This window comes from Colossoma macropomum, unplaced genomic scaffold (assembly GCF_904425465.1).
Source record: "Colossoma macropomum unplaced genomic scaffold, Colossoma_macropomum, whole genome shotgun sequence".
NCBI classification, from domain to species: Eukaryota; Metazoa; Chordata; class Actinopteri; order Characiformes; family Serrasalmidae; genus Colossoma; species Colossoma macropomum.
The window spans coordinates 511,871-656,049 of NW_023494802.1; the positions used below are offsets into that span (position 1 = coordinate 511,871).

The 144,179-nt window shown below is 38.7% G+C and overlaps 5 protein-coding genes across 5 annotated transcripts in view; 2 read left to right on the forward strand and 3 right to left on the reverse strand.

Annotated features, from left to right (window-relative positions):
- Positions 1-5,328: 5,328 nt before the first annotated feature.
- On the reverse strand, positions 5,329-28,264 carry LOC118822464 (calcium-responsive transactivator-like). Its single transcript, XM_036591530.1, has 11 exons — positions 28,089-28,264; positions 24,991-25,067; positions 24,814-24,898; positions 23,800-23,941; positions 21,347-21,541; positions 18,731-18,895; positions 13,193-13,294; positions 12,498-12,590; positions 9,207-9,326; positions 8,596-8,723; positions 5,329-5,421 (listed from the first exon to the last, which is right to left on the reverse strand). The coding sequence occupies exons 1-11, from the start codon at positions 28,155-28,157 to the stop codon at positions 5,395-5,397; spliced, it is 1,203 nt and encodes a 400-aa protein (XP_036447423.1). The 5' UTR covers positions 28,158-28,264; the 3' UTR covers positions 5,329-5,394.
- A 1,716-nt stretch (positions 28,265-29,980) lies between these two features.
- LOC118822503 (proteasome subunit alpha type-7-B) lies at positions 29,981-37,226 on the forward strand. The gene is made up of 7 exons (XM_036591591.1): positions 29,981-30,231; positions 31,990-32,116; positions 32,587-32,711; positions 34,583-34,705; positions 35,009-35,128; positions 35,861-35,923; positions 36,781-37,226. Exons 1-7 carry the CDS (start codon positions 30,136-30,138, stop codon positions 36,883-36,885), a joined length of 759 nt encoding a protein of 252 aa, XP_036447484.1. The 5' UTR covers positions 29,981-30,135; the 3' UTR covers positions 36,886-37,226.
- A 1,421-nt stretch (positions 37,227-38,647) lies between these two features.
- lsm14b (LSM family member 14B) lies at positions 38,648-50,126 on the reverse strand. The gene is given in 10 exon segments (XM_036591592.1): positions 38,648-38,914; positions 38,916-38,946; positions 39,927-40,065; positions 42,168-42,329; positions 42,408-42,491; positions 43,667-43,826; positions 43,828-43,859; positions 47,126-47,261; positions 47,352-47,515; positions 49,878-50,126. Coding segments are annotated over 10 exon segments (1,164 nt in total). The 5' UTR covers positions 49,999-50,126; the 3' UTR covers positions 38,648-38,779.
- A 2,240-nt stretch (positions 50,127-52,366) lies between these two features.
- On the forward strand, positions 52,367-86,970 carry LOC118822505 (transcription initiation factor TFIID subunit 4-like). The gene is made up of 16 exons (XM_036591593.1): positions 52,367-52,618; positions 54,331-55,131; positions 62,474-62,622; positions 63,455-63,574; positions 64,299-64,421; positions 66,669-66,791; positions 68,346-68,435; positions 69,366-69,653; positions 72,620-72,767; positions 75,202-75,322; positions 78,998-79,167; positions 79,688-79,818; positions 79,997-80,122; positions 80,793-80,849; positions 80,943-81,062; positions 86,358-86,970. The coding sequence occupies exons 1-16, from the start codon at positions 52,384-52,386 to the stop codon at positions 86,523-86,525; spliced, it is 2,970 nt and encodes a 989-aa protein (XP_036447486.1). The 5' UTR covers positions 52,367-52,383; the 3' UTR covers positions 86,526-86,970.
- Positions 86,971-133,869: 46,899 nt separating this feature from the next.
- Positions 133,870-144,179, reverse strand: part of LOC118822071 (cadherin-4-like) — a 501,575-nt gene continuing 491,265 nt past the window's right edge. Inside the window, exons 15-17 of the mRNA XM_036590895.1 lie at positions 140,878-141,017; positions 138,712-138,876; positions 133,870-135,325 (exon numbers count right to left, since the gene is read on the reverse strand). Coding sequence (XP_036446788.1) covers positions 135,119-135,325; positions 138,712-138,876; positions 140,878-141,017 — 512 coding nt within the window. The 3' untranslated portion in view covers positions 133,870-135,118. The remainder of the gene's footprint in view (positions 135,326-138,711; positions 138,877-140,877; positions 141,018-144,179) is intronic.

The following is a 144,179-nucleotide window of genomic DNA, read 5'->3' on the forward strand; positions in this document are numbered from 1 at the left end:
TTATGCTACAGCCAATCAAATACAACTCTTAAACAGCTATCCCACCGGAGAGAAATAAGCAGAACACCGCTTTTAAACCCTAAAACAAATAAAATACTTGCAGCTTACTCTGTTGTAGCCTCTTTTATTAGACATGGTTTTGCTTGTCTAATACAATTTTAAGCCATTTTATTGAATAATCTGGAGGCTGCAAGCAATTCAATGCAAAGTATAAACCAGTGCTCACAAAGCACAGTTACAATACACAGAGTACGTAGCGGATGAGGAAAAGCAAGAGAGGAAAACTATGAGAACTACTTTCCCACTTGAGCTTCACTCTGGGATCCTCTACATTCCTGTGTTTGCTGAATGGGGTGGGTATTATGACAATATTTAGTGTTATTGTGATAAACTATGTCATATTATGTTGTGGTTGCTCTGGTGTAGTGGCTAACACCTCTGCCTTCTAAGCTGTAGACTGGGGTTCAATTCCTGACTGGGTGAGCACCCTTCACTATACCGATAAGAGTCCTTGGGCAAGACTTTTAAAGCTACTTTCATCTGCCTGTGTAAAAATGATCAAATTGTAAGTCGCGCTGGGTCTGCTGAATGCCATATTACAATGACATGTTACAAATTGGTCAAGCAAATCAGCTGTTTCCCTTAGCTGTTCATGCCTGTGGTGGAACCGTTAAGAACAAATATCCTTAACTGATGAGATTATGTTCAGACACAACTACTGTTTATTACAGATGTTTGATTTTGTTTCAACATTCAGGATAGCATCAGCAAACTGCTGACCGTCTCTACAGTGAAGATTTGGGATGAGCTCATCACAAAACTGTCAAGTTTATATTAATGAGTAAAGTTTTGATTTCTTTTAATCATCAAGTTGAACATTAGCTCATACTGTAGATTTGACAATAGCATTAGCCTCAGCATAGCTGATCTGGTTCAGATCTGTAAAACAGATAAAGATTGGTAAGGACCACTGATGGTCTGATGTTAGAACAAACAGGAAAATTAATATCTAACAATAGCAGGGGGAAATTAGTTTTAGTAATGTAGTAAAGAATGATGTGCACATTAACATCTCACCTAGCTTCTATTTCTAAATCATTGGAGTTTGGAAGTTATGTAATAATACATTTGAGCTAAGATGAATGATGTGGACTAACTGGAGTAGTAGATACTTTTAATTTCTTTGTATAATTTAATTTTAATTCAAGAGTTTTGGGAATCACCATGAGGGGAGAATATTGGTTCTGGTAAAACAGAAATTGAAATATAATTATGCATCAGGCCAGTCAAGAAGTAGATATTAGATTCAAATATAGTCCTACAAGTGTCAGTAAGTTAAGAATAAATACCTTTACAATAGGGCTATGGGTAACTCTGAGGGGAGAGCTTTGAGCAGAACTGTTGGTCACAGGGGCCAAACTCAAAGTGAAGACTCCCTTTCCCCCTTTATACGACTAGCGTCCATCGCTCCTCTTAGAGTTGCAGGACCCTAATTGGGCAGGGTCAGATGTAGCCTTTTACAGTTTATGTAGAAAATGTTCAGTATGGTTATTAAATTAATTTGTATGATCGCCTGTCCTGCTATGGATGCGTGACCTGTCCAGAGTGTATCCTGCCCTCCGCCCATTGACCAATGGCTTAGGCCCCAGCACCCCCCTGCGACCCAGAAGGATAAGCGGTTTAGAAAATGTGTGTGTGTGTGTGTGTGTGTGTGTGTATAGATATATAATGTCTACATATGTGTATAGATATATAATGTCTACATATATAATGTCTTTTTAAAATGTATATATTACATGTTTAATGTTGTAGTGTATATAAGTGAACAAACCCTTGTGCACTTTTTATCTTTTAATATTTATTAATATTTATTAACCCCTTTCATTCTACTACCTCCTGCCTGCTCATTTGCAGACATATGCACACATCTGCACTTTACATACACATATACTTTTACATATACGCGTATTATATTCTTATTTTTTATATTTTATATTCTTCTTCCTTTTTTATATTCTAACATTTTTCTATTGTATATCTGTTTTCTATGGCAACAGACATATTAGCATTTCACTGCATGTTATACTATGTATGGCTATGTGTGTGACCAATAAAGCTAGATCTGATTTGCGCAATTACTGTTTATTTACTGAATTTAACATACTGGTGGAAAAAATAAAGCATTAAATTGTGGCTGGTGCAAAAGCTTAAAATTTTGGATTCTTTTCTAATATGTTAAACTTAGCAAGTAAACAGAAAGTGTGCGCTAATATCTGGAGGAAAATGCAATATTTTTGTTCCATGTAGAGAATGTGTGTTTTTTGCTTTGAAAACCAACAAAACATGTACTCTGACTGGGGGTATACGCAAAAATATATATAAATTAAACATAAAGTAGGACTCTAACGTCAATCACATCCACCTTCAAGTTGTATTTTTTATTATTATTATTATTATTTTTCCTATTAAACATTAACAAAAAAGGGGACCATATATTACAACCAATGGAGAACATTTCAGTCACAAAAGTAACATTCAATTCAAATTGGTCAAATAATCAAAAGTTTCATTAGGCCTTAATAACAGTGATAACTATGTTATGTTCTACTGAGTGTAGAGACAAATCAAGGGAAAGAAATATTTAGAACTCTAAACTGGAATCCCACATTCGAGAAAATTGTAGTTAGTGGGGTAATAGCTGAGTGCTATGATTAAGCTGTCTGACAGCCAGATATAATAACGCTCTTTCAACACCGTATTTAATAATAAGTGGTTTGTTTCATTTATCCCCTTAGGGGTGAATCTACAGTTAAGATTCTGCTTTAAAAATGGCAAAATTGAATATAGAAATAATAAAAAAGCTACAGCACTAACGATACTCCTAATATTATTCTGATTGACTTAAACCACACACAGATAATAAACCAATAAGGCCAGAACTTATAGAAACAAAATGCACTTAAAATCTGACCTTTTCATCTCCGTCCACCCTCAAAATGGGACAAGAAATGGGACAAAAACAGTAAAACGTATCACAGCACACCGACAACACCCTGACTGTTAGAAAAGCTTACATTCATAAAGGCAAATTAAAAGTGTTACACTGAAAAAGGACCTGTTTCATTCAAAATATTTACACATTATGAAAGGTACAGATTGTACGCTTTGGCTATCATCAGATCTGGATCCAAAATGTAATCTTATATGTGGCTCAAATTTTGCAAGCAAGTAAAAAAAAACAATAAAACAAACATAAAAGCGATAAAATAAATGTATTTGATGTAATCACGTACTCTGACATGCAATAAAAAGCATGTCATATGAGGTCATGCTAGATATTATGACGTAATATTATTTGTCATATATTCATTCATCCATTCATTAAAAAAAATGCTAATAATGTGCAAAAGAAATACAAACTGCTCATTCTCAAATTGTGACAGCAACAAAAGTATAACAAAATTTGACACACAAACAGAGAGAATACCTCATTCTCATCCCGTTGTAGGCTACGCTAATACACTGAGTGGATATTTTCATATAAAATATGAATAAAGCAGAACAGCATCAGTGCAGACACGCAAGTACCTACAAAGCACACATACATGAGTGTGATATGCAGTAATTAAAGCAGTAATTAACTATGTTAAAGTATCTCAGTTTCCACAGCTCTTCACAGTTTATGCACAGGCAGATAGTAACAGTAAGATACACTGCATTAATGCAACTAAATTCAGCTTTAGAGGGGGCAGGACTTTTATTCTTAAAAATATAGGCGATTAGTGCAGGCCGATAGATCGTCCATATCTGTATAACACTATTAATGCACACAAAAATATTGATGTTTAGTTTTTTGTATTATTGATAAATAACTGCAGTGTATATCATTTGCTGAGTGCAGTAAAATAACATTTATACATACAAATGCAAAATAAAGCCACATTTTCTGTCTGTAAATGTGGCTTCTGCATTGGTTCTAATATTCTGTAAGGTGTAATTTTAAGCGATAATCTAAAATGGTCCAGTTAAAACAAACCCTGTCAGGATTATAAGACATTCTTTTAACATAGTGGAAGCTTCAATTCACTCATTAACCTTATAAATGCTAACTTATTAACTTATGAAAGGGGAATTCCACCAATCATTCCGTCACCAGTCATTCAGAGTGGTCTGGTGTAAAATGCTCTGTTCTGGAGAAACTCAAAGAGTCATAACTGTTCACAGTGGTGATGATAGGAACCAGACATCCACCTCTAAAAGCTCCCTCACAGAAAGTTATTGCATGAAATGGTCATGAATACACTGACCGAGGACTGAAACACTGTTTTACGATAGTTTTGAGAAGATTCTGGCCTTAAACTCCATTCTTGGTGGAGGGATACATAATATGCAGAGCATTGTGTGGCAAAATAATCCCCAAAGAAAAATGACTATTTCAGATTTTCTGCTATTTTACCTTCAAACATTCCATATAAAACTCAGAAGACACGTATAGGTTCACTGGTGGTTTTGGATAGTAAATAAAATGTCTATATTTGTGTTGTAGTCTTGGCGACCCCTGTTTCCTATCACCACCACTGTAAAGAAATCTGAACTATTTCACACCTAACCACTCTGAATGATTCTGCTTACATCTCAAACATTAAGTAGACAATTTTGAAAAGTTGGTGGAATTCCCCTTTAACGCAAGGGTTAACTTTATTAATGCTAATTTCATAACTTTATTAATGTATGGGTTCATTAGCTTTATTAATATTAACATGAACATTATTTGATATTGTAATATATTTGGGAAAAATTATAATATTTAATTTCATCAACACCATCCAGCACTAACAGGAATAAAGCGTAACAGATTAGGTTGGAAAATATAATAAGAAAATAAAGAAACAGCCAATGTGAATGCTTCATTAACCCCTCTACATATAAAACAAACCAAAAACAAAATAAAAATATATGTGTATATATGCATATATCTATAAAACTCCCGGCTCAAGCTGAATTACGCCAGGTAGGTTAATACGCTCGTCTTATTTTCTCCACTAAAAAGAAAATCACAGTTGACGCACTAAATATGAAAATATGAACAGGATTATATTTCTGTTTGTTTTGTTTCTGTTAAGTAAGCATATCTATTTTTGTCTCTGTACAGAGATACCAGTTCTAAAGTCCTCTGAGAAATGAAAAGGAGGTAGGTGAAATAAAGTAGTGAAATATTAACAGTTAAAGAGACAGGAAAGTGGATTCCAATATCAGTCTGCAGCAGACGGAAGCTGAGTTTCTTTTAGCCGACTGCAGCAGGACAAGCTTTACTTTTCAGCATCACTACGCTGGGATGTATACAGTGTAATCCTGCTCGATCAACAGAACTGCCATCGCCAGAGCCGCATGTCCTTATTGCTGGTAGTTTCCATACTGACCCTGCAGGGAAAACAGTTTAAAAAAAGAAGATAATGAGTACAAAATTCTTTTACTGGCATATAAAGCTCTAAATGTCCTCGGCCCTCAGTACCTGAGTGAACTTATCTCTTACTACGAACCATCATGCCTACTTAGATCACAAGGTGCTGGCTTACTTTTAGTACCTACAGTTAATAAAGTTACATCAGCCTACAAGAGCCTTTTCATTCAAAGCCACCCAGCTTTGGAGCAATCTTCCAGTGTTGGTGCTGTCGTCCTGCTGCTCTCACGCACTTACTCAGGTTTGTTGACAGTGGAGCGGAGGGGAGCCTTTCAGGGAGTCCTCATGTTACCTTCTGACTCTCCCTCTTAGTTAGGCTGTAATAATTCGAACTGCCGGAGTCTCTGCTGCTCTGTTAACACTGTATACTGTAATCAGTCTCTCTTAACAGAACTAACTGCCTGTGTGTTTCTTTGTTGAGCTGAACAGCTGCCCATCCTGTGCGTTCTGATGCTGTTGCTTCATCTGCTCTGATTAGGTGCCTACTGCTTGCCCATCTCCTGGACCAGTCTGACCACCATGGAGCTTACCGCTGTACAACGCTGTGCAAACCTCACCTGCATGAACTGACCCTCTTGATGATACTGCTGCATTTTTAATCATGGACATTGCTATTCCTGTTTTTCCCCTTTTCTGTATCTTATACTGATGGTCAAATCTCATTCTCTGCTGTTATTGTTTGCTATCTGGTGTGGACCAGAGAAGGATGGGTTCCACTTTTGAGTCTTGGTTCCTCTTGGTTTCTTCCTCTTGCTCTTTTTTTTCCCTGCCACTGTCACTCATGGGGGCTTGGACCCGGAATTTTAGTAAAACGTCTGCTGTAAAAAGTGCTATATAAAAAAAACTTTGACTTGACTTGAATAAGGAAAGCATGCAGAAATACGCTATATGGCCAAAAGTATGTAGACTCCCCTCCTAATTACTAAGTTCAGGTGCATTGCTGACAGGTGTATAAAATCAAGCACATAGCCATGCAGTCTCCATAGACAAACACTGGTAGTAGAATGGGTCGTAATGAAGAGCTCAGTGACTTTAAACATGGCACTGTCATAGGATGCCAACCTTGCCTGGGGATTCCCCTCCTCGCCTGCAGAGGTCACTCTTCCCTGACTTTTAATCTGCTGACTGCTCACCTGAAGTCTTTTCAAAGTCTCGTTTGAGCCTGTCACTACCCGATTTGAACCAGAAACCCGATTTGGACCACGCATGCGCAGCAAAGGCACGTCAGCGTGTGCCAAACTCAAGGCAGCTGTCTTGATGCCTTGTCATCTAATAAGTCAGTGTCTCAACTCCCACGGACCCACATACACATATACGTAACACCCACACGGACCCACACATATACATAACAATATGGGACTAACTCACTCCCCACTTTTTGCAGTTCCAAATTATGGAACACTGCATAGATATAGTTACTGCATTTCACTGAAACACTTCATTTGACATGACTGTATATCTGAATACTTGGATTTTTGCACATTTTATTTCCACAACAACATCTAACTTTGCATTTTTTGCACATTTTATACTTCACTTTAACATTGTTAGCTGTTGGAATTACTGTATCAACCAAATACTGCATAATGTATATTGCTGCTCTGCTTGCTACTTCAGTGACTGCTGTGCTCATATATGCTAGGCTATCTGCTAATCTGCTAATATGTCATAGTTTGTTACATCCTCCTTTGCACAACTCCACATACTCTCAGTACCGTGTACTGCCTGTGTCCTGTCTTTCGTATTTATTTATTGTACTGCACTGTGTTTACTGTATTGTCTCGCACTTGTGTTCCTGTGTTGCACCATGGTCCTGGAGGAATGTTGTTTCGTTTCACTGTGTACTTGTATATATATGAAATGACAATAAAGCCTGACTTGATTTGACTTGTCTCAGAAGGCGACGCTACAATTAACCAACCTGCAAATGAATCGTGTTTGAGACATGCTTCAAAGGCAGTGATACATTATGCTGTTGCCAAGATACAACACCTCACTGCTAGCTGTTAGCATTAGCATCTTTCTTCCAGTGTTTTAAGAAGGCTAGGATACATCTACACTGCCTTCAAAAAAGTGAACCTCAGGCAGCGTTTTACATAAACATCAATTTGGGCATGAATGGCTACGTTAGTTCCTCAGAATACTGTATGAGTAGGCAGCATTTATTACATTCATTACACAAAGCCAATATCAGACAGCAAAACACTTTTTCGCGATTGTGTAGTCTAAAACAGGTTTCTGGTACAAATTGGGTAGCGACACAGCCTAGGCTTGCAATTCCAAACCTTGTGATTGATGGTTCATTGCGTAACTCTTGTTTTGACATTCTGCCTGTTTTCCGGTTTTGCCCATATTTGGATTTCAGCTTTGTTTGTGACTGTTTTTTCCCCCTTTTGAACTGGACTAGCTTTTCTACTACCAGCACACTTTTCCCCTGCTGTAAATAAAGTTTGGCTCATGTCTGGATCCCAATTCAAGTCTGATTATTACTGTTACAGCCACCTTTGCCACAAGCCAGATGGTGAAATTTCTGCCCTGCTAGATCTGCCCCAGCCAACTGTAAGTGAACTTAAAAAAATTAACTTTCCTCGCTTTTTTGCAAAACAGGAGTTTGAAATAATTTGTAAACATTGGTAAAAGTTCACTCTCTAGTCCATACAGGACACAGAAACTAAACTGCAAAAACAGCCTGTTTTGAATTCATTGTTCATGCAGCAACTAATTCACATGTATACTGTAAAACATGTCTGAAAAGCACTTTGAGCTCCCACCAGTATCAAAAGTGCTCTTTAAATAATGACATTATCATATCCACTAAGGATATAAAGACAGTATAGCTCTGAGTGCTTTTTGAATAAGTCCAGCCAATCAGAACACAGAACACACATATTTCAGTCTTAAAGTCACAGTAACAAAGTAGCCTGTTTAATAAATAATTAATAATTAAGTGATAAACAGGCTGTTTGTGTAGAAATTAATTATGACTGTTTATGGTACATAAAACAACACAAACATTATTAGTGGACACTCATGGGAAAAACTAAAATCTAAGAAAAATGTCAGATATGAGGATGTGATGTTTGCAGCAAAGGGTCTGTGAGGGTTCAGAAGTGTATGTTGCAGATGTGGTGTACCTGTTCGTAGGTGTAGGGTCTCTGTGGCTGACCCCCAGGCGCTGACTGTGTGGAGCGATATGAAGAATACTGCTGACCTTGACCCTGCTGGTACTGAGAGTACTGAGAGGGGCCTCCCTGACCCGGACCTAAACACACAAACGGACTGGTCATCATGGACGTGGCATGGCTTTTTAAGTTGTGAGTGAGTCACATCTCAAATTTTATTTGTATTGGGGTCCATATGCAAGCTCAAATTAGATTTTTCTTAAAAATCAATCAAAATATAAGGCTAAAAAGGAGTTTTGATCACTTTATCATTAAATGTAGTCAGATTTTTTAACAAAACAATAGAAAATCCAAGATTAAGAGTAAAAGTATTACATGTAGTCATTCATTCATGGTATAAGTATATACAATTTCATTACTTTAGCCCAATCAGAAGTTATGTAACATTTTCCTCATCATATTAGATTTTGTCGTTGGACATGAATGAGTTCAGCACATCATATCAATATTTGTGTTACTTTATATAAAACATAAAACATTATACAATAAAGATTGCACATAAATATCAAAAAAAGAAAAAACAATACATTCCAACATGCATTTTTGAATGTGTATGTCATTACCGTAACCCTGTGGCTGCCCGCTATAGCCCGGCTGTGAGGGATACTGTTGTTGGCTGAAGGTTTGCTGTTGTCCTGAACTCTGCTGATACTGCGGCTGCTGCTGGCTGTACTGAGGGTTTCCTACAACACAACAACACAATTTAACACATCAACAATATCCTTCTTGGACATATCTGCCAATCCTGATATATAAACATGTATATGTAATGTAGAAACTGGGACTAGGTTTAACTGAAGTAGCATTACAGAGAGATGTAATATTTATATCTGTAGAGTAGAGGTCTGCACTTGTGGGAGTCATCACAATATCTTGCGGCACGGGACTAATTTTCAGTGTCAGGTGTGGGAGTGACCGGGAAACGAGCCCACTGAAGGTGGGAGCGGGACGAAACACACATAGAGAGAAATCCCCCAAATTTATACAATATAAAACAATAACAGTAAAACAGTTAATGAAGTCATTCTAAAGAGCTGCGAAGCATGTAAACTTGGAGATTGTCACAGAGACGACGGAGCCTCCGGTCCAATGGTCACAGTTGCCCAGCAAAACACCAAAAATTACCGCTTTGTGGTTTAATTCCTGCTTTGTGTTTACCGGGAAAAAATGGCAATTGGTGAAGTTACTTCACAGTGAGCCTGACGACCATGACTGCTGTCATTTCAGCAGAGAATAATGTATTTGTGAAGAGACTGTGTCAGATATTGGATGTCAGTTCGCCGTGACAGGATTGCACGGGCGAGAGCAGGACAAAACGTTTCGGTTGCGGGTGGGAACAGGACAAATGATTCCAATTTTCTGTGGGAGTGGTGGGAGTGGGATGAAATCTTGAGAGAGTGGGCGGGGGCGGGACTGAAAAAACAGAGTAGAGTTACATATGCAGTGAAATTAATAAGCCGCAGATTTTTTAGTGCAGTAACCCAGAAACATCTAAATATTATAGTATTGATCAATATTATTGACAAATATTATTGTTCATTCCTGATATAATTATTATAGTAAGCTTTATCTTACATAGTGGCTTAGTTCAAACAGGATGGTTCTAATCAAACTGATTTTGATCAAGATAACAGATACATGTATAAGGTCTTCAAGGGTTCTTTATTAAACACAATCTGTATAGAACCATGAACTCTCAAAGAACCATTTTGTTCTAAAATGATTCTTTGCATGGTGAAATTGTTCTTCAGATTGATGGAGAATGTGTTGTATATGGTTCTGAATAGCGCCAAAAAGAGTTGACAACATCAAGCTTATAACAACAGAAGAACCCTTTTTGGTGCTATACAATACCATATGCGGCATATTCTCCATCAATCTGAAGAAGAATTTCACCATGCAATGAACCATTTTAGCATGAAATGGTTCTATACAGAACAACTCCCTTTACTATAGAACCATTTTTTCTAAGAATGTAGAACTTGTAGGAATAAAATGTTGCCTTTTCTCCACTAATAAGATGTGAATTTACTTCATGCTAAGAATATAATCTAATAATAACAATATAATAGTAAAAATAATAGAATCATTTGTATAGCAATTTCTTAACAAGGTTTGTTTTTTGTGCCTTATTACCACTAATCATTTCTAATAATAACTAATTTCATTATGCAAAGAACCATTTAACCATGGAAATGGTTCTTTAAGTGTTCATGGTTCTATATAGTACCATTGTCTTTACTAAAGACCCCTCAAAGAACCATAATTTTAAGAGTGTTTCCTCAACATGGTGTACTATTACTGCAGTACAGTCCTGGCCAGGTTTTCCATTTGAGTTTTTAAAAAAATCAATAAAATTACTTGTTTTGCTCAGTTAATTTTTTGCTCTGAGTGAACTGACAGACACATCCCATTTATAATACTGTTATGAAGCAACATTCCCAAGCAGTGGAGCTTATAAAGCAGAGGCCTGGTTAACAACTCCATATACATCAGTTCTAGATATTCCTACTTGAGTAGTACAGTTAAGGAGAGCTGTGAACAGCTAACCGTTTCTCATCTCTGTGGGTATGCAGGTCTCCTTAATAGAAACTGTTCATCAAAATAATAACAAGCATAGTAACTGTAATAACTCACAGTACTTTTACTTTTGATACTAAAGTACATTTAAAGTGCAAGGGATTATGTACTGACATACTCAAGTATAAATAGAGAACTTTCATATACACTTATGAATATTAATGCATAAGTCTTTCATAAATATTTAAGTACTGCTTTAAAAATACATTATTCAATTCTTGTGCATGTGTTATAAAGTCCATATGTAGGTAGCCTTCATATTAAGAGTTAATATGAAGAAATTGAGAGTTAAAAGGGCCTTTATGTCAGTACCATGCAATTTACTTTATAAAACATCTTACGTTATGTTATCTTGAAATTGCTGGCTTTGGCTGTTCATGAACACTCAAGTACTGCTTTACAAATACATCATTCAAAGTTTATGAAGCCCTTTTAAACAAAGAGTTACTCTTTAGTTTAATTGCCTTTATCTCAATACAATGTTATGACTTTATTAAACATCGTGTGTCGTCTTGTGATTAATGGCATAAGTTTTTCCTATATATTTAAGCACTGCTTTAGAAATAGATTATTCAGTGCCTTATGCATGTGTTATAAGGTCCCTATGTAGAGTTACCCTTTACTTTAAGAGCACTTAAAGTGTCATTTACTTTATAAAACATCTTACACTGCCTTGAAATTACTGGTATAGGTTGCTCATAAATGCTCAAGTACAGCTTTATAAACACATTATTCAGTGCTTATGCATGTGTCATAATGTCTCTTTATTGGTAGCCTTCAAATAAATTCAATGCGCTATTCATTTACATTTTCACTTAGGTAATGTCATTTTGTGAGCACTGATATAAGCAATTCTTAAATACTCAAGAACTGTTTCTTAATATGTTTATTTAAGCTGCACTATGTAAGATTTGGATGCCTGGTGGAAATGTGTAACCGCATGCAACGTGTGGAAGAACACTTTGTAGTGTGGGTTGTGCTTCTTCCCCCGAGTGGATGAGTCTGTTGATCGAAAGAAAATTCAAGGAGAAATCAGCCAACTTGGTGAAGGATGCGCCTTCTGAGGATGTGAGTGATTTATTTACTATTGTCATCATATTCTCATCAGTATAATGTTGATTTTGAGCTCATTTGAGAGCTAAACATCAAGCCGGACCTTCTTTTTGAGCCTACGTGCGTAAAGACAGACAGTGTGGTCTGAAAATCTTACACAGTGCATCTTCAATACTTATGTTATGAAGTCCTTATGTAGATTTGTGTGTTTTGGTACCCACCGCCTTCATAATAGTGCTGTGAGGATTCTTCAAATGATCTCTCGTAGCCCTGCTCTCCGTAGGAGGACTGCTGATAGGAGTATTCTCCATGACCTAGCAGGGGGCATAACATCAGCTCAAACACACACAAAACACTGTGCACACGCCCTCCGCCAGGGCACAAAACAATTCAGACCCCAACACTGAATGGCAAAGACCAGGCAATGCTCCTCCCACACCCACACGGACACGCCTCAGCCTACCACACCTAACTCCATACCAAAGAAAGGTGGCGGAAAACGGAAAAGGAAAGATAGATCTGAAATTTCGGCACACCAAAAAAAGGTTCACAATCAAAGAGGAGGAAGAGCTGTTCTGAGATCAGCCTCAGTGCACGAGGGGGGGCAGAGGGGGTAGATAAGGAAAAATAGATAGTGACAGATGTAACAAGGGAGGAAAGTACAGGTCAAAAGCATCTTCGCAAAAGGGGAGAGTCTTGGAATTGGAATTTAGTCGCTGAGATGCAAAATGTAAAGAGAAGCACATGAAAAGCAGGAGGGAAGAGGAAAAGAAAGGGGTTCTCCCAGCGACTCCGGACAAAACTGAGGCAGAGGAAGAAGGGGGGGGGGAGATGTTCCAGGGTTTGAGGAGGTGGATGAGTGTGTACTTTGGTGCGTGTGGGTGTGTGTGTGAGGGTTGAGCGTCCGTGTGATTACCATCGGGGTAATACTGCTGGTTTATGGGCTCGCTGGAGCTGGCAGTGTGTCCGTACTGCTCTCCGTAGAACTCCTCTTGGCCCATGTACTGCGGGGCAGATCCTGAAAGACAGGGTGACACCAGGGTTGGTTAACCCTTAAATTTATACCTCGGGCCACTCGTGACCCTTATCCTCACCCCCCTTTACCTCTTTACCTCTTTACCCCATCCATTTTTTGGTCCCCATCTCAACCTGCAGTGCTGTGCAAAAGTCAGAGACTTTCACTTTATTTTAATTTCTTTTCCAGTTAAAAAGGCCCTTAAGTCCAAGTTACCCACTTTTCAATGCTGGGAAAAAGGCAGAAAACACTCTTTTTCACTTTTATTACAGCTTCCATTCTTTTCAGGAGACTCATTTTCAGTTTCTCAAAGAAATCTGCAGACACACCTCCAAAGTTCAGTCAGAAGTTGGTTGATCATTTTCTGAAGTAATTAAACACATTCAGTGATGTTGAGGTCTGGACTCTGGGGTGGTCAGTCCATTGTTCAGCTTCTTTGTTTGATGTGTCTGTCTCCTTTTCTCAGCGAGGCTTCTTGACAGCTACACATCCTTTCAGACCCATAGTGCTGAGTTGTCTTCTCACAGTGGAAGGCTGAACAAAAATATATCTTAAGGAATTAATAACTTGTGCTTGAAGGCTGTTTTGAAAGGAAATTCAATAAATGAAAGTTAGTCTCTGACTTTTGCACAGTGCTACATTTATGTCAAACTATTTACCAATGTATAATTATGTTTTTATTTGTGTTATGTGCACATATTGTCAGTGTTTTTTCTACTACAGCACCCTCAGCGATCAATAAAATATATGGGTAAATCCACCTCAAAGTACCAGATTTAGGGAAAAAAAATGCATATTTTCAGGAAATAATGCCAATGTTTCCAACAGATATTGTGCAAAAAAATAGGCCTATATCCCTACTGCTGCCTGAGATATAGCTTTACAAAGTATAACAGAAATACAGAATATTTGCCTACAGAAAAAGGTGAAAAACTTGTACTTGTTAACTATTCATGCTTCAGATTCTTTGATTTAAAGTATGTTTAATCTTAGCAAAACAGAAGATCCCAAGGCATGTTTTGCATTTTATGACTTTCTGAAAATCTGGAAAAAAACTGGCCCTCAGTATCGCCAGATCTCTGATGTTTTGGTATTTCTTACTCATGTAACATTAAACTTTTTCCAATTAGGTGTGTTATCTTTAGCCAAACTGTACTTATAGTCAAATACACTTGTGACAGTAGATATAAAAATATGTAATATCTAAATAATCCATTAACCCATTTTCAAGTAAATTCTGTGATGCCCTGTTCTACTATTAAACAAACTAGTAAAATCTACAATATATTTGGTACAATTGTTAACTGCAATACTCTTTTCAATTATATAAAGTATTCATTTAAGATTAATATCTAACTGGCAAAACAGTATTGTGATATGAGTAATAATAGCAGTATCAAATATCTGATGTACTTCAGTGTGGAGACATAGAGGGCAAAATCTGATCCAATGCACAAAAAATTGTAGATTTCCAGAACTTCAAACATGCATCTCTATGTCTTCTGTTTTAGTACATTTAAGTATACCATAAACAAAGAACAATCCCTGAAAATTTCATGATCTAGAATAAATAGTTCAAAAGCTATGACTTAAAAATGAATTTGTTTTCCAAGAATTTTGTATAATGTGACATTATTTCCTGAAATTATCAAAAAAAACCTTATTTCTCCTGAAATACTGTTGTTTGAAACACCAAAATAATTACAAAAATATTTAAAGAATTGTTTTTCTGTAAAAAAAAATGTACAGGGTTGCTAGTTGTTTAATACAAACTAATGCCTGACACAGTCAAGTTGTTATGAATGCTGTTTTGTTATTTGTAAAGACTAGATAAATGACAAATATCAAAATATAACAAATATTGTAAGTTCTGATATGTTAATTTGTTAGTGAAATATTGTGAGTTTTACACTATCATGACAATGTATCTGTCTGTGTTAAATATAAATGCCACATCACTAAAAAACCCAAAGTTTAAACTCTCTGTTGCAGAAATACCCATGAATTTAAGGGTTAATCAGCCAATCAGCCAAGAGGCTGATCATAGGGCTCTAGAGGGGGGTCATAAAGGGGGCTTGACAATGTTTGGGTTTGTTTTTTCTTGAGAGAGGGGATCTGTGAGATGGAATAAAATCTATAGCTTTATGAGGGTTTAGCATGACTAATGCCATCATGAGGGAATAATTCACAATCAGTACAAAGATGATCAGGTCTGCTTATAACTAGTAAGATTTGTGACAAATAAAATGGTCCCTCATCTGGAATCTGCAAAGCAAGTCATTAAAAACCCTAAAATTTAAAAAAGAAGAGGGGCAAAAAAAAAGGAAAATCCATGGGGATGATGTGAAAAAAAGGGAATTTGCAGAGTAAACTGAGTGCAAGTGGAAGGAGATACAAATGAATTAAGGAGAATTCCAACATGGCCAAAAAAGGGAAAGAGCATTTTTAGTGCTGGTGTGCAGAAACTCCAGATATCCCAACTTCCTTCAAACTTAGCAAAACACCTCATATCAGGCACAAGTGCACCATATACCGACCCAAAAGCACACACAAAAGACTTAATAAGACAGGTCAACAAAAATTAGCGAGACTTCCAACTTACTTCATAACACTTCCTGCCACCATTTTCAACAGAACACACACTGTAATAATTTGACTTAACTATCTAGAAAGATCTCCAGCACAAACTTCCTTTGCAGAATTAGTAAACTAGAGGATGTGAAACCATAATAAGAAAGCAGTAAGGGTGTAATGATTTCAATATAGTATGAAAACATAGAACAAATGGACGTTTGAAACAGTGTACTGGAATATACAATGTGGAAACCACCATCAATTAGAGGTGGGCAATTAAACCAAAATACAGCATCGCGATACTCCAAAAATGATGTAATATCAAAACATGATGTCACGATATTTTTATTTTTTTTTACATCAGTACATCTGATTTTTATTTAACTTTTCACGTCGCACTAAATTCAGTGAAACAGGATTAACAATGCTCTCTTTGCCATAAAACATGCAGTTGGTCACCATTCTAAAAGTACTAAAGAACATGCTTTGAGAGATTTTGACATAATTTATCATAACACCTTTAAATATCATCATATTGGCTACTGTCAATGATCAAAACTAGTCATCTAGATGCAGCCTATCAGAGTAAAGTGGGCGGGGCTTACGTTGTGCACACCCTCACACTCAAGTAACTGTTTTTTTTTCCTCCCAAATTTAGTCATATCTAATTCCACCCACTAGTTAGGACTCCCCCAATCACACAACACTACCAGTGCTAGGAGGGTGAAGGCTAGCACAGGCTTCTCCGAGTCCTGTAAAGTGCCACTGCATCTTTTTAAACTGATGCTAATACAACATCATCGGACAGCCAAACTTCCAAGGAAATTGTTTTGGCTTTTCAGTCCATATCACAGCCACAGCTGAATATTTCAGCTACAGTTTAATTTTGGCTTTGACTTGTAGATACTCTGTAGCACAACTAGCTAATGATTTAATATTGTTAAATATTGACTTCTGTTTTCTCAACATTCAAGTTTCTGTTTTTGGCTGGTTTCTGGTTTGTATGATGGGTCTGTAGGCTGTTCTGTTGTGTTAGGGGGTTGTGAGGGTTGTGGGGCTTCTCTACTGCAGTGGTGCAGATTATGAAGGCTAAAGGTGAGCAGTTGCAGATGAGGACCACAGCCCAATGTAGGCAGGTGAGGACAAGAATGGCTTATAAATTGAAGGGGCGATATTTTTTCGGGTTTATTTTGTTAGAGGGCAGCAAGGCAGACGCTGAAAGAGATCTATCGGAGAACTCTTAGCCAAACCAAGCAGAACTAAATTTAAATGAAATCGACATTTTAAATTCGACTGTAAACTGAATCGATTTTTAATCTCAGAATCAGAAATGGTGACATTGTACATGTATCGTTACACCCCTACAAACAGAACCTACTTTAGTTGCTTCTGTAGCACCAGAAGAACGAAGAGTCTGTCACATCATAGGGTTAAAAGACTAAAACACAATGAACCGCTTTAATATCATTGTCTGTTCGTTGTTTACTAAGCTATCCTCTGCCTTCTGAGCACAGTTTAGACCTGCAGTAGAAAACTGATCATGGAGATATTCACAGACAATTGCACAAAAGCTTCCACCATCCGCCAACACCAAGCGCTCTCCCAAACCCTGTATTCAGTCATGTGCTGACACAGCGAGAACGCAGAGATCTATGAGTTCCTGGACGAGCAGCGACAGCCGTGATTAATTTCTCCTCTCGTCTCCTTCAAGCGACCAGCAGCCGGTCACGTGACCATCTCGTCCCGGAACGCTGTCACACACCACTAATGGCACACACTCGGTCACGTGACCGTCTGGTCCAACATCAACCTGCTAGACGACAGTTCAGCAGGATTTCTCAGTTAACCAGAAAACCTGAGCCCAAATTCAAGCCTGTCTTAAGGGAGGAGAGGTCAGGAATAGGCCTGGACGAGGAAATATCAAATGTTGTTGTTGATGTTATATATCAAAATGTTGAGAACGATCTCAGCTCTCTCTGTAATGAGGCCCGTTTGACCTGGAGCACTGACTACAGAGATAACTGGGCCCAAAAGCTGAAAAGGTGAAAGTGGAAATTCTTAATATTGCTTGTGAAAACAGCATTGCTCACGTGGATGAATTGTTTTGGTGCTTGAAATGTGTTTACCAACGTCCTAGATTCATGAAACTAGTGGAATGTATGAGTAATATAGCAGATAAATGTTCTCCTCATCACTACTTTCCAAAATCGCTGCAACAACTTCAGTGCAATGTAATAGATAATAATATATTGTCCTACTTATTTTTAGATATCGTCCAGGCCTAGTCAGGAACATTGCTACTAGTCAAACCTCACTATGGGCTTATATTATATAGCTAAACCAAACTGGACCAGCCCACATCTCTCCTCTTAATAAACTGAGCTGAGATATCCACACCAACAAGCTTTACATTTGCATACAGTTCTATATAGGACCTCACCACTGTGTCCTCCTTCCACAGTCTATACAAAATGATGCCACTTTTGATCACATTTACTTCATTTCCCTCAGTCAATAAGCCAAACACTGCTTCTTTATTTCTGCACTGGTCAAGTATGATTAACAAAGTGTAGATACTTGTACATAATATGGTCACCACATGCCCATTAGTCCTTTCAGAGCAGTGTTTAGTTCACAAAAATGACCACTTTGAACAATTCTCATGAAACTTAACAAGCTCATACACATTTTGAGGTAGCCCACCACATTTGACTCATCGACTACAATTTGGGTAATTGTGGGAAAAATAGTAAATAACCATGTATTTCTCAGCACTATACAGAACCACCTTCTCCAGCACTAACACATCCAGCAGCCAGCACCAAACCACACCAAACAGAACGAGAGGAAGGACGCTCCACTTACCTTGCTGAGAGGGACGATAGCTTCCAATGGGCCTCTGTGGCATCATGCTGTTGCCTTGGTTTCCCTGACCCATCATGCCCAAGGACTGCTGGCCCTGGTAGTGCTGACCCCCAGCCTGGGACGAAGAATAGTGGGGTCCTGCACCTTGCTGATGCATCATAGAGACTGAGAAGAACCAGGAGGGGGTGACACCACACACATTACCATAAGAACAGCAACTTTATCACAAAGAAATGAGAAAAATTCCTCCAGGAAAGATCGTGAAGGTCAAGGAGAAGCCGTTCAGAAGCTGCATCAGGAAAGCTGGGAGGGGATCTGTCAGGGAAACTGAAAAATTCGTTGTGGAAAAAAAGAGCAGAAGCCAAGCTTGGATAAATGCTCGCACAACGAGGAAACGCTGACAGTCGGGGGGAACAAAAGGGGCAGCATGTCAGAGGGGAAGGTTAAAGGTCAGGGAAGCCTGTTAGAAGAGGAGGGTAAATAATTAAACAGCAGAGGAAGAGGCGGACTCCCAGTGATGAACTGAATGTGTTTGTTTTTAGCTGCCTCATTTTCAAGGACAGGAGCTATAAAGCAACACTTAAAAAACTGTATTCTGCACACACTAAGAACATAAATGCTGAGAACATTACTTCAGTTCTTGTTCACACTGATGTTCTACTTGCACTATTCAACTTGTGAGTATATCTTCACTCTTTTCACTTCCATATCATTCAGTCTAATGATGATTAAGGCAACCAAACACTGGAACATTTCTTTTTTCACGCTTTTACACTCATAAGCAATGCACACAAGCACTGACTGCAACATTGCAACACTGTTTTATTTCAGCATATCATCACTGTAGTGAAGAACACTGTAGTAACAAAAGTTTGGAATGGGAATGGGATGGAACAGGAACAGGAATAGAATAGGAATGGGAATGGGAATAGGAATGAAAATGGTATGGAATGGGGATGGGCATGGAATGGGAATGAAATGGAATGAAATGGAATGGAATGGGAACAGAATGAAATGAAACTAAATAGAATAGAATGGGAATGGGAATGGAACAGGAACAGGAACGTAAAGGAACAGAACAGAATGCACCGGAATAGGACTGGAATAGGAATGGGAATAGGAACTGGAATGAAAATGAAAAGGAAAATAGAATGGAATAGGGATGGGCATGGAATAAGAATGGTATGGGAATGAAATGAAATTAAATGGAATGGGAACAAAATGAAATAAAATTAAATGGCATAGAATGGGAATGGAATGGAATGGAATGGAATGAAAATGGAATTAGAATGGACATTGGACGGCAACAGGAATGATAGGAGAATGGAATGGAAATGGAATAGAATGAAATTAAATGGAATGGAATTCTATGATTCATAGCTGCCCATTTGTACCACTGTATGCAAAATTTTCACACAGCAAGGAAAAATAAAACGGAAACGTTTTCCTGTTGCTAACCTGGTTGTCTGGGAGCAAGAAAGAGGTCAGCGACCTTTAGAATCCTGACATCCTTGAAATACCAAAGAAAAATGGTCTTTACCCCTTTTTAGCAATTGAGCTACTTTAGCCCTGTAGGTTGTGACTAAATTAATCCTTTATTTACTATGATAAAAAATGAAGTATGAGCCATACTAAATGAGTAACACTCAGGATTAGATCTGAAGTGACATGTATGCTGGTATCCACTAGCTAGGCTAGTCTATCTAACCATTACTGGGCAAGCTAGTCAGAGTTTGCCCACTACGAATGCACATTAGGGATTATGTTTTAAGGTGAATGTGTTAATTATTTTCATTAATGTAGCTAATGTCTTTATGCTCTATGTCACTATGCTCTAGCTAGGCTAGTCTTGCTAATCATAATCACATAAGCTAGTCACAGTAATCTACAGTATGCATTCAGGATGTCTGAGCCTAAATCAGACAATGAATGTAATCAATGGGTTAATTATGTAGCTAAATGCTAACTAGGCTGGTTTTGTTAGCTAAGATTAGGGTCAGCTAATTGTAGCTTATTATATTTAGAACCAAGAGTTCTATATAGAACCACTTCATGCTTAAATGGTTCTTTGGATGGTATTTAAAAATGGTTCTATACAGTACCAATAAGGGCACTTAGATTGTTACAATGTCAAGCCTGTATACCACAGAAGAACCTCTTTTGGTGCTATATGGAACTACATACAACTCAATGCAACCACAACCATATGCAAAGAATCGTTTAAGCATGCAAATGGTTTTATATAGAACTCATGGTTCTCAATAAAACCATGCCTTTTCCCAAAGAACCCTTTAAAACCCTCGAGGCTAGTTTTTTCTAGCCAAAATTGGGTCATCTAGTCTAGTCACAGTACAGGAACTACACTGTACATTCAGGATTAACTACATATAAATGTATGTAACATTCATAATTATAGATATTTATGTTCCTAGCTTAATGTTCTAGTTACATTACTATGTGTTAGTTATGCTATTCCTGCTAACCTTGATCAGGTCAGCCAGTCAGTACCCTCAGTACCCTACTGTACTTCAGACTAAATTAAACCACTGGTCTCATTTCACCCAATCCTGTGTCTCTGTTAGGTATGACTGGAGGGCGAGCGCTCTGGGGGCTCACCTTGGTTTGACTGCATGTTGAGGTTGGCGCGGGAGGAGGACGGGTATCCCCCCTGCCCCTGGAGCGGCGTGGTGCCCTGAGACGAGGGCACAGAGTGGCTGTAGCCAGGCCCAGAGCCATGGCTGCTGGAGGGCAGGCTCATGGAGGTGGAGGGCCCGGGGCCGGACTGCTGCTGCATGGGGGCGTGGCTGGGGCCTGACAACACACACTCACAGTCAAACTGCGTAGTCAAGATAAAAAAGGCACGACGTGTGCACACAACGCCACACATTCAGTTCATCAGTAGACCATAACGTTAAAGAAACAAAGACACGGGATGGGTGGAGAGCTTAGTGTGGCGGAAAATCTAATTTATACAGTTTTCCCATTATGGCAAATGTCATTGACCAACCAGAACTTGATTTTGCCTCTTTGGTTTAGCACTGGCGCTACAAGGCTAATGTAGCTAAGAAGTAGAGAAAGTAAATAGAAGCTTATATCTTAACAATTAGCATCATGCTAACTGCAAGCCTAAACCTTCACATATTTGCCTCAATCTGTGTTGAGTTATTAAGAAATCTCAAACAGACTTGCTTATTTATACTGCTGTGTGCTAGCTAGGGTAGTTTTGCTAGCCTGAATTTGGATCAGCTAGTCATAGTACCTCTTTGTATTATACATTTAGGATTATATATGAAGTGAAATTACATCATGAATGTAAAGTTAATGGGTTAAAGTACACTTGAAAATGATGGTTCTTCAAGGGTTCTTTAGAAAAAAAATGATTCTATAAAGAACCATGAACATTCAAAGAACCCTTTGCATGATTATAGGGTTCTTTACATCATCAAGAGGTTCTTCAGATTGATGGGGAATGTGTTGTAGATGGTTCTAAACAGAACCTTTTTGAAAAGTGTTCTCTACAGCACCAAAAAGGGTTCTTCTATTGTTATACGCTTGACATCAGGCTTGTTACAATTGAAGAACTCTTTTTGGTGCTATATAGAATTCTCTTCATAAAGATTCTATTTAGAACCATATACAGCACATTTTCCATCAATGTGAAGAACCATTTCACCATGCAAATAACCATTTTATCAAGCAAAAGGTTTTTTAAGTGTTCATGGCTCTACATAGAACCATTTTCTTTACTAAAGAACCCTTGACGAACCATCATTTTTAGGCATGTATTTCATAAAGCTAGCTAAGTGTTTTTAATGACCACTCTATATTCTAGGTAAAGTTTATATGTTAAGCTGATTATGGTAAAATTGGGGTAAATATGAAAACTAAATTGGTGAACTACTTTGCTTTACAATATCCTGCATGTACTTCTCTGTTTGTGTTCCAGCAGGACTGAGCCCCAGTGCACAAAGGCATGGCTGGGTGAGTTTGGTGTGGAAGAACTTGACTGGCCCTCACAGAGCCCTGACCTCAACCCCATCAAACACCTTTGGGATGAACTAGAACAGAGATTGTGAGCCAGACCCTCTTGTCCAACATCAGTACCTGACCTCACCAATGGTCTTTTGGATGAATAGACAAACATTCCCACAGACACACTCCAAAATCTTGTAGAAAGCTTCCTAGAGGAGTGGAAGCTGTTATAACTGCAAGGACGCACCAAATCATACTAATACCTATGGATTAAGAATAGGACTCATAGAAGCTCCTGTAGGTGTAATGTGTAGGTGTTCCAGTACTTTTGTCTATATAGTGTATCATTACATAGACAATTACTACAACTGTGTTTAGCTATGCTAATGAACTGCATTCTATCTTTATAGATAACAGTGAGCCATACAGTGTCAGAAACCACATAATCAAGACTATTAGAAATCATTTAATAACCTGACACCATGATATAGGCAGGCAGTTAGCAATATGCACTGATGTAGGAATTATGGGCTGATGCTAATAGTCACTATTTTTCATGTACATATCTGCTGATGTTGACACATAAACATTTAGAATTTGTAGAAATTAGGGCTCAATTTGAATTAGCATTACAGAGAAATACTGCATTTATTGTTGCATGGCTATGAATGCAGTAAATGAATGAAATACAGATATTTTAGCACAGTAAACTAAACAATTTTTCTTCCAGAGTTCACAATAAATACCACTCAGTTAAATCAGTAAAATCTAACTGGTCTAAGCCTGATAGCTACATTAGCCTCGTAGTTCCAGTGCTAAAAGTAAAGAAGTAAACTTCAGACACTGAACATGTCCTGACTACACTTGGAGGGGAAACTGTGTAAATTAGATTTTTTTGCTGAACTTTTAAGATGAACAGTGAGTGAGCTGACAGTGACCATGGCGAGAGATGGAAAGATCTGAGGGACGTACAGGCAGGCAACGGAAAAGAGTGGCAGTCAAACAGGCAGGCAGTTAGACAGACAGAAAGACAGACAGATAGACAAGGCAGGCAGACAGACAGACAGACAGACTCATGCAGGGCTGTAGAGGCTGACCGTTGCTGAGCTGGCTCTGCATCAGTGAGGTAGGGGGCAGACCTGAGCCCATGCTGTCATTCAGATTACTCTGAGAGTGAAGAGATTGACCACCACTTGGACCGATCCCACCCGGACCCATACTCATATTGGGGTTAGGAGGCTGAGAGAGAGAGGGGAGAGAGCGAGAGAGAGAGAGAGAGAGAGAGAGAGAGAGAGAGAGACAGAGAAAGAGAGGGAGACACAGAAAAAAGGAGAAGAGAGAGAGAGTTCATCACAAAATTACTTTTAAAATTAATTAAAATTATTTGAATATTCTTATATTCACAGCTGAGCCAAACCTTAGAACAAGAGATACAAAAAGAAATGAAAAAAAGGAAAAGAAAAAAGGAAGAAGGAATTTAAAACAAACAAAGAAAAGAAAGAAAAAACAAAGCAGAAAGGAAGAAAGAGCAAAAAAAAGGAAGAAAGAGCAAAAAAAAGAAAGAAACAAAAAAGAACAAATGCAAAAAAAGGAATGAATCATAACAGATTGATAAAAAACAAACCAAGAAAATAGAAAAAAGAAAGAAAAAAAGCATAATAATGACAAGATAGAAAAGACTAAAATAAAAAATACAATAAATACCACAATAATGAGGAAAGAATGAACATGAAAAAAACAAAAATCAAAGTAAATAAATTATAAGAAAATAAATTGAAAAACAGAATAAATCAAACAAGTAACCAAACTGAAAAAGAATAAAAAATAAGGAAACAAACTAAGAAAAAAGAAAGAACGAATGAGCTAAAATAACTAAATATGAAAGAAAGAAAGATAGAAAGGAAGAAAGTAAAAAAAAAACAAAGAAAATAACAATGAAAGAAAAAAGACAAACAAAAAAAGAACAAACAGAACAAAAAAAAGGAAGAGACAAACAAACAAAGGACAAAAAGAATGAAAAAGAGAAACAAAACAAGCAAGAAAAAAAGCAAAGAAAGCCATGTGTGTTCAGCAGTCTGTGCTGCCTCAGGTGAGCAGTGGGTGGAGCTTACGGCAGGTAAGAGGGACTGCATGTTCTGATTGGAGTCCGCTATCGTAGCCAGATAGACCAGGTTTCTGTGTAAAATCTGCTGATACCTGAACAAACACAGCAGAACACAATAAACCCAAAGCGCTCATTTACATACTGACACTGAGTGTTTCTGCTCTGTGACATCATCATAACGTACTGTGTGCACTCGGCAGTCTTCCCTTTACTCTGATAGTCCATAATGCACTGGATCAGGTGGTGGTTCTCATCCAGCATCTTGTACAGGAGAGAAAAACACAGACTGGGTTAGTTGGTCAGTCTCTTTCAGCTAAACCTTGAACTTCTGTCTGTTGTACACACTTAAAAAAGATGGTTCATCAAGGGGTCTTTTGTAAAGAAAATGGTTCTATAGAGAGCTATGAACACTCAAAGAACCCTTTGTATGACTAAAGGGTTTTTTGCATGGTGAAAGGTTTGTCAGATGGATGGAGAGTGTGTTGTATATGGTGCTAGATAGTTCTTCTATTGTTACAGGTTTATAGCTCGCAATAGAAGAACACTTTTGGGTGCTAAACAGAACCTGTTTCAAAAAGGTTCTATACAGAACCATCCATAGCAAATAAAAAAATTAAAAGGTAGAATAAACCACACAAATAAACAAATGGAAAAAAATAAAAACATAGAGAAAGAAAGAATGAATGAACTAAAAGAACCAAATAAAAAAGAAAGAAAGAAAATAAAATAACAAGACAGAAAAGAAGAAAGTAAAAAAAAATAAACACCAAAAAAATGAGGAAAGAAATGGTTCTTCAAGGGTTCTTCTATTGTTACAAGCTTGACATCGTCACAATAGAAGAACCCTTTTGGAAGCTATATAGAACCCTTTTCAAAACAATTCTATACAGAATCACCTATAGCACATTCTACATCCATCTGAAGAACCCTTCTACGATGATAAGAACCCTTTAATCATGCAAAGGGTTCTTTGAGTGTTCATGGTTCTATATAGAACCGTTTTCTTTACTAAAGAACCCTTGAAGAACCATCTTTTTTTAGTACTACAGCGCTTCTGCACTCAAATCCTGGAGCAGCACTTTCTTCTGGGTTCTATTTTCATCAGAAATCGCTCTCTGATAAAAATAGGTCACTCCCAGCTTCCTCAACCTGCAGTGACGTTCCGCTAGTTTCAGTGAAATGCGTTTTTTTTGCTCAGAGTAAACATCGTGCTCTACGGTCAGCAGTTAGAGAGACTGTAACCCTTAAACAGCTGCTAACAATGACTGGACACCAGTAGCCACCAGTCAGTATGAAGTCTTTTGGATAACGCTAACTGGTGACTATTCACTTCCATTCATTGTTAGCAGCAGCATTAGCATTACTGGCTCATGCCTTTAAGTTAGACAACACAGCACCCTGCATATTATGTATCCCTCCACCATGAATGCATTTTAAGGCCAAAATCGTCTCAGAACTATCATAAAACAGTGTCTCAGACATCAGTCAGTGTATTTATAACCATTTCACTTAATAACTTTCTGTGAGGGAGATTTTAGAGGTGGACGTCTGGTTCCTATCACCACCACTGTGTGCAACTCTGACTCTAGAACAGATCATCTCACACCAAACCACTCTGAACAACTGTTTACATTTTAACCACCGAAAAATGGGTGGAAATTCCCTTTAAACATCACAGTAATGTTATTGTGACAGTGTTCCTTCTAATAGTGTTTAATATCATAACTTCAACTGCATTTATTCATGGAAATCATGGGCTACCCTGTGTCTTACTCTACACAGACGCTAAACTACATACAGTGCTGTGAAAAAGTATTTGCCCCTGAGCCGATTTCTTCTACTTTGGCTAATTTATCACATTTAAATATTTCAGATAAAGACAACACGAGGAAACACAAAATGCAGCTTTTAAATGATCATTCCATTTATTGACAATAAAGATTTATTCAAATCCTATATCATCCATGTGAAAAAGTAATTGCCCCCCTAAACCATCATTGAATTATTGCATTTCACACTAAAATACTTTACATAATATAAATAATATATCTGGTCAACCAAATACTGTATTCCGTTACTGCTGTTCTGGTTGCTACCTCAGTGGCTGCTATGCTCAAATATGCTAAACTATCTGCTAATATGTCATAGTATGTTACATCTTGCTTTGTGCAATCTACATATTCTCAGTACCGTGTACTGCCTGTGTTTATGTATTTATTAAGTCTTTCGTATTTATTGCACTGCATTGTCTGCACTATGTACATTGCACTGTTTTGCACTTGTGTTCCAGTGTTGCATCATGGCCCTGGAGGAATGCTGTTTTGTTTCACTGTGTACCTGTATATACCTGAAATGACAATAAAGCCTCTTGAACTTGAACTTAAAGACCTCATACCTGGTTGTGCCACCCTTGGCTTTGGCAACTGCAGCCAAATGTTTGCTATAACTTGAGTCTTGAGTCTCTTGAGTATTTTACTGGGTGTGGCCATTGAAATTGAACCCAATAGTCAACAATAGTCAATTGAATTCGGTTAACTGGTTGATTTAGTAGCGAAGGGGGCAATTACTTTTTCACACAAGCCCAGGTAGGGCTAAACAGAGCATTTTTCCTTCAGTAAATGAAATCATGAAATCACCATGAAAAAATAGCATTTTGCGTTTACATAGGTCATCATTATCTAATATATATAATATATATATATATATATATATATATATATATATATACATTTTTCCCACATATACATACATTTTTCCCACTCTACCTGCCTCTAATTTCCATTAGGGGACCAATAAATAATGTTGCCTTGAAATGACACTGAAATAACAGCAGCATATCAGTCCTACAAAGATCTAGATAGCAAACACAAATGTTCACCAACATCAAAGCTTTATTAATGCACACAAAAAGCCTTATTAGCATAATCTTAGCTTATCACTCAGTCAGCATTTCAGTAAGTATGCATTTAAAATACATCAACAATCAGAGAATGCAGTGACAAATGGCTTCTCAACTGCAGTAACGCATGAAGCACATGACAGCTCGATCAGCACGCGCAGAAATGGCATTGATTAACACAAAATCAGTGGCTAGACCACTGAGGATGGACACATTGCAAAAAAAGAGCAGGTGCCCCTGTTTTGTTTGCATCAGTGTGGATGGAACAGTTGCCACCATCATCATCATCACCATCATCATCACCATCATCATCATCATCATCTCACTCCTGCACTTTCCCACCATCAGCACCAGCATCCCTCCTCCAGCACCTCCAAGCCTACCTTCTGGATGGTCTGCTGGGTCACCTCCCCTTTCCCCCTCGGCCGTGTGGACGAAAATGTGACCGACATCTCCTTTTATACCGTAGAAATATAAATATACATGCACGAGAATGATTTTATTCCCAATATTTATTATCTTCTTTTCACGCTCTTCTCACACAGCAGCCTGCTCAGGACTCTCGTTGTGCTAAACGGAAAAAATAGGGGGAGCGTCTGTGTGTCTTTTACAATAAATACACAACAACACGAACATCTACACGTTCAAAAAGCGCGGGAGACAGTAAAAGAGATCGATACAGGACTTTAGGAGGAGGTGGTGTTTGTGTCAGGTGAGCAGGTGCTGAATTTGCCCCCGGGGTAAATAAAACAAACACCTGCTTTTGGTACAGTCCACTCAACGGAGATTTACTGCACACTGCGCATGCGCCAAAAGCAAGCCAGCCGGGCTGCGTCCAAATATCACTTACGTTTTCCCTACTTTTAGAGAAATAACGACACTTATTCACTACTTAGGACGAATAGTTCTCATATATTCCCTACTATTGGAGAAATTGTCACATATTCTCTACTTTTAGAGAAATAATGTTACTTATTTCCTACTTAGGATGAATAATTCTCATTTATTCAATAAATTGGAGAAATAATTCTGCCTATCTTAATTCAGAGAGGTCTAATTTGTTCCCTACACTACAAATATGATTCTCTAAGGGTTCTTTGGTACATAAAATGGTTCCATACAGAACATTCAAAGAACCCATTGCATGATGAAAGGGTTCTTTCCGTCATAAAATAGTTCTTCAGATTGATGAAGAAAGTGCTGTAGATGGTTCTATATAGAAGTTTTTTGAAAAGGGTTCTTCCAACAAGCTTGTAATTTAACGATAGCAGAACGCTTTTCAAAAAGGTTCTATATAGAACCATCTACAGTACATTCTTTACCAATTTGAAGAACCATTTCACAGTGCAAAGAAGCTTTTAATCATGCACAGGGTCATTTGAGTGTTCACAGTTCTATATAGAACCATTTTTTTTTACTAAAGAACCCTTGAAGAACCACTCTTTTTAAGAGTGTATATAGAACCTTATACAACACATTCTTCATCAATTTGAAGAATGATTTAATCATGCAAATGGTTCTTTGAATGTTCGTGGTTCTATATAGTGCCATTGTCTGTACTAAAGCACCATCTTTTCAGAGTGTAGTTTACTCAACATATTACAAGATCACTGCAGGGCAGACCTGGCCAAATTTGCCATTTGAGTTTAGAACAGCAGAACTCTTTTTGGTGCTATATAAAGCCATTTTCAAAAAGGTTCTACATAGAACCATACCCAACACATTCTCCATCAGTCTGAATAACGATTTCACCATGCAATTAACCATTTAAGCATGAAATGGTTCTACATGGAACTCATGGTTCTAAACAGAACCATTTCTTTTACTAAAGAATCCCTGAAGCACCATATTTTTAAGTGTGTTATACTATTTACACTGTAGATAGACTACGTTTGAGCAACAATGCTCACTGTAGAGATGCAATGTTCACTTGTTCCCTATTCCCTTGTTAGGGAAAGAGTGATAAATAGGTACTAGCCAACCAGCCAAAACGTTTATTTGGAAATTAAGCTGAAATAAGTAATATTAATCTATTAATATAATGTCATATAATTCATATATATGCTATTAATTTATCCTCACGTTTAAATTATAAACAGGTATTTGACAATGGCTGATTTTTGTGAGTTTATATACAAGTTACCAGTTACTGTTTGTTGCCATCTTGTAAACGTTTGCAGTTGCAACCTTGTTTTGACGACACTGTTTCATCCAATCACAGCGCAGGGGGCGTGGCTTGCCTGCAGTTGCGTCTGGGTGCCGGAAGGAGGCGCTGAAAAATTTGCTGTTTCATTCAGTCAAATCAGTTTCACTTTTACTTCTTGCAGTGGGCAGTAAACGGACCTCAGCACTTAAACAGCAACAGCAAATAAACAAAATACATCCTAAAGTGAACAAGTCGGAGGACAGAGGACAACAGCAGAGCAGAGGATGAGCTACGACAGAGCCATCACCGTCTTCTCTCCGGACGGACACCTGTTCCAGGTGGAATATGCGCAGGAGGCGGTGAAGAAAGGCTCCACTGCAGTGAGTAGCAAAGAGCCAACAAAGCCATTTTGCCCAAAACCACGCAGAAGATATTACAGCTCCAGTGTTCAGTAAGGATGTGAAAATGAATCAGTCTGAAGGTGGAGATTCAGCTGAACTGCAGAATCGATTCTTATTGATTATTGATTATATCCACCATAACACTCGGGTTTTGTTTGTGTGGTGAACTGCTTTTATAGCCTATATTCTGCTTTGTAAACAGTTCCTGTAGTCAGTGTATTTTTTAATTTATTTTTATTCGGAATTGTACCAAAATAATCAAATCGAATCATTGCACTGAATCATTTCTCTAAGAATGAACCAATATGGACATGTGCTCATATGAAAAACATATGTGATGTTTTAACATATATGTGCTAATTACATTAACTGTGCCATGTTTGCATATTTAAATGTGTGCCAATATGTGTGCATACACTGTATGGTCAGTCGAAAGTATGTGGACATTCCCTCCTATTTATTGAGTTCAAGTGTTTGTCACACCCATTGCTAACAGGTGTGTAAAATCAAGCACGCAGTCTTGCAATCTCCATAGACAAACACTGGCAGTAGAATGGGTTGTACTGAGGAGCTCAGTGACTTTAAACGTGACACTGTCATGGGATGCCATTTTTGCTACAAACTTTTTGCCCAACTAGAGCTGCCCCAGTCAACTGTAAGTGCTATGATTGGGAAATGGAAGCGTCTAGGAGCAACAACTGCTTAGCCATGAAGAGCTAGACCATGCAAACTCACAGAGCGGGGCTACCAAGTGCTGAAGCACATAGTGTGTAAAATCCTCTTTTGCATCACCAAGTACAGAGTTCAAAACTGCCTCTGGAAGCAACATCAGCACAAAAACTGTGCTTTGGGAGCTTCATGAAATGGGTTTCCATGGTTGAGTAGCTGCACACAAGCCTATGTGCAGTGCCAAGCATCTGCTGGCGTGGTGTAAAGCATGCCACCACTGGACTCTGGAGCAGTGAATCACGCTTCTCTATCTGGCAGTGTGATGGATGAATCTGGGTTTGGTGAATGCCAGAAGAACACTACCTACCAGAATGCGTAGTGCTAACAGTAAAGTTTGGTGGAGGAGGGATAATGAGCTGGGGCTGTTTTTCAGGGTCCCTTCGTTTCAGTGAAGGGTAATATTAAAGTATACAGTATACGAAGACATACAAAGACATTTTAGTCAATTACATACATCCAGCTTTGTGTCAGCAGTTTGGGAAGGAGCCTTTCCTGTTCCAGCATGACTGAGTCCCTGTGCACAAAGCGAGATCCATAAAGACATGGTTTGATGAGTTTGGTGTGGAGGAACTCCAGTGGCCTGCACAGAGCCCTGACCTCAACCCCACTGAACACTTTTGGGATGATCTACAATGGAAATTGAGTCTAACATCAGTGTCTGACCTCACAAATGCTCTTCTGAATGAATGGACACAAATTCCCCTAGACACACTCCAAAATCTTGTGGAAAACTTCCCAGAAGAGTGGAAGCTGTTATAGCTGCAAAGGGGGGCGACTCAATATTAATGCCTGTAGTTTTAGAATGGGATGTCCACCAAGCTCATATAGGTATGATAGTCAGTTGTCCATATACTTTTGGCCATAAAGTGTATTTTTAGAAATATATAGAAATATATTTTCTTTGCCTATAGGTAATCCAGTGGAGTCATGAGGTCAGAGATTTACGCTCCTGTTTAGTAATGGTAAATTTAGTAGCTGGAGCTGATTGGCTCTCTGATTGACCTACAGGTTGGAGTCAGAGGCAAAAACATTGTTGTCCTCGGAGTTGAGAAGAAATCTGCGGCCATGCTTCAAGATGACAGGACCGTAAGGAAGATCTGCTCTCTGGATGATAATGTTTTCATGGCATTTGCAGGTAGGCTATCTATTTTGAACCTCTTCTTACTGGTAATGGCATACAGGGATGTTATGTATAGCCTACTGAAGAGTAAAGTAGGCCTCCAGAACTGAAGGGCTTCATGGACATCCCTGAAGACCAGACCACCTCACTACACCTTATATAGCTTATATTGTTCTATGCACATCTTACTGCCATATACATAGAAGCACCCACCTTGTGCTTCCACTAACTGGCCACTTTATTAGAAACACCTATCCTGTGCATACACTGACTGGACACTTTATTAGAAACACTACCTTGTGCTTCCACTAAGTGGCCACTTTATCAGAAACGCCTACCTTGTGCTCCCACTTACTGGCCACTTTATTAGAAACACCTTCCTCGTGGGTCCACTGTGTAGGTTAATAATTACAGACTGTGTTGGTGTGTCTGTAGGAGTGTGCTTAGAAGATGCTGGTATAAAGAGTTGTTTTTCTGATGAACAGGTTTGACCGCAGATGCGAGGATTCTTATAAACAGAGCGAGGGTGGAGTGTCAGAGCCACAGGCTGACAGTGGAGGATCCTGTAACAATTGAATACATCACACGCTACATCGCCAGCATGAAACAGGTAACATCATCATTAAGGAAGGTATATACTGTGATTTTGGCTTAGTGAAGCACTGAGTTGCATTTTAACCCTCTGGGGTTACCGAATGTGTCGGGACATCCAATTAGTCTGTCTTTCTGTTAAATCCTGTTAGTATCTTTGCAATAATACAGCGCAGAAATCTGAATCTATAGAGTCGCCCTTTCCATTCCATCTTATCATAAAATCGTACGTGACTCACATCCAGAGTTATGAGGCTATGAAGAGGGGCAGAGATGCACATCATCTGCCTCTCACAGTGTGGAACTGGTGGATTCATGTGTTTGTCTACATTTTGTGTGAAACTGACCAATGGACACTCAGGAAATCACTATGGACTGACCCATAACGCAGGAAACCCTTCATCCTTCATTCAGTCCACATCAGAGACACGTGCAATGGCGTGCAGAGAGTTTATAGCTGCTGAAGTTACTGCAGCAGTTTTGGAAAGTAGCGATGAAAGTAACATTTATTTATTATTGTATTCATACATTTCACTACATTTGTGAACCTAAGACTTTGGTAAACCCATTTTTACAAGATATATTAAGATTTTAATAAAAAGCATTTTTTCAGCTTTTGGGCCCAGTTATCTCTTTACACAGTGCTCCAGGTCAAAAGGACCTCATTATGTAGAAAGCTGATATTGATCAAATTTAAGAATATATGCAAAAATCAAGAAAATGACCCCAGAGCGTTAAACGGCCCATAGCATTGAATACAAGAGTTTGATGCACTACGTAAAAATTGTTAAAGTTTCAAAATGTACCATTCACTCGCCAGTACAGAACAGAACAGAACTCATTTATCTACATCAGTCTTAAAGGCACAGTAACAAAAACAGCCTGTGATAAATAGATGCTGGAAAGTGGTCATGTTGAAATGATTTGTGACTGTTTTTGGTATAGAAACTTACACAAATGTCACAAGTTGACTTCAGGGAAAAAAAATAAAACGTTTTTAAATGTGGGATATGAGCCTTTTAATATATGAATGCATTTTTATTGAAATCAGCGTGTTAGAGAATGTGCTGTTGCTCACCAGTAGTCGACCAAAGTTGTGCCAGAGTCATCTTTTTTTAAACAAAAAGTGTGAATGAGAGGCTCCACCCACTTCTAAAAGTCGACAAATTGGAGTAGAGAATGGAAAAAAGCACACTTCGTACTAGCTACCTGTGGGCAGAGCTGATGGATGATCTGAGCAGAATGAGGTCATTTTCCTGTATTGTAAGCTGAAAATCAGAGAATATTTATTGTACAATGTGACAGCATAATTCAGTGTTTGAGATATAAACAGAGTCATTCAGAGTGGTTTGGAGCAAAATGGTTCAGATTTCTTTACAGTGGTGGTGATAGGAACCAGGGGTCACCCTGACTACAACACAAATACAGACATTGTATTTACTATCCAAAACCATCAGTGAACCTAGTAGTGTCGAGTTTTATATGGAACATTGTTATGGTACAATAGTGATGAATCTGGAAAAATCCATTTTTTGGGGGTCTGTTTTGCCTAACAGTGCCCTGCATATTATGTATCCCTCCACCATGAATGGATTTTAAGGTCAACATCTTCTCATATTCATAACCATTTCATGTAATAACTTTGTGTGAGGGAGCTTTTAGTGGTGGATGTCTGGTTCCTATCACCACCACTGCAAACTGTTATGACTTGGCAAGTTTTTCTAGAATGGAGCATTTCACCCCAAACCACTATGAATGACTCTGTTTACATCATAAACAGTTAATTTTGCAGGAATCTATGTATACTGAAATCAGTGTCATATAAACTGGGTAAGATTAGCTATCTGTCCTCCTTAGTAAGATAAGTCTAATGCTCTATATTTTGTGTAGCGTTATACACAGAGTAATGGACGAAGGCCTTTTGGGATTTCTGCCCTGATTGTGGGATTTGACTTTGATGGTACGCCCAACCTCTACCAAACTGACCCTTCTGGAACGTACCACGCCTGGAAGGTAGGGGAGTTACTTTTATTTATCAAAAACGTCTATTGTGGCTATCTTTAAACATAGACTAAAGTACATTAGCATAAAGCTAAAAACAGTAGCAGCATTCTGAAGGCTAAATTTTGTGCTTGTATGTGTTTTGTCCAAACATGTTTTAGCTGACTGACTACATTCAGGGTGAAACAGAAATTGTGTAACGTTGATTTGCCAAACTATTCCTTAAACCTTTTGAATGCAACCATAAGAATATTAATAATATTAAGTCTCTGAGCTTCTTTGAATTATTCATCTGCTAAACTATGTTGTATGCAGGCCAATGCCATCGGGAGATCAGCGAAAACAGTCCGTGAATTCCTGGAGAAGCATTATAAAGAGGAGGAGATGGAATCTGATGAACTGGTCATAAAACTGGCTGTCCGAGCACTTCTAGAGGTACAAATGGAGAATGTGTAGTGAGAACTTTTAATAATGTCTACCTGGTTTATCACGCTAGAGAGCATTCCTGAGCAACACCAAAATTAATGGGATCTTATGGAGCTTTTGTGCAAGTCCAGTTTGCAAATGCTAATGCAGTAGCAGTAATGCCAACTAATCGGCACTTGGTAGCAGTAATGCTGACCAATCAGCGCTCATTAGCAGTAATGCTTACCAATAGGCACTCTGTTGCAGTAATGCCAACTAGTCAACACTCAATAGCAGTAATGCTAACCAGTCACTGCTCATTAGCAGTAATGCTAACCAATCAGCACTATGTAGCAGTAATGCTAACCAGTCAGCACTCAGTAGCAGTAATGGAGACTAATTAGCGCTCAGTAGCAGTATTGCAGACCAGTCAGCTCTCAGTAGAAGTAACGCAGACCAATCAGCACTCACTAGCAGTAATGCTAACCAATAGGCACTCAATATCATTACCCACAGTCCTCCGTCCTTTTTTTTTTGCCTGTTTACAGTTCATGCTGTTACTGTACTGTGTCCATAATTAACACCACTGTTCTCTTGGCTTACATTTACATTCTGTTCAACTTCAGTTTACTATAATTTTATTCTGTGTACACTTTAAATATGTAATTTGGTCACTCTTGATTGCCATGTTTGAGCTATTAAATGTACAAAAGACAGTGCAGAAGTTCAAGCACACCTCACTGATGTTTATCACTTTTACAGGTGGTGCAGACCGGAGGGAAAAATATTGAGCTTGCCACAATGAAGCGTGGTGAGACCATGAAGGTTTGTTCAATCTGGGCTGCATTATCAAGTCCTCTGATTAGTTTAATGACTGAATAATCAATTAAAATAAATAGAACTGCCTAGTCTTTTCAGGGGATTTACACTGATGTTAACATTTCTGCATAATGATATTAAGTGCTACATGTGCACCAGTCTACACTCTTGAAGATGGTTGTACAAGGGTTCTTTAAAGATATAGAACCATGAACACTTAAACACTTTGAATGATTAAAGGGCTGTTTTCATCATGAACGGTTCTTCAGACTGATTCAGAACATACTGCAGACAGTTCTATATAGAATCATCTGCAGCACATTCAATCTGAAGAACTCTTATAATGCAAAGAACCCTTTGGTTCTATATAGAATCATTCCTTTGTGTGTAGAGAAACTGGAATTGTTCACAGTGGTGGTGGTGGTGACAGGAACCAGACAGCCACCTCTAAAAGCTCCCTCACAGAAAGTTATTACATGACATGGTTATGAATACATTGCCTGATGACACTTATGATAGCTTTAAGAAGTCCAAAGAAAACTTGTACCATCAACATTCCATATAAAACTTGTGTGTAGGTACACTGGTGGTTTTGAATAGTAAATAAAATGTCTATATGTGTTGTAGTCATGGTGACCCCTGGTTCCTATCACCACCACCACCACAAAGAAAATCAACCATTTCACACCAAACCACTGACTTTACAGCTCAAGCATTAAACAGTACAGACATTTTGAAAAGGAGAAAAATTTAAGACTTCATTAGAAAATAAACACTGGAAGAAAAAATAAAAAAAAACACAAATGACAGTCACCACTAAATTCTACTCCTAAAGCCATGATTAACCTTGTGTGTGCCATTAGATTTTGGAGCCAGCTGAAGTAGAAAACATCGTCTCAGTCATCGAGAAAGAAAAGGAGGAAGCGGAGAAGAAAAAGAAAGCGGCAACATCCACCACCACATCCTAAACAAACCAGAAGAGTCTTCCAGAACAGCAGTAAAAGGGACCAGCTTCAGACATGCAAGGATTAATGCAAGAAATACACTCATCTTAATCAGCCATTTTCCATTTTATTAACAATGGTTCTTTTTTTTACAAAGTCCCCAGTTAATTCTTACTCAAACAATAAAGGAAAACTATCATTGAAAACAAAAGAAAAGCATTTGTTTTAAACCAATGTTTTGGGGAGCACATGCCAAAGGCTGACATCATTAGCCAGTCTATTTACATTCTGCAAATCCAGCAATATTTACATCAGAAGGCATAAATAAAAGTGTTGCATAGAATTAAATGTCTAGTTAAAGTGCATTTCAATCTTTGTGCAATCAGTTCATATTAAACATGTTCACATTAACCAATGACATAGCAGCAGTAATGCACTAGATACAACAATAATCTGAAGAGGAAAAGGTGGGGGGGGGAAACAAAATCTTAAGAGAACGAACACTTGTGTTGCTCCTGAAAACAGAATGCTTGAATCTGTATTTTCTTTAAATACTAGTTAAATGGTAGCAGAACCCAAAATTAAAGACCATATGAAAAATAAATTGGGAAAGATTTGGGAAGAGGAAAACCACCATACAAAAACCACATGATGGAAAACTGGTGAGGCATTCCCATCTGAAAGAGAGAAAGTAAATACATCAAATGAATTCTTTTGACCCATCAGTGCATCACTGGTCAGCAACAATCCTAAAAACTCCAAAAATCACTAAGTAAATACAGCTCTGTTCATGACTTTTAAATGACTCCAGGAATCCACAGGCACATTATCTAATCAAAGGCTGTTTGGCAAATATCAGTAGACTTAAAATTTGCATAGGTTAGCTGGGGGGGGCACCTATTTCTAGTTTTATCTAAAAATGTACGTTACTTAATTTGACAGACTATTGAACAGTCCGATGTAGATTACTAAACTCTACAGAGTATCAGTAACAACATACCAGTGGAGTAGCAGTAGTGAAGTATCTGAATACACTTAAGTAATTCTTGATGTTCTGTTTAATGTAAATTCCTTACATTAAGTAGATGTCTTAATGTTACATGAGGTAGACTTACTAAGCCTACCCCTCACCCTGGCCCTAATCCTAATTTTTGGCCACTTTTGGCCTGTTAGTTAGCTGCCCAGCCTAGTTCTGGTTAAGAACATAAGTTGCCAGCCCCTCAGTTTAAACAAAAAAGGTTCTTACTTTATCAATATACTCACTGGTCCATGCGAGCAGCATGAGAGTCAAAGATTACATTAACAGCACAAGGGTTTCTTTGTGCTGTGGTGTAGTAACAATTCAGTTGCTGTGCGGGTGGTCATAGGTATTCGTATATCATGGATTTTACAACGACTTCAAATGTGGCTCAATCAGATTTTAGGACCAGAACCATGTTTTATAACAGCCTGTTGATGTAACAGGTCTAATACAGACCATCAACATGTTCAGTAACCTCTAGAGATGAATAGACAGTGAAGTGTAATTCAGCAGATTAAAGTTGTTAATTAAAAGTCTCCTGATAATGTACTGAATGTACTCACTGCTGCCACATCATTGATGTCACAGAACATCACAGATTGCTATTGCCTGAGACTGCTTAGGAACACTTTTGCAAGAGATGTTTGGGGGACAAACTACACCAGCCTTGTGATTGGGGACACTGCTTACATCTGCACTACCCAGGTTAGAGAACAGCAGAAAGCTGGCAACACACCAGCCATTTAGCGGATATTGGAAAGTTATTCCCAGGACCTGCTTTGTACATGTGTATTTTATGCCCAATCTTGAAGATTAATCCACTTGAAAAGGTTCAAGGCTTTAAAGCTTATTTTTTTAAATATATAAATTGTGCTTAAAAACAGTACTCACTAATGCTCACAGCCTGCCACTTCCTACTGCCTGTGGAGCGGGCAAACGCTGGTTCATCCCTCTGCCCCGTCGTCCTCGGAAACCACCACGGAAACCACGGCCCCTCAAGAACCGTCCAGGCACTCCAAAAGTCTCCACGTTTCAGCTTACGCTCTTCTGCCCAGGTCGTACGTCTATGGAGATAACCAAATCAAGTACATCTGTACAACACATACTGTTAACAGACAGGCTGTTTAGGCTGCAGAATGGCTTTTGTTTTTAGCTTGATGCTAATCTACTTTAGCCCACAGTTTATATATACACAGGGTTCACACTTTAAAGGTTGGAATTCCAAGACTTTTCCCATGACAAAATAATCCACACGACGCATTTAGCATAGCACTGGGCAATATATTATCTATATCAGTATGTGTTACATTACTTCCCATTTTACAGATTTTTAGTGTTGTATTTGGTGTTCAGTGTTGTATTTGTAGAACACAAGTCGACACCACACTGCAGTAGTATCTGCTCCTTACAGGTACGCCTTTAGTGGGTCATTTCAGAATTGCAGTCACTTTCCCGACCCTTACAAGAGAATTTTAATGTGACCTTTGTTTATGGTAAAGCGTATTCAGTACAGAGTAATGCTGCTTTCAAGTGTAAGCGAGGCAAGTTTTGTACAAGGAGAAGCTCAACCCATCACATGCATTCACATTAGTTTTTGTGACAGATAAAGAGAATACCGAGGTTGTGAAATGGGTAGTATTAGCTTGCTGGTATACATCAGTCTTGGCCTATTTTACTGGTGTTTTGAATACATACACTCTTAAAGAATGGATAAAGATTCTTAAGTCTAAGTCTAAGCCACTTATCCTTCTGGGTCACAGGGGGTGTTGGAGCCTATCCCAGTGGTCATTGGGCAGAAGGCAGGATACACCCTGGACAGGTCGCCAGTCCATCACAGGGCAGACAGACATATACATCTGCACCATCACACACATTCACACCTAGGGGCAAGCCATGCTGCCCTACATAGGTTCTCTGGTAATGGGCAGCTATACGCACATCTCCTGTGCTCTCCATGTTAAAAATGGCAAGCCTCTTGACCTTTACGTGACATCCACAGCTGAGAGCACAGTACTGCAGCTCTGCAGCTAGACCCTTCTCATACCTTGCCTGGAGTTCTGAAGAGATGTTGTCAAAGAAGCTCTTTGCCTTGTTGTAGAAACACTTTGGGCCAAACACCTCTTCCACCGCTCCCTCACTGCTCTGGGTCTCCACTCCAGAGTCCACCTTCTCCTCTTTAGACTCTGTAGCACAACGAAGGGGTAAGAGCAGAACTGTTTGGCAAAGTATAGCGTACAGCCATGAGTGCATGTTGTAGGGTACAGTTAGTATTTGTTTTATATATTCCTAGTGATGCACTGAAACTAAAATACCTAGCTGAAACAAATAAGGCATAACCTGTACAACAAAAAAGTTTAATTTTCCATGTTACACTTGTATGAATAAATGTGCCAACAGAAAAAAGGACTTGACTACTTGCTTTTGCTTAAGGTCAGAGCCCGACGTGTTATTAACTCACATCCTTGAATGAATTGAGAAGTTGGTCACATCACTGACATGTTTAGGTTCTGTGCTTGTGCATGGCGAGTAATCAACTAGAAGTGCACTGTGCCCGAAACAGCAACTCTTAAAAAGGTACAAACATCTGTCCCACATTGAGGTAGAAGCCAATTACATGGTAGAAATTTTGGGATGGGTAATTACATTTCAGGGAACTGTACTGGCCACCACAGCCACCCCTTTAAACCACACATGGTGCACTATGAAATGTCTAAGAACTTAAATGCTAAGGAGTGAAAAATTTAAAAAGTACTACAGTAATAGTATCCACCTGCCCCTATAATATACTGTATAACTGACCAGCATGGGCAATAATTGGCCAAGACATCTTTAATTTAGCAAACAGTCAATTCTCTCAAATCATTTGTCAAGTGAAGGAAGAACCCTGACAGAACTTCAAGAAACCTGCAGTGAGAACCGTAGTAGAGTTTAGAGTAAGAAATGGTAAAGAGTGTTCATGAGGACTGTATAATGCCTGATTTACACCATCCTGATCATCTGGAGGGCAGAGCTGTTCATTTCATTCCTAAAGCTAAAGACATTTTGGATTAAACTGTCAAACTTGACATTAAGCTAAACTTTATCTGGGTTACCATATTTGCTGTATCAGTCATGTCAAAAGGTTATTTATATAGCGCTTTTTAATAACAGGTGTCACAAAGCAGCTTTACAGAAAAATCCAGGTCCAAGCCCCCATGAGTGACCATGGCAATGAAAAACTTAGTCCAAAAGGAAGAAAGAGAAACCAAGATTTAAAAGGGAAACGCATCCTTCTCTGGTCCACATTGGATAACAAGATGAGCAAAATGAACAAAGGATAAGGTTTCACCATAAAATATTAAAATGAACAATGTTAGGATCAGTTAGCCACTAGCTAGCTTTTCTAAACTTATCTTGAATCAGATTAAACAGTGCTCAAAATGAGTAAAACATTGAAGATGGGAGGACAGTGAGACTTTTGCAAATGCATGCATTTCCCCACACTCAAACAAACAGAATACCTTTTGACCCAGACACACAATGAAAGTCAGAGGTCAGCTGCTAACCTTGACCCCAGCACCTTCATGAATTTCTATCACAAGTGTAATTTGAGTGAACAGGTAAACAGCATTTGTTGTTCATGGTATCGTCACACTACAGATATCACAATATTGAGTACAAACACAGTATCAAGTGTGAAGGCACTGTGCAGGTTCACCACCTTAAAGAGGAAGTCCAATTGTTCAAGTTTTCCCACATAATTAAGTGGTTAAGATAGTTAAGAACAGTCATTTAGAGTGTTCTTTAGAGTGTTCTCTGCTCTGTTCTAAAGAAACTTACTGAGTCAGAATTGTTCATAGTGGTGGTGATAAGAACCAGACATCCACCTCAAAGTTCCCTCACAGAAATGTATATGAAATGGTTATGAATACACTGCCTGATGACAGACATTGCTTTATGATAGTCAAGAGATTCTGTACAAATTTAGTCATGGTGGGGTGATCCATGCAGGGCACTGTTGGGCAAAAAAAAGCAAGCTTATTTACCACTATTTTACCATTACAGAAGACATGTAGGTTCACTGATGGTTTTGGACAGTGAATAAAAAGGTTATATTTGTGTTGTCATGGTGACCCCTGGTTCCCATCACCACCAGTTTAAAGAAATCAACCATTTCACACCAAACTTTTGTAACAAATATGCTTAATTTTTAAACATTAGTGGAGTTTCCCTTTAAATCAATAAACTTAACAGATCCAAAGCAATCAAAACCACTATATGACCCATAAACAGGTGCATTACCAACCTTTGATACTCAGGTTGTCCTGAAGCTCCTTCGCAAGGTCATCCTTGTTGAACTGGGCGTTGGCTGTTTCAAAGTCAAAGTCTGACTCAAACTGAAGGGTGGTAGGCTTTGCTGTGCCCACAATGATTTGACCACGGCTGCGGTTCCTGGACCTACGATTGCCTGCACAGAAATGGAAGACACTTGTATAAACGCTCCACTAAAATACATCCTAAAATACAGAAGGAATAAGGGGAATACCCTGTCTCCTCCTCTGTGGCAGCCTGTTCTTGTCATTAGCTTGACTTTGTCCTTGTAAGTCATCCTGCTGAGCAGCTGTGACATCTAGAGGGCAAAAAACAAACAAAAAACACACCTGTCTCAGATGCTTTACAGTCCAGAAGGTATATGATGGAACAGCACAAGAAACGCTAATACTGCATGCACACAAGGCAAAGTCTGTTTTGGTTTTATACTCTGGCTACGAGGCTCACGTAGCAAGCAAGTAATGGAATTGAACACAGCATCAGGTCACGTCTGCCTCTAACTGCAAGAAGTTAAGGAGTCTTGCGTGGTTGCTGAGGCTGTATGACAAAAGAGTGGAAACCCATTTAATGCATTCTCTTATTTTAAAAAGGGATGCACTGATCACAATTTTTTTTTTACAGCCAAACTGGCTGATTTTTGGAACTTTAGTTCCAAAAAACTCACCGTGCAGACTAAATGAACACTTCAGTACTTTATTACCCAAATTTTGGTCTTTAAAGGGCTGAACTGCCATTTAATTTTTTCTTCAATTTTAAAGTCAGTCACCTACTTAAAGCATTAAGCAAATAAAGTGCTGTGTTGAAAGTAAGAGGCGAATGGGTCTTTAGCACAATGCATCACGTACGATTACGCAAAATCTTGGTTCAGGTGTAGCAGTGGTTCAAAAACAGAGTGGGTGGTCTTGCCTGCCTCACATTCACCTCAAAACTGCAGCACAGAGCAGCCAAAATAAACTGGCTGATTGCACACTGCATTTTGAGCAAAAACCTGCAAATTTCAATGCATCCCTGGTATTATAACATTAAATAAAATTAAGAAACAAATGCGCATAAAAATCACCAACATTCAGAGGTCTGAATGGTCACTTAATATGGACACATTTGGTAAAATGCTATAAATTATGATTGACACACCTTTGTCTTACAAAGGGGATAAATAAACCTAGTGAAGGAAAGTACACACAATAGCTAGTTAAGTATGGTTTTTCAAGGGTTCTATAGTAATGAAAATGCCTCTAAATAGAGTCATGAACACTCAAAGAACCCTTTACATGAATATATAGAACCATTATAGAACTATATAGAACCACTCTTTACTATAGAACAATCTTTAAGAGTGTACATTTCTTGCGTAGCCCGAGTGCAAAACTAAAGAAATGACAGCAAAACACGTCTATTTAGGGTAAGAGGGGTAACTTTTCACCCAAACTGTCACTTCACATATCAGCTGTATAGGCAGAGAGATGATCTTACTGCTGGTCCCACCACCACGCTGTGTCTGAGGGCTCCCCCTGCCGGCTCTCTGCGCTCTGCCGCCGTCTCGTCCCTGCTGTTGCTGCGGCGCTGCAGGCAGACCTTTCTTCGGAGCCGCTTTCTCCACAGGAACCGTCTGGACGGCCTGCTCAACCATCGGGACCTCTTCTTACAGGGCCATGCAGACCTGTACCTGGATTCAGAGGTTTCACACAGGACCAATTAACATTCATTAACAAACCAGCTACAAAACCTCTACTTAAAAGAGGAATTTCTCTCTTTCAGAAGTAATTTGCTAGGATTGTAAAGTCAGAGTGGTTTGGTGTGAAATGCTCTGCTCTAGAGAAACTTACCGTGTCAGACTTATTCACAGTGGTGGTGACAGCAACCAGGGAGCGTGTTACAGAAACGTCCTTTTTGTCTTAAGATCTGACAGGTCAAGATAAGATTTCACAAATTCATATTACAGAAGCAAATCTTATCTTAATGTAGGAATCTTATAGCAGCTTCTCATCTCAAGTTAGGAAATCTTAACTTACTCGATTGAAGTCGACAATCAACGGTCGTGTCTGTTACCTAGCAACCGACTATACGTGTTTATGCTTCAGGTGTGCGCGTAATCAAGTTAGTTAGCCAGACAGCTAACGTTAGCTACCGTTACTTGTGTAAAAAAGGTCAAATAAAACTAAAGCGCGATAAACTGAAAGTTAAGAATATTGTGACAGCGCTTCGTGCTGTTTATCAGAGCGTCGCAACTCGAAGGTTTATTTCCCCAAACGCTTTAGCCGAGCACGCTAACGTTATTCCACCTAATAAACAGACATGTTCAGCTCTGTCTCCTCATTATTCACCACCATCACTGTAATTTTATCAACATTAACACACGAAGGTAATAAGAGGGGACGAAATGCTGTTAAAAAAAAAAAAACTCGTCAAAGCACCGTTCAGTGTACAAAAATGCAACGTCATTATGCTACTTAGTGAAATGTGCTGCCTATCACTGCATAAACCAATAGAAACATACGATTAAAACAAGCTGAGACAGCTCTGGGGTTGTCTTAAAGATAAGAAAATATTTAGGATATTTTGGCAACTTGATCTTTCTGTAATACCGTTTTCTTATCTGGAAATAAAATAAGATTATAGACTTAAGAACTGTTCTGTAATGGCCTCTGTCCTAACTGAAGCTGCCATGACAAAGCAGATAAGATAGGATCTCAGACCTGAGTCTTCTGTAATATGCCCCAGTCCACCTGTAAAGCACCCTCACAGAAAGTTTTCATAACCATTTCATGTATGCACTGCACTGAGTGATTAAGATAACTGTTAAAGAACTGTATCATTGAGTTTGTTCTTGTTTTTCATTTGGTTTTGGACCCTGATTTGATTTTGCTGGTTGTGGTAGTGTGTGCTTCCTTCTTGGCCAGGGATCACTTGTAAAAGAGATTATTAATCTCAATGTGATTACATTGGTTAAATAAAGGTAAAATAAAAAAAATTTGGCCTTAAAATCCATTCATGGTGGAGGGATAAGTAATATGCAGGATGTGATGCAAAACAGCCCCCAAAGAAAACTTAATTACTTATCACTTTTACCATCATCAACATTCAATATAAAACTCAGAAGACACGTAGGTTCACTGGTGGTTTTGGACAATAAATAGTGTCTATATTTGTGTTGTAGTCATGGCGACCCCTGGTTCCCATCACCACCACTAAAGAAACAACCATTTCAACATGTATTAGGATCCAGGATGCAGACACTGAAGCAAAAACAAGCGAGTTTTAAGTTGGCAGTTTCCTTTTTCAAGTACAGGGAAAGCATCCATAACTGACTGTACGATGTGATGCAGATATTGAACTCATTTTAGCTTAAATAATAAGCTAACATTTAACTAGTAAAAAAAAATGATCGAGAAGGTGTTGTATATGGTTCCATGAAGAACCTTCTTGAAAAAGATCCTATATAGCACCAAAAAGGGTTCAGCTACTGTTATAAGCTTCAAATCCTGACAAAAGAACCCTTTTTGGTGCTATAAACGTATTCAACCATACTCTAAAAGGTTCTATCAAGAACCATATACAAATTCATCAATCTTAAGAACCATTTCACCAAAAGGGCTCTATTTTGATGATGGTTCTAAAAGAACTATTGTCTTTACTTAAGAACCCTTGAACCATCTTAGAGTCAAGAAGAAATGAAGGAAAAAGTAAATCAGCTGAGTGGAATGAGTGATAAAGTGGCATTTTGTCTAATATTCCACCACCAGCGAGCCACCTGAAAAATGCTGAGCAGAAAGCCAGAGGGCGCCAGCGGGCCAAGTTGCCCAAGTTGTCTTAATTATCTGAGAAGATGCAGACTTGCATGTCAAACGTTCACCAAATTTGAACTCACAGTTTCACCCATGAAATTGAACCACCTCAAAAGCTTGGGATGCCTATCTGAAACATAACTCACAAAAATCATGAAAAAAAAAATTGCTGGTAAACACTAGAGTGACTGGGCCTTTACACAGGACACAGTGACTGAACTCATTGCCAAGCCACCAATTTCCATCTAAAGACAAAGGCTTTGCTTAGACAAATCCACAAAATCCTCTATTGTCCAATCAGATTAAAGCTAGATTTGTGGATTTCATGCAGCTTGTCTCCAGCCTGACATACACATTATCATCTGTAACTTGTAATACAGAAATCCATCTTGAACTACATATGATTTGCCCTGCTGAGTGAACACAGCCGAAGGGTGGGCTGCACCAACAAGAATTAAATCACAGTTTTAATCAAGGATTGGTTAATCTAGGTTTTATTTTAAAGAGTTGTGTTGCACCACTTTTAAACATTTACAAATCTCAGATTAAAGCCTTAATCTGCCACAATTTTTAAACTAAATTTCTGAACATTTGAAAGTTTGGAGCAGCATGACAGACAAACCTTGATTTAATATATAAAAAAAAAAAGATTTTTTTTTTTTACATTTTTGAATAACTCAGTCCTTGAGATGTAAACAGTCATTCAGAGCAGTTTGGTGTGAAATGGTTCAGATTTCTTTACAGTGGTGGCGACAGGAACCAGGGGTCACCATGACTACAACACAAATATAGACATTTTATTTACTATCCAAAATCACCAGTGAACCTACACATGTCTGAGTTTCATATAGAATGTTGATGGTATGTCTCAGGCATCAGGCAGGGCATTCATAGCCATTTCATGTACCAACTTTCTTTGAGGGAGCTTCTAGAGGTGGATGTCTGGTTCCTATCACCACCACTGTGAACCAATCTGAGTCAGTAAGTTTCTCCAGAACAGAGCATTACACCAAACCACTCTGAACGACTTTTTACATCAACCAGTTAAGTTTTAAATCTGTAGAGTTGCCCTTATAAACTTAATCCTTGTTGGTGCATCCCTACCCGAAGAGAACCATCCAACGACCTGCTTTAACCGTTTCCTCACCCAGGCCTAGAGCAGTCGCGTACTGCTGGTTGAGCAGAGAGCTGGCAGCAAGCTGGTTATAAGAAGGCATCACAGTTCTGTAGGGACTATACCCGCCGGGAGGACCATACGATATGGACGAGCTGCCCACAGAAGACTGGAAGAAGAAAAAAGGGAACAAATGAAAGGAGATAAGCATTAAGATTAATAACACAGACAGTCATTAACACTACATTTTAGGTCAAACCTGAACAATCGCAGGATCCTGAGGCAAACCATGGTGCAGCTTTGGAGGCTCACAGACAGTGATGTCTTTAATGTCACTTCCTCTGAAGATTATGTAGTCAAAGACTTCATCCCTCGGTGGCACAGGCCGGTCAGTAGGTCGCCCCTCGGTTCCAAAGGACCTCACTGGCCAGAAATAAACCAAAACATTTGTTCAGTTATGGTCATCAGTTCGGCTTAGCATAAATGCAGCCCACGTTCAGTGTCTGAAGTCTGCTTTTCTGGCTTTGAACAGAAACTAAGCTGCACATACTGTACCAATTTTGTGAGATCACAAAACCCAGCACATGTACTTACACCTATATGTTTACACGCTAAAAAAGACTGTTCGAGGGTTCTTTAGTAAAGAAAATATAGAACCATGAACACAAAGAACCTTTTGAATGATTAAAGTGTTCTTTAGATAGAAGAGAAGACCTTTTTGGTGCTATATAGAACCCTCTCCAAAAAGGTTCAATACAGAACCATCTAGAGCACATTCTTCACCAATCTGAAGAACGCTTTCATGATGCAAAGAATCCTTTAATCATGCAAAGGGTTCTTTGAGTGTTCATGATTCTTTAGAACTATTTTCTTTGCTAAAGAACCCTTGATGAACCATTTTTAGGTGTGTACCCAGTTACGTGTTGATTTAAGTACACACATGCACAGGGCAGCCAATCAGAACAGAGGTCATTACATATCAGTCTTAAAGGCACAGTAACAAAAACAGCCTATTTAATTCGTAAAAGAAAGGCTGAGAAAATAAGCACAAAAAGTTTCATAAGTGCACCTTAGGGTAGGGGAGGGGGTGGAACCAAACAAAAAGCATAGAATAGGGGCCCTTTAAAGCTTACAGCCCACAAGCATCATGCAACCCATCAAATCAAACACACTGGCTAGCCAAGTACATTTGAGATAGGGCAAAAAGACTAAGGTAGGGCTCTCCAGGACCAGGGTTACTTTGCTTCAGAATCTAGTTGCAACCACAACCTGCTCCACCTGCTCCAGCTAATTAACTTGTTCAGAAGCTCCTGACAGGCTGGATCAGATGCATCAGTGTCAGGTAAGGAGGGGAAGCATTTTAGATGTAGGTTGGAACTAAACTCTGCAGGACAGTAGATCTCCAGGAGGAGGCTCCGGTGACTCAGGCGACTCAGGCCTCGGAATCAGCTTCAAAGTTTCAGTAAATCGAATAAACTACACTCTTGAAATAGGATGGTTCTTAAAGGGCTCTTTAGTAAAGACAAGAGATCTATAAAGAATCATGAACACTCAAAGAACCATTTGAATGATTAAAAGCCTGGTTCTTTGCATGGTGGAAGAGTTCTTCAGATTGACAGAGAATGTGCTGTAGATGCTTCCATATAGAATCTTTCTGAAAAGGGCTCTTTATAGCACCAAAAAGGCTTCCACTACTACCAAAGAACCCTTGTTACTATATAGAACCCTTTTTGCTAAAAGTGTGTACACTCATGGCTCTTCAAGGGTTCTTTAGTAAAGACAACAGTTCTATACAGAACCATGAACACTCAATGAACCATGTGAAAGCTTGAAAGCATTCTTTGCATTGTGAAATGATTCTTCAGATTGATGGTTCTAGATAGCACCAAAGGTTCTTCTATTGTTAAAAGCTTGACATCATAATAGAACACTTTGGCACTATATAGAACCACGTACAACATTCTCCATCAATTTGAAGAACCATTTCACCATGCAGAGACCCATTTAAACATGCAAATGGCTCTATACACACATACTTAAAAAAGATGGTTCTTTAGTGATAGGAATGGTTCTGTTTAGAAACATGTCTACCCTTTAAAAATGATGGGTCACAGGCTCTTTAGTAATGAAAATAGTTCTATATAGAACCATGGACACTTAAAGAACCCTTTTGTATGATTAAAGGTTTCTTCAGATTAATGGAGAGTTTCATATGGCTCTATACAGAATTTGTGTGAAAAGGGTTCTACTTAGCAATAAAATGGTTCTAAAAAAGTCTGATATCACCACAATATAAGAGCACTTTTGGTGCTATACAGAACCCTATCCAGAAAGGTTCTATAAAGATCCATCTACAGCATATTCTTCAATTTACACCATCATCTACTTGTCAGTCATGCAAATGGTTCTTTGAGTGTTCATTCTTTGCAGCATTCTTTGCACCTTTTTGAAAAGGGTTCTGTATAGCACCAAAAGGGTTCCTATATTATGATGTCAAACCTAACAACAGAAGAACCCTTTTTGTTGCTATACAGAACCTTTTCACAAAGATTCTATACAGAACCATCTACAGCACACTCCATCAATCTGAAGATCCCTTTAATCATGAAAAGGATTCTATGAATTCTCATGGTCTTATACAGAACCATTTTCTTTACTAAAGAACCCTTAAAGAGCCATCATTTTTTAAGAGGGAAGATACAAAGGTTCTAAACAGAACCATCTTTAAGACTGCAGCTTGGATTCGTGGAGAAAAGGGAGAAAAAGCCCTCAGACGCACTCTTACCTTTCGCTAAGGCCACAGTGGAGTTGTCTGTGTCGATAGTGTACAATATTCCCTCATAGCGAATCTGCGCCTTCGAGATGAGGCTGATTTTACTGCCGATGTACGGCGTGCCGGAGCTCATACTGACTTCAGCGACTCTAATGCAGTTTACCAACGACAAAACCCGCTCAAATGGAGCTTTAACATTCCCTAAATCTCCTAAACTCGCAAGCTAAGCTCACATTTTCACCCGCACGAGGCCTCTAAAAGCTCTGGAGAAGTGCGTGGTGAACGCCAGATCATTTATAGAGAACCACCTGGGCGGCCAGGCCGCGCCCCCTTCAGGTGCTTACAGCTGCGGCGTATTCTCGCCACCAATCGCAACGCTGCCTGTTTTGGCGCCATCATTTTTTATTTATTTATTTATTTTTTAATTTTAGGCACTTTTACCACATTTACAGTGCAGATTAAAGTCCTTCAGTGTGAAAAATCAGCAAAGAAAAGAAAAGAGAGGTAAATAAGTAAAATCAACAAATAATGGATGGAACAAATAAAAGCAGTGACAGAAAAAAAAACAATAACAAAAATTAGTAACTAATATAATACTTATTAGTTATTATAGTTATATAAATATTATAATTATTATATTTGCATTTGCCCAATAATTAAAATCACCATTATTTATTAATTAAACTCATGATAAAACTGAATCTTCCCTCTTCACTTTAATATAAATAAAATGTCTTTAAGGAAAACACAAAAACTACATACATTTTAAAAAATACCAAAAATGTAAGTACTTATAAGTGTACATTTAGGGGTTAGGGTTTGGGACAGACATCTCCCACTAGAAAGTACCCTTTAAATGATGATTTTGTATATTTAGTTTACTACTGTTTCACAGGTGAGAATAAAAACGCTATTTAAGATCATCATCTTATTCTTAGATGTATCTTGATACATATTATTGGCCTAATAATAACAGCTTTATTGTGTGTCCTAAGTAATTCATTGTGATAACTTCAGCTCATGTTCAGTTGGTTGTGACGTATAGGTTAGTAGCATTAATGTCAGTTGGCTTCTTGTCAATACAGCAGACTAGGCTAGCTAGCTAACTTTATCTAGCAGTGTGGCTATATTTACTGTAATGAGGTACAGACCTGAACAGAATACATTACAAAAGTTAATAAATACAAAAGAGTACATTAATAAACAAAAAAATCTCAGTTAAGATGACCATTTATTGGGAACAGAGACCTGTTTAGCACCACACAGTTTAGCAATGTATTTCAAATACTATAACATTGGAATTTGGACAGCTGAAAAAATATTTTAAGAGTTTTGGAGATCATTGTTAGCCTACACTGTTAGAAATAAAGGTTCTGTGCAGGTACGTTTTTTGTTCATCAAGGCATAAACAATATAAATGTCCCCTCAAAGTTACAACAGTGGTTTTACAGTCGAGTTGTGAACCTTAAATGAGTTTTTCTAGGTGAAAAGTATATATTTGTACCTTTTCATAACCTAATGTTTTAAAGCAGAACAATAAAATAAAAAGCCTGGAGATGAGACGGGGTGTGTGGAGTCAAAAATATAGAAAATATAATTTCAATAGATTATATTACAATTATGTTCCCTAATTAAAGGTACCAAGACGTATCCTTGAGGGTACCGCCACAGTGGCAAGTGGGGTACTGCCCCAGTGACAGTTTAGAATAGTTTTTCTTTCTGAGAGTGTACTTTGTAGATGTATAAACAATGCAGGAACGTTACTTTGCAAGGAAAACTGCATTTAGCCACAATTCTTTGCACCATTTGTGCAACAACTATAAAATAATCACATGACTTTTGGTAAAGGCTGAGAATTTTCATTTATAAAAATAACATAACGTAATATAATGTAATATATATAAAATAAGTTATATATATATATATATATATATATATATATATATATATATATAGTTATTGTTATTTTTATAAATGAAACAAAAATTCTCAGCCTTATAATAATAATGAAGATGTATAATATTTCTTATTCTTCTTTGTCTGCTTCTTTTTTATTTTTATTATTATTATTCTTTGTCTTATTTTTATATAATGTCAAACTTATCTTTTGCCAGTGACTTTTAGCTGATCATTTATTCAAAACCAGCTGCTTGAAATTCACACCCGTTTTCCGCAAAGCCTCGCCCTCCTGTCTTGGGATTGGCTAGAAGAGTCCCGCCCTCTGCGCTGGGATTGGCTTATTGTAAAACGGCTATGGGGAAAAACTAAACTAGTAATGATAGTCTATTTTAACATATTACCAGGAAAATATGATAAAAGCATTCATAAAAAGAAGAATAAGACGAGGAAAATAATTCTCCCTCACGGTGACTTACAACGATTTCAACGGTCGTTCAAGTCATTTAAATGTCGAGGCAACCAATGAGAAGATTGGCTGCGTTCCCGCGTCAGCGCCGCACCGACCAATCAGCGTAGGCGTTGTGATGGGAGCGTAGGGGAGGAGAGCGATAGTAGAAAGATGGCGGCGGGCCCCGAGTTGTTGGACGATGTTTTCTTCAACGCCGAGGTGGATGAGAAGACTGTAAGCGACGTCGTGGGCTCTTTGGAGTCCCAGCTCGTCGGCGCTGGACCCGGTAAGCTCGCCGGCAGGCTTCAGACCGCTGGCGGGCACATCGGAGGCTCAGCCGGGGGCAATATCGGAGAAATTCGCGACAACAACAACATGGGACTGGGGCAGGAGAACCAGAGAGCAGGTGAGTTTTGTTGTTGTTTGGTGTTTGTTGTTTGTTCCTGTTTGTTTCCGTCTCTCACCTGGTCAAAGACTTTAAGCTTCCAAAAGTACAGGAGAGAGACACTTTTAAAAACGTATGGCCGGGTTTTTAGTTAAATATCGATACTGTTAGCACTGTATGGAAGACCGTTTCCGCCACTGGTGAGAAATATGTAGCCGTTTAGTAAGTCATAAGAATGAGAAAGTTTTCCATAATTATGATGAAGTGTCTCATAATTTTGACTTGCTATCTCATAATAAAAAGATTGTATCTCATAATTGTGACTTAATATCTCACAATAAATGAGAAAGTTTCCCATAATTAGAACTTAATGCCTCATATGAATAACTTACTGTGTCATAGTAATGGGAATTTATGTCATGATTATGATAAAATAAGTCATAATTATTACATAGTAAGTAATTTCTGTTAGATACCATGTCATAGACATTATTTTGAGATGCTAAGTCATAATTATGAGATACTAAGTTATAATTATGAGAAAGTACCTCATAATTATGAGATTTTAAGTCACAATTGTAAGATGCTAAGACATTTTATGGCATAGTAAGTCGTAATTATGAGATGCTGAGGCATAATTATGAGAAAGTAAGTCATAATTTAAGATATTAAGTCATAATTATGGGAAAGTATGTCAGTAGTAAGAGATTTTAAGTCAAAATTATAAGACACTAAGTTAATTTTGTGAAAAATCATAATCATGAGAAGGTAAGTCATAATTGTGTAATACTAAGTTATAAATATGAAAAACTTTTTTGGACTTACTAAATGACATTTTTTATATATGTCCATATGTGTGTGTGTATGTATGTATGTGTGTGTGTGTATATATATATGTATGTATATATATATATATATATATATATATATATATATATGTATGTATATGTAGATATATAGATATATAGATATAGATATATAGATATTTATATTTCTTTTTTTTCCATGGCACTGGTAATGTTGTTATTATTCTCACTATTACTGAGGGAAATGAAACAATTCATTCCTACCAACATGGAAGTGTGTAAACTGCTGCTTCTTTCTTTCTGGATGAGCATAGGAACCAGACCCGTGTTCTCTAGTGTAAGAACCCTAAGCAGCTCCCTCTGATGGAATCATCTGTACTTCACTGTTGGGGCCCCATTTATAGCATAGAGCAGTTAATACTCTTGGAGCCAAAGATGTTATGTATTTACTTTAGTAGTAGTGTCATTTGGGTGAGATGGCTAAAATATAATATTGTGACACTTCAAAAAATATATTTATTATATTTGTTAGATTTATTATTTACTATATTATATTAACAGTGTTTTTCAGACATCTGATCAGTTGGAACAGAGGAAAAAAGAACCAGTCATGCTAATATAAAAAAAAACTATTAAAATCTGTAAACACGATGATTTTTATTCAGTATTTTGCACTAAATTCAGTTAAACTGGACTAAGTTTGCTGTAATTATATTTAAACATGCAATTAGTCAGTGTTCTTCAAGTACTGATGTTGTCCACATATGTTCAGAAAAGCATATTGTATTGTATTCTGACATATTTTATCATGATAACTGTAAATATTGTCATATTGCCAAGCCCCAGTGTCTATATCTATATGTCATGCATACATAAGAGCACTGACTGTTTACTTTGTTTCTGTTTTCTGTTAATGCTGTATAACAGGGGCAAGGGTGCCAGCTGGTGGCATCAATGATGCCAGAGTGCAACCTAAAGGTGTGGATGCTGGAGCAGTTATGCCAGGAAACCTCAAACCTGGACTTGGAGCCCCTTCAGCAGCATCCACGGCAAACCACATGCCGGGCAGCGGGCAGAGAGGGACGTCTGCAGTCGCAGCTCTGAATGGAAGTAATGTGGTAGTGAACTCTCACGGTTCAGTGGGTGTTGGACCTTTCTCTAGCGCATCATCGGCACTGTCGCCAGTCTCCAGCATTGTGTCGACCGGAACAGTGGTGAATAACGGACCTGGCTGCATGCCTAAAGGACAGACCACGCCTTCGGGCACGGTCATTCAGACCTCTTTGATGAACACTGCCACTGTGATTTCGGCGCAAACTTCCTGCCTGACTGCAGGACCCACCGTTGCACTCGTGAGGCCGCCTATGCAAACCCAAGTTACGGTTACGGCACCGAATGGCACTGGCAGCTTGGCTTTAAGCGGAGGAGTAAACGCTGTGCACCTGCCCACATCAAATACGCCAGGAGCGTTAAGTTTAAGCTCAACAGGCCAGGTTAACAAAGCAGACTCGGCTAAAACTCTTATTCAGACGGTGGTTCAAACTCCTGCATCAGTTGCACAGCCTATTAGAGGCCACATAATGCAAAGCGGGAGCAGGACTCCGGTGCCAGCGGCCGTTGGAGCCAATCCTGGAGGGATTCGGGCCATAGCGCCACAGGTTTTAGCGCCGAGAGTACCGCAGCCCCAGCAGAGTCAGCCTAGTGTCCACAATATCCAGCTCCCACCAGGTAACCCATGCACATCACTCACTAAACCAGGAAACTTTTTAACACTGAAATCTGATCTGTGTAGTCTCATGATGACTTTAGTACGGACTGAATTTAGGACAGTAGCTATTACAGAATAACAGTTTCTAACTTCATAATCTTATCATGAAGAAACCAGTATTACACAAACATCCTAACTAGACTAAATCTCCTAAATACTGTCATAACTTTAGGATAAACCCCAATAGTGTCCTAACTTCAGGTTAAGTTAAGGCAGCATAGTTCACTACTAGCATAATGGTGCTGCATTTATTTATTCTGTAAAACACTGCTTTCACTGTGAGATGTTTTTCTTTTCTAACTCTGCGTTTTAAAAATCTCAGACTCTGCAGACACGCTCTACACTGTCCCCTCTTATTACCTTCATGTGTTAATGCTGATGATAAAATATTACGGTGATTGTGATGAATAATGAGGAGACAGAGCTGAAAGTGTGTCTGTTTATTAGGTGGAATAATGTTACCACACTTGGCTAAAGCGTTTGGGAAATGGAGACTGAAACTGGAGAGCGGCAACGCACTGATAAACAGCAGGGGGCGCTCTCACAGTATTCACAACTTAGTTTATCACACTTTATTTATGCCGATATTAGTGCCAGTCCTGGGGAATAATGGCAGAGACCATGCATGTTATCCTCCTGTTGAGATGTTAGCACTCAACAGCACTTAAACCGCTGAGGTGTTTTTAAACCACCTTTGGGTTGAGAGAGTTTCAACAAGTACTTTTAAAAATAGTATCAATCAGTCAATCATTAAACCTTTATTTACAGTCTGTCTGAGCTTTATACAAAAAAAAACAAGTAAATATAAATTTATGATAGTAAAAGTAGAGCAAAGAAAATAAATAAGACCCCAAAACCTTTTATTAACCTTTTATTATACGGTACGTAAAACAAATAAAAATAAACAAATAAGATTGCTTTGATTTGTTAATTAATTAATTTGTTAACTATTATGCACATTAGTAATAATAAATAAATAAATGAATAAAACAGCTAAGAGAAAAGATGCTTTAGAAAACAATACACGGATGGTAATTGTAGTGATAAAATAGTAAAATAAAAAAAAATCACAGAAATTACATAAACTAAAAGAACAATAAAAATAAAACAATTGTTGGCTAAGTTTGGAAAAGATTTTTTTTATTATTATTATTCTATTATTATTATTATTATTAAATGGATTGATGGTAAATATACCTTAAATATTACCATGTGTTTTCTTATTTAATTTGCAAGCAACAGTGAAAATCAGATGTCACTCAGAACATTATAAAAGAATCCTTTATGTCCCCAAACTTTTGAAAGGTAGTGTTAATCTGTGCTGAAAGCACAGTGGAGCAGTAGATCTTAAACCAGGCCTGGCACACATCATTGCATCCAAACTTTTTCGTATTTTGAGTCAGAAACTGACCCAAATGGAACGAAACTTCTGTCTGAAACTGACCCAAACTGGCCCGTCATGACCTAAAGTGGAGAACACAACCTGGCAGGAAAGAGCTGGTTACTGTGTAGTGACAGTAATGCTGTTATGGTGGAGATAAATCAAAGATAAAATGATGTAATAATCAGTTTATTAAATTAAGTTCAAATTCTGCTTTAAATGTGTTCATTACTTAATGTTTTTGAACAGCATTTCAAACATTGTTTAGACTGGATGAACTTCTATACTGCTCTGTTAGGGCTGAACGAGTTGGGGAAAATATCTAATTATGATTTTTCTGATTAATATTGTTACTGTGATGTAAGTTGCAGTTATTTTCCATAAATTGAAGTTCCGACTTGTGTTATTTATTTATTTATTTAATAACCAAGAAGACCAGATTGTCCACTTTTTCTGGCTTGAGCTTTGACACAGTAATAGTGATGGGCCTGATCCGATTTACAGCTTTTGGTACCAATACAGATTCCGTTCCAAGAGATATTTTCACTTTAATATTATCATTATTGTTGTTGGTATTGTGTTTAAGTTTGTGTTTAAGGTGTTTAATCTTCCAGTCACTAAGCATGTCTGTGATGGAGGCTGCAGTTGAACTGCTGCTTTGAGACCCTCTGCACTTTTTCACCTAATGCACCGCACTCTGTAGTGCAGGGGTGCCCAATCTTGGTCCTGGAGATCTACCACCCTGCAGAGTTTAACTCCAACCCTAGTCTAACACACTTGAACCAGGTAATGAGGGCCTTTAGGGCATTTGACTGTATGAGCAGGGTGTGTTGGACCTGAGCTCTCGAGGGTGATAGATCTCCAGGACCAGCATTGAGCATCCCTGCTGTAGTGAGAATGTTTTTGAGTTCACTCAGTGGACAGTGAGACTTAGGAGAGACACTGGGCTAACATCTGAGGTCCAAATATCAGTTGTGAAGTGCTAGCTGTGATGACACTCGGTTGTACAGTTCAGGTATAGTTGTCTCTTAAATGTGTTTTCTGGATGGCAGATTATACCTGGGCTCTAAGTGCTCCAACTGGCTGCAAAATCCGACATTTTCCACTACAGATAATGGTTGGTCATCAAGTATAAAGAAGTTGAGCAACTTCTCTGTGATCCCTTTAATCTTTGGTTTGTCTGCTGGGCGTTTATCGTGTTTCTGGAGAGCATCAGCGAGAGTCGCTGCCCAGTGGTGTCTTCCTGTAATAGTGATGGGTATGGAGGTTAGCTAGCATGAACTCCTGGTACTCTTTCACATAAAACCTCTGCAGGTGATTAAACTGGCTGTATTGTACGATGCCACCCACCCCGCAGCACACAAGTAGTGGGCTTGCTTTTCTGCATTTCCAAACTAAAACATCTCCGAACAAACAACATTTTAGTCAAACCAACAGCAAATTTTATTTGCTCACTCATGGTCCAGTGCCAGCTGTGGACTGGAATCTGCATTGGAAAGTGGATTGGCCCTGCCCACCCGATATCTGATGAGTGATTGACATCAATATCGGGCCCGATACCGATATAGGATCGAATCGGCCCCACCTCTAGTCTGTAATGTAGTGTGCCAGAATGCCAGTAAGCTGTGGTTGTGATGTCACAACACATGGAGGTTTGCTTGCCTCTGATTGGTCTAACTCTACAGGCAGTACACAACTCTGTGTTATTGTGTTAATTTTCCCCTCTTAAAACGTTTTTGATAATGTAGACTGTAATCTTAAGAAAATGCAGCTTTTGCGATTTGGAAATTGCGATTTTGATATAAAATCGATTAACAGTGCTCTGTTTTCATGTTTTGTGGTGCTGATATAGTGAGATTTGAACCCTAAAGTTCTTTTTCTGAACTTAAACATATAACACAAACATATTTTTGGACAAACAGATTTTGGCTGCACTAAAAATTCTTTCCTGAATCGAATCACTCTTTACATCCAGTTTTCTCTCAGACGTGGGCCTTGTGGTCCTTTGTGCGTGATTCCCTCATAAAATGATTGAGGGTAGTGAAAGTGTAGTCAAGAGTGAAACTAAAACACGAGGAAGCACAGGTCAGATCTCTTCAAAGTGAGCTGCAGCTGTTAGAACCTGAATTAAGGGTTGGCGATTTGACAATATTTTATTGTTATTGTAATAAAATATGTCACAATACGCTTTTCTGAGCATATTGTGCATATTGTCAGTACTTAGATAACACTGAGTAACTACATGTTTAATTACAAAATGAGCATAATTAAGCTCAGCTCATCACCGTTACTGCAGATACAGCCCTGCAGGTGTATAAACGCCAACAAAACAGACCAGAATGACCACAAAAAAGATTAAAAGGTATGTAGATGCTTTAGATGAGTCTCCAGAAAACACTACGAGGAGAAGATTAGCTAGATTGGTGGATCTGTATAACCTGCACATCAACAGAGTTCAGAACACTCCAGTGTGTGATATTTTATAAGAACTAATAAAAGTGGCTACCAAAACTGCCAAATCTCTTAAATAATAAACTCACACACACACATAAAGCTGAATGTAGCTTCTCATTTGAATTTTCTGTTCCACCTTAAATGGTCCTGCAGTTACACTGAGGCACCTTAAACATAGAACGAGTTTCGAAAGTTGGCGAATATGAAGCCAACATCAGCTAAAATCAATAAATGCATTACTTTACTTCAATAAATGTAACAGTTTACCTCGTATCAATTTACCTCAATACATGTAATTTACCTCAATAAATATATTACTTTACTTTAATAAATGTATTTGTTTACCTCAATAAATGTATCAGTTTACCTCGTATCAATTTACCTCAATAAATGCATCAATTTACCTCAGTGAATGTATTAATTTACCTCAATTAATGCACTTATTTACCTCAGTTAGGGCATCAGTTTAACTTGATAAATGCATTGATTTACCTCAATAAATGTATCAGTTTACCTCTATTAATGCACTTATTTACCTCTATTAATGCACTTATTTACCTCAATAAGTGCATCAATCTACCTCAATAAATGCATCGATTTACCTCAATAAATGTATTAATTTACCTCAGTGGATCAGTCAGTTTGTTGTTTTTATTTTGGGACACCACCCCACAAATCACACTTGCATCACAAACTCAGGCTAGATGAGCACTCATATTAATGGCGAGTGAAGACCCTTATATTATCTAAGAAGAGCTGTGAGTGGTCTTCTGCCCTCATGAAGGCCGAGGTATGGACCGAAAGAAGCCACAGAGTGCATTATCTTTGAGAAGCTACTGAGGTCTGCACTGAAATGTGCACCTGAGATCTAGTAGAGTTTTGAGGCTGTTGATGTTAAAAACAAAGTATTACGCTCAGTGATTCACACACACTCTGAAACAGGCTTGACTTTGACTGGTGCTTCAGAAGAGTGTTGTTAAGTAATCTCAGATAGTCTTCCATTTGTCCATGTTTATCGGTGTTAGAAACCACGTAATCAAGTCTATTAGAGATTATTGATCACGCTACATGGAGTGTTATAGTTTGGCTGTTCAGCTAGCAGTGTTTATCATTTATGGTAAATGTATGTTTCCTTTTCTGAGCATGTTGTGGAGTTCATCAGTACTTCCTAACTGCATGTTTGATTAAAAAGAAAGTATAATTAGTCCTGTTTAATTGCATTTAGAGCAGCACAGTGTGTGAGATGTTGAATACAAATCATTGGATTAATCGTTGTTGACCATGTGTTTAAATGTGGCCGTACTTTGTCTTGTCTAACTTGTCAGATGTCAGAAATATGATTGTGTATTGAAAAAAAACTTCCTGAAGTATTGTGATATTACATTTTGTCATATCGCCCACTTCTATGTTGAACTTCAATTGTGTATAAGGAGGTAAACTTTATAAATTCTGTCATGTTTTGGGTTTTACTGCATTACAGTGAAGTTTTCTGTGCCAGAACTATTAACAGATTTTAGTTTTAGCTCAGTAGGTGCTGCACAGAACACTGTTTCTCACAGCAAAGTATATTTCGACTTAAAAAAAGCATTTTTATTAATTAATTAATATAAATTAATTAATAAAATGTAGTATTTACAAATTAAAATTCTTTTAAGTTTAATTTATTAACCATTTATTAATTTGTTATTTTTATTAACATTTTTATTAATTTAATCTTATTAATAAAATATTTTTTTTTAAATTTGAATAGTGATAAATATACACTATATTGCCAAAAATATTTACTCACCCATCCAAATCATTGAATTCAGGTGTTCCAATCACTTCCATGGCCACAGGTATATAAAACCAAGCACCTAGCCATGCAGACTGCTTCTACAAACATTTGTGAAAGAATGGGTCGCTCTCAGGAGCTCAGTGAATTCCAGCGTGGTGCCGTGATAGGATACCACCTATGCAACAGTCGTGAAATTTCTTCGCTACTAACTATTCCACAGTCAACTGTCAGTGGTATTATAACAAAATGGAAGCGATTGGGAACGACAGCAATTCAGCCACAAAGTGGTAGGCCATGTAAAATGACAGAGCAGGGTCAGCGGATGCTAAGGTGCATAGTGCGCAGAGGTCCCCAACTTTCTGCAGAGTCAATCACTACAGACCTCCAAACTTCATGTGGCCTTCAGATTAGCTCAAGAACAGTGCGTAGAGAGCTTCATGAAAAGGGTTTCCATGGCCGAGCAGCTGCATCCAAGCCTTACATCACCAAGCGCAATGCAAACCGTCGAATGCAGTGGTGTAAAGCGCTGCCACTGGACTCTAGAGCAGTGGAGATGTGTTCCCTGGAGTGACGAATCACGCTTCTCCGTCTGGCAATCTGATGGACGAGTCTGGGTTTGGTGGTTGCCAGGAGAACGGCACATGTCTGACTGCATTGTGCCAAGTGTAAAGTTTGGTGGAGGGGGGATTATGGTGTGGGGTTGTTTTTCAGGAGTTGAGCTCGGCCCCTTAGTTCCAATGAAAAGAACTCTTAATGCTTCAGCAGACCAAGAGATTTTGGACAATTTCATGCTCCCAACTTTGTGGGAACAGTTTGGGGATGGCCTCTTCCTGATGCGCACCAGTGCACAAAGCAAGGTCCATAAAGACATGGATGAGCGAGTTTGGTGTGGAAGAACCTGACTGGCCTGCACAGAGTCTTGACCTCAACCCAATAGAACAGGTTTGAGATAAATTAGAGCGGAGACTGCGAGCCAGGCCTTCTCGTCCAACATCAGTGTCTGACCTCACAAATGCACTTCTGGAAGAGTGGTCAAAAATTCCCATAAACACACTCCTAAACCTTGTGGAAAGCCTTCCCAGAAGAGTTGAAGCTGTTATAGCTGCAAAGGGTGGGCCGACATCATATTACACCCTATGGATTAGGAATGGGATGTCACTCAAGTTCATATGCGTGTGAAGGCAGATGAGCGAATACTTTTGGCAATATAGTGTATATACGTGTGTGTGTGTGTGTGTGTATGTGTGTGTGTGTTGATAAATGGTTCACATTCAAGCCTGTGATATTAATGATGGGGTTGTTTAGCATGTTTGCTATCTTTTAGCCTGTTGGCTAGCTGACCAGCCTAGTTCTAGTAAAGAAAATATGTTTTCAGCCCCTCAGTTTAAACAAAAAAACGGGGTCTTCATCAGTACACTTGGTGCTCCGTGCAAGCAGCTATAGAGTCAAAGATTAATCCATTAACAGCACAAGGGTTTTCTTGCTGGGGCACAGAAATACAGAGTTCAGTTGTTGTGAGGCTGTTATAGCCATGGCATATCGTGGATTTTAGAACGGCTTCAAATGTGGCTCAGCCATTCAGATTCAGTACCGGAACTATCCATTTTGGATACGTCTTTACTATTATATGTATCTTTACTATATAATGTGTCTATGTTACAATCTGAGGTGTGTGTGTGTGTGTTTATAGGGATGGTTCTGGTGCGCAGTGAGAGTGGTCAGTTGTTGATGATCCATCAGCAGACATTGGCCCAGATGCAGGCCCAGTCTCAGGGTGCCATGGCAACAAGACCCACAACCCCCACCAGCACTCCACCTGTCCACATTACCTCTGTACAGGTAACAGCAGTAATCATTCATTATGTTACTCTGTGTCTGTCTTCTGTGTTTAGGACTGTAATGATATACATTTTCTGGTTCGATACGGTTTTCGATTTTAAGGTCAGGATTCAGTTTGATTTTTTTTGTATTTTTTTCCATGTTAGTAGTGTCTGTGATTAGTAGTGATTCTGCTTGGCTGTAATTATTTACTACCCAGATTGGTTTGGCTCAGGTGAATAAAAGTTCTTAATTTCCATATCTTCACCTTAAATTTCCACATTGGTAACTTTGCAGGGGAAGGAAAGAACGGTTTAATGGAATTTCATGTAAAAAGACTATTCTCTAAGTAATGTTAGACCATTTCTGATGGTCTGTTCATCACAAAATTGTAACACGATGTGAAGAGTCACTAGAGTTTCAAATAGTGCAAAAATAGTAAAGTAATGAGAACAATGGAGCAACAATATACGTTTCACATTCTCAGTTTTTTAGATTTTCCTAGACACTTAAAGATGGTCCTTAAGGGTTCTTTACCAAAATGGTTCTATATTGAACCATGAAGACTCGAAGAACCCTTTGCATGACTAAAGGGTTCTTTGCATCTTGAAAAGGTCTTTAGGTTGATGGAGAGTGTGCTTTAGATGGTTCTATATAGCACCAAATTATTGTTGTTCTAAGCTAAATATATATATATATATGTGTGTGTGTGTGTGTGTGTGTGTGTGTGTGTGTGTGTGTGTGTGTTTTAATTTTTATTTTAATTTTATTTTTTTAATTTTTTTTATTTTTTTATTTCTTTCAAAATAACAGTTTGGCTTACTTCGTTTTAAGCTCTTTCATTTTTTTCTAGGCCCCTGGGACGCCGTTAATAACACGGCAGGTGGCCCCCACCACTATAATCAAACAGGCTTCTCCTGTTCCTGCGGCTGTTCAGCCCACCACTGCACTCCAGAGACCCCCGCTACTGCAGGTCTGTCACTCTCAGTCTCTACTGCAGCCCCAAGCTTCCCTGTATTTTACACTCTCAGACACGCCTCCTGACTCAGCTCATCTGCTCATTAACTCATCAGGCCCTTTATGACGCATGAGGACTGTCACTGAGAGCTATTTTGCTGCATAAGTAGTTATTTAAAAAAAAAAAAAGGATGAAATTAGAGACAGAATTCAAACTTTGAGATGGCTCATACTACTGTTTGTAGCTATGTGACGTACTGTAGTCTATTTTTATAGGTGAAGGTGAGTCATACAGTGTCAGAAGCCACATAAGCAAGTCTGTTAAAGATACTGAACGACTCTACACGGTTTGAGGCTAGTGTGTGATGATTAAGGCATGCATTGTGCACAGTGCTGATTACATGACTTGGCTAAAATATCCTCCTAGGTTCAGTGCAAAGCTAAAAAAGCAAAATTCACACATCACATAAGGCGCTAGAGATGATGCACTAGAAGTTTAGTTTATGGGTGTGCACAAAGTGATGATGCCTGGCACAATGATAAATGTTAATTATTGTAGTAATTATTAATGATAGTTGGATTTAATTGGATTCTTCTATTCAATACAGTATTAAAAACATATTTGTCATGGGTTCCATGATGTATCCTATAGCCTGGCTGGTCGACAATGTCTAGGATTAGGGGGGAAATTCTGTTTTATGTTTTTCTTTAGCTTTAGTTTGCCCTCTTGTATTTTATAGAATACTATAATGTTGGGGGGGACAACGGCACCCCCTGTTGGCACACCACCACCAGGGCAGGTAGGGGTGGCCCCAACTCAAAGAGTGACCACTGCTGGAACCACGCCAGCCCCCGCCACCACGGTGAGACAGGAGGTTTTCTGTGACTTCTTAATTCTGTATGTCCTGTCAGCCAGCCTGTACAGTTTGATTCAGCCCTGATCTAACAAGCCTGTTTGTCTGACCACCTACAGTGCTGTGAAAAAGTATTTACCCCTCAAGCTATTTCATCTATTGTTGCTAATTTGTCACACTTAAATGTTTCAGATCATCAAACTAGTTCTAATATAACATAAAGACAACATGAGGAAACACAAAATACCGCTTGTAAATTATCATTTCATTTATTGAAGATAAAGATTTATCCAAAACCTATATCGCTCATGTATAAAAGTAAATGCCCCCTAAACTGGTCGTGCCGCACTTGGCAGCAACAACTGAAATCAAATGTTTGCGATAACTTGCAGTGAGTATTTTACATCGCTGTGGAGGACTTTTGGCCCAGTCTTCTCTGCAGAATTATTTTAATTCGGCTGCATCGGAGGGTTTTCAAGCATGAACAGCCTGTTCAAGGTCTTGCCACAGCATCTCAATTCAAGTCAGGACTTTGACTTGGCTACTCCAAAACCTTAATTTTGTTTCTTTTGAGCCATTCAGTGGCGAACTTGCTTGTGTGTTATTGTTCTGCTGCATAACCCAACAGCGCTTCAGCTTTAGGTCACGAACTGATGGGCCAACATTCTCCTTCAGGATTTTCTGATAGAGAGCAGAATTCATGGTTCCATCAGTTATGACAAGTCGTCCAGCACCCCTAGACCCTAGACCATCACACTGCCGCCACCATGTTTCACTGTTGGTATGATATTCTTATAGTGGAATGCGCCGTAGCTTTGCACCAGATGTAATGGGACCCATGTCTTCCAAAAGGTCCACCTTTGACTCATCAGTCCACAGAATATTATCCCAAAAGTCTTGGGGATTATCTAGATGTTTTTGGCAAACACGAGACGAACCTTTGTGTTCTTTTTGGTCGCCAGTGATTTGCACCCTGCAACTCTCCTATGAATGCTGTTTTTGCCCAGTGTCTTTCTTATTGTGGAATTGTGTACATTGACGTTAAGCAAGGCAAGTAAGGCCTGCAGTTCTTTAGATGTTCATCTGCATTTTTTGTGACCTCCTGGATGAGTCGTTCATGCGCTCTTGGTGAAACTTAGGCCACTCCTGGAAAGGTTCACCACTGTTTCGAATTTTCTCTATTTGTGGATAATGACTCTCACTGTGGTTTGCTGGAGTCCCAGAGCCTCAGCAATGGCTTTTTGACCCTTTCCAGAGTGGTAGATTTCAATGACTTTGCATCACATCTGTATTTGAATCTTTTTAGAACATGGCATTGTGTGCTACATTTTGAGACCTTATATCCTGCTTCACATTGCCAGACAGATTCTGTTTAAGTAATGTTTAGATTCAGCAAGTCTGGCAGTGATCATGTCTAAGTGAGTGAAACTGAACCCAGTAGTGAGCTGAATTTGGTTAACTGGTTGATTTAATAGCTAAGGGGCAATTAGTTTTTCACATAGGGCCAGGTAGGGGTGAACAGCATTGTTCCTTCAATAAATGAAATCATTTAAAAACAGCATTTTGTGTTTACTTGGGTTATCTCTGTCTGATATTAAAAATAGTTTGATTATCTAAAACATTCAATTGTGACAAATATGCAGAAATAGAAATTGGGAAGGCGGCAAATACTTTTTCACAGCACTGTATTTGGATTTCATGAAATAATTATTTTCCCCACGCTTATATGCAAAAACAGTCAGGGTTAAATCTGTGTGCTTTGGAAATGTGATTGGCCATCACCAAAGGTATAAAGTTCAGGATAAGAGAGGAAAAAAGAACTACAGTAAATGTTTCCAGGCAGTTGGAACAAAATCCTGGGGAGGAATGTTACTCTCTGGACCTGGATTACCCATAATGTGGCCATTATTGTTTACTGTGGATTGGAAGAATGCTCAACCCTTTGTGCTTGTTTATATGCACAGAAAACATAAACTAGTTGAACCAAGTATGTTTTGTAATAGGGGTGGAAATAAACTCTGTGGGGTTATTTATCTCTGCCTTCTCCCACTGTGAAGTGGATTAAAAAAAAAAACTTAAAAAGACAGATGTGTCTGCTGTTCTGCTCTTGGGTGATAAATGGCAACAGAGGCAGCAAAGATCAGCTGTGAAATTTGTGACAATCTTGAATGCATGAATGAAAAACTGTTTGTTATTAGTGGTTTCACTAATGCAGATTTCTCTCACTTCTTTTTGCCTTTGCGCATCCCTTCACAGGAAACATTAGAAAATGTGAAAAAGTGTAAGAACTTCTTGTCCACGTTGATAAAGTTGGCATCCAGTGGGAAACAATCCTCAGAAACGGCGGCTAATGTGAAGGAGCTGGTCAAAAATCTCCTGGTATGTGTTTCCATGGCAACATGCTGTCCATCACACATCAAAGGCACGTTGCATAGTGTAACTGGAGATTTGGAAAAATAAGTTCAAAATGTTGTTAACCTGCTGATTAATATTTAAAGACAATATCTTGCATATTTAAGGTGCTATAAATGGCTGACACAAAAAATACACTGACTTAACACTTGAGTTGCCCCCCTCTCCTTTTTCTTTAATGTTAGAGTACAAATAAGTAGGACTCATAAAATAGTTCTTTGTGTTTGAACATTTATTTAGTAAAAGCCAGCAGCTTTATGACTGATTTGTGCTTGGAAAAAGTGAGGGTTTTCTAGTGATATCGGAATTTGTTTTTTGCAGCTTTATGACTGATTTGTGCTTGGAAAAAGTGAGGGTTTTCTAGTGATATCGGAATTTGTTTTTTTTGTTTTTTTTAGATATTTAAAAATATATTTAAATATATAAAATTTAAATGTTTGCATTGTATTATTATAAATGCTGATATATCTAAAATTGGAAAGACATTTGACAAGTTATAATGAGATTTGAAAATTTGCAATAAATATATAATTGCAGTATAGTCTTATTCCTTAAAAACTTAATTAAATGAAATATCTAAAAAGACCTTCTGGATTTTTTTTAAGGGTAGTGTGTTGGCATTGTTGTGACAACCTTTTATTTCCTAGACGGTAACTATTGTATAGCAGAATAAAAATTTCTGAAGGTTGTACTGTGTATGTTTGTTTTGTTAAAGTTGAAATAAGTAGTACAGAGTCAGAAAAATAAAAAAACGTTAAAATATGATGAGCGTGTCCCACTATGAGTCGCCCTGAAAGCCTTAAATCATCAGTTAAAAGTCAGAGGCGTGGGGTCGTACGTCTTTAAGAAATAACATCACACACACAGACTCCAAAAGAAGGTCTGGCTCAATGTTTAGGTCCCAGATGATCTCAAAATCAACATTATACTGATGGCAATAGTAAATAATTCACTCACATCCTTAGAAGACTTGTCCTTCACCAAGTTCAGAACTCCTTAGATTCATCTGCTCGGAGAAGGGGGCCAAAGCACAACCGACGTTACAAAATGTTGTTACACATGCTGCATGCAATTACACATTTCCACCAGAGGGGTCTCCAAATCCTCAAATCTTACACAGTGCAGCTTTGTTATTTTATTGTAACAAGACAATTGCAAGTGATTTAGAAACATTTCTGTTGGTTTATTGATTGTGAAATGTTCACAGCTGTTCCTAAAAGCCATATGAAGCCATACTAGTGAGAAACCCGCACTTTCTCAGTCTTTTCATTTGCGTCCTTAATTAAGGCACTTATGTTTTGTAGTAGCAAAGTGTAAAGTAATATACATACATGCTTACAAACTCGTCAGTCCTGTTGAAATATAAAATGCCTCGCATATTTTGTATTGTCTGTTTTCCATTCTGTTGAAATGTAATCAAGTATTGATTCTCATATTTGCATAGTAGCACCTTGATGTGACAGTGACATAATCTTAGCTTCAATTTTCAGGACTGTAACACTAATGATTGTGTTTCTGCAGGAGGGAAAACTTGAAGCAGAAGATTTTACCAGCAGACTGTACAAAGAGTTAAACTCCTCACCTCAACCCTACCTCGTGCCTTTCCTTAAGGTAACACTTAGTGGATCAGTGGCCTCTGAATCTGAGCTGGGCTCAAGCTCAGCCTAATTTGGCTCGAGTTCAGTGCGTGGTGTGAGCCCTTGCTGGGGGGAAGGCCGCTACTGTCGGCTAAGCAGCTTGTGGCTTTTCCCCTAAACGCTAATTAGTCTTATCAGGTGTCGTGAGTTGCCTGAACAAATGTGTGATTAGGCCTTGTCTTTTTAAGAACATGCTGTATTGCTTTTTGATGTTTTGGCCTGTGTTTCCTAGCTAATTATATTACAACAGCTAACAAGTTTGAGTTCTGCATGTGCTGATAAACAGTGAAATTAGAGGGAAAAGATAAAAGCACACAATTCTGGATCTTGTGCGGCACAGCACATCAGTAATTCCCCAAAAATGACTGTTTATCGCAAACATGCAATGCTTTTCATTATTATTATTACTATTATTATTTTTTATATTATTGTTATTATTATTATTATTATTATTATTATTAATAATAATAATATATTATTATTATTATTTTAATATTATTATTTTTATTATACTATTTAAAAAGAAAAAAGGAAAACTTTTTTATTTTTTTTCCCTTGCAGAGCACATATGAAGTTTGTGCTTTTATGTACCAAAAACAGTCATAATTCAATCCTACATGATCGTTTTCCAACCTCTCTTTATCCCTCAGAATTAAACACTGTGACATCAGTATTGAAATTGAGTCATCCATATTGAAACAAAACCCAGTACCTTCAAAACAATAATAAAAAAAAAATGCTTCTTAACTTGTAATGCAAGTTAATCCAAAAGCCTTTTTCTCCAGATCATTTTGGACCGTTGCTATTGTTCCATTCATTAAAAAATGCTCGCACAAAATGAAGGACATGTGGCACTCTGTTTTTTTCCTAAATGTGTAAAATATTCTGTCTCTCTTTCTCTCAGAGGAGTCTTCCTGCTCTGCGTCAGATGACTCCAGACTCAGAAGCATTTATCCAGCAGAGTCAGCTCCAGCAGCCTTCGGCTCCGCCTTCCTCCACCGCGCTCACCGCCGCCGTGCTGGGGGGATCTTCGTCCGCACAGCGTCCCACAGCCCCGCCCACGACGCCCTCTACAGCTATCGCCAAGACCAGCTCCATCACCTCAATCACCTCCACTACCACCCCCACCACCACCTCACCCCACCAGCCTGTCATCAGCCTGTCGCAAAACGCACCGAGCAAACCCAACCTGGTAACCCACACAGACTCCTTCTGAGTAACTTACACTTTATTAATATTACAGCTAAGTGAACTGAAGGAGAAACAGAAATGGCTTCGCTCTACTGTAATGTAAATGTAGTGTTAGCCAGTTTTTATATTTGAAGGGTTTCATTCCAAATTATAAACCACTTTAGAGAATTGTCTTTTCTTCTTGATAGACGTTGTTGGGAGTGGGCTTTAAGCCAGGTTACACTACACGACTTTTACCCCCGATTTTAGCCCAGATTGTCAGTCTGGCCAAGTCAGTGCTAGTTGGCTCTAGTCTGAAGATTTTTGGGTTAGTTGGAGTCGACAGTTGGAGCGAAAATCGAGTAGTGTGTGAAGGGCGAGACTCAGATTTTTGGCTTCCGGATTGCGTTTCAGACCAGTCGGAGTTTATCAAACATTTGAAATTGAAATTTGAAATCTCAACCTAACTCTGTTATCTAGTCATGTAAACTGGTCAATGACTCATTGTGGACGGATTCCAGCAACAGCCAGTGAAAACTGAGTGCATGTAAAACACAAAAATGGTGAAAAATCACTGACGTGTGGAGTGAAGCTTTTTAATGAGCTCACTTTAAGGCACAAGCACAATTGAATTTATGTACATTTAAAACTAAGAAATACGACACTGATCATATTTTTAAATCCATTAGCCCCACTTAAACATGTTTACCTGCTGCTTTTTTACTGTATCAGTGTAAACGGCAGAGAAAACAGCAGCAGCAGCTCCATGTTTGTTTATTTGGGTCCCCTAGTAATGTGAGTTCGCGTGAGTTCCATTCGGTTTAGCAGCAGCTTAAAAGTTGCATAGTGTGTGATCCCTAATCGTTTCGTGTATGCAATACCCAATATTTCAGTCACCCAAAAAAAATCTCCAGAAACCAGTCTGATGCGAAATGCCTAATCTTTTATAATCTGTTAAGACTTTAAAAGTCGTGTAGTGTACCCAAGCCTTTAGACATAGAAGAAATTAGAACTTTTTTTTGTTTTTTTTTTTTAAAGTAGATCAAAAAATGGGCCTTGCATTTTGCGTCAGCTGTTCTTTTCGAAAATTCATTTAGCCTTTTGGAATGAAACTCTTCATTTTTTTATTCTATATGTTTATTTTTGCATTATGGTGAAATGAAATGGCCTAACTTTACTTAAAGAGCAATACTAATAGCCTTTTAGTCCTGCCTTCCTTCTCCGTGCTCCTTAGTTCTGAAATAATGGCTGTTGGTCACCATGATGTAATCACGGGCGAGTTATTTTATGGAAAGACGCTACCCAAACAGCTGTAACATTAGCGAGCGTTGATTGGGTTCTAGCACAATGGCTGACAATGACAGTGAAGTAAGTGAACGTTCTGAAATGAGCTCGTCCTTTCATACATCACTCATTCAGCCAAACACGTTTGAGCCAGTTTGCAAAATTTCTAAGGTGACCAAGAGACAAACAGATCGAACTGTTATTAGACAAATAATGCGAGCTGGCTAAAACGTGGCGCTTGACCTAAACAGTAGCCATATTTCCAATAGCAGAGTAGAAATAAACTAAAGCTTGCCGGCTACAAACAATATTGAACGTTAGCGAAAGTTATTTAAGTTAGACATGATCATTCCAAGCAGACTCACTGTGCCAAAGGCTGACAAGCCATCCGAACAGATGTAGGGGACAGCTTCAGATTTGAGTACAAGAGCTTTAGCAAACTCCATTTCAAAGGCACAGTGATTTATGAGGTATTCTTTCACAGAATGTGCTGCACATATCCTGCTGGGTGAAGTCATGTTTCCCTCATCATAATATAAATTTATGCTAAACGTACACTAGAAGACTCTGAAAAGACTTTTGAAAGACTGAAGTCTTGACACCCTCTCGCATCTAAAGACAATGTCACAGACTGTGATTCTGCGAAGACTGGCGGTAAGACTTGCAAGACTGCAACTTGATTTTTGAGATTATTTCCCACCGTGCACCTGGTGGAAATTTACAAGCAGAGAAACTCTCCACTCTGGTGGTACAGATGGCATTGTTGACTGGGTGTTGCGAGCTAAACCATAAAAAACAAACAGAATAAGAAACCACTGTAACAGAAAGCAAAAATGAAAAAAAAAAATTGATGCTTCTTCAGTAATGCCCTTCTTGAAGTCCTCTGCTCATTTCCTTCCGTTACTGTTACGCTCAGTGAACTTCAAATATTAAAACAGACAGTTTGCATTTTAGGTTAATACAATTATTGTTTTAAAGTGGAGCAGATTTGCCTTTTTTTAACAGAGATTTCAGGTACTCATTTATGCATTTTCTTACTTGCACTCTCTCTGTCTATATATATTTCGCCACGCGCATATGCTTGCCCGCTTGCTCTCTCGCGTGCCTCTTACACGTCACTATTTGCATGAGCCAAGACTTAAAACTTATGATAATATTCAACACTTTTTTTTATCACAGTGAAAAGACTCAAAAAAGACTGAGAGATAACCATCCTGACCACTTCACACTAAACGATCGAAAATTGTCTGTGACAGTGAAATCGCTTGAGGTCGTTTGGTGAAAGGGCAGCATTAACCACCCTGTCTTTTACTTTATGAAAGAAAGAAGGCATGTTTTTGGTGCCTGGCACCCTGAAACAGTACACCTTCGTGTTATGTTGCTATCTGGCTTTTTTTAAAACATTATAGGGAGCACAGATGATTCACTGTTTTTAAAGCCGGGTCCCTTGTTTACACTGACATCCTGTGAGTTAACCCTAACACTATCCTGAGATTACTCTTGCGTACAGCATAAACCATCAAAAGAACAATCAGCTACCAGATTGTGTTTTTGTTACATTTTTCAGTAAATTCATTGGCATTGCTCTTTAAAAGAAAAGTTTGGCCTGCGGTGGATTTTATCAAGTTAAATTTGTGTCCATTGCTAATTGCTAATGAGTCGCATTAAAACAGAATATATATGTATTTATCTGTGTGTATTTAGATCGTCCAGCCACCGCAGCAACAGCTGGGGACGCTGGTGAGAGGGCCACAGGTGAACCTGGCCCAGACTCCCATGGTCACGCTGAGACCTGGTCAGGCACGTGTGCTCTCTCCTCAGACTGTAGTCAAAACGCAGACGCTTCCCTCAGGTGAGTGTGGATACAGCATCGAGTGTGTGAGTTCATACCATGTATACACTAAACACTCCTCCTCACTCTTTTACTGGTTTTCTTTGTATAAATTTTAATTTGTCACGAAGATGTAACTGGACGTAAGTAGTAAGGATGCTCTAAAAGAAAGGAAAAAACACAAAGAGATTAAAAACGTGTGTTTACATGATTGACATCATGCTGGTAGCTTTCTCACACACTGTATGCACAAAGGTATTAGGACAACTACAGGAGCTTTTATGAATCCCATTCTAAATCCATAGGCATTCATATGGAGTTGGTTCCCCTTTGCAGCTATAACAGCTTCCACTCTTCTGGGAAGCTTTTTACAAGATTTTGGAGTGTGTCTGTGGGAATTTTTGCCCATTCATCCAGAAGAGCATTTGTGAGATCAGACACTGATGTTGGATCAGAGGGCCTGACTCAAAATCTCTATTCTAGTTCATCCCAAAGGTGCTTGATGGGGTTGAGGTCAGGGCTCTGTGAGGGCCAGTCAAGCTCTTTCACACCAAACTCACCCAGTCATGCCTTTATGGACCTTGTTTTGTGCACTGGGGCTCAGTCATGCTGGAACAGAAAAAGGTCTTCCCCAAACTGTTCCCACAAAGTTAAGGTAACATTCTCCTGGCATTCGCCAATCCCAGACTGGTCCGGTGGTGGCGGGCTTTACTGCAGGAAATCTGGTGCTGTATGTTTTGATAAACTCATCTTTGGAAAATATGAATAAGATGATGACAAGAAGGGTGTGAAGGCGCAGGATACAGCTTTAATACAGTAGTCTGTTTTTTTAAGAACCAGTCATAGACACGGCTTGCCAGAAGTATTTAAACTCTCTGATTTTTATTCCTATCACATTTTTGTTTCTATATAACTTGTATAAACCATGGTTCCAATTTTAAACAGAACTGTGATGCACATAGTAGGTATTTATTGCATTTTCTGGTCAGAAGCCGAACTTGCGCATGCCAAATGCAACGAAAAGCGCCCAATGACACAAACTTCGGCAACGTTAGTGATATGTCACCTCCTAATGTGAAGGTTGTGTTATGCTTAAATTCTCATCAAACTAATCAAGTAAATCTCAGATACCAGATAATCCCTGTTATGTATGCTCCATAATGTTAATGATTTTCTGCTCAAAGATTTTCTTTATTGCTCTGTACTCAGCAGTAACTGTAACTAGCATGCAGTACTTCACAATGCATTGTTATGGGAAAATATTTTTGTGATCTTCATTTTCTGATATTTGTATAAACATGGTAACTTGAAGATGTCTGAACCGTAGTGATGGCGAAAATTAAGCTTTCTGCACATTAATGACACCTGGTGGTTTAAAACATGAACAGCAACTTTAAATCTACTCTGTTAAACCTTTATCTCCTACACACTTAAAGATGGTTCTTCAGTAAAGAGAGAGGTTCTATATAGCCTTGAACACTCTAAGAACCCTGTGCATGGTTAAGGTGTTCTTCAGGTTGATTGAGAATGTGCTCTAGATGGTTCTATATAGAACCTTTTTTGGAAAAGTTTCTTCTGTTGTTACAAGCTTGACATTGTTACAATAGCAGAACCCTTTTGGGTGTTGTATACAGCCCTTTTCAAAAAGATTCTATATGAACCACCTACAGCATGTTCTTATATCAATTGGAAGAACTATTCCATGATGAACAGAACCCTTGAAGAATCTTCTTTTTTATGAGCATAGTGATTTAGAAGTCTGTAATCTTCTAAAAGTTTCTAAAGCACTGAAGGTAAGTAATAAATATGATGTAGTTACATGACACCTATATTCATATATAACTTTGCCCTTCGTATTCTTTCATAGTCAAGATGTGGGCTTCATATATGAAACCTAAAGTATGATATAAGTGTTTGGGTGGCTTAAAATCATGAAAACCCTCACTGGTTCGTTTCTGTTGAATTGGTTTTCAAAGCAGTCACGTGGTTGTTTGCCGAACGAAGCTTCGGTTTTGTGTGTTTTTGGAACGTGAACCAAGCAGCAATGCAGAACTTCAGAGTGAACTTGTGTTTGGAAAATGCTGAAACTTCAGTATCAAGGTTAGTATCACTACTGAACTGGTGAGTTCATGCTGCCACATAATTGAATTCTGATGCTGTGGAGAACGTTGCCATCTTGTGGTGATGACCAGAAATGACATGGCAATAATGAAAGGTTTTCCTTGCAAACTTGCCCTGCTTATGTCCCAACTGATTTGGTCCAGAGCTGGAGGAGTTCCCCTTCGAGTCTTTGTTTTTCTCACTGTTTCTTCCTCGTGCTCTTTAACAGTTTTCCTGCCTCTGTGATGCTCTTCAGGGAGGCACATTTCTAGACTAAAGCTTCTTTAATGCAGTGTCTGTTGGAAAAGTGATACACAATTAAAACAATGTTTTCTGTTCTCTGTCTCACTCTCAGGCTCTATGCTGAAGACTGCGGTGTCTGTGGGGAATAAATTATTATCTGTGTCTGGGCCTCAGTCTCTGCCCTCTGCAGTCCAGAAGACAAAACTGAAAGATGCAGGAAGCGGCTCCTTCAGGTTAGTGCAGCTACACTGCAATCTGCCACTTTGGTGTAGAGCTGGGCAGTTTTGACAACTTATTGTGACCAATATTTTAACTAAATATTTTGATAATGATAGATCTTGTGACTTAAAAGGAAAAAAAGGAAACACCACATATTACTGCTATGGCGTTAATGCAGTCAACAAGTGATTTTAATACAGTACAGCTGCAAATAAATATGACAATTCGATAAATTGGGTAATTAAAATATATTCAAAAATGGAAATGCAATTACAATGACCAGTTTTATGAAAGCATTGGTCCTCAGCACGTCACCAGTAGAACACATTAGCAGCGCATCTAAAGAGGTGTGCGCTCGAGTATATAGTGTTTTTTTGATTGGCTTAAAAAACTATCATTTTGAATCTAGAACATGGTCACCCTCTTCCTCACTGAGTTGAGCTGACCAGAAAGCTGTTTTCAGTTTTTAAGACTGACAGTTTTTGTCAGTGATCCATTTAAATAGTCTCAGCAACCTGGTTAGGGTTGCCAGATTGAACAGCTTCCCCCCAGACTAGCATTCTATGCTACTTACTGTGATAAATGTTTGTTTTTCCACTTTATATTTCATTAATAACAATAATAATGATATTATTAATATAAAACTGTAATAATAGTGATCAATAACTAAAGATCTTTCATTTTGGCTTTAAACATTAAAGTGAAACACACAGCTTTACTTGTATTTCCTGTAGAATGTTCAGATATTTTTTTGAAGATTTTTGAAAATACATAGCTTCAGCCCTATAATACAGTCAGTGGTTATTGAGCTGCAGGCCTATAGTGCAGTCTGAAAAACCATTTCAGCATGGAGAACTCTAATTCTAAATAAAAACACTGCCTTTACTAAAGAACCCCTGAAGAACCATATTTAAGTGTGCACTTCAGTATTTAATCAGGAATTTGTTTTAGAGCTTTTTTGAAAATAGCACCAGAAAGGGTTCCTCTGTTATTACAGGCTTGACATCATCACAATAGAAGAGCTTTTTGGTGCTATATAGAGCCATATAAAACGCATTCTCCCTCAATCTGAAGAACAGTTTCACCATGCAAAGAACCATTTAAGCATGAAAATCTTTATTTGATTGTTCATGGTTCTTTATAGAACCATTGTCCTTAGTAAAGAACCATCTTTTAGGAGTGTGCCTTTAGGGATACATTTGGTATTTTTCAAAATGAATAAGGAGCAACGAAAATGAAAGTGTTGTAAATTAGAATCATACAATACATACATATAATACTATTTTCACCTCTACTGTATCATGTCAGACACCCATCACATTTCTTTTGCCCAAATAGGCTTACAGTGGAAGGTAATGGCACGTCTGTGCACATGTGAATAAAAAAAGCAATAAAAATCTTAAATCAGGTTTAAAACTGCAGGGCTTCCACTTCACTGACTAATGTCTTAAGATGCTGTGCATATTGAGTAAGTGTTTGCACAGAGATTTTTCTTTACAATTATATCCTCATTGATTTGAGGGCTTCCAGCATGAGCTCTGCTTAATCAGTTTTAATGTCATGGACACTCTTACTGAGACACCCTGAGGCTGGTTTTTGTTAAAGCGGCATTTTGGCAGCTTTTAAATATCTGAAAGTTTTAAATCTTTGCACTCATGCCCCATTAACATCCACTGCAAGCCCCCTGGCGGGAATCGCTGGTGTAGAAAATTACTAATAAAACCTCAGTCATCCAAATAAATGCCTGCGCTGACTTACAGTGTCCCTTTACAGTGAAGAGGGGGACTGAACGCACAATAAAATACATTATAAAATCACTTAGGAAAGCGTACTCAACCATTGTTAGTTGTTGTTGTTGTTGTTGTTCTGCTTCTTCATTATTATTATTGTTGTTGTTGTTGTTGTTGTTGTTGTTATTGTTATTATTATGGGTGCTTAAAGTATTAATTCATGGCAGCAAGTGTTAAACATTATATGCGTTCAAGGTAGCATACATGACATGTTGACATGGCTGTAGCTGTACTTGATATATTTCTATATATGTATTTGAAGTGGTTTATAAGTCTTATACAATATTCTAACACTTTACCATAAGGTTACATGACACCTACATACACTGACATTCATTTATAAACACTTCAATACGTGTTGTCATAAAGGTTACATGTCAAGTTGATATAACATTTATGTCATGTGGCATTGATTTTGATTTTCTTTTCTTCTAACATCAGGTTGTCTAGACACTTTAAATGACAGACTTAGGCCCAATCCCATTTCTTATTTTTACCCCTGCCCCTTGTTTTCGAGTGTCACCTTGCCTCTTGGAACTGAGTTACAGGGTAGTGGTGGAAATCTTCCTATGAAATGAGACAACGCTTAAATAAAAAAAAAAAAAGAACATTACTTCATTACAGAGCAGTGCTCTGTAGGCAATCCTGCCAGTCTGCAGTGATAACAGAGAAGGGTAAAGTTCAACAACCTCGCTGCTGGGCTTTAGTTACATTTAAGGAATCATATGCCTTCAAAGAATTATTTGTTATCATCCACCCCTAATTCTTCAGTGATATGAAGCTGAAGTGAGCTATTCGCCAGCTTCTTGTTCAGATTTTCTCGTTCTACCTTAAAACCATTTAAGGTGGAACGGGAAAATCTGAACAAGATTTATCTAGCTATCTACCAATTTATCTAGCTATCTACCAAGACATTAGCATACTACAAGCGGATTCTTTTTATGATTGTTATGAAAAAAAGGACCATAATACATTGAAACGTCAAACTTTTTTTTCCTCATAACAATCCGTTGGAAAGCCATTTAGCCCTAACACTTCTCCCTACCCCTCTTAATCGGGACACGCTACCCCTAAATGAGAACGCACAAAACGGAGGGGTAGGGCTAAGTGGTAAGGGCGAGGGGAGAAACAGGATTGGGCCTTTGTAGCTCAGTGTATGTCACAGTGACATAATGTATTATGCACTAATCTACAATGTCATGCTGTCATTTCACTCCAAAAGTGTCATGACAACCGAATGTCAGAAATAAATCAGTCATCTGACATGGGTGTAACGTCAACTTGAAATCAGAGTTGACTAAAGCAGCCTTTGTGACAGTTGACGCCTATTCATGCATTTCAGTCACTTGATTTCTTTTGTGCGGCGGCCATATTAATGACCGTTTTCTGCTGCACCTTTGTGAGAATGATGGTGGAGTGTTAAAAGAAAAGTGAATACCAGTACTGAAAAAAATAGTGATATGTACAAAAAAGGAAAAATAACCTCGATTCGATTCTCTTGATCATCAGAACGGCAGCGGCGTCATACAGTAACGTCAGATGAAATGTAGGTTTATATTTGTTGTTGTGACAAGCCTACATAGGTGTCATGTAACCTTATGAACGCTGATCTAGAGCTGGGTGATATGGCAAAAATATAAGATTGTGATACTTTGATAGTTTTTCACGATAGACAATATTTAGTTTTTCAGTCATCTGATCAGTTGGAAGAGAAAAAGAACCAGTATTACTATATACTCATTAAAAATTTATAAATATAACCTCAGGATGCCTGCAGATGCCCTGAAAGTAACTTTCCCACGTTGAAGTGCAGCTCATAGTGCCGTACAGAGAATAAGTGACTGAAAACAAACCTGATTCTGTTTTCGTGTTTTTCATATTTTGTTTGTTTGTTTGTAGGGACGATGACGACATTAATGACGTGGCCTCCATGGCCGGAGTTAACCTGTCTGAAGAAAGCGATCGAATTCTGGCCACTAACTCTGAGCTGGTGGGGGTGGTGACTCGCTCATGTAAAGATGAAACTTTCCTCTACACCAGCTCACTGCAGCGCAGGATACTGGAAATAGGTGAGGCTTCATTAGTGACGAAGAAATCTATATTTATTTTTAGTGGTGATTGGCAGGTTTATATGTCACAATCATCTGTTGTTTCCAGAGAATTTGTAGTGAGGAAAACTGTCACTCAATAATGGTTCCTTAGTTTATCAGACATTATAGGGCACTCCTGAGCAGAGCTTTTATGCATAATTGTAGTTAGTAAATGTTTAATCATTTTATGATTTTACAGAAAAAGGTGCTCATTTTCTCTACACAGAATGGCGTAAAATGTTTCAACACAGCTTTCATATGTTTGGGCGCTTTTTATCTCAAAGCATCAGCTGATGAGCTTGCCAACCCATCAGCACTCAGTGGGTGTAACGCCAGCCAGTCAGCACTCAGTGGCTGTAACGCTAATCAGTCAACACACAATACATCACTGAAACCAATAACTGTTCCATTTATAATGACAGATGTGATGATTAAAAGAAACAAGAAGTGTCTGTGTTGTCTTTCCTACTCTACTCACCTTCATCTTCTTCCTCTCCAGGTAAAAAATACGGCATCTCAGAGGTGGGCAGTGACGTCATCAACATCGTTTCTCATGCTACTCAGCAGAGGCTGCAGAACCTTCTAGAAAAAGTGACTCAGGTGGCTCAGCAGAAGAACGTCCATTATAAGGTGCTTCATGATTAGGGGATGAACTCTACAGTCACACTTAAACACAGTGAATCGGACTTTGAAACATGAAGCAGCCAAGCTAGACGCAATCTTACGCTGTGCATTTAAAGTGAAAACTATGCCAACAGTCAAAATTACACAAATGCTAATGGATTTCAAATTTTCTTTTTTCTTGCAGGAGGATGAGCGGCACGAGCAGATCAGCGATGTTCGAGCTCAGTTGAAGTTCTTCGAGCAGCTGGATCAGATGGAGAAACAGAAAAAAGAAGAACAAGAGAGAGAGATCCTGATGAAAGCTGCGAAGGTCAGCAAACACACAGTTACTGTCATTACATGCTGGTGGTGTATTCATCCCTGAACTGTCGTGGAATAAACGTTATAGTTTGGCACGTGCAAAAATTGACGAACATAATGCAGAACCAAGTTTCACACTAAGAAACCTCAAACTGTAAGCCATTAGCAGGTTGGCAGCAGCAGAGAACTTGTCGAGAGGAGAATTTTCACTTTGTAATGTCATCCAGGTTTCTCAAATACTAGGGGGCGCTCCTGAGTGAGTCCAAAATGAATGGGTTAAGATGGAGCATTTCAGCAAAATCATAGTTTATAAATGCTTAAACATTTTGAATATAAAATAATATATTCAGTTCCTGAACACAGAACAGCATAAAACATTAACACAGGTGTTATATTTTAAGAGCTTTTGAATTCGAGTTATAGGAGTTTAAAACGGCGCCTCATGACGTCAGTGAGTGCGAAACATAATTCCCACCAGAACTTCGATATTTCCTGGAGTTTTAAATTGCTTGGCTCAAACTGACTTCAAGGATAAAAGATTATTGTTATTATTATTATTGTATTTGAAGACAACAGGAGGGTTAAGCACAGTACTTGTAATATCAGGAAATTTTTGGTCTGAATTTGTGTCCACCAGGATGAATCACAAGGATTTAAGTTTCGTTTTCTTTTGTCGACAGTCACGATCGAGACAAGAAGACCCGGAGCAATTACGGCTGAAACAAAAAGCCAAAGAGGTACGAGCAGAAATAATGTGTAAAATAATGTGCTTTTCTCTGGACTGAGCTCAGTGCGAGTCCTGTTTTTGTTTGTTTGTTTGTTTGTTATAGATGCAGCAGCAGGAATTAGCTCAGATGAGACAGAGAGATGCGAACCTGACGGCACTGGCTGCTATCGGCCCTAGAAAGAAGCGGAAAGTGGACACTTCAGCCAGCGGATCAGGACCAGAGGTATTGCCTTCTAGGGGCTGGGTGATGAGGCCAGAAACCTTAGCAACATTAACAGTTATCAGCAATGTTTTCACATTTTGTTTTAACTTTGAATGGAATTAAACATTAAACGATTGAAAATGCAAAGTAGCAAACTCATCAGAGAATATGTTGTAGATGGTTCTGTATAGAACCCTTTTTGAAAAGGGTTATGTATAGCAGGGTTCCACTATTGGTACAAGCCAAAGAACCCTTTTTGCTAAGAGTGTAGTTTGTGCTGTTGTGAGTCAACGGCTAGACCATTTTCTCCTTGTTTGGAGAAAAAGACACACAGGCTCCTACACACTTTTAAAAAAATGGTTCCTCAAGGGTTCTTTAGTAAAGAACCATGAACACTCAAAAAACCTTTTGCATGATTAAAATGTTCTTCACATTGATAGAGAATGTGTTTCTTATGGTTCTCTACAGAACCTTTAAAATAATATATTCAGTTCCTGAAAACAGAACAGCATAAAACATTTTAACACCGGTGTTATGTTTTAAGAGCTTTTAAATTCGAGTTATAGGAGTTTAAAACGGCGCCTCATGATCTCAGTGAGTGCGAAACATAATTCCCACCAGAACTTCGATATTTCCTGGAGTTTTAAATTGCTTGGCTCAAACTGACTTCAAGGATAAAAGATTATTGTTATTATTGTTGTATTTGAAGACAACAGGAGGGTTACGCACAGTACTTGTAATATCAGGAAATTTTTGATCTGAATTTGTGTCCACCAGAATGAATCACAAGGATTTAAGGACCTTTTTAAGCATGCAAATGGTTCTTTGAGTGTTCATGGTTCTATATAGAATCATTTCTTGACTAAAGAAACTTTGAAGAACCATCTTTCATCTTTGAGTGCACCTGTAATTTTTTTTACATGATGAAACTTTTATGCAACATCAGTTGCTTGAAGCTTACAAAAAACTCCATTTCTCTCGAGCTGAATAATGTGAAGTGTCCTGCAACTCACTTGAAACTCAGCTACAACACTTGAAAGTGTCACAACTCAGTGGAACAAGTTTCATGAAACAAAACACAGATAATGTGTCGCATGATCGTGTTGAACAACATCAACGACTGTATTAATGCACAAGGAAATAAAATGAAAGCTTTAAAAATATGAATCTCAGTCTCCAGACCCGCTACAACAAGTGAATGTTTCTGTAAACAGCTGCGTTAACTAGCCAGCTAACACTAACAGCTGTCTGAGTGGCTGCTCATGACACCGTTTATTCTTCTCTGTTAGTCTGCTGTTATATTGATTTAGGTTGCTACATTCATTTTCTCCTCTCTTGACACCCCCTAACTTTACACAGAACTCATAGATTAATTTGGGAACAAACAATGAAACCTTAATGGCTACACTCTTAAAAAGATGGTTCTTAGTAAAGAAAATGGTTCGATGTAGAAATGCATGATTAAAGGCTTCTTGGAAAATTATACGAAAACTATAAAATGCTGCAAATACATAAATTAGACCTCTAAAATTACTTTATTTAGTGAGAACAAGACAGTGAATCAGAAAATTAGCTGCTAATTTAGGTCACTGGTGGAATTTAATGTGTTGAGTGCAACTTTATTTTTGAATGGCTTCAGGTAATCGTCAAGCTGCATTGAAATTATGTTGCAGGTAACCAATTGCATGAGAGTTTCAGCGTGTTAAGTTCCACTGTCAAATTAGGAGAAGACGTACAGACGTATTTGCTGTTTTTGGTTTTTTTTTTTTTCTTCCCTAAATTTTCTGAAAAATTTTCCTGAGGACCTTCACGGTGTTTTTAAGAATTGTTTCTTAAGTCGCTCTACATAGAAGCCTTTGGCAAATGAGTGAATGTAACTGTATATGCAGCCGTTTGTAGGTCTCTAGACTAGAGGAGGAATACCTCAGCTGGGTGGTCTGAGGGCAACACTGATTGTAAATGTTAATCTTGAGTACTGGGTTGCTGAGCCAAACGCTTGGCACTTTTGGAATGTACCTCGTCTTATACAGCCGAAATTGCTTTGAGAAGTTAAAGCAATAGTGTGACAAAGAATCTGATTTACAGGGTTACCCCCTGTAACCCAAATATTGTTCATTCTCCAAGACGTTTGGTGTCTGAAGTTTGCTTCTTTGGTGTTGTACTAAAGCTATGAGGCTAATGTAGCTAAGAGGTAATGGAAGCTTATACCCCACCAACTAGCATGGTGCTAACTGCATGCCTTAATCCATTTCAAGTTAAATAATCTCTAGTAGACTTGCATATTGCTGTTGTCGGAAGAAAACCTCACATCTCAAATGACAACTTTACAGGAAAAGATAAAACCATACATTACTTGTAATGTAAGTCAGTGGAACCAGAATTTTTTCCAAGTTATTTTTGATCAGTTCATCATGAAATTTACACATTTACACAATGTGAAGGGTAACAGGCATTTTCAAATTGTGTCAAAAACTGAAAAAACGACAAAAATGGAGATAGAAGGTTTTCTCCCAACAGCAGCGATATGTGGTTTCTAGGACTTTGGTTAGCTTTGGATGGTTGATTAGCCGACTGTTTGAAATGGTAAGGTTTCTCACTCAAGTGAAAGAGAGGTAGAACAAACAAATATCTCAGACATGCTAACTCATTTGTGAAGTCATCACCCAAGTGTGTCCGTTACTGTTAAAGTCAAGTCAGAGGTTTTTTTCACAAAGCAGCTTTACAGAAAAAAAAAAAATCTGGGTCCAAGCCCCCATGAGCATCTCCAGTGGCAACAGTGGCAAGGACAAACTCCCTAAGAGTAAGAGGATTGAGAAGAAAACACGAAACTGAAGTCTTAGTATTTTTAAGACAATAACCAGGTTTCCATCCTGCTGTTGAATTAAAATTTACGCAAATAACTGAAATGTTGCCCACAAAATATGCAGATTAGGCTGTTTCCTTCCTTACTCTGAGAAAGTTTAGAGAAAGCTTTTATGTTTGGCAGCTTCTGTTTTGTTTAATGATATGGCTGTATTTCACAACATAAGACAAAACATGCTGACCTACAATGGCTCCACCATTTAGCATGGTGCTAACAGCATCCCTAAATCATTTCTTATACACCTTAAACTGGAGTTGTTCAGTAATCTTTAGTAGACATTTGATTATGTGGTCCCTGACACTGTCTGACTCAATGCTGTCTATAAAAAAGACACATGTCCACTGTTCTCTGTTTGGCCAGATGTGTTTGCCTACATTTGGGGTAATTCTGGGAAAATTCAGATTCCATTCTCATTTTGTACTGATGGAGATCTGCTGTGAGCACCATTACAGTAAAGATGTGTTTTTAGCAATAAAGCTGCAGGTTCCTGGCAAAGTAATAGAAGCATTGGGTAAATGAGGGATCCCAGTGATACAGGCGCTTCTGTTCAGGTGTAGTTCCTGAATTTGACTAAATTATTGCTGTACTATTCTGCTTAGTGTTCTCTACTGAAAGGTTAATGTGTTCGTGTCTCACACAGAAGTGCAAACCTATTGGTCAAAAAAGGGGTGCATATTATAAGGAAAACTGTTATTTACTTAGGCCCAATCCCATTTCTTATTTTTACCCCTGCCCCTGTTTTCGAGTGTCACCTTGCCCCTTGGAGTTAAATTGGGTAGTGCTTGGAATCTTCCCCTCTGAAATGGGCCAACCCTCAGATGAAGATCACTTCATAACAGACTACTAGCAGTGCCAGTCTGCAATGATAGCTGAGGAGGGTAAAGTTCAGCAACCTTACTACTGGGCTTTGGTTACATTTAGGGCAGCATATGCCTTCAGAGAGGGGGACAGTTATCGCCCACCCCCAATTCTTCAGTGATATGAAGTCAGCTATATGTCAGCTTGCTAGAACTTTCCCGTTCCACCTTAAGTGGGGCAGCAGTTGTGACAGCTGAGGTGCCAAAATGTAACTGCTGCACCATTTAAGGTGGAAAGGGGAAACTGAGCTAATAATACAACGCTTATTATATTTTCTTTTAACAGAGAAAATACATTTGTGGGTTTCCTTGGCCGCTTGCACAGCCAGCATGCTGGTTTTCCTCTTTTTTTTTTTATCATAACTCTCTGTTTGGAGTGTGCCTCTGGAAACCTCCGTTTGGAGGGCCATGTAGCCATAACACTTCACCCTACCCCTCTATCTCAACAAAAATCAGGACACCCTAGCCCTAGACGTGAACGCGCAAAACGGAGGGCGAGAGATTTGTTTCTAAACGCTTTATATGTTAGAAAATAACTGCTGAACACGTGAAAAGACTGAACTATGCAGTACGGAATTGTGGATTTAGACTGTTATACTGATTAGCATATCTGTGCTCAGGATTTTTTGGGCAGGACTGAAATTTTGACCTGCACTGGAGCCATATTTAGCATGACCCCTCCCTATCACTATAACGGTATAAAAACTACAGCGCATAAGCATCAGTGCTTCTCCCAGCATTACTGTGCTTGGCTAGGTTATGCTAGTCAGTAATACCTGTTGCTAACGTGCATAAATGAGAAAGAGAAATGATAATTCTGTTGCAGACTGAGAGGAACAAGGTTGATTCTCAGACAGCTTTGTGTCCTTTGGCTCCGAATTGGATTCTGGGCTTTGCTACCCAACCAAGCAAGCTAACAGATATTTAACATTAGTACGAAGCTGATGTTGGCTTCCTATTTGCCAGCTTCTTCGAAATTGCTTTCTATTCTAATTTTGCCAATCCACCTTAAATAGTACAGCAGTTACATTCTGGCGAATTCAAAGCTTAAATCGGCTTCCTATTCTAATTTTCCCATTCCACCTTAAATGGTGCACCTGTTACATTCTGGCGAATACAAAGCTGAAGTTAGCATCCTGTTCTGTTTTTCCTGTTCCACCTTAAGAGGTGCAGCAGTTACATTCTGGTGAATATGATGCTGAAGTCAGCATCCATTCTCATTTCCCATTTCACCTTAAGTGGGGCAGCAGTATCATTCTGGTGAATACAAAGATGAAGTCAGCATCCCTTCTCATTTTTCTCACTCCATCTTAAATAATGAAGCTGTTGCGTTCTGGCGAATACAAAGCTTAATTCGGTTTCCTAATTTTCCCGTTCCATCTTAAATGGTGCAGCTGTTACATTGTGGTGATTTTCATTATTTTGAAACCTGATTTTATGTTTTTTTTTTTGGTTTTTTTAAATCAATCAATTTTGGCTGCGTCTTTAATAACACATTTTCAAACTTAGAACACATTTACTACTGCTTTGCACAGACTTTAACGTGTACTCTGTCTTACCTTGTTGCTCTCTTTTCTTATCTTTCTCTCTGTGCAGGGCGTCAGCTCTGTTTCTGCTGGTTCGGTGGCGGCGGGCTCCGGAGGATCGCGGCAGTTTCCCCGGCAGCGCATCACTCGAGTCAACCTCAGGGACCTGCTCTTCTGCCTGGAGAATGAACGAGAAACCAGCCACTCTCACCTGCTTTATAAAGCTTTCCTCAAATAACACATGCACTCCACACGTCAGTCTTTCCCAGCTTCTCTCCTGGAGCCCTCGCGCCTTTGGAGCTCTGTGTTCTCTCTGCTTTCCCAGCTCAAACAGGGAAAACGCAGAACCATGCGGTGCAGGAGCGGCTCCAGTAGCAGAGCCTGGAAACACTGCACTACACACTTTAAAGGAAAACTCCAGGATCTTCCAACCGGATTTCTGTGTTTTGCACTGTTAAACTGTATTTATAATAGACAGCAAATCCAGCACTTTTCACTGAACTTCACAAAACAGAAAACACATCCACTTAAAACCTACTTAGCTTAGAAGCCAGATCCTGTGAATAAATTTAAAACTGTTTCACATACCTTTAAAAAGATGATTCTTCAAGGGTTCTTCAGTAAAAATGGTTCTAGATCCATGAACACTCAAAACCTTTACATTGTTCCTTGCATGGTGAAATTGTTCTTCAGATTGATGTTTTATATGTTGCTATATAGAACCTTTTTTGAAAGGGATTCTATATAGCACCAAAAAGCGTTCTGCTATTGTTACAGGCTTGACATCGTCACAATAAAAGGTTCTTTATAGAATCATTCCACAGCATATTCTCCATCAATCTGAAGAGCGAGTTAACGACCCAAATAACTCTTTAATCATGCAAAAGGTTCTTTTGAGCGTTTATCGTTCTATATAGAACCATTTCCTTGACTAAAGAACCCTTGAAGAACCATCTTTAAGAGTGTACTTAAACAAGATGATTCTTCAAGGGTTCTTTAGTAAACCGAGTAGTTCTGTTTTTAACCCTGTGTTCTGTATAGAACAGTTTGCATGCTTAAATCGTTCTTTGATTGATTTGATTGGAGAACGTGTTGTTTATGGTTCTATGTAGAACGTTTTTGAAAATGGTTCTATACAGCACCAAAAAGAGTTCTGCTGTGGTTACAATGTCAAGCTTGTAACAACGGAATAACCCTTTTTGGTGCTATATAGAACCATGTACAACAATTTGAAAAACGATTTCACCATACAAAGAACCATTTAGCATGCAAATGGGTCTATATAAAAATCGTGGTTCTAAATAGAACCATTTCCTTTCCTGAAGAACCATCTTTATTGGGTTTAAAGTCAAGCGGTTTTCTGTTCTTTTCTAACTTCAGGGAAACGTTGAAATTGCTGTCTATGGTAATGGATCGTACATCACAGCTATACTCAAAGATGTTTCGTCATGGGTTCTTTAGTAAAGAAAATGGTTCTGTAAAGAACCATGGACACTCAAAGAACCCTTTACATGATTAAAGGGTTCTTTGCATCATGAAAGGGTTTTATATAGCACCCAAAAGTCTTCTGTTGTTTTGATGTCAGGCTTGTTAAAATAGAAGAACGCTTTTGGGTGTCTATAGAAGCCTTTTAAAAAGGTTCTACATAGAACCATCTACAGCACATTCTCCATCAATCTAAAGAACCATTTAAGAATGCAGAGCATTCTTTAAGCATCCATGGTTCTTTATAGAATCATTTTCTTTACTAAAGAACCATCTTTTTCGAAGGGGGAAGAGCAGAAAGACGTCAGGTTGGAAAAATTCTGGAATTTTCCTTTAACAAACGGGATACGGACCTTAAGAAGCCTTTTCTCTGGGAAATCGCCCGTTCACTGACGTCACATCTTTCCACCAGCACTCCTCAGAGGAAAGACGACAGGACTCTTCTGCATTTTTTACTTGAAGGCGCTTCGTACAGAATCTTTAGTGAAGGAAGACGGATACGTGCACACAAACCAGGTTCTTTTTGTCATTTTAATCAAATGTGAACAGTTTCTCCAACTTCTCTACAGACTCTTTCTCCGTCTGCAGTTTTCCAACGTCAGCCCCTGAGGCCAAAAGCAACAAAGACCTCCAGCTGTCCACTCTAACTGCTCTGTCTTTTCTAAACTTTCGATCCAGTTTAGACTTTTTTAATATAGATCTTCAGAAAAGTGAAGCCGTTCAGCAGCGAATTGAAGCCTGTTTTTAAACTTTGTAATCCCTGACGGTGTCCAACCCGCACTGCTTTTCCAACTTTTCCATTTTAAAATGTTTAGTTACTCACTGCGAGCATTTTACGGTAGGTCCAAATGGACTAAAACTCTTTTTGTACGGTTCTTTTCAAATTTTTTTTTTTTTTAAAAAAAAAAGGTTCTTTTAACAAGAATTTTTTTTTTTTTAATTTGCTAAGTTGCCTTCTTGCCAAAATAAGCCATATAACTATAATTATGTCTGAAGGCTGAGCAATTAATCAAGCAATTACCTTCAACTCCTGTCTGATGTAGCATCAGTCTTCGTTATCATCGTTAATCTAATCTTCCAGTCTGTTTCTCATGCAGATCTTCAGTTTCATTTAATAATGAGTCAGGATGATACTTTAACTTTGTTATTATTATTATTATTCAACTTAAAGGATTATTTATGTTTTTGTGCACATACAGATGCAAAAGGATACCTAGTGTTTGTATATATGTACGTAATCAATGTGGGTTTGGAAAATTAGTCTGTTTTTGAATGTTTTAACGAAGATGAAGAAATGGGGGAGACTTAAGTACTATGAATATGTGACCTAAGATTATTTTATTATTGTTTTGAAAGAAATAACGAGTTTGCTTTCGAATGCACTTTTTTCCCCAGCCGATGAGTGTGTTAAATCTGTGACGCTGGACTGCTTCCACACAACCGCAGCTCAGCTTTTGTTAATTCTGACTATTTATCTGAAGGTGAGGCCTAGTTTGTACCTATTTTTTTAAAGTGCACATACTAATTTGTTCTTGATCTATTTTCAGACTGTATGAAAGGATAAAGAGAACTTTTATGATTGTACATACTGTTGGATTTTTTTTTGTCCTATCTTTTAGAAGCTGGTTTAGATGAGCTGTTTGTTTTGGCACATAATTTTATCACCTGCTCAGTGTTTTTTTTTTTGTTTCTTTGTTTTCTTTAGAGATGATTATTGTTGTAAGGGGCGCAGGCTGGCCTCGTTTTCAGCTTCCCACATTGAGAAGATGTAGCAGGTAGCCTGACCTATAAGTATCAATATATTGTACATTTTGCACAGTCACTTGTTAATATGTAAATATTTTACTTAAAATGTTTTTAATTGCTATTGTTTTATAGAGGATTGAAAGAGATTAATCTCCTTCATTAAAAAATGATAATGTGATGGCTCTTTGTTTGTTTTCCCTCTTAATTAACCAATTAGCTGACGTTCTTTTCATTTCCCTTGGTCAGTGTGTTCTCTGAGCTGGCCACAGATCTCATGACTTTTCCCAAATCAGTCAAAGCATATGTTGTATAAAAGGGCAGTTTTGTAAATGTCTCATAACAACAGAAAATCTCCATTTGACTCTGAATACATGCAACTCTTACACTTATAATCTTAAACATTCACATCTAAGTAATAACTACACAAGATTAAATCATTTCAGACCAATCTGAACAGACTAAGTTCACTTGTTGGATGTGGATATGCTGGGTTACTGCGCCCTGCTCACCACTAGAGGGCACTGTTGCTTCATGAATGTTTACATACTGCACATAAGCATTAGTTACTTCTTCATTTTAAACTTCACTCTTCATAATGAAGCTGTGTGTCTAATTCAGTGCGATTCATATGGCTCTACTTCACATTAGAAGTCTTCCTGCCATATATTAACATATATTAGGGATTTCTAACAGTGTTTGGTCATGACGCCCTGTTCAACACAGTGTGTATTCTTACATTGCACCTTACTAAGTACGTACATTTTTATGTACATAAAACAAGCTGGACTGAGCCAGAATACCTTACAGCTTTAAAATAACATCATAAGTAGATAGCTCAGTGGGCCTCATTTACATTTATCTCCTTTAAATGATTTTTAACAATTTCTGTTCATATCTCAACCATTTAATAATGCAAAGTCATTCAGAGTGGTTTGGTATGAAATGATCTGTTCTAGAGAAACCTGGTCATTGTTCACAGTGGTGGTGATAGGAACCAGACGTCCACTTCTAAAAGCTCCCTTACAGAAAGTTACTACATGAAATATTTATGAATACACTGCCTGATGATGTCTCAGACATTGTTTTATGATAGTTTTAAGATTTTGGCCTTAAAATCTATTCATGGTGGAGGGATACATAATATGCAGGGTTTTGTGAGGCAAAATAGTCCCCAAAGAAAACTTATTTCAGATTTATCACTATTTTACCATCATCAACATTCCATATAAACTCAGAAGAAATATGTAGGCTCACTGGTGGTTTTGGATAGTCAATAAAATGTCTATATTTGTGTTGTAGTCATGGTGACCCCTAGTTCCTATCACTACCACTGTAAAGAAATCTGAACCATTTCGCTCTGAACCATTTCACTCCAAATCACTCTGATTACATCTCGCACTCTGAATTATGTAGAAATTCTCCTTTAAATTTCCATGTATATGGGTAAGGATGCGTGAGGAAGAGAGTCCTGGAAGGCTGGAGTTCAGTGTGACTGTTTTCTTGCTCTTATATACCAATTAAGCCTTTTTAAAGGCTGAACGATTGCCTGATTGGTTGATTTAGGCATGTTTGAGGGTGAGAATAATAGGGGTGGGAGGTACCACCCAACTTTATTCCTATACTGAGAAATAGGAAAGTGAATATTCCAGTGCTGATATCTGTAATCTGTATAGTCTTCTGGTGCACATATAAAGTGTGAAATCTGATGTACAGTGTGAAAAAATACTAAACATCACTGAAAATATATGAAAATCTTTGCGTTAGACTTAAACTGTCTAAGCTTGTGTGGACCAACTTAATGGCTTATTGTAAAATTCGTTCGTTAAGAAATTAAATGTATTAAAATATTGGAAGTAACCTAATGTTTGATGTGTCACTGTATACAGTGCCTGAGTGGATGCTCCTATTCTGCACTTGGACTTTTTTTCAGCATCAGATCAATTTCATTAAAAACAAATGTATTGGCATTACTGGCTGAATAAAACACTGATATCATTCATTATTGTTAGCACTGAACATAACCAAACTGTGCTGGACTCAATCACTGCCTCACATGCTAAATATTAATCAGAATCCAATTCCTTTTCTTCGTTGGGGATTTTGCAGACTCATTCCAGCAGTTAGCTAACTTAGGCTTGAGCAGAATTCATTCAGAATTCTTCTAATACAGCCCGCTGCCCCTCCTTCACAAATAATAAAGCGCTTTTGTAAAGACTTCTGCTTCATCACACAGCGGTGAGAACGTGGCCGGTGTCCAGAAACGCCTTCGCACAAATTACCTTCAGATTTACCTTTAATGTATTTTATGGAAATACATCTACTTTTCTGTATCCTTCTTGAAAAGTACAGTGAACTGTGGTGTCCCCCAGGGTTCAATTCTTGGGCCACTCGTATTTAATTTATACATGCTGCCTCTTGGCCAAATACAAGACTGTGGAATATCTTACCACAGCTATGCAGATGATACTCAGATCTATTTGGCTCTCTCCCCAAACAGCCATGATCCCCTTGACTCACTTCGTAAGTGCCTTGAGCTCATCACTAACTGGATGGGACAAAACTTTCTGCAGTTGAATAAAGATGAAACAGATTATTTTATTCAGGGATAGCAATGAGATGCACAGACCAGCTGCCTGTCTGGATTTAAGAGCCCCAAAATCTAAACAACTAGTACATAACCTTGGTGTACTAATGGGCTCTGAGCCGTCAAAGCCGTTACTAAATCAGCTTTTTATCACCTCAAAAACATCAACAAGATCAGAGATGTTCTGGCTAAACCAGAACTGGAGAAACTCATCCGGACCTGGAGAAACTCATCCACACCTTTACTTCTATCAGGATTGATCATCATTAACCAAAGAAAAATGCCCAAAATGGCAGCTTCACAGACGAGGACAAAAACGTTTTTTTCTTTCAACGCAAGTTAACGTAAAGAGACTTTATTGAAAGTAATTTTGGAGCATTTAAATGCGTCCTTTCCTCATGAAATTTTTTTTGTTTGGACCGCAACAAAACAGATGCAGTTGTAAAACAGTCAGTCAGAGTGGTTTGGTGTGAAACTTTGAGTCAGAATGGTGGGAACCAGACATCCACCTCTAAAAGCTCCCTCACAGAAAGTTCTAATATGAAATGGTTTTGAATACACTGCCTGATGACTGATACTGTTTTATGGTAGTTTTGAGAAGATTTTGGCCTTAAAATCCATTCATGGCGGAGGGACACATAATAAGCAGGGCGCTTTGAGGCAAAATAGTCCCCAAAGAAAACTTCTTATTTCAGACAGAGTTTTTGACTTTGATTTCTTTAAATGATGAAGTTTTGTGTGTAAATTTGTCTTTTACAGAAAGAAGAGTCAGTACTGATCCACTCAGCACTGACAGCTTCAAACAGCTGAAAAACATTGACTAGCTGGTTTGTGTTAAATGTTCACTACACACTTAAAAAAAAGATGGTTTTCAAGGGTTTTTTTTATTAAAGGCAATGGCTCTATTTAGAACCCTGAGTTCTATATAGAACCATTTGCATTGATTAAATGGTTCTTTGCATGCTGAAATGGTTCTTCAGACTGATTGGGGCTATAGAGAACCCTTTTCAATAAAGTTCTGTATACAACACATTCTCCATAAATCTGATGAACCATTTCATGATGCAAGTGGTTCTTTGCATGTTCATGGTTCTATATAGAACCACTGTCTTTATTAAAGAACCCCTTTAAGAAGCCCCATCTGTAAGAGTGTTGGCAGCTGCAGCTTTCATAGCTCAGTAACGTATTAACTTAAAGGGCTCATATCATGGAAAACTGACTTTTTGAAATAAGTTTTGTAGAACAGCAAAAAGGGTTTTTGGCTTGTAATAATCATGGAACCCTTTTTGGAGCTATATAGAACCCTTATCAAAAAAGGTTCCATGTAGAACCATCTATAGCACATTCTCCATCAATCTGAAGAGCCAATTCATGATACAAAGAACACTTCAATCATGCAAAGGTTTCTTTGAGTGTTCATGGTTCTATATAGAACTATTTTCTTTACTAAAGAACCTTCGAAGAACCTTATTTTTTAAGAGTGTATGCAAACTGCCTGTTTTTCAATTGAGTTCTTGTGATGTCACAAAAACCAATGGATTTATATACCTATCAGGCATAACATTATGACCACCTCCTTGTTTCTATGCTCATTGTCCATTTCATCAGCTCCACTTACTATGTAGGTGCACTTTGTAGCTCTACAATTACAGACTGTAGTCCATCTGTTTCTCTGCATACTTTGTTACCCTGTTCTTCAGTGGTCAGGACCCCCATGGACCCTCAGAGAGCAGGTACTATTTGGGTGGTGGATCATTCTCAGCACTGCAGTGACATTGACATGGTAGTGGTGTGTTAGTGTGTGTTGCGCTGGTCTGAGTAGACCACTGACTTCAGTGTCACTGCTGGACTTAGAATAGTCCACCAACCAAAAATATTCAGCCAACAGCGTCCTGTGGGCAGCGTCCTGTGACCACTGATGAAGCACTAGAGCAGAGGTCACTAATAGGCGGACCACGGTCCGAGCCCGGACCCAGGCGCTGTCCTATGCGGACCTGTACCTATAACCGATAAACTCTGGAGAATTATTTAATTTGACAGGGTGGTCCTATTTTAATCAGCGTGGCTTTTCTAGCCTTTTACGGTAGCTTTAGTGGCCCGGGAAACTCATAGACCAATCACATGTGTTGTACATATCACACGTAACGCTACTCAGCTAATCAGATCTGTGCATTACGATGAGCACTGCGACTCGAGTGAAGGACACACACACAGGGGAGGGACGAGGTGAGACACAGCAATTGGAGAACAAAGAGAGTCAGAGGGAAGTTATTTCACATGGTGTGCTCTAAAAAGAGAAACCTGACAATGAATGTTGTTGAAATATTACTGAATTGTACTTTATTTGATTTGACATTCAGTTGTTGATCTATCTACTAGGCTACTTCAGTATACAGTGTATGGCACTGAATCATTATGTAAGTTAGACATGATGTTCCGGACTTTTGCTTGAGGAAATTTTCTCTAACTGGACCTTACTGAATTTTAATTAAATACCCCTGGACTAGAGGATGACCAACACAAACTGTGCAGCAGCAGATGAGCTATCGTCTCTGACTTTACATCTACAAGGTGGACTGACAAGGTAGGAGTGTCTAATAGAGTGGACAGTGAATGGACACAGTGTTTAAAAACTCCAGCAGCACTGCTGTGTCTGATCCAGTTAGACCAGCGCAACATACACTAACACACCACCACCACCACATCAGTGTTACTGCAGGGTTGAGAATGATCCACCACCCAAATAGTACCTGCTCTGTGAGGGTCCATGGGGGTCCTGACCACTGAAGAACAGGGTGAAAGGGGGCTGATAAAGTATGCAGAGAAACAGATGGACTACAATCTGTAATTGTAGAACTACAAAGTGCACCTATATATTAAGTGGAGCTGATAAAATGGACAATGAGCATAGAAACAAGGAGATAAAGGTCATAATGTTATGCCTGATCGGTGTATATGCTGCTTAAATGAGACACTACATGACAGCCAATCAGAAGAGGTCATCTGCATACACAGTGTGCAAAAGTTTGGGCACCCACAGTCAAATTATGCATTCTGTTGATTTTATAAGTGTGAATAAGTAAACACATCCCCTACTGAGACACACTCCTGCACATTTTAATACACAATTACTGTTTATTTACTGAATTTAATACAAAAATAATGCAAAACGTAGCCTGTGCAAAAGTATTGGCACATTTTATACTTCTTTCCACTTTGTTAAAAATTAATAATGATGGTTCTGTTTAGCACCAAAAAGAGTTCCACTATTGTTACAAGCCAAAGAACTCCTTTTGGGAGTATATAGAACCCTTTCTACTAAGAATGCAGCTCTAAAGAGACAGTAACAAAAACAGCCTGTTCAATGTAACCTATTAACAGGCCATGGGCCGCCAGTGGGCCCAAAGTTTTATTACACACTCCTATACCTAAGAACAGCTCAATTCGGTTTGCATTGAAGTCCCTGTAGTTACTGAATAATAAGTCTTAGTATGTGATAAGCCTGAGATTTTAGGGGTTAAAGGGATAAAGAGAGGCTGGAAAATGAAAATGGCCACTTTTATATGAACTGGTACATACAACCACCCAAATGTTGTAAGTGGAACTCAAAACAAAATATAAGAAAAAAGGACACGGGCTCTTTAAGTTATTAACTGCTGCGGACGTGTATGTAATCGGAGAGCAACAGCTTCCTCTGAAACAGAGTTAAAAGTGGACGGTTTGATAATTTGATTACTCGCCTGGATCAAAGTTTGGCTTCTTAATAAGAAGTTTAATAACTGGCACTTTAAAGTTTTTATATACAGAGCCAAGGCTGAGAGAGGAGTTTATTAAATATAATTAAGTGCCAATTTTTATGCAAGGAGCTCTTTGAGGACTTCCATCAGACTGAGTGCGCTTCTACACTGCCTGTCAAAAGTTTGGGGACACCAAGCATTTACACCAAGCGCTCTAATAGAAACGAGCATGTTTTCCTCTGCAATAAATTCACATAGTAAACAGAAAGCGGTTTAGACATTGCTATTTCATAGTCAGGGTTGCTGCACAATTTAAAAACATTCTGCACTTTTTATGGAGTGCAGCTATAACAGCATTTACTCTTCTGGGAAGGCTTTCCAAAAGATTCCAGAGTGTGTCTTTGGAAATTGTGCCCATCTGTGAGGTCAGGCGACATTGGACAAGAGGCCCTGACTCACAATCAATGTTCCAGTTCATCCCAAAGGTGTTCCGCAGGGTTTAGGTCAGGGCTCTGTGCAGACCGCTAGAGTTCCTCCACACCAAACTGGTCAAACCTCGTCTTTATTGAGATCGCTTTGTGCACAGGGACTCAGTCATGCAGGAACAGAAAAGGGTCTTCCCTAAACTGCTGCCACAAAGCTGGAAGTATGTAATTGTGTAAAATGTCTTTGTATGTTGTATCATTAACATCATCCTTCACTGGATCTAAGAGGCCCAAACCCTGAAAAACAGCCCCAGCCCATTATCCCTCCTCCACCAAACTTTACTGTTGGCACTATGCATTCTGGTAGGTAACGTTCTCCTGACATCCACCAAACCAAGATTCATCCATCAAACTGCGAGAGAAGCGCGATTCATCACTCCAGAGAATACGTTTCCACAGCTCCAGAATCCAGTGGTGGTGTGCTTTACGCCACTCCAGCCGACTCTTGGCATCGTACATAGTGCTCTTAGGCTTGTGTGCAGTTGCTCGGCCATGGAAACCCATTTTATGAAGATCCTGACGCATAGTTCTTGTGCTGATTTTGCTTCCAGAGGCAGTTTAGAACTCTGTAGTGAGTGATGTAAAAGAGGATAGGCCATTCTTAAACACTGATTTTTTTATGTCATTTTTTGATCAATAAGGGCCAATATTCCTTGTTTTAACTGCCCCTGTCACAATTTTTTTGGAATGTTACATGGGCATCAATTAAGTTGATAAGGTAAAACCTTACACATCTAGTCTTTGTACTGTTTGTGTTTCAATACAGGTCAGAAAATACAGGTTTTAAAATCACTACTTTCTGTTTTTATCTGCATACCGTCCCAGCTGGGTTTGTAATTTTTGTTCACACAAAACGGAAGAAATAGTGGAGGCATCTTTTTCGGTGTCATTTTTTGGTCATTTTGTGGGATCATATAGGGTTTATTGACTTTGGACCCACTAGAACGGCCTTGGCCCCCCTTTTATACATATGCTACCTGTAGCAGCTCCAACTCCCACCTCCTCTTTTCTCATCGCTTGCTTTCCCTTCCTCTACAAACTCCAATATCACAGTAACGATTAACAGGCGATGTACTGTGCGGCTGCTGTGAGTGGTTTGGACTGGCACATCACTGCTGCAGTGAGTGGATTAAGCAGGTAACCTCTCATGGCCGATTAATGGCACCAGTGTGCTAATGGCCTGCTATCTGTCATCCAGACCCTGCAGGGAGTCACTAGCAGAGACGTGATGGCTCTACCAATGCCACTGCTGCTGTGGAGGAGAAGAAAACAGAGGAGGAGAAAGCAGGAGTGAGAGTGGGAGTAATGTGCTGCGCTACAGGCCACAAATTATACCAATATAATGTATGAAAACGTTATCTGACGCTTAGTCTCGCAAACAAGACTGGAGGGTTTTGTCCATGCAGTACAGGATAGAGTCATTAGCATTAGCATTAGCATCACTGAATTCAATGGGATGAGCTCTGTGGTGCATGTAGCCCAACAGGAATGTATGACATAAGCCATAAGTTTCATGTAACCATCAAATTAGAAATTCAGAGAAATAATGTGCTGTTAACACTGACTGACTCTTGGTACTATCTTCAACTTGGTGGTCATAGCAACAGCCAAGCTTGAGCTTTAGGCAAACCCTTTAAAAACAAACTGTCTCTGGAAAAAGTATTAGTATAATAAAACAAAGGAAAAAAAGCTGAGAAAATTAAGGTGGTTTTGAATGGACGTCTACAGAGACACATGCTTTTTTGGCATCAGGGGGGTTTAGAGGAGTTACTTTAATACTGTACTTGAGTACTTTTTTCCAATATCTAAACTTTCCGTTTTTTATACTTTCCAGTATTTCCATTTTTTGAGACTTTAACTTACACACCACTACACAGAAAAAACTATCTGCAAAATTGTGAGACATTAAAGCTACATTTTCCATAATTTATGAAAGAATTTTTTGCTTTTTCATAAAATCTATCCAATCATAGCCCACCTTTCACTAAATCCCACTCCTAAATGCTGGTTGTAGAAACTGTAACTACCCAGAGGAAAAAAATTGTCTCAAAGAAATAAAGGAGATTTTAATATTATATTAATGAAGGATTGCTGATTTCTGAATTGTTTCTCCTAAACGCCCCTCAGGAGAAAAAAGGAGCTTAACATCAGCATTTCACTGTGAGAAGTTCTGGTGATGAAGGAGAAAAGCTTGAGTTCTCCTTCTACATTGACAGACTGCTGACACAGTTCTGTGATCTAGAACAAAGCTCTATGAGAAAACAAGGACACTTTTGGAAATATTCAGCTCTGGGCTGAGATGGGTCATACACTAAAGAGTTAATCCATGTGTGTGACATATGAGCTCAAGGTATGAAAATCTGAGGGCTGTTTCTCAGAGAGATCAGGGAGATCTCATTTAGAACATTTCTTTCTTCTGGGTAGGCTCAGGCACCTCTGACAAGCTTTCAGTAATAATGCCATAACATTAATTAAAGTATTTTTATTTAAAGCAATAAGCCACAAAAGTGTGCATTACAGTGATTTTAATCCAGGTAAGGGGTGTTATAAGGCACACAGAGTAAAATAAAATCACTTGAAAGCACAAACTTAAGCGGCTTATCGCTTTTAAAAAAATAGCGGACAGCATAAAATACACAATTGGGCAATACATAATCTAAGGTATTAGTAATAATAATCGAGATAAACAATTATTCCACCAAGAAATATAATTCTTTTAGGAGTTGGTGCAGGGTGGTGGTGCTGGCCCAGAAATCAAACAACAGTCTGTCACACAAAGGGTAGCAGTGTTACCCACTACACTATTTAAACATATAAAGACATATATGACAAGTAATGGAACCTTATACCCCATATATTTATTGTCTAAACAATCACGTGACTTTATGTGGTTTCTGACACTGAAAACTGAACCTGAAACTTTACCAACTCACAGGAGTGCTGGAGCCAACCAGCATTAACATGCTACATATAGTCGTATGCTGACGTTTGTGTGATGTAGTCAAATTCCATGTTGTTGTTGATTTTGTAAGTGAAAATAAGTGAACACATCCTCTATAGAGAACCCACTTCTGCACATTTTTGATGCACAGTTACTGTTTATTTGCTGAATTGAATTTACAGGGAGAAGATAATGCATAAAATGTGGCCTGTGCAAAAGTTATAGCACATTTTATAGTTCTTGAACATGTTAAACTCAGCAAATAAATAGAAGCTGTGCACTAAAAAGGTTTGTAAGAGATGTGTTAACTTCAAAGTCACTTAATAATTTGACTAGAGGTGTTGAGATATTTGCATATGACTCTAAATGAGGCAGATGGTGCACAAATGAAAACTGTGGCCCACTTTGCTATACCTGAAGTGTCTGATTAGCAGCTAGCTTGTGGGTGTGGACAAAAGATTTTTCGGTATAATTTTATAGATAACAGTAAGTCATACAGTGCCACAGTTTATAAGAGATACTGAACAACTCCACAGAGTTTGAGGCGGAGCTCAGTTTAGCCTTTAGCCCTGATTCAACTTGAGAAAGTCCTGCTAATTAGCTGATGACAGTTCAGTCAGAGACAGACTCGAGACAGAGTTGGAAAGTTCTGATGTAGAATATAAACAATCACCTACAGATGAAACTGATCTCCTGAAAAGTGATCAGTAAAGACTCTCATCTTTGCGCTGCTAAGCGCTGCGTTCACTGCCTGCGGAACTGCTTAAACTTCTCCAAACTGCAGGAGTGGTGGAGGTGGATAAGATGGCTTTGGGAGATTCCAAAAATCCAGTAACCTGCACCAACCCCCGGAAGCTAACCGGCATTAGCATGCTGCATAGTGGAGGCAGATGATGCGCAGATGAAAACTGTGCCTCTGGCCCACTTCGCCATTACCCGATCTGTCTGATTAGTGGTTAGCTTGTGAGTGATAGTGTGTTATCAGTGGAGACACAGCTGGATAGAGAGATCTGAGAGAGACAGAAGCTGTGAACATGGCACGGCAAGAAAAAATGGCGACCTGACTTGAGAGACAACGATACTAGTCCAAAAAATCGAAGCTGAGATCAATGCAGTTTCATCTAAAGTTTAAAAAAAAAAAAAAGGGGCAGGAGTCAGTGATCCACAGAGCATGAGCAAGCAAAGTAAGGTCCAGGGTCATTTTAGTTCACTAAAACCATCACTAAAATGAAAACTAGCAGTAACAAATTCTTGTAAACTGTACCATAACAAAATGAAAAGTTTTCAAAAACATTAAAACTAATTCACATCTTCAACGTCCACTGAAAAACTAACTAAAACTAAATAGAATTACAGAGGAAAAAAAGTTAGTTTTTGTTTTTTTAGTGCTAGAAAGAGTTTAGAGGTGTGTTTCGGTGTTCGGAGCATCATCATACTGAAAACTAAAACTATTAATGCTCCCTTAAGACTAACTGAAGCTAAACTGAAACCAAGAACCAAAAAATTAAATGTTGGATTCGTTTAAAAAAATTTGTCAAGTGGTTCCACGCAACTGTGTTAAGTAACTTCTAAGAGACATTATTGAGTAATAGTACTGAAAATTAATCCCGAATAATAATTAAAGACTGAATAAAAATTAACATTAATAATACTGAATACTGAATGTAAATCTACGAAGCAGAGAAACAGCTTTTGCAGGTAGGTGATGTACCACTATTCTTGACAGGATGAATACAAGGCTCTTATTCATGAAGTAGAAGCTCTATACAAATGGTGGAATACACCACTATAAACCTTTGCACTGTCACACAGATATGTAATGAAAGTAAACTGTACATCGTTATTTAAGGTGTTTCCCAGGGTTCAGTAGTGGGACGTATTTTATTCTTTATGTATACTTCCTTTGCAAAATACTGGATCAGTATTTTTGACATTATTTTGTTGCTGTGCTGATGACAGACTCATTTTGAGCCAAATCAACTTGGAATGATATTTGGCATCTTGATACACATGAGTAGATACTGTTTCTTAGTTAAATAAGTATTACCTCCTTTTGTATTATTTAATTTTACCATCTTGGAAAAATCAAAATTCTGCCAAAGCTCATTCAGATCACCATGGTGATACATGGTGATGGTGAAACACTCATTATTTCCATAGTGTTGTTTGTAACATTCAGCTAAATAGCCCAAAAATAAATGCCATGTTGTCTAAAAAGTATCAAATTACGCAAAATAGATGGTTATTAGAAATCAGATCTTGGCTAAACTAATGATTAATGACATTTGTTTGGCATGCATAAATTTGTGTTGCTGTTAGTGCTGCCAGTTTAAACGCAGGTTGCTCCTGTTCTGGATTCCACTGATGTTGCAGTGCCTTTTTCTCAGGGATTTAAAGAGATGTTTGAAGTAATCTAGTCATTTTAAGAGAGTATCGAGGTGCTTTATGGCTCATCAGTGCACAAGAGCTTCTGTTTTACAACAGCTGAAATGTCTGACATGCTTGCAAAGTGTTCTTAAGTTCCTTTGATAGGATTGTTTCACATGTTTTACACATTTCTATGCAATACCCCAGTGTATCACAGCTTTACTTTACTTGCAATAATTCAATAAATTTCTCACTCGTAGCTCATTGAAACGCCAACTATCAATCTATATCACATTTGTGTTCATAAGTAATGAAGGAGATATTTTATGTGTAAGTCTTGTGTTGTGGAAAGAAAATACATTGTACATTTTTCTATTCTTTTTTCATTAAAACATGGAAAACATTGAGAAAGAATGTAAAAAGAATGTAAATGTAATTCATTATGTAACTGACTGCGAGTATATATTGTGAATCAAATATACAGCAAAGTGTCAATAATAACACTAGACAAAATTTTTAGCAGAATACAGCTTTTTAAAAATATTTCTGCATAGTTCAGTGTTTGAGATTTAAACAGAGTGATTGTGTGAAATAGATCAGATTTCTTTACAGTGGTGGTGACAAGAACCAGGGGCTACAACACAAATATAGACATTTTATTTACTATCCGAAACCACCAGTGAACCTACACGTGTCTGAGTTTATATGGAATGTTGATGATGAGAAAAACAGTGGAAAATCCGAAATAATAAGTTTTCTTTGGGGGCTATTTTGCCTCACAACGCCCTGCATATTATGTTATCCCTCCATCAGGCAGTGTATTCGTAACCATTTCATGTAATAACTTTCTGTGAGGGAGCTTTTAGAGGTGGACGTCTGTGGACGGCCTATCACCACCACTGTGAACAATTCTAGTTTCTCTAGAATAGAACATTTCACACCAAACCACTCTGAATGACTTTACATCTTAACCGCTAAATTATGCCAAGATTTCGTTAGAACTGTTCTTTACTGGACACTGTAATGCACTGCATACCTACAAGTTCTGCCTATTGACCCAACTTTGAGGACACTTCACGGTAGACTGTTAATGTTTTTTTTTGTGGTACAGGGGGTGTAACAGGCTGGCTGATATTGCAGGACAGCACCGGACAGAAAGTCCATCTCTCACAGCTTGTGATGGCCTCCTGCTGAAAGGCTCCAGCTTAGTGATGCAGCTCCGTGCAACATCATCACAGAAAAAGACATCACACGTACAGTGGGGTCAGGAGAACGAAGGACCAGTGTTGAAACTGCATGGTGACCAAGGCAAAGCTGGTTAGTCAAAACTTCTGCAAAAGCTCCAGAGCCATATGAGCCTTATTGTATCAAAATTATTAATTCCAAGGAGACAGAGAAGTTCACAAGTCAATTTACGTAAGTCTGAGTCAATGCTAAGTCTTTAGAAGTGAACTACTGACGTTACGAATGCTTACAGGGTCCTACAGTGCAAGCAAAGCACTTCTTTTTGTTGATCAATGTGACTACGAATGAGTTGTGTGTGTTCATTATGTGTGAATAGAGACATGCAGATTTTTTCCACTGTGTATCACTGGCCTCAAATGCTAATATATTTCAGGACATGAAAACTAAATTTGCTTACTGGCTCATTGCACATGCCAGAAGAAGCCTAACTAACCTGCTAAATAACAAACTTTTAAAATGGCCTTTAAAAAGTCTTTGATGTCACAGGTTTTTTACACTCCATTTCACTTCACAGCGTCTTCACGAACAGAAACTGAGCTTAGCTGCATGTTTTCAGCACACGGGCCAATGTTATTAGCCAATACAGCACCATCAGATTAAATTAAACAGCTAGTTATGCTGATGAACTTTAGTCCATGTTTATAGATAACAGTGACAGAAACCACATAATCTAGTCTAGAGATACTGAACATCTCCACATGGTTTTAGACAAGTGCGTGATGATTGAGACATTTAGTTACCACCATGCTAATTTGTATATGTTTAGGTAGCGATGTAAGAGATCAGATTGTACAGAGTCCAGAAACTGATTGGCTGAAGCGAGTAGAGCAGAGATGTCCATGGTGAAACAAATGAAACAAAAGAACAAAGGAAACAGGAGCAACACACAAAAGAAGACAAACTAAACCCTAAAACCGATATAAAATGAACTAGAAGTACAGATTGCAGCAACAAACAGTCGCATAGGCAATGCAAGACAAGACACCAAGCAAAGACAGGGCTTCAAATACACTTAGAACAAGCGTAAAACAACTGGGACTAAAGAGATGGTGGGGCAACACACAGGTGAGACAGATAACAAGGAGGCAGGACAGAGAATGAGACAGAAACCAAAACAACAAAAAAGCACATGGCTATGAACAGGTGACAGACTACACCCTTAAAAAAGATGGTTATTTAGTGAAGAAAATGGTTCTGTAAAAGGACCATGAACACTCAAAGAACGCTTTGCATGATTAAAGTGTTCTTAGCATCATGAAAGGGTTCTTCAGACTGACAGAGAATGTGCTGTAGTGCCCAAAAGGGTTTTTCTATTGTTACAATGTCAAGCTTGAAACAATACAAGAACACTTTTTGGTGCTATATAGAACCATTTACAGCAACCCAAAGAACCCTTCATGCAAAGCGTTCTTTGAGCATTCATGGTTCTTTATAAACCATTTTCTTCACTAAAGAACCCCTGAAGAGTCGTTTTAAAGAGTGCAGACAAGAGCAGGAACAGAATAGAGCAAAGCAGACAAAGAAATCATGACTTAACTTCCTTTACTTGTTAGGGGATCTACTTATGTTCCCAGGGCCCTTCATTTTGTCAGTAATGTATCATGTTCTCCAGGTCTTGTGCGTATGTGCTACTTAAAAGCACAGTTTGCATAACACAGTTTGAGAAGCTAGCTGATTAGCTCACTGAAGCTAGCCTAGCTGAGATATCAAAGCTTTTCCAGCTTATGATAAGTCATTAAGAAATGGTAGTTACTGGGAACTGTGAAAGCCAAGGCAAGATCTGGAAGACACTCCCAGAGGTTTCAGTTTCATATTCACCAGCATCACATTAGCTAATAAGATGTTGCGATGCCTGACTGCTGGGCTCAACACCCAGAATGCGTTTAAGCTTGCTGTAAAAAGGGTACGTTATTCGGCCACTTCTTTGGTTCGCATCCTTGGTTTCTTTAAACTTTGCTTTTAGGCTGTTAATTTTTCTTTGACACAGCAGCCTCGTTGTTCAGTGGCCATGTTGGTTCATTTCTTTCCAAATTTCTTTGAACATGGAGCAGTTTGAATACGTGTCTCAATTTTGTTTGTGCAGGTCTCAGAAGCACAAAATTATGATGAACGTTGAGTTGGATTGACATGAAAGCAGCATGAATTCCGATCTGGCTGTTCAGACTGAGTCGCATTGCCGCATATTGGATACAGATCAGATTTCAGAAATTGAAAACATCAGACTGAATGTGTTTTTGCTGTTCACACAGCCACACAGATAACACATCTATGTCACATATGAAGAAAAAGATTGGATTTGGGCCACTTTTACCTGCTGTGTGAACAAAGCCAGATGCAACTGCTCACATGCTGGTCAGAAAGGCAAAGCAAAACCCCAATATGACTGCAAAGTACCTACAGGAAGGTTTAGCTGACATACGAGTGGCAGTGCACTGTTCTTCTGTGCAGCGTTGCTTGCACAAAAATGATTTGCACCAAAAAGAAACATTACCTGCAATCTCCTTACAGAAGCCAACATCTTTTGCAGCTTTTTTTAAACTACTGCTGTGGACTGACAAAACCGGCCACGATTCACTAAAGGCCTGTTTGGAGAAAAAAAAAAGGAGAAGCATTTGATGAAAGGAACACCTTGTCAATTGTTCTTGTTGTATGGCAGACAGTGGCTCAGAAAACATTGCAAAGGTAGATGGAAGAATGGATTCCACTAAATATCAGCCAATACTGGACAATCAGTCAAGAAATTGAGGCTGAAAAGAGACTGGCTTCTAGGACAACGATAATAATCCGCCATGAAATACCAAGAAAAACTTTGAGAATGGCCTCCATTGTTCCCTGACTCTAACAGCAATGAAAATCTGTGTGTAGACTGCATGCTGTGCAATATCACACAACTAGAAGCGTTCTGCAAGGGAGGGGGTGTGGGGGGGATGAGTGGCAGGACTGGATGTTTCATTTGCCAGAATGTTTAAGAGATCATTTTTCAGTATGGTGAATAACTAAGTAAACAATCATGATTAAAGCAATGCCGAGAACTCATCACTCATCATTGATCTGCGGCGAACAATCTGGAGGGGAACAAAGCATGTTGCAGATGTAGTTCACCTATTTATTTCCTTTTTTTCCCCTGAATCGGGAGTAAAAGCTGATCACTGCGTCCCCTGGCCCTCAAAAGAGCGTCCGCTCGTCTCCTGCCGCGATTGAACAAATTAGCCGTGAACAGCTGTTACCTGTTAAAATGACCCGCTTCCATTTTACTGCCGTGGACAAAAGGTCTGCTAGCATCTGCACTCCACAGCTGTCAGGCATTCAGAGCGGCGCTCTCAATACATCATGACAAACATAATTACCCACACATCTCTTTTTATTACGAACTCGGCGCACAGTGGATTCCTCACCGGTTCCTCACCACTTTTGCCTTTGGCAAAGTCGTTTACACCCATAAAAGCATAAGGTTACCTTTCAAGATGAAGGCCAAACATTGCTTCTGTGATTATCCAGCCAGCGTTAGTGTCGCAGTGATAATGAAGAGAATAAAATTCCACAGAACGTAAAACTGACACAATCAAAAGGCAGACGGAATCACACACAGCTGACAACTACATATCAGGGACTGCAATGTTTCTAAATGCTTAAGTCTCAATACTACAGCCTGTAGTTGGTGATAAGCATTTGTAAATGTCTATAGGACAAGCTCAACTTGCGGTTCTAGTCTAGTTCATGTTCCATCTGCTCAAGAGACAACTGGAACTATTATAATAACCACGATTAACAATTAACAGTGTTGTTGGTCATTTAATGTCACTCTAACTAGGCTACTTAGCTAGTCACCTTACTTGCCTCTTAGCTTACTGGCTAAAATGAAAGAAATGAAATGAAATGAAATAAACACTTACACTAATGTCTACATCTAGACAGAATCATGTGTAGAATCAAACAAACTTTTGTTTTTCTCTGCTGAGTGTGAAAATATGAGCAAAAACACTTGTTCATTGCAGCTGACATAAATGCTAATAGCGTTAGCTTCCTAACTAGCTTATGCCGAACTCTTTACAAATGAATGATTCTGAAAATAGCAATCAAAACATGAACATACCATCCTAGTTTACATTCTGGTGCTCATGTTGGTGATGTAACAGCACTGAGCAACTTCAACTTCACCTGGAAGAGTAAAGAATTTGCTAAATTGTTGTTAGCTTCAGCTGCAATCACACTACTAGGTGATTGGTGGGATCGGTGTCGCTACTTTAATGTAGATCTACAAATAATGCATCCTTTTTTAAACTGTGTCACTTTTTCAGCCGCCCATCTATGACATATGGCATATGCTGATAGCGTGTAGCTGTCTCTCTAGAACTGGAGCTGCCTAGGGGTGTGTTCAGCCACGGGGCTTTTTTCTGTAGCCACGGGTCACTTTTTACTGCCAGAATATTTAATATGAATATGTATGAGCTCATACAACCACTAAATCTTTTGCGGTAAGCATGTCACTGCCTCATCATTGTCTGAGCTGCTAGACTTAGTGATTTTTGAGGCCCTTTTTACTGAGTGACTATTTCTTAAAAGCGGCAAGTGACAAATCTCACGAGAGTAAGAAATATATCGCTCATAGGACTATTGTCATTTATTTCCATGCATGCTGACTATTTTCTTTATTGAGTGTTCTAGTTTACCAGCTTCACTTAGCATGGTAGCTACTGTATGATTTGCTGACATGGTTTACAAAGTTATTTGGTCAGTACCCAATTTTATCAGTCGGACTTCACTATAGTTTATTACAGTACAACATTTACCATGACCAAAATACATGAAACTGGAACCCCCTTTTATTTCACAGATAAAACTATTGGATATTTTAATGATGTTGTAATGATGTATTGACCGCTGAACTGGAAATGTGCCCAGTTTTTATTTCAGAAATCTGGTCACTACATCACACTAAATGTATAGACTACAGAAAAGTAACTAATTGTGCTTCCATCAGGTTTAATTCTCCATATTTAGACTTTTTAATTAAACTGAATCAAACTGTACAGCCTTTGTTCACCTTCCTTTTTGAATGGTTACCTTGTGAAAAGTGAAGTCTTCCAATCCGATCTGTGATCTGCTGCTGTAGGATATAATGGGGCTTTAAAGGAGCACACTACGATTCTGGAGAATGACTGTCGATATTTGGACTCAGTAGCAAAACAAACACACCCCTCCCTTCAGTGCACCTTCAGAAGCTCTGCCCCTCAAATTCACAGGTGTGTATTGCCAACCCAGGGCTAGAAGACTTGTTTTTTTAGATTTTTGCGTCCATGAAACCTTTCATAAACGTTACACGGACAAATTCCATGACATAACATTAGAGCAAATGCAGCAAGTAATGTAGCCAATGTTTGCTAGGTAGTGGGTTGGCAAACCATCGCTACAGGTGTTGTTGTAAAGCTAACCAGCTGCCATCACAATCGTTAGCCAACAGGGCAAACCAGTAGTGCCTTATTGATTCTGGGAAACAGCAGCTTTTAATGCCTTTCAACTCTCAATGAAATGGCTTGTTTTTTGCCAGCTTCTTGTTCAAATTTTCCCGTTCCAACTTCAAATGATGCCTCAGATGCTGTGTGGGCAGTCACTGTCTTTCTCTTTTGGGGAGGGCAAAACAAAACGTGGGGAGGGCCAACACGTTCACGGGGCGGGATGCTCGGATTGCAGCACACACAGAGGGGGCGTGGCTTCTTTCTCTGCTTGAGTTGCTGTTACTGCACTTTTTTGTTACTGAACTGTTTTTACATAGAAAACAGTTGTTTGCTGCTATATTAAAGTTTAAGAAGTCGTAGAAGTAGAATATGCTTCAGCATCTGAACGCAGCCTTATAAATAACGGCAAACGAGCACTGTTGGGGTACTTACTGGGAAAAAAATAGGAATAGACTCACACAGGATAGCATGGCTTAACTTCCGGTATAAGCAGTGGATAAACATCCACCAGTGTCTCAGCTCATATACATTGGCCCGTATTCACCAGTAGAGCATGAAAAAGTTAAAAAAGAAGACCAAAAGTCTGTGTTTCGGTAGTGACATTTTTCACCATGGAAGCACAGTTTGAACTAATTCAGTAGAATTCTCCATATATGTAAATGAGTTCTGATTAGCTGCATCTCAGTCCAAAAGCAGTCCAGGTTGAAAGTGGGTGGGCTAAACTGCTTAACAGACAGATATATATATATAAATGTGTTTTTTGTGACATCACAAAACCGTTGAATTTTAGGGTCTATATATGGACTGTGTGGACTGGCATGCTTATGTGTTTACATACTGGTTCATTTCACAGAAGTGAGGAATATTCAGTTTTGTAGTGATATGGGTGCTTTAAGATAAATGACTGAGTTCTGGAAGCTGACAATAAAAGAAGTCAATGGAGGAGAGTGCAGCAGCAGCGAGCGAGCGGGAGAGCGGGGAGCGAGAGAGAGAGGAGAGAGAGGAGAGAGAGAGAGAGAGAGAGAGAGAGAGAGAGAGAGTATGGGGTGAATGGGTGAATGTACAAACGCATCACCATAACTGCTCTCTGCTCCCTCCGTGTGACGCTGATGTGAGGCGACCCCCGGCCTCCACTGAGCTCGAAAACACACAGAGCCGGTGGGGATGAGGCTTTTGTTTTCGGGGAATGGCTTTGCGCAGGAGGGCGAAGCGCTTCTCCACATAATAAACAAAAAGCCAGAGCCGCATCACTATTGATTTTATAGCCTAGATCTGTGTGGAGCCACAATAGACGGACTATATGCAAAAAAAAATAAATGAATAAATAAACAAGCAAACAGGCGTTTGGCCTCTGTGTGAACCCGAGGGGGGGGGGCACAAAGAGGAATAAGGGGGAGAGAGATAAAAGGAGAGGGAGGAGAGGGAGAAAGACATAGAAAGAGAAGTAAAGAGGAGGGAGAGAAAGAGAGAAGAGAGAGAGACAGAAAGAGAAATAAAGAGGATAGAGAGAGAAATAAAGGAGAGAGGGGAGAGAGAGAGACAAAGAGAAATAAAGAGGATGGAGAGAGATAAAGGGAGCAGAGAGAGAGAAAGAGAAGCACAGGGACATAGAGTGAAAGAAGAGAGGGAGAAAGAAAAAGAGTTGTAAGAGAAAGGAAGAACAGAAAGAAAGCAGGAGGGGCAGAAAAAGTAGAGAAAGGAGAGAGAAAGGGACAGAAGGAAAGAAAGAAAAAAGAAAAGACAGACAAACAGGAGAGAGGGTAAGAAAAAAAGGAGGGAGAGAGAGAAGGATTGAGCGAGAGGGGAGAAAGAGAGAGCAAGTGAAAGAAAGACAGGACAGAAAGAGAGAGGAAAAGAGCGAAGGATGGGCAAGGGAGAGAGAGAGAAGATAGAGAGCTGTACATAGCAACAGAATTACACTGATACAGAGAGAGAGAAAATGAGAGAGAGAAAGTGCACGGAGAGGGGAGCGATAGAGGAGAGAGTTAGAGGGAGAGAGAACGAGGGGGGATAGGAAGGAAGGGAGCAGACAGGGAGAGAGAGAAGGGATAGTCTAGAGAGAGATAGCGAGAGAGAGAGAGAGAGAGAGGAGAATGAATTGGGTTCAAACAGTCAGAGAGCATCGCTGTGTTTATGTATTGAACAGCTCTGTCACTTTACCCACAGTGCAAATCAATAGCAGCTTCCACAATCAGGCAAATCAGTTTAAATGGGTAACGAATGATAATTGAAAGTAAGTCTCAGTGTGATTCGATAAGCCTGATGAAATCTGATATGTGCTCCTGGGCTTCTGTCTGAAGCTGGGCTAGCCGCAGTGCTCAGACTGCACCACAGGCAGCTGTGTAAAAATATCATGAGCTCTCAGCATTTTCAATGTAAAGACAGGAATGTAAGGAACGCTGTACCATTTCGTCACCTACCAGCTTCCTCTGCTTCTCAGAGTCTTACAGTTATTTAATGCTGACTGTCCGATTTCCACAGAGTGAACACATTTAATCATTTTCATCACCAAAGTCGTGACAGCAAATGTCTACATGTTCATATATATATATATATATATATATATATATATATATATATATATATATATATATATATACATACATATATATATATATACACATATACACACATACACACACACACAGTCAATGAGTGTGTGTATATTATATATATATATATATATATATATACACACACACATCATAGATACAGTCAATGGTTCAGTTCTCTCAGTGTATCTCTCATTCATACAGCTCGTGGGTTCTTGTGACAGTGGAGGATCTCAAGGGTAAAAGGAGCTCCACCTGCTGTTAGTTTGCTGCTTGTTGAATAATCCATATTTCCATATATAAATTATCCATATATATAGTAAGTGTCTGTCCAGCATAATCTGCTGCAGGAAAAGAATGTATCACTTTAAAAGAGATTTAAAAGCTGTACTTGAACAAAAGTGGTACAATCAGAGAAACACACAGTGTGCTGCATCTGGGATTCAGCCTGCACTACTGATTTATCACGTTTATCATTTTGATAGCTCTAGTAATCATTCAGTTACATTATTAATTACATTTACAGTTATTACAATTTAGTTTACATTCTCTGTAGACAGGTCCAAGTCTGACATTTTTCATAAAATGACAAAGCAGAAATCTTTCCACAAAACAAGCAAGAATGACCTTTCATGAAATTCAAATCGTAATAAAATATCTGCCCTTTTACTTGCAGACACTAATGTGGTTTAGACTGAACGTTTGCATTCTGCACTTTCCACACAATTTCTCCACTTGTTTCAATAAACTACGAGTCAGAAACAATTCAGCAAAATGTAAGGAGAGATGAAAATCTACAAGGTGTAAATGTGGTGGTTATAAATACCACACATACTGTAGAGTCATATGCAAATTTTGGACACCCCCTTGTCAAATTCCATGTTAAATTCCATGTTGTTGATTTTCTAAGTGAAGATAAGTTAACCCATCCTCTGTGGGGGCTAAACTGAAATATGGGATTTTTCTGCATAATGCAAGTGCATAATGTTTATTTATTTGTAAGAAAAATAAGTAAATAAAACAAAATATAAAATGTGCCATAACTTTCGCACACATCTGTTTTATTTTTGTTAAATTCAGCAAATAAACAGTAACTGTGCCTAAAAGTGTGCAGAAGTGTGATCTCTGCAGAGGATGTGTTCACTTATTTACACTTAGAAAAATGTAATTTTGTAAAGTGCACATTATGCATACACATTTACAAACATATTGTATGTGCTTAACATGCTATTATTACAAAACCTGGAAAACTGAGTGATTCACAGCCGTCTGGAGGCGGAAATATGGGAAAAGTGTCTGAGCTGTAAGCCCAGAAGAGCAGCCAGCAGCAGTGGGCAGCGGGAGATTTTATTTCATCCTCCACAGTGGAAATCTAATTGTGCCGCCCCCTTCCGCTCCATTTTTCTACTTATAGTTGAGTTTGGGAGCTAAGTGATCTAATCTGAGTCGGTCAGCAGAATCTGGGCTGGACATTTCTGTGGAAAGTGTGTAAACACTAACGTTATTATAAAAATAACTGAAGGAGTAATGCTGCTCTGAGGCTCTTCAGCACTTTGGCGTTATACAGTAGACAATTATTGTGTTTTTGTTTTTGAATTGCTGAATTTATCAGTAGAACCCATGTTTGTTGTTTACAAAGCTTCTTTTTTGCTAATACGTGCCCAACTTTTAGTTTATTTTGTTTTATATTATTATCATCATACTTGTTGTATAAATTGCAAGTATTGTAGTAATACTCATGTGATTGTTAAGGTTTTTGGGGAAAAAGGGTTAAAATCTTGACACAAAATGATCCAAGCAAATTCTTCTCTATGCAGATACAGCCAAGTGATTTCATCATCATGGAATGGTATGTGTCTTTCTAGTCCTTATGGAGGTTCTGGATATGTCACTGACCATATATAAGTTGTAGTCCCACTTATAGTAGTAGTTGTTAGGAATGGAAAATAGCAGTGATAGTGCTATGGCAGGACTCTTTACTGAAAGAGTCACTGTAAAACTGATACATACAAGCACAGACATATGTTAATGTCTGATACAAGTTTTAGATAAAATGTGAAATGTCTTTTACAAGCTGCGTGTAAAACAAAAGCGGATAAGAGCTGATATCATGTTTATAATGTTGAATTATTACAATTTTCAGTTTGTTCTGAAATTTCTCCAGCGCTCACTGCGATATCAGCATTTCTCACCACATATTCATCATCCCAAGTCTGTGCTTTCGCTTGGCATAAGAGAACAAACAAGTCTGGTGCAGTACGTTTAGCTTTGTTTGTGTTTTAGTTTGAGTTCTTATTCATTTCCGAAACTCATTATGTGTGTTATACTCTCTCTAAAACTCATGTAGTGTACACCCAGCGTTAGTGCTAACTTGTTATTAGAACCCCCTTAAGGGTGATAGCAGAAATTAGCAACGAAGCAGGAGTTTTTTGACATTTATGGCCTGAACTGAAGGTGTAGCTCTAACAGTCATGATGCAAAGCATATGGAAGCTTTTAACTGTCAGCAAAGCATAACGAAACTTTTTAAATTATTGCAACAAATGTTTTTTTTTTTTACAAACCATGGATGAACAAAGGGCGCCTCCCGGAAGTAGGGAAAAACATTTAACCAAAACTTTCAATTTTTTTATCATAATGCACTAGCTCCATGTAATGAACTACACTAGATGACATAATTGACTTTCTGTCAGTTCTTCCCTTAGTTACCATTGCTATGTCTTTCAGGCTCAGCCCACTTGGTAGCATACGTTGTATTTGTACTAAAAAACTAAATTGTTCAGTAACATGAAGGCATGTTGGGCATCATTAACTTGACGTTTGAACTCATAAAAGGTGATAAAAATTAGCATCATCATTCAAAAAAGTTCACAAAAAGACTGCAATACACAATGACGGGTGAATAAACTTTCTTGGCACAATTGCTTGTTGGGATTATTATTTAAAATGCATTGGATTATACTGCATGTTGTCGCTGTTTTATGGAGGCAATAATCCACTTAGAGCTGAATATCCAGGAAAGTGCAGTTTAGTGCTGGCAACATTTGATTTGTTGGCCAAAAAATGTTATGTGTTCAACATGTTCTGTGTAACATGCTTTTTGTGCTGAAATAGGGTTTAGCATTAAACAGATAAAGCTAACATCTTGCTATATCAGCACAGCCTGAGAACAGCTTAAAAGTCTGGCCAAATCAGGAGTTACTTTAAAAGTTTGAACACTGAAGTGGTGAGCAGAACCCAGTAATACCTCTTAGCTAGACAGAACAGCTGCAATACATTTACAGCATTTAGCAGACGCTTTTATCCAGAGTGACTTACAAAAGTGCTTTGTTATCTACTCAAAAAATTATATTTGCTAGTTACAAATAGGCTACAGAGAAAGCCTGAGCTCAGATATTGCTATAAACAAAAGCCTATGTGACTTAGAGTAATAGAAACAGAATTAAACATAGCACAGTACAATACATTTCAATAAGTGCTCTACAAAAGAAAGTTCAAGAAATGTTGTGTTAATTCTGAGTAATTTGTTCTACAGCATTTATTTGCTGGGTTATTCTGATCAGGACTCTTATCGTGAAGGCAGGGATAGTTTTCGGCAGTGAGATGTGAGCTGAGTAGCAAGAGAGCTGTTAGAGAAACTCTGCTTATGTAAGGCGTAGCTGTGCCCAACAGCTGACAAAGCTGTGACTTTAATAGCAGCGAACACTACAATATTTTTGGCCAGTTTTTGGACCAACACAAGCAAATGTTTACTCCTCTTTTCCCCAGAACAGAAACCATAGAAGTGGCATTAGCAACAAAGCTCAATAATCTTAGAAAGCTCGTAGTCAGTTTGCAGTCTCTAGAAAATACTCTGAAAAGCACAAAATAAAACCAGTGCAAGTGCAAAACAGGAAAACCTCCAAATTGAGAAATGTTCTAAAACCACAACAGTTAAAAACGTTCAATAACTCCACTGCATCTTTTCAAACTCAACATCATTGGACAACTCAACATGCCTGCAGGAGAAAGCTAACTGCTAATTCTGTTATGTCACCTAAGGTGAAAACCTCCAAATTGAGAAAATAAAAACAAAAAACAAAGCCCAGCACAGCAAACCAAAAAAAAATTAGGATTAATCTCACCCAGATCCTTAACGTATCTCTGTGGTGTAGCGAGTAATCCAAATTCGAGAACAGATGATGAGAAAATGGGGCAAAGTAAAGATTGTGTTCCTTTGGCTGGCAACAAAGTATTCCCCAACCTTGGTCCTCCACAATATGGCCACCACTCTTTCCTCTTCCTGTTTCAAACTGGGGTTTATGAGTCAAAATAAGAGCCCCCAACAGGCTTGACCAGAAAAGTAGTTAACAAAAAAAAATGAAACAACATATTAGAACAACAATTCCCATTATATTTTTTCCTAATGAGAAGCAGGGACTTTTCTGTAACACTGATAACCTGTACTAGTGTTAAACAGTCCTCCACAGACCTCAATGTGTGGCAGCATGTGTGGAAAGTTTATCCAGACAAAACGATGTTTGCTGGTCAAAAGCAAATATTTGATAAATAAATATTTTAAAGCAAAACTTTTTAAATTATTTTATTATAACATATTATTTAAGATTGTTTTCTATTTTATATACCTGCTTTTTAAAATATACACAAGTCCAGAGTCATGGTATTGGTTCCTAATTTTAAGATGTTCTGCAAAGACTTGAAATTTACAAATAAAACAGAACAAAAAAAAGACATTTTTAAAAACACTTCTTTTCTGTTAAAAGAAATCATTAAAGCACTGCACTGAGTAACATAGATCATATTGATGTATGACTTGTACACCAGCATTTTTTTTATTTTATTATTTTTTATTTTATTTATCTAATTTTATTTTACTTTGTTATTTATATCATCTTCTCATTTGAATTGGTTCAACATAAATCTGTCTGTTTAATTCATTTACCCCTGTTCATGATTGTTTAAATAAAATAGCCCTAATTAATGTCTTGGACCCTCTGAATGTCTCAAAATCAAAATTCTGGGAAGTCCCTGAAAACAAACTAATTATGAAGTTATGTTGTCCATTACAGAAAAAGCAGACACTCAAATACAGATTCAGTGAGGCTCATTGTTTATCTGCTTCCCCCACAATCTGCTTTTGTCTTTGGTGGTTTTAACTAACTAGAGCTGAAGTTCTGCTCTGCCTCATGGTGGCACTGTAGCAGACTGGTTCACCTTATTGGTCATCAATAGCCAAACAACTATAGTGTCTGGGATTCCTCTGAAAAACTTCACAATATGCTGTAACATATTTGAAAATCTGAAAAACTTGTCCAATTCCCAAAGAGTTTAGTGGAAAGAGTGAATTATTGGGGCTCCCAAGTGGCGCAACTGTGGCATTGCAAAGTGTTGACCTTGTCATCAGGAGATCACAAGTTTGATCCCCAGTGATGCTACAGCCATTCATGGTTGGGAGTTCAAGAGAGTACAGTTGGCCTCGCTCTCTCTGGGTGGGTAGGATGGTTGTCTGTTAGTTAACGTAACAGAACTGGTGGTTAGTGTGTTCGAGCTGTCCAATGACATTGCATTTGCGGCAGTTTGAAAAGATGTGGTGGCGTTTCACAGGACTCTGAGGAAACCTGTGCTAGCTTTCAACCTCCTAGCACTGGTGGTATTGTGTGACTGGGGGAGTCCTAACTACGGGGTGGAAATGGATATAACTACACTGGGGAGAAATTTGGGAAAAAAAAGAGTGAATTATTACTCATTTCTCAAACTGAAGACAGAAGAGGAGATGTGTGAGGTCTCAGTTAATGTGAGGAAGAGCGCATTATTACACTAGAAAAGTGCACTTACAGAAGAAAAACTGTTAAACCAAACATCTTTTTGCCATTGAAGCATCAGCACTGCTATGGCAAGTGAGTTAGGAGTCAGACAACACTGAATTAGCCAGCCAACACGGGACTCCCCAAATACCAGGGGGTATTTTGCACACTGTGCATTTGCTAAGGTGCAACAAGAAGCTGTGGTTCACTGCATGTCTGGAGTGCTAAACGTCACTTTTCTCTCTCTTGGCTTTCTCATTGCCTATTGCCTGAATCCGTTCAGTTAAGTTGCTGATCAGAACTTTATTCCAATGTACTCTGATCAGACAAAACAAAAATAAATCTCTTTGGAAATAATTGGAGAAGGAAGAGCTGCATGCAGTATGAAGTATGAAGGTGGGAGCATCATGTCTGTCCTGGTAAGTCCCCTAGACCCAATGCAGGTGAGCTAACATCCATGCTGGAGAACAGCAACCTAAATGTTAAGAAGAGCCATTTTGACCTTTCAACAATGATCAGTCCACCTTGGGAGCCACACTATTTTATGTCCATTTTATTGAAGCTATTCTTTACCATTTTGGCTGTAAATATGTCTCTGTATGTGCTAATGTACTAGTATAGGCTAAGAATATAATAAAGTTTATAATAAATAAACACAGACTTACTTGCTCTGCTTTAAGCTTAAACTTTAAGCTAAACTTTTCTGCAAAAGTAGAATAGTTTCTTGTAAAATGTCTGTTCAGGTTTTTATGAGGCCGAAGTTTGCCAGCTCCTTGTTTGAATTTTTCCATTCCACCTTAAATGGTGCAGCAGTTACATTCTGGCACCCCAGGCACCATTTAAGATGGACCGGAAAAAATTTGAATGAGAAGCGACTTCAGCCTCACGACTTTTTAGTGTCTGACAGTTTCTTGTTGCAGATTAAACGTATCAGGAAACCATCTGGAATGATTATAAATGCAGTCCATTCATCTCCAAATGATCAATGTTCATCTTAAATCTCTCTCTTTGCCTTTTTCGTTAGCTACTAGCTAGTCAAGATGTTGTCTGTGTTGCTATAGTGACTGTGTATCTGCGTGCCGATCTTCAGGGTTAAAGGGTGAATTGGCAGTTATACATTAACTCCAGCGTTTAAGACCATTAAGATTGTGTTAGAACAGTCAGCAGATTTTATTTTTACCTACAAATTCTAATTCTGCTGTGGAGCTGCAACAGGGCAGTCAAAGAACCGTATGTGGCTCTGGATCTGCATGTTGCCCAAACCTGGTCCAGTCAATCTCCTGACTTGAATCCCATTGAAAATTTAAGGAGGATTTTGAAATTGTGAGTCCACCAGAGGGACCCTCGTAACCTTGGTGAAGCTATTTTGCAAAAGCTTTTTTAAGCTTTTGAAGACTTACGTTTCTGTTTGTATTTATAAGTGCAAAGTCAAAAGACACTGTGTGCAAATTTGAAGTAGATACATGCCCTGTAAGTGCATTAAATAATGAAAATAAAGTGTCTGAATACTTGTTTCCCTTCACTGTATGTGCTCAAACATACGCTTCTCTGAGTGTACGCTCTAATATCTGTGTGTATATGTCAGTGGCCCTCATTTTGTGCCACTCGGCACCTCACTGGGCTAAAAGTGATGGATTTCCTCTATGGCGCTGTGCAGTAATGAGGCTTCCTTTCTCTCTCTCTTTCTCTCTCCCTTCTCTCTCTGAGCCTCAGTACATGCTTGGCCCCTGCCGGCCCTGATGGATGGAGCAGAAGCTCCAGCAGTGTGATGAGAGCACAGGGCTGATCGAGTTGATCAGCGGGACAGTGCCGTAATGAAGTAAATTCACTCTGCATCTGAACCCCGAGGCTGTTCCTCTCCTCCACTCTGAACGTCTGACTGTCTGAAGCTTCTTTTCTTTTTCTTCTGGATGTGAGAAAAAAGAAATGCTTATTGCACTTTGTTGTGCTTGCATAGCAAAACTTTCTCTAGTTAGTGCCTCGCTCTTGAAACCAAGGACAGGCTTGGTGCTGATAGCTTATCTCACAGCTTAGTAATCGTTCTGTGGGAAATCAAATGTACCCAGTTTCCTGGGTTAGACAAATTTGGTGTCTGAAGTTTGCTTCTTTGGTGTTATACTGTAGTAATAATGTAAACTATTATACCATTAATTAGCATGGTGCTAACTGCCTCAATTAGGGGTTCGCACTGGCAGAATGCACAGGAAAATAAGGCTCTGCTGATCGTTCTAACACAGTTTTAACAATAAATGGTCTTAAACGCTGGAGTTAATGTATAACTGCTAATTCACCCTTTAACTCTGAAATGCAGAAAAAAATCTTGCCTAGGTAGTAGCTAATAAAAAAAGACAAAAAGATTCAAGATGAACATCGATGATTTGGAGACGAAAGAACTTATTTGCATTTATAATTACTCCAGCTGTTTCCTGATACATTTAATCTGCAACAAGAAACTGTCAAACACTAAAAGTTGTGAGGCTGAAGTCCACTTTTGTGGAAAAGTTTCCTGCCAGAGATGTGAGAAAAGCAGCTATAGCTGAGCTAAAGCTTAAAGCAGAACAAAGTAAGTCTGCATTTTCATCTATATTTTTAGCCTATGCTAGGACATTAGCACACACTTTGACATATTTACAGACAAGATGGTAAAGAATTACTTAACTAAAATGGACATAAAATGTTGTGGCTCCCAAGGTGGGCTGATAATTGCTGAAGGGTCAAAATGGCTCTTCTTAACATTTAGGTTGCCGACTCCTGGGCTAGACCATGCAAGCACCTTCACCTTCTTTTACAAACCAGTCTTGAGTTATTTTGGCTGTATGTTTGAACTCGTTCTCTTGTTGAAACATTCAGTTTCTTGGCAGATTCTCCTCTACGTTCCTGTAATGGCTATAGCAGAGCTAATGCTTAAAGCAGAGCAAAGTAAGTCTGTGTTTTTCATTTATACTATATTTTTTACTCTATAGTAGTACATTAGCACACACTGATACATATTTACAGCTAAGACAGACATCAAATGTTGTGGCCCTCAAGGTGGTTTGATTTTGCTGAAAGGACAAAATGGCTCTTCTTAAATTTGGGTTGCCAAGTCCTGGCCTAAATCATCACACATTTTCCACAAGCCTGTCATGAAAGGAGGATCTCATATGGAAGTGAGATGGGAGCGATATGTCACGCTACTGATGGAACACAATATATTGAAGGGACCAATGAAATGAGGGCTTTCTAGATGGCAGGCAGCAGTTCAGAAATCTCTCTTCAGGCTTACCTACAACGCAAATTGACCCCCTTACAGGGTGTATGTTCAAATCCCAGGGCTAAGCAGGTATTCCTGGTTGTGCAGGGCATGATTAAAGGGTCCTTTGCATCATGAAAGGGTTTTTCAGATTGATGGAAAATGTGCATGAATTTGCAGTTCTATATAGAACCTTTTCAGAAAAGGCCCCCAAAAGGGTTCTTATATTGTTACAAGCTTGACATTGTTACAATAGAAGAATGCTTTTGGGTGCTATATAGGCCCTTTTCAAAAAAGGTTCTATATAGAGCCATGTACAGGACATTCTGAAGAACCCCTTCATGATGCAGATGAAAAGTGTTCTTTATAGAACCATTTTCTTTACTAAAGATCCCTTAAAGAACCATTTTTTTAAAGAGTGTTGAACCATATACAGCACATCTCCATCAATCTGAAGAACCCTTTCACGATGCAAGGAACATTTTAATAATGCAAAGGGTTCTCTGAGTGTTCAGGGGACTATAAAGAAGCATTTGCTTCATGAAAAAACCCTTGAAGAACCCACTGTTTTCAGAGTGCACCAAACATGTCTTAGCTGATCCACTACATTTGGGCAATGGGGAAAATTTAATCATGCAAAGGCATCTCTGAGTGTTCATGGTTCTATAATGAACCATTTGCTTCATGAAAGAACCCTTGAAAACCCTCTTTTTTAAGAGTGCACTAAACATGATGATGTTTGCTGATCCACTACATCGTGGCAAAGGGGAAAACTGGCTACATATTTTGCTGAATTGCCCCTTTGATTCTTAGAAAAGCCAACAAACTCTCACTCTTATTCATCATAATCAAATAATAGTTTAGCATTTTTGGTAAACATAAATGCTCACACTGAACAGCAGTGCAATAAGTGTTCAAATATTTAGTGAAACGGATCAACCGTTTAATACTTCTGCAGCTTCTTAAATCTAAAGTGACAAGAAAACATAATGGAAATTTAGACCAGAATCTGGATTGTCATTTGTTTTGCACTGTTTGAGAACAATTATCAACTTCCAACAGTATTGACCTCCAAAATGCTCCTTAGAAGAGGATGTAAAACATATCAAACGATGGCTTCATCATCAACGAGCCAAACAGGGTCCCGGGGTCATTTCCTCAATTATAGGTGTGTTACGACCCGGTCTAGGGTCAGGCTGTAAAAGAATGGTATGGTGTGAAATGTATGATGTGTGAATGTGCGTGTAGTGTTTAATAATGAGACAAAAACAGCAAACGATTCTTAACAGCAAATTTGTCGCAGGTTTGGCCAAAACAACAGAACCCACACTAACTCCAAGATAGATGCTAAATATCCTTAACAAAACCAAAGAATAAACAAAAGACAGACAGCTTACCTAACTCCCTGACTGACACAACACAGACAAAACACAAACCCCAAAATGGCAGCCAAACCGACTGCTGGTGAAGCTTTTTACAAAATCTACAAAAAAGTAACCTATATACAAAATATACAACAAGCTAACAGGTTTAAATGAGCTAAATCAAGGTCAAAACAAAGCAGTCAATAGGCCTAATGGTCAGAGATTACTCAAACAGGCAAACGAACAAGTGACAGGAAACAGTGTGCAAAAGCTGTTGGTGGAGCTGAGGAAGCTCTTTTGGTCTTCCCACCTGATGACGTCATAACCAGAGCTTGACTGGAGTATGGACTGGAGCGAGTGGTGATGAGTTGAAAACATGGTCTGGAGTACGGAGGCTGCAACTGGGAAGATTGAACAGAGGCACAGACAGAACAGCAACAAAATATGGAGCGGAGCATAACAGGTGCTACTCTGTGATTCTATTTCCATCTGAATTGCCCATGTCATAGTTCTCTCCCGAGACAATCACAGGCCAAATAACCTCCTGCTTTTCACCGAGCTCAGCGCTAGTCTGGTCATTTCTGTCCCGTCTGAATACACATCTCTGTTATTTTCCAGGCAGATCTTGCATCATGTTGGAAAATAAGTTTCTTGACCACTGCTACTTGCTGTATTTAGTCCCCGAGTGCAGGAGTCCTCAGGGATCCCTAGTTTTGCTCGAACCCTGTGTGTTGCGAATTGGGTTGACTGCAAGAAATGGTATCTTGGCAAGTGAGACGAACTTAAATCTAGCCAATATATCTCTCAATCAGCCAATATATTTTTCATTTCGAGATTCTAAATGAGCTCATTAGTAATTTTAAAAATGATTTCTAGACATTTTTACTTATTTTAAAAAATTTTACTAAGTCAAATTTACATTTACATTTACATTTACAGCATTTAGCAGACGCTCTTATCCAGAGCGACTTACAAAAAGTGCTTTGTCTATCTAGAGAATGTATCTTTGGTAGTTACAATTAGGTTAGAGAGAAAGCTCGTCCTGAGCTCAGATACTGCTAGAAACAAAAGTCCTAGAGATGATCTCACTATATTGGATCTCACTATACTGGCAGATAATGTTTGTCTCAAGTTATCTGCTAATAATGAGTTAATCTGACTTGAAGCAAGTAAAATCATTTAAAATAAGTTCAATAAACTTGACTAACTGCTCAATCAGAATAGAATACATCCATGTATACAAATTAGAGTAGTCAGATTGAGCCATGCAGAATTTCTATCTGATTGAACAAGGTGGGTAATCCTGTAAATAATCTGTTAAACAGAAGAATAATAGCTGTGTAAACGCCTGTATCTGATTCCATTCCCAATTGGAAACTTAAAGCACGTTCTGCGCATGTTCATCACATCATAGTGAAAGTTTATAACGTTCAACATGGTGGGAGCAGAAACTGGTCTGCAGAGGAGACGAAATTTATGCTTTGAGCTTTAAAAGACGGCGGTGGGACGGGCGTCCAGTTTATGTGTCTCAGAACATGCCGTCTTCTTCTTGTCCTTCTTTAATAAGAACATATGAAGGACATTTTCCTGAATCTGACATCATTTTAAAGTAATTAAAAACATAAGTACTATTTACTGCTGCTCATCTCACTCTGACTGGACTCACGTGATGCTGGTTGTCATGGTAACGTCTACACTAAGTGGTTCTCTACGCTTGCGCGTAACTGTGGATCAGATTACTTGTAGTGTGCATGTAAACAGAGATCATCGGATTTTTGAGTAGAGTGAGCAAATGAACATCTGAGTCTTAATCTGTAATCAGAATGTATTCAGTCGGACTGGCAAAAATCTTTGCATGTAAACACAGACACTGTCCCAGTGAACTTATCTATATTAAACGCTTTCTCGGATGTGAAACAATAGCTGCTTTGGAAGGGTTTCTCAAGCAGTTTCTTGCTCTGGGTGGTAGACCTTTGGAAAAAAGAGCGATTATAACTGCAGCTGGTATCAACCTTTAGTTGGATCTCTTGAAAATACAACCCACTAGAAACTCACTCATAATGCGTAATTTCTTTGCCACCTAGATGGGAGAGATGTGTAAAAATTTCATTACAGAGATCCCACTGATGAAATAATCCAATCTAAACAGAGCCTATGGAAGTTAAAGCAGTAAAGAAAGAACATATAAGGTAACATAATTTCACATTAAAGCATATTCAGTGCCACCAAGAGTTTTTAGCACTGTGGTAAAGATGAGACGAAAGACATCTTTATCAGTTTGATCTTGCGCTGAAAATATAAGACCAATCTAAGCACTGAGTGAACTTACAGTGAACTTATTAAAAGAAACAGAATTGGATGCATTTTCTTTGGCATTCCTGGAAATGATTTTCCTAGAAGTTTTCCATGCAGTACATAAACCTGACAGAAATCTGCAAGCTCCGCAGTTTTTCTGTACCAAACTCTAAATGGCCAACTGAGAATCAGCCTTATCTCACAACATGGGCAACTCTGGAAGCTCATTTTTAACAAGGTGTCTCATTAGCATGACGAGACACAGGAAATGGGGGCACTTATAGCTTTAACTTTGGACCAGTGGACAGTTTTATGTAGTAACTCTCTGCAGAACCCGTCGGGCTACAGTGCTCATCACTGAGTGAAGAGAAGGAATGTTTTATGCTTTATGTAAACCAATTTTTTCGTTTTGTTCCAGCAAATCATATAATCAAATATTCTTGGTGTCATAAGACAAACTTCATGTCTCCAAAATGGTAAGTTCATTGAAGAAGTAAAGAACTTCAACTTTTAGAACATTGTAATTTATAAATACTTGTTTGCTTTTCAAAATTATCTTGGTCCATTAGTCATGAAATGTTCACAAACATTTTATAAAGGGCAGTTGGTAAAAACAACAACAACAACAACAACAACAACAAAAGTCTTTTGGCCAACAAAAAAAAAAAATCCAAAATTATGTGTTTTGCAATGACCATCACCTTCAACAATTAAACAGTATCCTAATTCAGCCAGAAGAGGATGAACTTTCCTTTTGAGTCTTGGTTCTTCTCAGTGGTTGTTCCTCATAGTCTTAAAAGGTTTTCTTTTTGAGTCATGGTTCCACAGTGGATCTTCTTGGTTCCTGCCAGTGGTTCTTCTTCATGCTCTTAGAGTGTTTTTCCACTGACTTTCAATTCTTCTCAGTAGTTGTTCCTCATAGTCCTAGGTAGGTTTTTCTTTTGAGGCATGGTTTCATAGTGAATCTTTAATCTGAGGGAGTTTCTTCTTTTGAGCCTTGGTTCCTCTCGGTGGTTGTTCCTCATGTTCTTAAGAAAATCTTTTCTCACGAGTCTTGGTTCCTTCCAGTCGCTCCCATTGGATCTTCTTCATGCTCCTAGAGTGTTTTTCCTCATGAGTTTTGGTGCCTCTTAGTGGTTGTTCCTAAACCTTATGGAGTTTGAGTATTAGCTCTTCTCAGTAGTTATTCCTAATTGTCCTATGAGGGGCATCCCGGCTTGTTGGAAGCTCCATATACTGAGGAGCACATTGCATCTTGTTTCGTTCAGATTGCTTCTTCCTAGCGAGAGTTATTACAGAATATTCAGGGCCTCTTTTGATTGAATCTCCCTGTATAAGGACATTTTTCCTTCCATTGTCTGCAGGGGCTGGACCTGCATTTGTAGAAAGCTTTGGGACAATGATTGTTAGAGAAAGAGCCAAACAAGTAAAACTGAACTGAAGTCCCACTCGAGTTAGAGTCAAAGTTATAGCGAGTTGTGTTTGAGACATAGCTTTGTGGATGTGGGTTTGCACTCAGATAATCTTGTAGCACTTCTTTTTTGTACATTTCCCAAAGTACAACCGAAAGTCTTTTGAGCATTGTAGCTCTCTGCAGACTCATACAAGCTTCCATTGATGAGCAGCCCACTGAGCAGGTTTCTGTAGTTTCCTCAGTTTTTCTCCACTGGGGATCCACAAAAAATTCACTGGTAGAAACTTTCAAGCCAATTATCTATTCAAATCCTTTTTCATGCAGATCAATAATGGAATGCTGCCAGTATGTTATTGTCTATCGGGGCCTGTGATTGCAGAAATTATTCACAAAATTATTTACTGGCTGGATTTTATCTGGATTAAAGAGAAATTGCACAGTCACATCTCTGCAGTGAAATGGATTATGTGAAAGAAGCATTGTCTGCATTCTTTGATTCAGTAGTTATGTCAAAAGAAAAGCACCGAAATATGCATGATTATATTGTTCTGCAATGTGCAGCAAGGCTGAAGTTGCAGAATGCTTTTGTAAATGTAAGGGCTTTTACCGTTATATTTACAAAATATATATATTATATATTGTGCAACTTGTGCAAAAACTCCTATTTGTACCTCCACTCACTGGCCACTTTATTGGAAACACCTACCTTGTACTTCCACCCACTGGCCACTTTATTGGAAACATCTAGCTTGTACTTCAACTGGCCATTTTATTAGAAACACCTATTGTGTGCTTCCACTCACTGGCTATTTTATTGGAAACACCTTGTATGTCCACTCACTGGCCACTTTATTAGAAACACCTAGCTTGTACTTCTACCCACTGGCCACTTTATTGGAGACATCTACCTTGTACTTCAACTGGCCACTGTGTTAGAAGCACCTACTGTGCGCTTCCACTCACTGGCCACTTTATTAGAAACACCTACCTTGTACTTCAACTGGCCACTTTATTAGAAACACCCACTGTGTGCTTCCACTCACTGACCACTTTATTAGAAGCACTGTGTACTTCCACACACTGGCCAATTTTTTGGAAAACACCTTGTATGTCCACTCATTCACGTGGCCAGGGCAGTGTTTAATTGACCACTTAAAGAAGAGACAGCATGAGCAGCAGTAAAAGGAGGGGAGCTTTATTTATATAACACAAAGCCGCCGGCGTAGTGACCAGCGTAGCTTCTATATACACTGTTACTCTGCAAGGCTGCGTACATACGGAACTGCTTTTGGAAACCAAGATCGCAGTGGCACTAGAAACACACGTTTAAAACAAGAATAATTATTTTTCCCTTTTTTTTCATTTGCTTTTTCTCCTTTTTTTGGTACAAAAATGGTACAAACAACAATACAAAATATTTGTGCTGTCGACAGTTTACAAAAAAGTCATTTTAACTTCATAACTGTGCAATGATTGTGTTCTTTTGTTTTTTTTTGTTTTTAGTTAGTTATTTCATATATGCTTTTTCATCCTTCATTATTGTGAGTATTATAATACACTCCAGAACGTTTTCTGGAAAAAAAGAAAGAAGAAGAACAACCACGATCATGCGGGTCGCTTCGATTCTTAAAATCTTCAGTATGATACTTGATAGATAATCGTTTTTGTCCATTAGAAAAAAGACACATGCAAAAAAAATTTTGCCTAATCTGTTCAGCTCCAAGCAATTACTACATTATGTACACACACGGTGAGTAGCATCAGGGTGTCTCCAGATAAACTGCTCTTTGTCTCTCTCAGTACAGATGGTTTCCCCCCTTTTGAAGTGTTCTCTTTAGTATTCTGCACACGACACGCCTCCCTGTAATCATGCAGGATTTGTGGCACCTTCTGAAGCAAAGTTTGCCCTACTTATCAAAGGCCAGCGCACATGGATGCTGAAGGATTGAGATAAACCACAAATCATGATCAGTTCTGACTGGTGTACATATAAACTGACAGATATGCTAATAAACAGCAGCAAAAAACAAAATCAGTAACACTTTATTTTGATGGTCCCCTAGCTATGCTATGTAGATGTTGCCTTATCATGTAGATCCTAACCTTGCCTTGTGGTTTGTACGACAGCCTCGTGTAGATGCTAGCTTTGTCTTGTGAATGCTCGCCTTGTTTTGTGGGTGCTAACCTTGTCTCATAGATGCTAATCTTATTTTGGGATGTTAAGCTTGTTTTGTGGTCACTAACCTGGTTTTATGGTTGCTAGCCTTTTTTTTTTAAATGCTAATCTTGTCTTTCAGGTATTAAAACCTACCCTTGTTTTGTGGATGCTAACTTTATCACGTAGGCTGCTAAGATTGTTGTGTAGGTGCTAAACATGTCCTGTAGATGCTAGCCTTGTTTTATAGGTGCTAATCTTGTCTTGTGGATGCTACACTTGTTTTGTGGATGCTAACCTTAGTGTTTGGTTGCTAACCTTGTATTGTGAAAGTCAACCTTGTCTTGTTGGGTCTAACCTTGTGATGAAGGTACTAATCTTGTGTTGTATTTAGGCTACTAACATTGTCTTGTAGGTGCTAACATTATCCTGTGGATGCTATCCTTGTCTTGTGGATGCTAGTCACGTCTTGTGGTTGCTAGCTTCGTATTGTAGATGCTAAGCTTTTCTTGTGCATAATAACCTCATCTTCTCGATGCTTGTAGGTACTAACATTGCCTTGTGGATGCTAAACTTATCTTCTAGAACCTAACCTTGTGTTACAGGTACTAATCTTTTATTGTAGGTCTTAACATTGTGCTGTGGGTGCTAATTTTGCCTTGTGGGTGCTAGTCTTGTCTGGTAGGGCCTAACCACGTTTTGCAAGTACTAATCTTGTGTTGTAGACTCTAACTTTGTGTTGTAGGGCCTAAGCTTGTGTTTTAACCTCATCTTTAAGATGCTAGCTTTCTCTTTAAGATACTGTCCTTCTCTTGTGGTGGCTAGCTTTGCTTTGCAGATGTTAACCTTATCTTGTAGGAACTTTGTGTTGCACGTTTGTTGTTTGTTGTATTTAGGCTGCTAATATTGTCTTGTACATGCTAATCTCGTCTTGTAGGGTTTGACTTTGTTGCGGTGACTGAACCTGTGTTGTAGGTGTTAACCTCATCTTGTAGTTAACCTTGTCTTGTGGTGACTTTTTCTTGCAAATATTAGCCATGTCTCATAGATGCTAACCTTGCTAATCTTGTCTTTTTAACTACAGATTTACCTTCGCATATGCAGATTTCAACCTGTCCAAACAGAAAATCAAAAGTAGTTGTAAGTCATTGTGCAGCTATGTGATGCTAAACAAAGTAATAAGTGTAGACCTCTGAGGGCTAATCCTGACCCTAATAACTGAGCTTGACCAGAGAAAACACAGAGAACCATCAAAATAGACCGTGACTGAAAATTCAGAACCCCCTGTTTGTGGTTGAAGCCAAAAAAAAAGGAAAGAAGTGATTTTCTTACATATCGTCGCTGAACAAAACTTTGCAGTAATTGTTCATAAAAAGGAAAAACGTTCTTAACTTTGTCGGTTGATGTATTGAGATTTTATTTCAAGTATTTTTGGACCAGTTTTATTGATCCATTCATGTTCACACAACGTAAAGGGCAGCTGCTCTTTTCAAATGCAAAAAATAAAAAAGGGGGAAAAATGACGGTTCAGGCAGCGACGTTATGCTGTGTTTGTCGCTCTTCTGTTTGATTCTCTGCTGAATCGAGAGAGCGGCTGTGGTCAGGAATACGAAAAGTTTCCTTTTTCATTTGAATTCGTTCAGCGGGACACGCTCAGCTTTTAAATGTGCGTCGCTTGCGCAGCTCAGAGGCTCTGAGAGAGATATATGTATTTATTCATGAAGGGATGCGGCAGGTGCACTAACTTCTCCTCCTGTCGGTTCCCTTTCAGCCGCTGGCAGCTGTGAGCTCCGCGCATGTGGGGGAAATTCGGAAAAGAACAAAATCAAACGGCTATGCTTAGCACCAACAAAGCGTTTCCCATATGCAAACAAAAAGTGTGTGTGTGTGAACGAGAGGGGGGTGTAATCGTGCGCAATAACAGTGTGTTCAGCTGTAAACAGCGATTATGTGGTATGGCCATAGGCTTGCAATAGGCTTCCTCTGAGTTTACAATGAAATCAAATGGCTTTTTGCTTGCTTTGAAGCCTGATATTTTCAGAAGAAAAAGGGAAAAAAACACAAAAAGCTAAAATTAATCTTAAAACGTATTAAAAAATTAGGAACAAAATGTAAAAAATGCTTAAAATAAGTCTTAAAAAAGCATATATACAACATTTGGATAGCATCCATGATACATGTAAAGCTGAAGCATCAGCATAGGCATAGACTTTAGAATACAAGTGAATACAAGCAATGATGAAAACAATAAAGCTGCGACCAGAATTTCTATAAACCTGTACTTTTGCCTGCACAGTGTCTGCGAAGTTTTTCAGCAATGACACTTTTTACATTAAAAGGGCTTTTTGTCCTGACTTCCAAGTTTCAAAACACTTTCAAAATAAAGAAAAATCCACCAGATGTGTGCGAAGAACTAGTAGAAGTACTTCTACTCTCAGAAGCCTTTTTGATGGTCTGTTCTACTTTTTTGACCCAGTAAATACACAAATAAAAAAAAAAAAAGATTTTTCCACAATTTAGCATAAAGTCATTCAGAGTGGTTTGGTGTGTAATGGTTCAGATTAATTTACAATGGTGGTGATAGGAACAAGGGGCCACCATGACTACAACACAAATACAGACATTTCATTTATTATCCAAAACCACCAGTGAACCCATACGTGTCTTCTGAGTTTTACATGGAATGTTGATGGAAAAATAGTGGAAAATCTGAAATAATATGCTTTCTTTGGGGACTATTTTGCCTCACAGTGCCATGCATGTATCCCTCCACTGTAAACTTACTAAAACCATTGTAAAACAGTGTCTCAGACATTAGGCAGTGAATTCATAACCATTTCATGTAATAACTTTCGGTGAGGGAGCTTTTAGAGGTGTATGTCTGGTTCCTATCACCATCACTGTGAACAATTCTGACTCACTAAGTTTCTCTAGACTGAAGCATTTCACACCAAACCACTCTGAATGACTCTTGAATGTTTCCTGTTTAAGCTTTGCTGCTGCATGTCATAGAGGCACCAGGCAATCAAGCATTGGATAACAGCCTCAACACGCTTGCAGGAGAAACATCAGTTCTTTCTAGAGCAACCCAAAAGCTGCTTTAGCCTGACATAAGTTATTATAAAGATGTAACAATTTATACAGTATTTGTTCATACTATATAATGTAGTCATTATTAAAGAGATGCACAATGATATCGGAATTATATCAGTATTGGCAGATAATTGTTGGACCACCTTCCACATGTGACTATGAATTCAAGGTAACAATTGATGACATTTCTTGTACTCCAGAAGAGCAGAACATTTAAGCGATGCTGGACTACTGCATATTTTATTCATTTAGCTGCATTTAATAGTGTGAATTTTCAGTGCTGTTCTTGTGTTTAATTTGATATGTAAACAACGTGGGCAGGAAATTTGCAAAATTGTTGAATCGTTGAAAATCGGATCCTTTATATTTAAGGGCAGACAAAGCTGGCGTCCTCTACAAAAGCTGGAAATTCAGCCTCAGGAACCGGAGGCCTAATCAAAAATCCGACCAACATTCAGTTCTTTACTAGATTTTGTTCAAACTTTTATGTTCCAGCAGATCAGAAACGTTCTCTCCATCTTTTTCTCTACTTTCTCTGTCTGAAATCAAGCAAATGTCAACAAAAATAGAAAAAGTTATGGTAACACTTTAAAGGCTTGTCTGTTTCTTGGGGTAAATACAGATATGTGCAGGGAAAATATTGGATCAGCATCACTCCAGAATTCCAATATCAGTGCATCTCAACATATTAAGGCAGGAATTTTCAAATCCAGACCTTGCATTAAGTTCCTGGTCCTGGATTTCACAAAAACTGAAGTGAAATGTTGATGTAATTGGCCACCGTGTGCCATACATACCAGTTAGCACAACATCCAAGATTGGAAACTGGATTGACGGACCAAATTTGAAGAGATCTGTATTAGAGTATATAACATAACATAAGATATTAGTTTTTGTAGTATACTTATATAGTCTATCATCACTGTCATAACAAAGCCTCATTTCTCTGAAAATAAATCTGAAATTTACAGGAGATGGAAAAATCTATGATTACATTTTACCATATATGTGGCTGTTTTTGTTGATCCATTCATCACATGTTCAGACAACGTTTAGAGCAGCTAAAGCTTAGAAAGGGTGTAAAAATGGAGTTCAGAGGCCTTTATATGACAATGAGGAAGGGCTGAATGATTGATCTCAAATCGAAATTCCAATTTGAGAATTTTAATTATGTCCTGTATTATTTGACATTGTCAAATTTTACGTGCGGAAATTTAACCTGATATTGAAGACCAGTCAGAGTCATCAGTTGAGCCTAAAGTTGAGCACAAAAAAGGCCTGGAGCTAAAAATGATCCCATTTAATTTGCAAATATTGGTCAGAAAAATCACAATTAGATATTTTCCCAAATCGTTCAGCCCAACAGTGAGGATATAATATAGTATAATTACAGTATACTACATCAGGATTCTGCAAGACTAGTGAATTTCAGTATGTACTGTTTTCTTAGTTTTCCATCCATGAACAAACTGCCCCATAATGCAATGCAACTTGCAAGACAACTCATGTACTATGTATCTCTCACTCTCGCAGTCGCTGCACACCTCACACTGCAGGACTCCAGAAGTTACATCAGTTTGTTTTCTTTTCCCTCGACGCCGGTTCAGGTGTAGTGGAACTTTTGCTTTCTCGTATATTTGAAAACATGTTTCGCTGCTGTGAAATTAAGTTGTTTGAATAATTAATCGCATGCTGCAGTGGCAAAAAAACATGAAAAAGAAAAACAGATAAGAAGCAGCTGTAGGGTGTACATTGCATAATTTGCTGAAAGTAATCTGGACTCATTTGGCAATGCTAATGCTAATTTCTATTAGTCTTGAGATGTTTTCTCCAATGAATGCAGTGACATTTCAGGGAAAAAGAACCCCACGCTCTGGGAATACTTTCATTAGGGCTTCTGTTGAAATAAAATCATCATGAAATTAACACTAGCAGCTTGGCTAGCCTGTGATCCCACTGTTTTTGAAGCAGTTAAACATCTAACCCTTCAACATACATGTTTTCTTTCACTTTCACGACCTACATACTTGCATACTATTACTCAAGTTGAGGGGCAATTTGAGTAATTTTCCATCAGGGCATCACTACTCATTTAAAGGTCTGTGCTGGGTGAAGGTATTTTTAGGGAACCTTCATGTATCCAGAACTTCCTCATAAAATGTGTCTTCTATACAGAAATTTCATCTTCTTTACAGTTTGTCTCCCCCTAACACGTACAAAGGAAGTGCTCATACGATTCAGGCATGAAAATAAAAGTGCCAGAAAGGGTTCTTTGGAGCAACACCATAGAAGAACCACTTTGAGTCCAATACAGAAACCTTTTTTTGTAAATTAAATAGAGTGTGAGGAACCTTTCTGAAGTTTAAAGAACCTCCACATAATGTAAAGGTTCTATACCAGTTGAGGCAAGGCAAGAACCACTGAGGAATAAGGGTGGACAAGGCTGGCACCCTCTTCAAAAGCTGGAAATTCAGCATCAGGAACTAGAGGCCTAATCAAACATCTAACCAACATTCAGTTCTTTTCTAGATTGTGGTCCAACGGATCATAAATGTTCTCACCAGCCTTCTCTCTACTTTCTCTGTCTGTTTAAAAGCAAACATCAACAAAAAATGAAAAAATTACAGCAGCACTTTACTGTAGGGGAGTGTTCATAAGGCTACAAAACCCATCATGACAACTTAAACCTACATTTATAAAAGCTTAATCCCAAAGGTGACTATTATCATAAAAGCTGTGATGTCAGGCTCAATAACACCTGTGTCAGGGGACATTTCTTCTTGGGTAACCAGTATAGTGCATAATAACAATTTTGGATGTGGACATGCCTCCTAATTGATGAGTTTGGGTGTTTCAGCCACACCCATTGCTAACATGTATAAAATCATCTCCACAGAAAAACACTGAATGGGTCGTACTAATGAGCTCAGTGACTTTAAACGTGGCACTGTCATAGGATGCCACCTTTGCCACATGTCAGTTTTTGAAATGTCTGCCCTGCTGAATCTGCCCCGGCCAACCGCAAGTGCCATTATTGTGAAATAGAAGCATCTAGGAGCAACAACAGCTCAGCCACGAAGCAGTAGACCATGCAAACTGACAAAGCGGGGCTGCCAAGCTGAAATGCATAATGTGTGAAAATCACCTATCCAATGTTGCATCACTCACTGCAGAGTTCCAAACTGCCTCTGGAGGCAACATCAGCACAAGAACTGTGCATTGGGAGCTTCGTGAAATGGGTTTCCATGGTCGAGCAGCTGCACACAAGCCTAAGATCAGTGGAAACGTCTTCTCTAGAGTGATGAATAATGCTTCTCTATATGGCAGTGTGATGGAGGAATCTGGGTTTGGTGGATGCCAGGATAACATTACCTACCAGAATGCATAGTGCCAACAGTAAAGTTTGGTGGAGGAGGGATAATTGCCTGGGGCTGTTTTTCAGGGTTTGGGTCCCTTAGTTCCAGTGAAGGATGATGTTAATGCTACAGCGCACATTTTACACAATTATGCATCCAGCTTTGTGTGGAGGAACTCCAGTGGCCTGCACAGAGCCCTGACCTCAACCCCACTGAACAACTTTGGGATGAACTGGAACATCGACTGTGAGCCAGGCCCTTTCATCCAACATTAGTGTGCTTTTTTGACTGAATGGACAAAAATTCCCTCAGACAAACTCCAAAATCTTGTGGGAAGCTTCTCAGAAGAGTGGAGGCTGAACTTGTCAGCCTTTCCAGAGGCTGCAAACTTTAGGACAAAAGACACCTACTGGAATAGGGGGTTTATAAATTTGAATAACATAAATTTATCTATGTCAGTCATCATGAAGGGCTTATGTAGGAGTCATGTAGCCTTATGAACACTGCCTTCCAGCAAAGTGTTACCAAAATTACAATTACAAAACAAAAGTAGATTTGCAAATCGAGTCGAATAGCACGTTAGCAACAGATCTTCTGATTTCATGCTAAGTCTGGTTCATCAGTCTGGTTGAAGTACACTCTGCAAACTCTAGATTTTGACCTAATTTTGTTTAGTGCCTGATACAATAGCCTTTCTACCCCAACCTCTGGAAATGGTTTCTCAAATACTAGCAGGACACCGTGCAATCTACAAGAATAGCAAAGTATTACATCTCCACTCCTCCTTTTCAAAGAAAATAGTCTAGTCTATTTGTGAGCATTGATGTCAGGGGAAGGTCTGGACAGAAGACCAATCCTGAGTTTGTGAAAAATCCAAAAACTACGCACCACTAAAGGCACTTCTTAAACAACGATAACGACAACGACAGCGACGACGACGACAGAGCTTCTCTTCTCTCAAATAATTCAAGTTCTGAGAAAGAAAAATAATGGCTTCTTCGGACTCTTGTTTTTAGAGTAGAATGCCTACCTTTTTTCTCTCTTCTTCATATTTTTTTCCACTTTGTTACCTCAAGTAAACTGCGGCACAACTTTTGCCGTCTGCAGCAACTTACGTGTTGAACTGGGGTTGAAGGGGAGACAGCCATTAGCGGCTAAATCGCTCTCTCTCTCTCTCCATGCTAGCAGAAAGCTTTCGCCCTGCAGACTCGGTTACCTCAATCAAAAAAACAAAAGGATTCCCTTCAAGAAAATAACAAGGAGTACAAAGAGTGAACATAAACTCGACTATAAAACCATACAAGAAAGAAAAAAAAACAAAAGGAACCCAAGAAAGTGATAAAAACGTATAATCAAAGGAAAAAGCATTCTGTTTGAAGACAGTCAGAGGGAGAGGAAGGTCCACAAAGCTGTCTCTCTGTACAGGTCTCTCTCTCTGGAGCTGGGCAGGCGATTGGTTGTTGTAGTTGTTGGTGGTGTACTTGGTGTGGATTGTGTATTTAAGATTGAGTTTTAAAGTTTCTAGTCATCGTTGCCGCCCCCGTACATGTCGGCGAGTTTCTTGAAGCGCGGACCCCAGTCGTTGAGGTAGTCGTAGTCCTGCTCTCCGCTGCTGGACGAGTTGAGAGAGCTGACCGATCCAGCCGTGGATCCGCTGCCTTCATAATCGAACACCAGCAGAGAGTCATAAGGGGGCGCTGTCGGGTCATTATCTGCTGCCCGAAGTCCCTGTGAAGATGGACAGATTAAGAGAAAACTTATGAATAAACTATCCATAAATAAAATGTCACTTAGTAGCTTAAGCCTTGGTGGTTACACTACATGAGTTCTAGCCCAATTATAGCCAAGATTCACCATCAGTCTGAGTCCGTGCTGGTATTTTGGGAAAAACAGAAAAGTGTGAGTGGAGCATACTCCAACTTCCTATCTCCCAATCTAGGAGTTCCCTATGTGTCCCTATGTGTGGGATAAGCTGGAGTGATTCAGAACTGACCATCCAACGTCAGAACCTGACCTCACTTATGCTCAATCTTCAGAGCAATGTTCCAACATCTAGTGTAAAGCTTTCCCAGAGGAGTAGAGGCTGTTACTGCAGCAAAGTGGGACAAACTCACTATTAATACCCTTCATTTCAGAAGAAACCTTTCCAGAAGGTAAGCTTCACATGCTTTCCAAAAAAAAGCCACTTTGCCGTGCTGACTGAGACTCATTTCAGCATGGCAGGTTATATGGTAACACTGCTGAAGGTGGCTTAAAACAGAGAAAATAAACACACATGAGTTTCTGTTCAGAAACTTGTAAGCTAACTTTCTTTTTGCTTAGGTTTGGTAGTTCTTCATACTGCTTGGTAGTTCTTCATATTGTTTGGTAGTTCTAGCTATGGTGTGATAGTTCTTGGTGTAGTTTGATAGTTCTTGCTGTGGTTTGGTCGTTCTTGTTGTGGTTTGGTAGTTCTTGTTGTGGTTTGGTAGTTCTTGCTGTGGTTTGGTAGCTCTTGTTATGGTGTGATAGTTCCTGGTATGGTTTGGTAGTTCTTGCTGTGGTTTGGTAGTTCTTGCTGTGGTTTGGTAGTTCTTGCTGTAGTTTGGCAGCTCTTGATGTGGTTCGGTAGTTCTTGCTATAGTGTGATCATTCTTGGTATAATTTGGTAGTTCTTGGTATAGTTTGGTAGTTCTTGTTGTGGTTTGGTAGTTCTTGCTGTGGTTTGGTAGTTCTTTCTGTAGTTTGGTAGCTCTTGATGTCTTTCGGTAGTTCTTGGTATAGTTTGGTATTTCTTGCTGTGGTTTGGTAGCTCTTGCTGTGGTTTGGTAGTTCTTGCTGTGGTCTATTAGTCTTTGGTATCACCTCGAAGTTTTGGTATGGTTTGGAAGTTCATGGTATAGTTTGGTAGTTCTTGGTGTGGTTTGATTGTTCTTGGTGTGGTTTGATTGTTCTTGGTGTGGTTTGATTGTTCTTGCTATGGTTTGGTAGTTCTTGTTGTGGTTTAGTAGTTACTGGCATGGTTTGGTAATTTCTGTGGTTTGGTAGTTTGCTATAAGTTAACTAAATTGTACATTTACAAATAATTTTAAATCACTTCTTGTTTAAAATATTACAATGGCTAAGGCTTACTGAGAAGTCAGCCTTTAGTCTACCATTATTGTAGTTTACACTTCTCATGAGAATCCAGGAGTCAGTAAGTGACAGAGTTGCATCAGTCTCTTTCTTGTTGCTGATGTCAATTCAGGTGGAATTTGGACTTGCTTTATGTTTTAAAAATGTGTTTTACTGCTGTGAAATTATGCCAGTTGGATAATTAACGGCACACCATGGCTGGAAAAACATAACCTAAAGAAAAAAAGATTAAAAGCAGCTACAGGTACATGCTGCACTGAAAGCTCAATGAAGGATGGCGGTGAAAAGTTGCAGAAGTTCAACTTCATTTGAGAAACTGCCTCAGACTTTTGGCAATGCTAACATTCACACTATTATTAATGGGCCCAAACAGTTGCCCTCATACACAGTCTGTCTGACATTTAGCTTTTCAGAATGTTTTTAAAATTTTGTAAAAACATACCATATTAGAAGTTTATTTAGAGGAAAACAAATATCACAAATGTAAATACTGGTGCCAGTATTAGTGACAACACCACTTTGGGAATGTATAAACCACTTTTAGGCCAAAACAGTTTCAATACAGGCTTCTAACTTAAGCCCATTTGGGATTATTTCTTCATTAAGACAGTGAGAAAAGAAGGCAAGGTGTCCCCAAACTTTTGACATGCAGTGAACCGTAGGGTGGCGCTGTTGGGTCATTATTTGGCACCCAAAGTTCCTGTGAGGACAGACAGATAAGGAAAAATTTCTGAACAAACAAACAAACAGCTTCCACATGACCACTGCAGCCTGAACACATGGAGAAGCTGAAATAAATCTCGCAGAAGATCCTGGCACAAGCGGGACCAGCTGTAAAGCTTGGGATTCTTGACCATGGCTCTGTTGCCTCCAATACACAATCAGCCTTCCCGCTTGCGCAGTAACTGTCTGAATTCGAGTGGATTAAATCAGTTTGCTGTTGTTCTTTGTTTGTGTAAAATACCTGGAACACAGACACAGCTGTTGGCGAATACAAAGCGACTGGTTCGGTGCCATTTGTTATACTCAGCTGAAGACAGAAATGAAAAGAGAAACATCTTTTGAGAAAGATTTCTGACTCTGTTTTGTTGGAATACGTACCAAGGTTAACCTCAACTCCCTCATACTTCACTAAGTTCAAAAGTTTGTAATTCTCAGGGAGGTTTGGTAGTTCTTGTTATGGTGTGATAGTTCTCAGGGAGGTTTGGTAGTTCTTGTTATGGTGTGATAGTTCTCAGTGTGGTTTGGTAGTTCTTGCTGTGGTGTGATAGTTATTGGTGTAGTTTGATAGTTCTTTGTGTGGTTTGGTAGTTCTAGTTGTGGTTTAATAGTTATTGTTGTGGTTTGGCAGTTTTTGATGTGGTGTGATAGTTCTTTGTATGGTTTGGTAGTTATTGGTGTGGTGTGATAGTGTGACAGTGATTCTAAACATTTAAATGGTGAATTTAAACTTTAAAATGGTGATTCTGAACTTTTAAACAGTAATTCTAAACTTTTAAATGGTGAATCTAAACTTTTAAACGGTGATTTGGAAAATTCTGAATGGTGCTTCCAAAATTTTGAATGCTGATTTGAAAGTTTTGAATGGTGTTTCTAAACTTTTGTATGGTGATTCCACACTTTTGAATGGTGATTTGAAACTTGTAAATAGTGATTCTAAACTTTTAAATGGTGATTTTAAACTTTTGATATTTTTTTAAATGCTGATTTGAAACTTTTAAACAGTGATTCTGAACTTTTAAATGGTGATTTTGAACTTTTGATAAACTTTAAAATGGTAATTTAAAACTTTTGAATAGCGATTTGCAAAATTCTGAAAGGTGATTCTAAAATGTTGTATCACAATCCTAAACCTTTGAATGATGAATTGAAAATTTTAAATAGTGATTCTAAACTTTTGAATGGTGAGATGAATCGTCTTAATGGTGAGTCTAATCTTTGAAATGGTAGTGTAGCTTAGAACATGCAAAATCACAAAAGAAAACGCTTCATTCACGTACTTCATTGATGAAGTCTCCGATGTCCCCAGGATGGGGTACCACTGGCCGGAGCGGGTACTGAGACTCTGGGACCACCGGCCTCTCGTCCACTCGCCGGACGCCCGGGGGCTTGGTCATGATGTGCTCCAAAGAGTCGGGCTGCTGCAGCTGACTCAGATCATAGTCCTGCAGATTAGACCACACATAACACTAAAGATACGCCTGCCATCCGCTAGCGTCCACAACACAGACCAGAATAATATGTCCACCAGGACCAGCTCTACACTGAGCTCCTCTGTGTGGAATAAACTCCAGGCTGCTCAGTTTCAGGCACTGTTAACAACAAAGAGGGTGAAGAAGGTTTTTCTGGCGTAAACTAAATGGCAATAAACTTGGCGGTTGGTGATTTTAGGGAGAAGGATGATCGTAGGCTGTCAGTCTTATCCATGGAGTTTATTTCAATCCAAGCAGGATAATTTTATATGTGCAATAAAATCTGTCAGACACTACCCTATCATGTTTTAAATTTCCAGTCAACACGGCCATGAAACACATTCTTTATTTTGAAGCATTTGGAAACATCTAAATAAGCAGAAAACACGTATTTAACAGAAATCACACAGAAGCTTCAACAACTAATTCTAATCTCAGCTGTTTGAGTGTTGAGTGTGTCACTCTTTACCTTTATTACAGCTTCCATTCTTTTCAGGAGACACACTTCCAATTTCTCAAAGAAATTAGCAGACACACCTTCAAAGTTCAGTCTTCAAGTAATCAAACACATTCAGTGATATTGAGGTCTGGACTCTGGGGTGGTCAGTCCATTGTTCCACCAGCAGCTTCTTTGATTTCTCCTTTTTCTGTCTGTTTATAATAACAGGACCCTAAATGTAGCAATCATTATATAGTAGTTTGTTCATACTTATAGAATTGCTACTTGTGCATTATTACGTGTTGCAATTTAAATTCTTACATGTTTACAGAGTGACATTCAAATCATTATAACACTGGAAATGCTTTTTGTAAATGCATTATATTTAGCATAATAAGTAGTGTGATATGTCGTTTTTTGAATGCATTATAAAAATGAATGATTGTTATTGTTTAAAAGAATATATCAACCTCTTTTTAAAGAGGTGGACCAAAACAAATGGCTCAAAAATACTTGGAAAACATTCTGGTTCCACTGACTTACATTAACAGTAAAGTTTTTTCCTTTTCCTGTAAAGTTATCATTTTGGAGGGGGAACAAGGTTTCGTTCTGACAGTGACAGACAGGATGTAGCTAATTCATTCATAGCTATTATTTTTTATGCAACTAAGCAAATGGTAAGTAATATGTTTTTTTGAGTTATGGGTATCAAATAACAATCATTATTAACAATGTATAATTAATGATCAGCTTTTGACAATTATTGATTACTCATATATCCTGAAGTAAATGGTTAATAATTTAAATGGTACCATTTGTCAATGTATATGTAACTATAAGTATTTACATTCATTAACAAATTATTAGATAGTTATTAGGTTTCTGTTTATTAAGCGTTTGTTATTTTAAAGTTTTATCTCTTATTCCTTTTCTCAGTGAGGCTTCTTGACAGCTACACATCCTTTCAGACTCATAGTGCTGAGTTGTCTTTTCCCAGTGGAAGGATGGACAGAAACACCTGTGGATGTTTTCAGATCTGAAGCAGCTTCATTTTCTCCTCTCTCTCAAAGATGAAAGCTGTGCTGTTTATCTGATGGGGACAGTTTTGGTGTCTACCAGGTCTTCCAGGTGGTTGTTAGGGGTCTCATTTCCTCTGTAGCTTCTAATCATTTCTTTGAACTCCAGTTTCGGAAAGTTCTCAGAAATATCTCTTTAATAAAAATGAACAACTTGTTCAATCTTTAAAATGATGGCTCTTAAAGGGTTCTTTAGTAAAGATAATGCTTCAATATATAGAACCAGTTTTGGTGTCTAACTAGGTCTTCCAGGTGGTTGTTAGGAGTTTGATCTCCAGTTTTGATAACTCCTGTTTTTCCTTTGACTTCCTCATTCCTTATACAAGTGGATCATCTTATATCTAATCTCTTCAGAGATATCTTCTCAAAAATAACTTGTACTTAATGGCTGTTTTGACTGGAAATCATTGCAAACTTCTGAACGGTAGTGCGTATCTCTAGAATCTGAGCTCCATTCACCTGGTCCTCCTCTCCTCCTCCCTCCTCGTCGTATTTCAGGATGTTGTCTCTGACATCGTCTTCAGGATCGATCAGCAGCTGTTTGGTCTGTCTCTCTTTCTCTCTCCGCTTCATCCACACCACAAACAGCAGAACCATGCCTGCAGCACACAAACACATACACAGCCAGTGTGAAAACCTCAATTAACTGAAACGCACAACTGTGTATGCTACGTTTTTGTGCAGGCACATTTTTCATTCATCAAGGTACAAACAATGTAAATGTTCCCTCAAAGGTACAACAGTGGTTTATTTTTTTTATTTTTTTTTAATTTTTACCCCGATTTTCTCCCCAATTTAGTCGTCTCCAAATCCACCCACTAGTTAGGACTCCCCCAATCACACGATGCTATCAACGCTAGGAGGGTGAAGGCTAACACAGGCTTCCTCCGAGACCTGTGAAGCCAACCACCGCTTCTTTTCGAACTGCCGCTCACGCAACGTCACTGGACAGCCGAACGCGCTCGGAGGAAAGCGCCAACCGCCAGATCTGTTACGTCAGCTAACAGACGTCTGCGCTGACTAGCATCGCACTGAGTGATGGGGGGAGAAGGAGGGGCCATCCTACCCACCCAGAGAGAGCGAGGCCAATTGTGCTCTCTTGGATTCCCGGCTACGGATGGCTGTAGCACCACCAGGGATCGAACAACAACAGTGGTTTTAAGGTCCAACTGTGCACCTTAAATAAGTTTTTCCAGGTGAAAAGTACATATTTGTACCTTTTCATAGCCTAACATTTTAAAACAGAATAATAAAATAAAAAGCCTTGAGTCGAGACAGGGTTGTGGAGTCAATACAATTTAGAAAATATAATTTCAATGGATTATGGTACAATTATGTTCCCTGACTAAAGGTACTGAGATGTACCCTTGAGGGTCACCAGTGACAAGAAGGGCACTGCCCCATTGACAGTTTAGTACCTTTATTTCTGAGAGTGTAGGGATGGTTTTGTTTGATTCTGAAAAGTGCCAGGTACAAATTCAGTTTGTTTGTTTTTTTTGCCAGCCTATTGCTATAAGAAACACTTAACTCTTAAGAAATCACTTAAATCTCATCTTTTCAAATCCAATTTTATTGATCACTGATTTTCTACAACCTTCTTAAATGCTCCTCACGTTAGCTAATGTCGTTCGACATCTTCTTTTACTGTTTACTGTTTGCTCTTTTGTTTTTGTACCTTTTTTTCTGTTTTACTTATACTCTGATATGTTCCAGTGAAACTGCTCTGATTACAGATGTTGTTTTCTTGTTCTTACTATTTCTGGTCCAATTGTTTTGTAACTCTATAAATAACATTAAGCTATTATCAAATCCCAGAGAACACAGACGCAATGTTCTCTTACAAAGGCCTACAAACACGAACACTGAGCTGGTGTGCAGTACATGGGTGTGGTTGTTGGGAGTCTCTAGAATGTTCTTCTCCACTCATTCATATCCAACCATTCATACAGGCTTGTCAGAATTTTGGTAAAAATGAAAATCTTAGAGAATGGTGGTGTTTGCGAAACAATGAGGTGTTTCCTGAAGAATGTTGGTGTTTCTTGAAGAATGTTGGTGTTCAGTGGAGACTGATCGCTGGAGAATGCTGGTGTTTCGAGGATAACGAAGGTGTTTTGCAGTGACTCTCAGTGTTTGTTAGAGAATAATGGCATTTTTTGGAGGATGGTGGCATTTGGTGTTGATGTTTGCTGGAGAATGAGGATGTTTTGTGGAGAATAATGATCTTTTTTGGAGAATGATGGTATTTGGTTGAGAATGTTGGTGTTTGGTAGACTGACGGCATTTGAGAATTATGGTGTTTGCTGGAGAATGTTGGTGTTTGGAGGATTTACATTTACATTTACAGCATTTAGCAGATGCTCTTATCCAGAGTGACGTACAAGAAGTGCGTTGTCTATCTAGAGAAAGTATCTTTGCTAGTTACCAATAGGTTAGAGAGAAAGCTAGTCCTGAGCTCACATACTGCTAGAAACCTTTGTTGGTAGGATAATGAAGGTGTTTCACTGTGAATGTTAGTGTTTGTTAGAGAATGATGGCATTTCTTGGAGGATGGTGGCATTTGGTGTTGATGTTTGGTGGCATATTAAAATGTTTTATGGAGAATTATGGTGTTTTTTGGAAAACGATGGCATTTGGTGGAGAATGTTGGTGTTTGGTAGACTGATGCCATTTGTTAAAGAGAGATGGTGTTTGTTGGAGAATGTTAGTGTTTGAGAATAAAGATGGTCAAGAATTATGGTGTTTGGTAGAGAATGCAGGCGGCACGGTGGGGCAGTGGGTAGCGCTGTCGCCTCACAGCAAGAATGGCCTGGGTTCGATTCCCGGCTGGGCGACCGGGGTCATTTCTGTGTGGAGTTTGCATGTTCTCCCCGTGTCTGTGTGGGTTTCCTCCGGGTACTCCGGTTTCCTCCTACAGTCTAAAGATGTGCAGTCAGGCTGATTGGACACACTAAATTGCCCCTAGGTGTGAGTGAGTGTGTGAATGTCTATGTCTGTCTGTCTGCCCTGCGATGGACTGGCGACCTGTCCAGGGTGTATCCTGCCTTCCGCCCAATGACAGCTGGGATAGGCTCCAGCACCCCACCGCGACCCAGAAGGATAAGCGGTTTAGATGATGGATGGATGGTAGAGAATGCAGGTTTTTTGGTTGAGAATGTTGCTGTTGCTGGAAAACTGACATTTTTGGAGAATGCGGGTGAAGAATGATAGTGTTTTTTGAAGAACGATGGCATTTGGAGAAAGCTGTTGTTTGGTAGACTGATGGCCTTTGGTTAAGAGAGATGGTGTTTGTTGGAAAACGTTAGTGTTTGTTTGATAATAAGGATGTCTGGGCAAGAATTATGGTGATTGGTGGAGAATGAAAGTGTTTAGTTGAGAATGTCAGTATTTGGTGGAAAATGGTCGTTTTTGGAGAATGTTGGTGGAGAATGTGTTTTTTGGAAAATGATGGTCTTTGGTGGAGAATGTTGGTGTTTGGCCAAGAACTATGGTGTTTGGTGGAGAATGAAGGTGTCTGGTTGAGAAAGTTGCTGTTTGGTGCAAAACAATCTTTTTTGGCAAATGCTGTTGGACTGAAGGTGTTTGGTGGAGAATGTGGATATTTGGTTGATCAGTGTTTGGTTAAGAATGGTTGTGTTTGGTGGAGACTAATGTCAATCATTTTGGCCCAATATTACCCAATAGAAGCATATAAATAAGGAATAAAATAGGTCCTACTACTGAACCCTGAGGAACACCTGAAATAACACAGCTGAATGATGATG

What these genes read in the sequence shown, in the direction of transcription:
- LOC118822464 (XM_036591530.1), bottom strand. Translation starts at nt 28,157, where the DNA reads ATGTCGGTCACATTTTCGTCCACACGGCCGAGGGGGAAAGGGGAGGTG. An exon ending in AAGACTGCCGAGTGCACACA is followed by an intron (nt 24,899 to 24,990) that starts GTACGTTATGAT and finishes GTGTTTGTTCAG; the next exon opens with GTATCAGCAGATTTTACACA. An exon ending in GACCCTACACCTACGAACAG is followed by an intron (nt 5,422 to 8,595) that starts GTACACCACATC and finishes TTTTCCCTGCAG; the next exon opens with GGTCAGTATGGAAACTACCA.
- LOC118822505 (XM_036591593.1), top strand. Translation starts at nt 52,384, where the DNA reads ATGGCGGCGGGCCCCGAGTTGTTGGACGATGTTTTCTTCAACGCCGAG. An exon ending in CAATATCCAGCTCCCACCAG is followed by an intron (nt 55,132 to 62,473) that starts GTAACCCATGCA and finishes GTGTGTTTATAG; the next exon opens with GGATGGTTCTGGTGCGCAGT. An exon ending in GCAGGAAGCGGCTCCTTCAG is followed by an intron (nt 75,323 to 78,997) that starts GTTAGTGCAGCT and finishes GTTTGTTTGTAG; the next exon opens with GGACGATGACGACATTAATG.
- LOC118822503 (XM_036591591.1), top strand. Translation starts at nt 30,136, where the DNA reads ATGAGCTACGACAGAGCCATCACCGTCTTCTCTCCGGACGGACACCTG. An exon ending in TGTTTTCATGGCATTTGCAG is followed by an intron (nt 32,117 to 32,586) that starts GTAGGCTATCTA and finishes TCTGATGAACAG; the next exon opens with GTTTGACCGCAGATGCGAGG. An exon ending in ACATCGCCAGCATGAAACAG is followed by an intron (nt 32,712 to 34,582) that starts GTAACATCATCA and finishes TATTTTGTGTAG; the next exon opens with CGTTATACACAGAGTAATGG.